This window comes from Rana temporaria, chromosome 12, assembly GCF_905171775.1.
Source record: "Rana temporaria chromosome 12, aRanTem1.1, whole genome shotgun sequence".
NCBI classification, from domain to species: domain Eukaryota; kingdom Metazoa; phylum Chordata; class Amphibia; order Anura; family Ranidae; genus Rana; species Rana temporaria.
This window is the reverse complement of record NC_053500.1, coordinates 2,666,532-2,784,310: the sequence shown is the minus strand read 5'-3', so window position 1 is coordinate 2,784,310 and position 117,779 is coordinate 2,666,532. Positions and strand designations below refer to the sequence as shown.

General features: G+C 51.5%; 2 protein-coding genes and 1 non-coding gene across 8 annotated transcripts; 2 read left to right on the top strand and 1 right to left on the bottom strand.

Annotated features, from left to right (window-relative positions):
* Nucleotides 1-7,076: 7,076 nt before the first annotated feature.
* Nucleotides 7,077-7,149, top strand: TRNAR-CCG. Its single transcript has one exon. It is a non-coding gene; the product is annotated as a tRNA-Arg (tRNA).
* A 16,652-nt stretch (nucleotides 7,150-23,801) lies between these two features.
* C12H17orf58 (chromosome 12 C17orf58 homolog) lies at nucleotides 23,802-37,511 on the top strand. Its single transcript, XM_040331014.1, has 5 exons — nucleotides 23,802-23,984; nucleotides 31,112-31,666; nucleotides 33,650-33,733; nucleotides 35,197-35,388; nucleotides 36,970-37,511. The coding sequence occupies exons 1-5, from the start codon at nucleotides 23,927-23,929 to the stop codon at nucleotides 37,155-37,157; spliced, it is 1,077 nt and encodes a 358-aa protein (XP_040186948.1). The 5' UTR covers nucleotides 23,802-23,926; the 3' UTR covers nucleotides 37,158-37,511.
* A 2,962-nt stretch (nucleotides 37,512-40,473) lies between these two features.
* BPTF (bromodomain PHD finger transcription factor) lies at nucleotides 40,474-114,512 on the bottom strand. Of its 6 annotated transcripts, none has more exons than XM_040331871.1 (32): nucleotides 113,970-114,512; nucleotides 98,883-99,705; nucleotides 94,435-94,652; nucleotides 94,114-94,317; nucleotides 92,189-92,356; nucleotides 90,883-91,011; nucleotides 89,213-89,397; nucleotides 84,404-84,759; nucleotides 84,188-84,319; nucleotides 82,664-82,793; nucleotides 82,448-82,580; nucleotides 82,162-82,362; nucleotides 78,291-80,385; nucleotides 75,650-75,774; nucleotides 75,430-75,558; nucleotides 75,190-75,340; nucleotides 74,293-74,413; nucleotides 70,171-70,420; nucleotides 67,945-68,109; nucleotides 67,709-67,860; nucleotides 66,128-66,257; nucleotides 64,177-64,406; nucleotides 62,761-62,980; nucleotides 59,803-60,758; nucleotides 57,799-57,881; nucleotides 57,468-57,693; nucleotides 56,742-57,382; nucleotides 49,628-49,801; nucleotides 48,925-49,117; nucleotides 46,901-46,985; nucleotides 44,063-44,249; nucleotides 40,474-41,460 (listed from the first exon to the last, which is right to left on the bottom strand). In XM_040331871.1, exons 1-32 carry the CDS (start codon nucleotides 114,373-114,375, stop codon nucleotides 41,427-41,429), a joined length of 9,432 nt encoding a protein of 3,143 aa, XP_040187805.1. In that variant the 5' UTR covers nucleotides 114,376-114,512; the 3' UTR covers nucleotides 40,474-41,426. The 6 variants fall into 6 exon arrangements, with proteins under 6 accessions (XP_040187805.1, XP_040187806.1, XP_040187807.1 ...); XM_040331872.1 differs by having other exon boundaries at nucleotides 40,474-42,014; nucleotides 113,970-114,511; XM_040331873.1 differs by having other exon boundaries at nucleotides 89,288-89,397; nucleotides 113,970-114,511.
* Nucleotides 114,513-117,779: the final 3,267 nt, after the last annotated feature.

The window sequence follows — 117,779 nt, the reverse complement described above, 5'->3', positions numbered from 1 at the left end:
ATGCGCCGTCCCTAAATTTTCCGCCGTGCATTGCGCTAAATGACGTCGAAAGGACGTCATTGTTTTGACGTGGAGGTAAATTACTTCCGTCCCGATTCACGGACGACTTACGCAAACGAAAAAAAAAATTAAAATTAAACGCGGGAACGACGGCCATACTTAACATAGCAGCTTTAACTATACGCCGGAAAAAGCCAACTAGAGACGACGTAAAAGAATGCGACGGCCGCTCGTACGTTCGTGGATCGTCGGAAATAGCTAATTTGTATACTCGACGCGGAAAATGACGTGAACACCACCCAGCGGACGCCGAAGAATTGCATCTTAAATCCGAAGGCGTATGCCTGTCGGATCTAACCCAGATAGCTTTGTATCTTGGTTTGAGGATTCAAAACAAAGATACGACGCGGGAAATTTGAAAGTACGCCGGCGTATCAGTAGATACGCCGGCGTACTCGCTTTGTGGATCTGCCCCTAAATTGTATAATATGGACTTTTTTTTTTTTTCTTATTCATTAAAGTGTATTTTTTTTTTTAAAATGCGTTTGAAAAACCGCCAACAACCACCATTTTATTCTCTAGGGTCTCTACTAAAATATATCTACTATATATATATATATATATATATATATTAAAAAATTATAAAAAAAACAATAAAAAAAAGGGGGGGTTGCCATCCGGGGCCCTGGGGACCTCCTTTCTTTACAAAAAAAAAAATAAGAAAAAAATCCTGCAGAAACATAGAATGTCGCTCTATGTAAACAAGGAAGATCGCCGTTCTGAAAGGTGAGAAGGCATGGATCCTGTGTTCCTGGAAAGTCTTCCCCCTTAGTAAAAGCCCCCCCCCCCCCCACAGTACAAAAACACAAGCTAGGCACACCGTTAACCCCTTGATCACCTCTCGATGTTTAACCCAGTGTCATTAGTACAGTGACAGTGCATTTTTTTTTTAGCACCGATCATTGCATTGGTGTCACTGGTCCCCAAAAAGTGTCAGTTAATGTCCGAACGTCAGCCGCAATAAGTCGCCGATCGCCGCCATTACTAGGAAATAAATATGAAACAAATAAATCTCTCCCGTAGTTCGTAGACGATATAACTTTGGTGCAAACCAATCAATAAACACTTATTGGGATTTTGATTACAAAAAATATGTAGAATACGGATTGGGCCGAAATTGATGAAGAAATTCGATCCTTTGCATGTTTTTATCGGATGTTTTATTGCAAAAAGCAAAAAACAAAAAAAAATTTGGGCAAAAATTGTCGCTCTATTTTTGTTTCTAAAAAAAATAAAAAACAGCCGAGGTGATCAAATACCACCAAAAGAAATCTCTATTTGTGGGGAAAAAAGACGCCAATTTTATAAGTGTACATCATCGCACGACCGCGCAATTGTCAGATAAAGAGATGCACTGCCGCAAAAAAAAAAAACTGTCATGCAGGAGGGTAAATCTTCAGGAGCTGAAGTGGTTTAGGGGGCGTGGCAAGGGGTGTGTCCTATGCCTACATATGTTTGCTAAGAGGCTTCCCTCATTCCCATCTCAGAAAGGGAGGTGTGAGATAAGGCGCCCTGCCACACTGCACAAAAACGGTTCCAGAGTGGTTTGAGGTACACAGCAACCAAGTTAAGGTGTTGACTTGGCCTCCAAATCCTGCAGATCTCAATCCAATGGAGCATCTGTGGGATGTGCTGGAAAAAGGTCCATGGAGGCCCCGCCTCCCAACTTACAGATCTGCTAGTGACGGCCTGACGCCGGACACCACAACCTACCTTCAGAGGTCCATATATGAGGTGGGTGGTCATAAAGTTATGGCTGATCGATGTACAGAGCATCCGGAAAGGATTCACAGAGCTTCACTTTTTCCACATTTTATTATGTAACAGCCTCATTCCAAAATGGATTCAATTCATTATTGTCCTGAAAATTCTACAAACATTCCCCAATAATGACAACGTGAGAGAAGTTTGAAATCCTAAAAAATGTATTAAAAAACAAAAACATGGAGTATCACAGGCTCCTCCCATGTACACAAGTATCACAGGCTCCTCCCATGTACACAAGTATCACAGGCTCCTCCCATGTACACAAGTATCACAGGCTCCTCCCATGTACACGAGTATCACAGGCTCCTCCCATGTACACGAGTATCACAGACTCCTCCCACGTACATGAGTATCACAGGCTCCTCCCATGTACATAAGTATCACAGGCTCCTCCCATGTACACGAGTATCACAGGCTCCTCCCATGTACATAAGTATCACAGGCTCCTCCCATGTACACGAGTATCACAGGCTCCTCCCATGTACACGAGTATCACAGGCTCCTCCCATGTACACGAGTATCACAGGCTCCTCCCACGTACATAAGTATCACAGGCTCCTCCCTAGGGGATGGGATGGTTGCTATGCGGTGTGTAGGGGGGGGGGGGTGGTTGCTATGCGGTGTGTAGGGGGGTGGGGTGGTTGCTATGCGGTGTGTAGGGGATGGGGTGGTTGCTATGCGGTGTGTAGGGGGGTGGGATGGTTGCTATGCGGTGTGTAGGGGATGGGATGGTTGCTATGCGGTGTGTAGGGGGATGGGGCGGTTGCTATGCGGTGTGTAGGGGGTGGGATGGTTGCTATGCGGTGTGTAGGGGGTGGGATGATTGCTATGCGGTGTGTAGGGGGGATGGGATGGTTGCTATGCGGTGTGTAGGGGGGTGGGGTGGTTGCTATGCAGTGTGTAGGGGGGTGGGGCGGTTGCTATGCGGTGTGTAGGGGGATGGGATGGTTGCTATGCGGTGTGTAGGGGATGGGATGGTTGCTATGCGGTGTGTAGGGGGATGGGATGGTTGCTATGCGGTGTGTAGGGGATGCGATGGTTGCTATGCGGTGTGTAGGGGGGGTGGGATGGTTGCTATGCGGTGTGTAGGGGGTGGGGTGGTTGCTATGCGGTGTGTAGGGGGGTGGGATGGTTGCTATGCGGTGTGTAGGGGGGTGGGATGGGATGGTTGCTATGCGGTGTGTAGGGGGTGGGATGGTTGCTATGCAGTGTGTAGGGGATGGGATGGTTGCTATGCAGTGTGTAGGGGATGGGATGGTTGCTATGCAGTGTGTAGGGGGGGTGGGATGGTTGCTATGCGGTGTGTAGGGGGTGGGGTGGTTGCTATGCGGTGTGTAGGGGGGTGGGATGGTTGCTATGCGGTGTGTAGGGGGGTGGGATGGTTGCTATGCAGTGTGTAGGGGATGGGATGGTTGCTATGCAGTGTGTAGGGGGGGTGGGATGGTTGCTATGCAGTGTGTAGGGGGTGGGGTGGTTGCTATGCGGTGTGTAGGGGGGTGGGGTGGTTGCTATGCGGTGTGTAGGGGATGGGGTGGTTGCTATGCGGTGTGTAGGGGGGTGGGGTGGTTGCTATGCGGTGTGTAGGGGGATGGGGTGGTTGCTATGCAGTGTGTAGGGGGATGGGGTGGTTGCTATGCGGTGTGTAGGGGGATGGGATGGTTGCTATGCGGTGTGTAGGGGGGTGGGATGGTTGCTATGCGGTGTGTAGGGGGTGGGGTGGTTGCTATGCGGTGTGTAGGGTGGTGGGGTGGTTGCTATGCGGATGGGGTGGTTGCTATGCGGTGTGTAGGGGGGTGGGATGGTTGCTATGCAGTGTGTAGGGGATGGGATGGTTGCTATGCAGTGTGTAGGAGGATGGGATGGTTGCTATGCAGTGTGTAAGGGGGATGGGGTGGTTCCTATGCGGTGTGTAGGGGGGGGGGGGTGGTTGCTATGCAGTGTGTAGGGGGTGGGATGGTTGCTATGCGGTGTGTAGGGGGTGGGGCGGTTGCTATGTGGTGTGTAGGGGGTGGGATGGTTGCTATGCGGTGTGTAGGGGGATGGGATGGTTGCTATGCAGTGTGTAGGGGGGTGGGATGGTTGCTATGCGGTGTGTAGGGGGGGTGGGTGGTTGCTATGTGGTGTGTAGGGGGTGGGACGGTTGCTATGCGGTGTGTAGGGGGGGTGGGACGGTTGCTATGCGGTGTGTAGGGGGTGGGGCGGTTGCTATGCGGTGTGTAGGGGGTGGGGTGGTTGCTATGCGGTGTGTAGGGGGGGTGGGATGGTTGCTATGCGGTGTGTAGGGGGTGGGGTGGTTGCTATGCGGTGTGCAGGGGGGGGATGGTTGCTATGCGGTGTGTAGGGGGTGGGGTGGTTGCTATGCGGTGTGTAGGGGGGTGGGTGGTTGCTATGCGGTGTGTAGGGGATGGGATGGTTGCTATGCGGTGTGTAGGGGGTGGGATGGTTGCTATGCGGTGTGTAGGGGGGGTGGGATGGTTGCTATGCGGTGTGTAGGGGGTGGGATGGTTGCTATGCGGTGTGTAGGGGGGTGGGGTGGTTGCTATGTGGTGTGTAGGGGGGATGGGATGGTTGCTATGCGGTGTGTAGGGGGGTGGGATGGTTGCTATGCGGTGTGTAGGGGGTGGGGTGGTTGCTATGCGGTGTGTAGGGGTGGGGTGGTTGCTATGCGGTGTGTAGGGGGGATGGGATGGTTGCTATGCGGTGTGTAGGGGATGGGATGGTTGCTATGCGGTGTGTAGGGGGGTGGGATGGTTGCTATGCGGTGTGTAGGGGGGGTGGGATGGTTGCTATGCGGTGTGTAGGGGGTGGGATGGTTGCTATGCGGTGTGTAGGGGGATGGGGCGGTTGCTATGCGGTGTGTAGGGGGTGGAGTGGTTGCTATGCGGTGTGTAGGGGGGTGGGGTGGTTGCTATGCGGTGTGTAGGGGGATGGGATGGTTGCTATGCGGTGTGTAGGGGGGATGGAGTGGTTGCTATGCGGTGTGTAGGGGGGTGGGATGGTTGCTATGCGGTGTGTAGGGGGATGGGATGGTTGCTATGCGGTGTGTAGGGGGATGGAGTGGTTGCTATGCGGTGTGTAGGGGGGTGGGATGGTTGCTATGCGGTGTGTAGGGGGTGGGATGGTTGCTATGCGGTGTGTAGGGGGGTGGGTGGTTGCTATGCGGTGTGTAGGGGGTGGGGTGGTTGCTATGCAGTGTGTAGGGGGATGGGATGGTTGCTATGCGGTGTGTAGGGGGATGGGGCGGTTGCTATGCGGTGTGTAGGGGGGATGGAGTGGTTGCTATGCGGTGTGTAGGGGGGTGGGATGGTTGCTATGCGGTGTGTAGGGGGTGGGATGGTTGCTATGCGGTGTGTAGGGGGGTGGGTGGTTGCTATGCGGTGTGTAGGGGGTGGGGTGGTTGCTATGCGGTGTGTAGGGGGGTGGGGTGGTTGCTATGCGGTGTGTAGGGGGGTGGGATGGTTGCTATGCGGTGTGTAGGGGATGGGATGGTTGCTATGCGGTGTGTAGGGGGGGTGGGTGGTTGCTATGCGGTGTGTAGGGGGTGGGATGGTTGCTATGCGGTGTGTAGGAGGTGGGATGGTTGCTATGCGGTGTGTAGGGGGTGGGATGGTTGCTATGCGGTGTGTAGGGGGGGTGGGATGGTTGCTATGCGGTGTGTAGGGGGTGGGGCTGGTTGCTATGCGGTGTGTAGGGGGTGGGGTGGTTGCTATGCGGTGTGTAGGGGGATGGGGTGGTTGCTATGCGGTGTGTAGGGGGGGGTGGTTGCTATGCGGTGTGTAGGGGGGGTGGGATGGTTGCTATGTGGTGTGTAGGGGGATGGGGTGGTTGCTATGCAGTGTTTAGGGGGATGGGATGGTTGCTATGCGGTGTGTAGGGGGTGGGGTGGTTGCTATGCGGTGTGTAGGGGGGTGGGATGGTTGCTATGCGGTGTGTAGGGGGGTGGGTGGTTGCTATGCGGTGTGTAGGGGGTGGGGTGGTTGCTATGCGGTGTGTAGGGGGGTGGGGTGGTTGCTATGCGGTGTGTAGGGGGGTGGGATGGTTGCTATGCGGTGTGTAGGGGATGGGATGGTTGCTATGCGGTGTGTAGGGGGTGGGATGGTTGCTATGCGGTGTGTAGGGGGGGTGGGTGGTTGCTATGCGGTGTGTAGGGGGTGGGGTGGTTGCTATGCGGTGTGTAGGGGGGTGGGGTGGTTGCTATGCGGTGTGTAGGGGGTGGGATGGTTGCTATGCGGTGTGTAGGGGATGGGATGGTTGCTATGCGGTGTGTAGGGGGTGGGATGGTTGCTATGCGGTGTGTAGGGGGTGGGATGGTTGCTATGTGGTGTGTAGGGGGATGGGGTGGTTGCTATGCAGTGTTTAGGGGGATGGGATGGTTGCTATGCGGTGTGTAGGGGGTGGGACGGTTGCTATGCGGTGTGTAGGGGGGTGGGATGGTTGCTATGCGGTGTGTAGGGGGGTGGGGTGGTTGCTATGCGGTGTGTAGGGGGTGGGATGGTTGCTATGCGGTGTGTAGGGGGGTGGGGTGGTTGCTATGCGGTGTGTAGGGGGATGGGATGGTTGCTATGCAGTGTGTAGGGGGGTGGGATGGTTGCTATGCGGTGTGTAAGGGGGTGGGATGGTTGCTATGCGGTGTGTAGGGGGTGGGATGGTTGCTATGCGGTGTGTAGGGGGGTGGGATGGTTGCTATGCGGTGTGTAGGGGGGTGGGATGGTTGCTATGCGGTGTGTAGGGGGGGGTGGGGCGGTTGCTATGCAGTGTTTAGGGGGATGGGATGGTTGCTATGCGGTGTGTAGGGGGTGGGACGGTTGCTATGCGGTGTGTAGGGGGTGGGGTGGTTGCTATGCGGATGGGGTGGTTGCTATGCAGGGTGTAGGGGGGGGTGGGGTGGTTGCTATGCGGATGGGGTGGTTGCTATGCGGTGTGTAGGGGGTGGGGCGGTTGCTATGCGGTGTGTAGGGGGTGGGGCGGTTGCTATGAAGTGTATAGGGGTGGGACGGTTGCTAAGCGGATGGGGTGGTTGCTATGCACGGTGTCCGGTTCTCAGTGCGCTCCCCTCCCCCCTCAGCCATGTTGTCGGTGTGAGGGAAGAAGATGGCCGCCGGTCACGTGTCTCGGCTCCTCCTATCCAGGGGCGGGACTCCGGTCTCCCGGGAGACGATTGGCTGTGACGCGGCGGTGGGCGGGTCCGGAGGAGCGCACGCTGATTCGCTCGCTGTAAGAGACGTGTGCGGGGCTGGCAGACATGCAGTGACCCAGTGGCCTAATGGATAAGGCATCAGCCTCCGGAGCTGGGGATTGTGGGTTCGAGTCCCATCTGGGTCGCTCTGAAAATCCATTTTATAAATCGTGTCCGAGGAGGGGGAGGGGATCCGTCCGCGGAGCGGGACCGACACCGAGAACACCACCGACACTGGGGATCCATCACCGGGGGGAGCCCCGAACCTCTCCGTTATTATACATGGATGACATTACACCCCGATCTCCCCCACAATCATTTCCCATACAGTGTAACTTCACACTAATGACGTCACTGAAGAGAAATATATATATATATACCCTGCGATACCATCACCGACCACCAGATGTCCTCATCATTACCACCGGATGTCCCCATCATTACACAGGCTGCAATCCCATCACCGACCACCGGATGTCCCCATCATTACACAGGCTGCGATCCCATCACCGACCACCAGATGTCCCCATTATTACACAGCCTGTGTAGTGTCACATTCGGCTCCCTATCACAGATTGTTCCGGAAGTGACGTTTCAGCGCCGCCATCTTGCTACACCCCACACCATTGCACAGTAATGATAGAGTGTGAAGGGGGCAGGCGGACATCTTCTTACACCCACCGGAGTATTAGATTTCACAGTTATTTTTTAACACAAAACGGAACTTATATGTTTAAATACAGTATTTGTAAATCCGACTGACTGATTACATGATAAATGTGAAAATCAGAGGTGTTCTGTGACATTAGCAAGCATGGAAGGTCAGCAGGTTTGCTACGGCTTGTAACATGTAAACAGTCCTTTGGATTTCCAAATCCTGTAATTAACCACTTAAGGACCGCCTCATGCACATATACGTCGGCAGAATGGCACGGCTGGGCACATGTACGTACAGGTACGTCCTCTTAAAGTGCCCAGCCGTGGGTCGCTGGGCGCGCGGCCAGGTCCGAAGCTCCATGACCGCAGGACCCGATCGCCGCTGGAGTCCAGCGATCGGTCCCCGGAGCTGAAGAACGGGGAGAGCTGTGTGTAAACACAGCTTCCTCGTTCTTTACTGTGGCGCCGTCATCGATCGTGTCATCCCTGATATAGGGAAGCACGATCAATGACGTCACATGTCCTGCCCCGCCCCCCTACAGTTAGAAACACAGATGAGGTCATACCTAACCCCTTCAGCGCCCCCTTGTGGTTAACTCCTTCACTGCCATTGTCATTTTCACAGTAAACAATGCATTTTGAATGAATTTTTTGCTGTGAAAATGACAATGGTCCCAAAAATGTGTCAAAATTGTCCGAAGTGTCCGCCATAAAGTTGCAGTCACGGAAAAAATCGCCGCCATTAGTAGTAAAAAAAAAAAAATTAATAAAAATGCAATAAAACAATCCCCTATTTTGTAAACGCTATAAATTTTGCGCAAACCAATCGATAAACGCTTATTGCGATTTTTCTTTTACCAAAAATAGGTAGAAGAATACGTATCGGCCTAAACTGAGGAAAAAATATGTTTTTTTATATATATTTTGGGGATATTTATTACAGCAAAAAGTAAAAAATATTTTTTCTAAATTGTCGCTCTATTTTTGTTTATAGCGCAAAAAAGAAAAACCGCAGAGGGGATCAAATTCCACCAAAAGAAAGCTCTATTTGTGGGAAAAAAAGACACCAATTTTGTTTGGGAGCCACGTCGCACGACCGCGCAATTGTCAGTTAAAATGACGCAGTGCCGAATCGCAATAACTGTCCGGGTCCTTTAGCTGCCTAAAGGTCCGGGTCTTAAGTGATTAAGTGTATAAACTCCGTTTTGTGTTGAAAATAACTGTGAAATCTAAAACTTCGGTGGATGTAAGAAGATGTCCGCTTGCCCCTTCACACTCTATCATTACTGTGCAATGGTGTGGGGTGTAGAAAGATGGCGGTGACAAAACGTCACTTCCGGAGCAATCTGTGATGGGGAGCCGAATGTGACAACACACCTGCAATCCCATCACCGACCACCGGATGTCCCTATTATTACACAGCCTGCGATCCCATCACCGACCACCGGATGTCCCCATCATTACACAGCCTGCAATCCCATCACCGACCACCGGATGTCCTCATCATTACACAGCCTGCGATCCCATCACCGACCACCGGATGTCCCCATCATTACACAGCCTGCGATCCCATCACCGACCACCTGATGTCCTCATCATTACACAGCCTGCGATCCCATCACCGACCACCGGATGTCCTCATTATTACACAGCCTGCGATCCCATCACCGACCACCGGATGTCCTCATCATTACACAGCCTGCGATCCCATCACCGACCACCGGATGTCCCCATCATTACACAGCCTGCAATCCCATCACCGACCACCGGATGTCCTCATCATTACACAGCCTGCGATCCCATCACCGACCACCGGATGTCCCCATCATTACACAGCCTGCGATCCCATCACCGACCACCTGATGTCCCCATCATTACACAGCCTGCGATCCCATCACCGACCACCGGATGTCCTCATCATTACACAGCCTGCGATCCCATCACCGACCACCAGATGTCCTCATCATTACACAGCCTGCGATCCCATCACCGACCACCGGATGTCCCCATCATTACACAGCCTGCAATCCCATCACCGACCACCAGATGTCCCCATCATTACACAGCCTGCGATCCCATCACCGACCACCGGATGTCCTCATCATTACACAGCCTGCGATCCCATCACCGACCACCGGATGTCCTCATTATTACACAGCCTGCGATCCCATCACCGACCACCGGATGTCCTCATCATTACACAGCCTGCGATCCCATCACCGGCCACCGGATGTCCCCATCATTACACAGCCTGCAATCCCCTCACCGACCACCAGATGTCCTCATTATTACACAGCCTGCGATCCCATCACCGACCACCGGATGTCCTCATTATTACACAGCCTGCGATCCCATCACCGACCACCAGATGTCCCCATCATTACACAGCCTGCGATCCCATCACCGACCACCGGATGTCCTCATCATTACACAGCCTGCGATCCCATCACCGACCACCGGATGTCCTCATTATTACACAGCCTGCGATCCCATCACCGACCACCAGATGTCCTCATTATTACACAGCCTGCGATCCCATCACCGACCACCGGATGTCCTCATTATTACACAGCCTGCGATCCCATCACCGACCACCAGATGTCCCCATCATTACACAGCCTGCGATCCCCTCACCGGCCACCAGATGTCCCCATCATTACACAGCCTGCGATCCCATCACCGACCACCGGATGTCCCCATTATTACACAGCCTGCAATCCCATCACCGACCACCGGATGTCCTCATCATTACACAGCCTGCGATCCCATCACCGACCACCGGATGTCCTCATTATTACACAGTCTGCAATCCCATCACCGACCACCGGATGTCCTCATCATTACACAGCCTGCGATCCCATCACCGACCACCGGATGTCCTCATTATTACACAGTCTGCGATCCCATCACCGACCACCGGATGTCCTCATTATTACACAGCCTGCGATCCCATCACCGACCACCGGATGTCCCCATCATTACACAGCCTGCAATCCCATCACCGACCACCGGATGTCCTCATCATTACACAGCCTGCGATCCCATCACCGACCACCGGATGTCCCCATCATTACACAGCCTGCGATCCCATCACCGACCACCTGATGTCCCCATCATTACACAGCCTGCGATCCCATCACCGACCACCGGATGTCCTCATCATTACACAGCCTGCGATCCCATCACCGACCACCAGATGTCCTCATCATTACACAGCCTGCGATCCCATCACCGACCACCGGATGTCCCCATCATTACACAGCCTGCAATCCCATCACCGACCACCAGATGTCCCCATCATTACACAGCCTGCGATCCCATCACCGACCACCGGATGTCCTCATTATTACACAGCCTGCGATCCCATCACCGACCACCGGATGTCCTCATCATTACACAGCCTGCGATCCCATCACCGGCCACCGGATGTCCCCATCATTACACAGCCTGCAATCCCATCACCGACCACCGGATGTCCCCATCATTACACAGCCTGCGATCCCATCACCGACCACCGGATGTCCTCATCATTACACAGCCTGCAATCCCATCACCGACCACCAGATGTCCCCATCATTACACAGCCTGCGATCCCATCACCGACCACCGGATGTCCCCATCATTACACAGCCTGCGATCCCATCACCGACCACCGGATGTCCTCATCATTACACAGCCTGCGATCCCATCACCGACCACCGGATGTCCCCATTATTACACAGCCTGCAATCCCATCACCGACCACCGGATGTCCCCATCATTACACAGCCTGCGATCCCATCACCGACCACCGGATGTCCCCATCATTACACAGCCTGCGATCCCATCACCGACCACCGGATGTCCCCATCATTACACAGCCTGCGATCCCATCACCGACCACCGGATGTCCTCATCATTACACAGCCTGCAATCCCATCACCGACCACCAGATGTCCTCATCATTACACAGCCTGCGATCCCATCACCGACCACCGGATGTCCCCATTATTACACAGCCTGCAATCCCATCACCGACCACCGGATGTCCCCATCATTACACAGCCTGCGATCCCATCACCGACCACCGGATGTCCCCATCATTACACAGCCTGCGATCCCATCACCGACCACCGGATGTCCCCATCATTACACAGCCTGCGATCCCATCACCGACCACCTGATGTCCCCATCATTACACAGCCTGCGATCCCATCACCGACCACCGGATGTCCTCATCATTACACAGCCTGCGATCCCCTCACCGACCACCGGATGTCCTCATCATTACACAGGCTGCGATCCCATCACCGACCACCGGATGTCCTCATCATTACACAGCCTGCGATCCCATCACCGACCACCGGATGTCCCCATTATTACACAGCCTGCAATCCCATCACCGACCACCGGATGTCCCCATTATTACACAGCCTGCAATCCCATCACCGACCACCGGATGTCCTCATTATTACACAGTCTGCGATCCCATCACCGACCACCGGATGTCCTCATTATTACACAGCCTGCGATCCCATCACCGACCACCAGATGTCCCCATCATTACACAGCCTGCGATCCCCTCACCGGCCACCGGATGTCCCCATCATTACACAGCCTGCGATCCCATCACCGACCACCAGATGTCCCCATCATTACACAGCCTGCAATCCCATCACCGACCACCAGATGTCCTCATCATTACACAGCCTGCAATCCCATCACCGACCACCAGATGTCCTCATCATTACACAGCCTGCAATCCCATCACCGACCACCGGATGTCCTCATTATTACACAGCCTGCGATCCCATCACCGACCACCAGATCTCCTCATTATTACACAGCCTGCGATCCCATCACCGACCACCAGATGTCCCCATCATTACACAGCCTGCGATCCCATCACCGACCACCGGATGTCCCCATCATTACACAGCCTGCGATCCCATCACCGACCACCGGATGTCCCCATCATTACACAGCCTGCAATCCCATCACCGACCACCAGATGTCCTCATCATTACACTGCCTGCGATCCCATCACCGACCACCGGATGTCCTCATCATTACACAGCCTGCAATCCCATCACTGACCACCGGATGTCCTCATTATTACACAGTCTGCGATCCCATCACCGACCACCGGATGTCCTCATCATTACACAGCCTGCGATCCCATCACCGACCACCGGATGTCCTCATCATTACACAGCCTGCGATCCCATCACCGACCACCGGATGTCCCCATCATTACACAGCCTGCGATCCCATCACCGACCACCGGATGTCCTCATCATTACACAGCCTGCGATCCCATCACCGGCCACCGGATGTCCTCATCATTACACAGCCTGCGATCCCATCACCGACCACCAGATGTCCTCATCATTACACAGCCTGCGATCCCATCACCGACCACCGGATGTCCTCATCATTACACAGCCTGCGATCCCATCACCGACCACCGGATGTCCTCATCATTACACAACCTGCAATCCCATCACCGACCACCGGATGTCCCCATCATTACACAGCCTGCGATCCCATCACCGACCACCGGATGTCCCCATCATTACACAGCCTGCGATCCCATCACCGACCACCGGATGTCCCCATCATTACACAGCCTGCGATCCCATCACCGGCCACCGGATGTCCTCATCATTACACAGCCTGCGATCCCATCACCGACCACCAGATGTCCTCATCATTACACAGCCTGCAATCCCATCACCGACCACCAGATGTCCCCATCATTACACAGCCTGCGATCCCATCACCGACCACCGGATGTCCCCATCATTACACAGCCTGCGATCCCATCACCGACCACCGGATGTCCTCATCATTACACAGCCTGCGATCCCAACACCGACCACCGGATGTCCCCATCATTACACAGCCTGCGATCCCATCACCGACCACCGGATGTCCTCATCATTACACAACCTGCAATCCCATCACCGACCACCGGATGTCCTCATCATTACACAGCCTGCGATCCCATCACCGACCACCGGATGTCCCCATCATTACACAGCCTGCGATCCCATCACCGACCACCTGATGTCCTCATCATTACACAGCCTGCGATCCCACCACCGGCCACCAGATGTCCTCATTATTACACAGCCTGCGATCCCATCACCGACCACCGGATGTCCCCATCATTACACAGCCTGCGATCCCATCACCGACCACCAGATGTCCTCATTATTACACAGCCTGCAATCCCATCACCGACCACCGGATGTCCTCATTATTACACAGCCTGCGATCCTATCACCGACCACCGGATGTCCCCATCATTACACAGCCTGCGATCCCATCACCGACCACCGGATGTCCCCATCATTACACAGCCTGCAATCCCATCACCGACCACCAGATGTCCTCATCATTACACTGCCTGCGATCCCATCACCGACCACCGGATGTCCTCATCATTACACAGCCTGCAATCCCATCACCGACCACCGGATGTCCTCATTATTACACAGTCTGCGATCCCATCACCGACCACCGGATGTCCTCATCATTACACAGCCTGCAATCCCATCACCGACCACCGGATGTCCCCATCATTACACAGCCTGCGATCCCATCACCGACCACCGGATGTCCTCATCATTACACAGCCTGCGATCCCATCACCGGCCACCGGATGTCCTCATCATTACACAGCCTGCGATCCCATCACCGACCACCAGATGTCCTCATCATTACACAGCCTGCAATCCCATCACCGACCACCGGATGTCCCCATCATTACACAGCCTGCGATCCCATCACCGACCACCGGATGTCCCCATCATTACACAGCCTGCGATCCCATCACCGACCACCGGATGTCCTCATCATTACACAACCTGCAATCCCATCACCGACCACCGGATGTCCTCATCATTACACAGCCTGCGATCCCATCACCGACCACCGGATGTCCCCATCATTACACAGCCTGCGATCCCATCACCGACCACCGGATGTCCTCATCATTACACAGCCTGCGATCCCATCACCGACCACCGGATGTCCTCATCATTACACAGCCTGCGATCCCATCACCGACCACCAGATGTCCCCATCATTACACAGCCTGCGATCCCATCACCGACCACCGGATGTCCTCATCATTACACAGCCTGCGATCCCATCACCGACCACCAGATGTCCTCATCATTACACAGCCTGCGATCCCATCACCGACCACCGGATGTCCTCATCATTACACAGCCTGCGATCCCATCACCGACCACCGGATGTCCTCATCATTACACAGCCTGCGATCCCATCACCGACCACCAGATGTCCCCATCATTACACAGCCTGCGATCCCATCACCGACCACCGGATGTCCTCATCATTACACAGCCTGCGATCCCATCACCGACCACCAGATGTCCTCATCATTACACAGCCTGCGATCCCATCACCGACCACCGGATGTCCTCATCATTACACAGCCTGCGATCCCATCACCGACCACCGGATGTCCCCATCATTACACAGCCTGCGATCCCATCACCGACCACCGGATGTCCTCATCATTACACAGCCTGCAATCCCATCACCGACCACCGGATGTCCTCATCATTACACAGCCTGCAATCCCATCACCGACCACCGGATGTCCCCATCATTACACAGCCTGCGATCCCATCACCGACCACCGGATGTCCTCATCATTACACAGCCTGCGATCCCATCACCGACCACCAGATGTCCTCATCATTACACAGCCTGCGATCCCATCACCGACCACCGGATGTCCCCATCATTACACAGCCTGCGATCCCATCACCGACCACCGGATGTCCCCATCATTACACAGCCTGCGATCCCATCACCGACCACCGGATGTCCTCATCATTACACAACCTGCAATCCCATCACCGACCACCGGATGTCCTCATCATTACACAGCCTGCGATCCCATCACCGACCACCGGATGTCCCCATCATTACACAGCCTGCGATCCCATCACCGACCACCGGATGTCCTCATCATTACACAGCCTGCGATCCCATCACCGACCACCGGATGTCCTCATCATTACACAGCCTGCGATCCCATCACCGACCACCGGATGTCCTCATCATTACACAGCCTGCGATCCCATCACCGACCACCAGATGTCCTCATCATTACACAGCCTGCGATCCCATCACCGACCACCGGATGTCCTCATCATTACACAGCCTGCGATCCCATCACCGACCACCGGATGTCCTCATTATTACACAGCCTGCGATCCCATCACCGGCCACCGGATGTCCTCATTATTACACAGCCTGCGATCCCATCACCGACCACCGGATGTCCTCATTATTACACAGCCTGCGATCCCATCACCGACCACCGGATGTCCTCATTATTACACAGCCTGCGATCCCATCACCGACCACCAGATGTCCCCATCATTACACAGCCTGCGATCCCATCACCGACCACCGGATGTCCTCATCATTACACAGCCTGCGATCCCATCACCGACCACCAGATGTCCTCATCATTACACAGCCTGCGATCCCATCACCGACCACCGGATGTCCTCATCATTACACAGCCTGCGATCCCATCACCGACCACCGGATGTCCCCATCATTACACAGCCTGCGATCCCATCACCGACCACCGGATGTCCTCATCATTACACAGCCTGCAATCCCATCACCGACCACCGGATGTCCTCATCATTACACAGCCTGCAATCCCATCACCGACCACCGGATGTCCCCATCATTACACAGCCTGCGATCCCATCACCGACCACCGGATGTCCTCATCATTACACAGCCTGCGATCCCATCACCGACCACCGGATGTCCTCATTATTACACAGCCTGCGATCCCATCACCGACCACCAGATGTCCTCATTATTACACAGCCTGCGATCCCATCACCGACCACCAGATCTCCTCATTATTACACAGCCTGCGATCCCATCACCGACCACCAGATGTCCCCATCATTACACAGCCTGCGATCCCATCACCGACCACCGGATGTCCCCCATCATTACACAGCCTGCAATCCCATCACCGACCACCGGATGTCCTCATCATTACACAGCCTGCGATCCCATCACCGACCACCGGATGTCCTCATCATTACACAGCCTGCGATCCCATCACCGACCACCAGATGTCCCCATCATTACACAGCCTGCGATCCCATCACCGACCACCGGATGTCCTCATCATTACACAGCCTGCGATCCCATCACCGGCCACCGGATGTCCCCATTATTACACAGCCTGCAATCCCATCACCGACCACCGGATGTCCTCATCATTACACAGCCTGCAATCCCATCACCGACCACCGGATGTCCTCATCATTACACAGCCTGCGATCCCATCACCGGCCACCGGATGTCCTCATCATTACACAGCCTGCGATCCCATCACCGACCACCGGATGTCCTCATCATTACACAGCCTGCGATCCCATCACCGACCACCAGATGTCCTCATTATTACACAGCCTGCGATCCCATCACCGACCACCGGATGTCCTCATTATTACACAGCCTGCGATCCCATCACCGACCACCGGATGTCCCCATCATTACACAGCCTGCGATCCCATCACCGACCACCAGATGTCCTCATCATTACACAGCCTGCGATCCCATCACCGACCACCGGATGTCCCCCATCATTACACAGCCTGCAATCCCATCACCGACCACCGGATGTCCTCATTATTACACAGCCTGCGATCCCATCACCGACCACCGGATGTCCTCATTATTACACAGTCTGCGATCCCATCACCGACCACCGGATGTCCCCCATCATTACACAGCCTGCGATCCCATCACCGACCACCAGATGTCCTCATCATTACACAGCCTGCGATCCCATCACCGACCACCGGATGTCCCCATCATTACACAGCCTGCAATCCCATCACCGACCACCGGATGTCCTCATCATTACACAGCCTGCGATCCCCTCACCGACCACCGGATGTCCTCATCATTACACAGCCTGCGATCCCATCACCGACCACCGGATGTCCCCCATCATTACACAGCCTGCAATCCCATCACCGACCACCGGATGTCCCCATCATTACACAGCCTGCGATCCCATCACCGACCACCGGATGTCCCCCATCATTACACAGCCTGCAATCCCATCACCGACCACCGGATGTCCCCATCATTACACAGCCTGCGATCCCATCACCGACCACCGGATGTCCTCATCATTACACAGCCTGCGATCCCATCACCGACCACCAGATGTCCTCATCATTACACAGCCTGCGATCCCATCACCGACCACCAGATGTCCTCATCATTACACAGCCTGCGATCCCATCACCGGCCACCGGATGTCCCCATCATTACACAGCCTGCAATCCCATCACCGATCACCGGATGTCCTCATTATTACACAGCCTGCGATCCCATCACCGACCACCGGATGTCCCCATCATTACACAGTCTGCGATCCCATCACCGACCACCGGATGTCCCCCATCATTACACAGCCTGCGATCCCATCACCGACCACCGGATGTCCTCATCATTACACAGCCTGCAATCCCATCACCGACCACCGGATGTCCCCATCTTTACACAGCCTGCGATCCCATCACCGACCACCGGATGTCCCCCATCATTACACAACCTGCAATCCCATTACCGCCATGATTAAGCACTGATCGCAGTGCAAAACGCGTAGGGTGTATCCCACCCTTTGCTGTTATTTGTAGTGCATTTTCCATCCACTGTTTTTTAATAGACAACCCAAGGTTTTTTTCTTGGAAGTGCGGCTGTCCATCCTTTTAGCTTCTACCATTTGCCTAGTGCATTGCCGGTGATCTGACGATATGGTTCCGGCTAACAAGCTGGTTCCTGTAAGGACTGCACAGGCGCAATCCTTGCCAACGGAAATCTCCGAACCTCGGCCGGCATCCAGGGCGACGTGGATTTTCAAGGAAAGTGGCCAGTCAGCCTCTCGCTCCGCTCGCTTGGCCTCCTGGCTCTTTTTTTAACATCCTCCAATCCACGGGGATTTCCGTCGACAAGTTTGCGCCTGCGCAGTCCTTGAAGGAACTTTCCTGTTAGGGGAACCTTAAGGACAAGTCACCGGCACCCTTGGTTTCCTGAGAGGTTCTTGATTGCTTAGCAGACCCACCTGGAGCGGTGACTCCCTTTCACCGACCACCGGATGTCACCATTATTACACAGCCTGCAATCCCATCACCGACCACCAGATGTCCTCATCATTACACAGCCTGCGATCCCCTCACCGACCACCAGATGTCCTCATCATTACACAGCCTGCGATCCCATCACCGACCACCGGATGTCCCCACAACCACACAGGCTGATAAAGGAGACAAACTGAGCCATACACCAAGAGAATTTCTTTTGGGGGGAAAAAATAATCAATTTCTAAACATCATTTTCTACTGGTTGGCGCGGTGACATCAACGATCGGTTGTAACTAAGGATGAGCCGAACACCCCCCTGTTCGGTTCGCATCAGAACTTGCGAACACACCAAATGTTTGTGTGAACATTAGAACCCCGTTAAAGTCTATGGGACTCGAACATTTGAAATCTAAAGTGTTAATTTTAAAGGCTAATATGCAATTTATTGTCCTAAAAAGTGTTTGGGGACCCGGGTCCTGCCCCAGGGGAGTGTTTGGGGACCCGGGCCCTGTCCCAGGAGACATGTATCAATGCAAAAAAAAGTTTTAAAAACTGCAGTTTTTTCGGGAGCCGTGAATTTAATAATGCTAAAAGTGAAACAATAAAAGTGTAATATTCCTTTAAATTTTGTACCTAGGGGGGGTGTAAAGTCAGCATGTGAAATAGCGCATGTTTCCCGTACATAGAACTGTCCCTGCACAAAGTGTCATTTCTGAAAGAAAAAAGGCATTTAAAACCGGCTTTGCGGCTCTAATGAATTGTCGGCTCTGGCAATTACAGAGATGATTCATTCATATAAAAATAAAAAAGCTGGGGGTCCCCCCAAATTCCATTAACAGGCCCTTCAGGTCTCATATGGATATTAAGGGGAACTCCACCCCAAATTTAAAAAAAAAATGGCGTGGAGTTCCCCCAAAAATCAAAAGGATTTTTTTCTACGGTGTCTGTGGGTTTTTATTTTTTAACTATTTACACTTTCTTTGTGAAATGGTAGAGGTACAGTGTACCCCATTGCCAATTCACAATAGGGGGGGCAGGATCTGGGGGTTCCCTTTGTTAAAGGGGTCTTCCAGATTCTGATAAGCCCCCCGCCCGCAGACCCCCACAACCACCGGGCAAGGGTTGTGGGGATGAGGCCCTTGTCGCCATCAACATGGGGACATCCTCCCCATGTTGAGGGCATGTGGCCTGGTGCGGTTCAGGAGAGGGGGGCGCACTCTGTCCCCCCCTCTTTTCTGCGGCCGGCCAGGTTAACGTGCTCGCATAAGGGTCTGGTGTGGATTTTTAGGGGGACTCCACGCCATTTTCTTTTTTAATTTGGGGTGGAGTTCCCCTTAAAATCCACACCAGACCTGAAGGGCCTGGTATGGATATTTGCGGGGAACCCTACGTAATTTTTTTTTTTTTTTACGGCGGGGTTCCCCTTAATATCCATTCCAGACCTGAAGGGCCTGGTAATTTAATTTGGGGGACCCCCACACATTTTTTTTTCTTTATGAATGAATCATCTCTGTAATTGAAAGAGCCGACAATTCATTAGAGCCGCAAAGCCGGTTTTAAATGCCTTTTTTTCTTTCAGAAATGTCACTTTGTGCAGGGACAGTTCTATGTACGGGAAACATGCGCTTTTTCACATGCTAACTTTACATCCCCCCTAGGTACGAAATTTAAAGTAATATTACACTTTTATTGTTTGACTTTTAGCATTATTAAATTCACTGCTCCTGAAAAAACGGCCGTTTTTAAAACTTTTTTTTTGCATTGATACATGTCCCCTGGGGCAGGACCCGGGTCCCCAAACACTCCCCTGGGGCAGGACCCGGGTCCCCAAACACTCCCCTGGGACAGGACCCGGGTCCCCAAACACTCCCCTGGGGAAGGACCCGGGTCCCCAAACACTCCCCTGGGACAGGACCCGGGTCCCCAAACACTCCCCTGGGGCAGGACCCGGGTCCCCAAACACTCCCCTGGGGCAGGACCCGGGTCCCCAAACACTCCCCTGGGACAGGACCCGGGTCCCCAAACACTCCCCTGGGGAAGGACCCGGGTCCCCAAACACTCCCCTGGGACAGGACCCGGGTCCCCAAACACTCCCCTGGGGCAGGACCCGGGTCCCCAAACACTCCCCTGGGACAGGACCCGGGTCCCCAAACACTCCCCTGGGACAGGACCCGGGTCCCCAAACACTCCCCTGGGACAGGACCCGGGCCCCCAAACACTCCCCTGGGACAGGACCCGGGTCCCCAAACACTCCCCTGGGACAGGACCCGGGTCCCCAAACACTCCCCTGGGACAGGACCCGGGTCCCCAAACACTCCCCCTGGGGCAGGACCCGAGTACCCAAACACTCCCCTGGGACAGGACCCGGGTCCCCAAACACTCCCCTGGGGCAGGACCCGGGTCCCCAAACACTCCCCTGGGGCAGGACCCTGGTCCCCAAACACTCCCCTGGGACAGGACCCGGGTCCCCAAACACTCCCCTGGGGAAGGACCCGGGTCCCCAAACACTCCCCTGGGACAGGACCCGGGTCCCCAAACACTCCCCTGGGACAGGACCCGGGTCCCCAAACACTCCCCTGGGGCAGGACCCGGGTCCCCAAACACTCCCCTGGGACAGGACCCGGGTCCCCAAACACTCCCCTGGGACAGGACCCGGGTCCCCAAACACTCCCCTGGGACAGGACCCGGGTCCCCAAACACTCCCCTGGGACAGGACCCGGGTCCCCAAACACTCCCCTGGGACAGGACCCGGGTCCCCAAACACTCCCCCTGGGGCAGGACCCGAGTCCCCAAACACTCCCCTGGGACAGGACCCGAGTCCCCAAACACTCCCCTGGGACAGGACCCGGGTCCCCAAACACTCCCCTGGGACAGGACCCGGGTCCCCAAACACTCCCCTGGGGCAGGACCCGGGTCCCCAAACACTCCCCTGGGGCAGGACCCGGGTCCCCAAACACTCCCCTGGGAGAGGACCCGGGTCCCAAACACTCCCCTGGGGCAGGACCCGGGTCCCCAAACACTTTTTAGGACAATAAATTGCATATTAGCCTTTTAAATTAACACTTTAGATTTCTCCCATAGACTTTAACAGGGTGTTCCGCGGCTTTTCAAATTTTCCGCGAACACCCCTAATTGTTCGTTGTTCGCCGAACAGGCAATGTTCGACTCAAACTCGAAGCTCATCCCTAGTTGTGACAAAGAAAGTGGAAGGAGGGAAACATTTTCTTGACATAATTAAATTGTAAAGCTGACCACACCGAGCCGACTTCTCCCGGGATTCACATTATTGGCGGAAACGTGTCTGCCTCCAATCAGATACAAGAATGCAAAATGTCATCACCGGGATTTGTCCCAAAAAAATCTAAGGCTTGGCTCACATGTGCGGCTAGGGGGGGGGGGGGGCAGTAAAACCAAGTGGGCCACCTACCCCCGACCAATCACACGGCGCCGCAAAACAATCATATCGCTTTGGTGGGCGGTGCTTCAGCCGAATACAACTAATCCAGTTCTTTATAGAGGAGTGACATCACCGCCCTCCAGATATAAGATATAGTATACAGAGTGACATCATCGCTCTCCAGATATAAGATATATTATACAGGAGTGACATCATCGCTCTCCAGATATAAGATATATTATACAGGAGTGACATCATCGCTCTCCAGATATAAGATATATTATACAGAGTGACATCACCACTCTCCAGATATGAGATATAATATACAGGAGTGACCAGAGGCGTTGCTAGGGGGGTGCGGGGGGTGCGGTTCGCACCGGGTGACACCCACTGGAGGGGTGACACCATCCCGTTTTTTTTGTTTTTTTTTAGCTGACATGCCCAGCCTGCCATGTGCAATCCCAGCCTGCCCTGTACCAACCCAGCCTGCTCTGTGCCACCCCAGCCTGCCATGTGCAATCCCAGCCTGCCCTGTACCACCCCAGCCTGCTCTGTGCCACCCCAGCCTGCCCTGTATCACCCAGCCTACCCTGTACCACCCCAGCCTGCCCTGTACCACCACAGCCTGCCCTGTACCACCCCAAACTTTCCCATGCCACCCTAACTTGCCCTGTACCACCCCAATCTGCCCTATGCCACCATAACTTGCCCTATACCACCCCAACCTGCCCAATGTCACCCTAACTTGCCCTGTACCACCCCAACCTTTCCCATGCCATCCCAACTTGCCATATGCCACCCTAACTTGCACTATACCACCCGACCTGCCCTGTACCACCCTAACTTGCCCTATATCACCCCAACCTGCCCTATGCAACCCTAACTTGCCCTATAGCACCATAAACTACCCTATACCACCCCAACATGCCCTATACCACCTTAACCTGTCCTACACTACCCCACTACACCAACCTGCCACTATACCACTCTATACTACCCTAACCTGCCACTATACTGCCCTACACTATCATTTACAGGGGCTGGTTTGGGGTGCACCCCGTGCCCGTGCGTTGCCTGCTTGGTGCTGGGCAGCCTAGACAGAGGGGGGGGGGGGTGACACCATGTTTTACCGCACCGGGTGACACCAACCGTAGTGACGCCACTGGGAGTGACATCACCGCCCTCCAGATATATATCTCTCTAATTGGACACAGTGGGGGGGGGGGGGATATAATAAAGGTAAATAGACTCAGCACTCTGCAAAGTGCAGTTTTTGTCCAGAGCTCAGTAAAGGGGGAAGCTCTGCTGACTCCCATCATCCAATCATGGATGTTTTTTTAACATTTTCCTTGCGTGTGATTGGATATTCTTGGCACAGCGAAGCTTCCCCTCATTTACTAAGCTCCGGAGGAACGGCACCTTGCAGAGCGCTCCGTCCGTCTTTCCTCCCCTGTGATTGGTCGGTGTGAGAAGCGGAGGAGACGTCCGGGAATCACGGGAGAGCGATCTCATTATCATAGAAATCTAAACTCTTATTCCCAGGAGGGGGGGGGGGTGGGTCATTAAAGGAGGTTAACAAGAATCGGAGGGTGTCGGAGTCTCCTCACCGCCTCCCCTCTCCTCCTTCCTGATCCCCCCGCGGACGCCCCTCATTAGCATGAGGCTGAGAGACAGACAGAGAGAGACAGAGAGAGAGAGACGCACTCAGCCATGGATCTCCTCTCCGGAGCTCTGCACCTCCTCCTCCTCCTCTCCACCACCTCCGCAGGTAAGTGCCCCCCCCCCCTATAATAATAATATTTGTATAGCGCCCCCCGGGGGACACTCATCGGGTGGGTGTTGGGATCTCTGGTCAGGTGTCTAGAGCTCTCCCTTAACTTAGAGAAGATCCGCGTCGTTCTCGCCGCTCCAATCTACAATCTCCGCGCCGGAACCAGCGAAACATAGACTTTAAAAAAAAAAAAAAAAAAGCTTTTCACCCAATCGCTGGCAACAAAATAAACGCTCCAAAAATGTATCGCTTTAAAAACTGCGCGGCGATGTCGAGGGGACGTTTCATGTCTGTGAATTGGACCCGAATCGTCCGTAGGAAGCGACGGGGGACGCGTCGTAGGAAGCGCCGGGGGACGCATCGTAGGACGTGCCGGGGGACGCATCGTAGGAAGTGCAGGGGGACGCATCGTAGGAAGTGCAGGGGGACGCATCGTAGGAAGTGCAGGGGGACGCATCGTAGGAAGTGCAGGGGGACGCATCGTAGGAAGTGCCGGGGGACGCATCGTAGGAAGTGCAGGGGGACGCATCGTAGGAAGCACCGGGGAGGCATCGTAGGAAGCGTCGGGGAGGCATCGTAGGAAGTGCCGGGGGACACATCGTGGGAAGCGCCGGGGAGGCATCGTAGGAAGTGCAGGGGACGCATCGTGGGAAGCGCCGGGGAGGCATCGTAGGAAGTGCCGGGGACGCATCGTAGGACGCGCAGGGGACGCATCGTGGGAGGTGCCGGGGGACGCATCGTGGGAAGTGCCGGGGGACGCATCGTAGGAAGTGCCGGGGGACGCATCGTAGGAAGCGCCGGGGACGCATCGTGGGAAGCGCCGGGGAGGCATCGTAGGAAGTGCAGGGGACGCATCGTGGGAAGCGCCGGGGAGGCATCGTAGGAAGTGCCGGGGACACATCGTAGGACGCGCAGGGGACGCATCGTAGGAAGCGCCGGGGAGGCATCGTAGGAAGTGCCGGGGGACGCATCGTGGGAAGCGCCGGGGAGGCATCGTAGGACGCGCAGGGGACGCATCGTGGGAAGCGCCGGGGAGGCATCGTAGGAAGTGCAGGGGACGCATCGTGGGAAGCGCCGGGGAGGCATCGTAGGACGCGCAGGGGACGCATCGTGGGAAGCGCCGGGGAGGCATCGTAGGAAGTGCAGGGGACGCATCGTGGGAAGCGCCGGGGAGGCATCGTAGGAAGTGCCGGGGACGCATCATAGGAAGCGCCGGGGACGCATCGTAGGACGCATCGTAGGAAGTGCAGGGGACGCATCGTGGGAAGCGCCGGGGAGGCATCGTAGGAAGTGCAGGGGACGCATCGTGGGAAGCGCCGGGGAGGCATCGTAGGAAGTGCCGGGGACACATCGTAGGACGCGCAGGGGACGCATCGTAGGAAGTGCCGGGGGACGCATCGTGGGAAGCGCCGGGGAGGCATCGTAGGACGCGCAGGGGACGCATCGTGGGAAGCGCCGGGGAGGCATCGTAGGAAGTGCAGGGGACGCATCGTGGGAAGTGCCGGGGAGGCATCGTAGGAAGTGCAGGGGACGCATCGTGGGAAGCGCCGGGGAGGCATCGTAGGAAGTGCCGGGGACACATCGTAGGACGCGCAGGGGACGCATCGTAGGAAGCGCCGGGGGGGCATCGTAGGAAGTGCAGGGGACGCATCGTGGGAAGCGCCGGGGAGGCATCGTAGGAAGTGCAGGGGACGCATCGTGGGAAGCGCCGGGGAGGCATCGTAGGAAGTGCAGGGGACGCATCGTGGGAAGTGCCGGGGGACGCATCGTGGGAAGTGCCGGGGGACGCATCTTAGGAAGTGCCGGGGGACGCATCTTAGGAAGTGCCGGGGGACGCATCTTAGGAAGTGCCGGGGGACGCATCGTAGGACGCATCGTAGGAAGTGCAGTCGACGCATCGTAGGAAGTGCAGGGGACGCATCATAGGAAGCGCCGGGGACGCATCGTAGGACGCATCGTAGGAAGTGCAGGGGACGCATCGTAGGAAGTGCAGGGGAGGCATCGTAGGACGTGCAGGGGACGCATCATAGGAAGCGCCGGGGACGCATCATAGGAAGCGCCGGGGACGCATCATAGGAAGCGCCGGGGACGCATCATAGGAAGCGCCGGGGACGCATCATGGGAAGTGCCGGGGACGCATCATAGGAAGCGCCGGGGACGCATCGTGGGAAGTGCAGGGGACGCATCGTAGGAAGTGCAGGGGACGCATCGTAGGAAGTGCAGGGGAGGCATCGTAGGACGTGCAGGGGACGCATCATAGGAAGCGCCGGGGACGCATCATAGGAAGTGCCGGGGACGCATCATAGGAAGCGCCGGGGACGCATCGTAGGAAGTGCAGGGGACGCATCGTAGGACGTGCAGGGGACGCATCGTAGGAAGCGCAGGGGACGCATCGTAGGACGCACGCGCCGGGGACGCATCGTAGGACGCGCCGGGGACGCATCGCAGGACGTGCCGGGGATACATGGTATCATCGCTGACACATTCTATGTTGCCATGAGTGGAAGAAACGTATGAAAACGTTACAAAGATGGACCAATCAGAAGTCATCGTTGGGTTGGGGGACTCAGAGAGAGAAGGTGATGGCTCTTTATTGGAGGCTTCGCTGTCATTCCCATCTGGGAGATCAGAGCCGGTTCTTCTGGCAGTCTAGATGTTGAGGAACCACAAGTCCCAGGAGGTCTCATTCCATACAAGGTGCAAATACAGAAGGACTACAAGTCCCAGAATGTCCAACCTTCACCCTGCAGAATATATCAATATGGATCTGTCAGGAGGGGGGAGGGGAGGGAGCAATGTTCTGCAGATCTGTAGAGGGGTCAGTGATGGAATAATCTGCAGAATAAATCAATATGGATCTGTCAGGAGGGGATGGTGCGATGTTCTGCAGAATATATTAATATGGATCTGTCGGGAGGGGGTGGGGCGATGTTCTGCAGAATATATCAATATGGATCTATCAGGAAGGGGAGGGAGCGATGTTCTGCAGAATATATCGATTTGGATCTGTCAGGAGGGGGGAGGGGACAGAGTAATGTTCTGCAGCATATATCAATATGGATCTGTCAGGAGGGGGAGGGGACTGAGCGATGTTCTGCAGATCTGCATAGAGGTCAGTGATGGGATAATCTGCAGAATATATCAGTATGGATCTGTCAGGAGGGGGGAGGAGGGAGCGATGTTCTGCAGAATATATCAGTATGGATGTCAGGAGGGGGAGGGGACGGAGCAATGTTCTGCAGAATATATCACTATGGATCTGTCAGGAGGGGGGGGGGGAAGGGAGCGATGTTCTGCAGAATATATCAGTATGGTTCTGTCAGGAGGGGGAGGGGATGGTGCGATGTTCTGCAGAATATATCAGTATGGATCTGTCAGGAGGGGGAGGGAGCGATGTTCTGCGGAATATATCAGTATGGATCTGTCAGGAGGGGGAGGGGATGGTGCGATGTTCTGCAGAATATATCAGTATGGATCTGTCAGGAGGGGGGGAGGGAGTGATGTTCTGCTGAATATATCAGTATGGATCTGTCAGGAGGGGGAGGGGATGGTGCGATGTTCTGCAGAATATATCGATATGGATCTGTCAGGAGGGGGAGGGGATGGAGCGATGTTCTGCGGAATATATCAGTATGGATCTGTCAGGAGGGGACGGAGCGATGCTCTGCAGAGGCCGATATGTGACTTGTCAGGCTTGGGGGGGAACATTTTGTTCGGCACCTCTCAGCTCGGGGTAGACGGGACCCGGTGACCTCATTGAAGGTATTTCGCTGCTCGGTGTCAGCAAATCAGAAGTGTACACACGGCGGGGGTGGGGGGGGGGGGTCATTTATGGTGTGTACTTTCCATGGCGCTTCTATTCAGGCGGCTCAATGTGCGCTCTGTGTGTCTCTCTCTCTCTCCGGGGGCCATTCAGAGAGCCATGAAATCTCCTAAACACAGCAGACAAAAGCCGGACCCTCCAACCCGAAGATTCTTCCACCATGGCAAATAATTACCAATTTGCTTGGTAACCGAGAGGAGGGGGTGGGGGGGGTTTGTTAACACTGGCGGGTCAGAGCAGAGGTGAAGCCAAGAACCCCCCCCCCCCCCAACCAATCACAGAGTGAGGGAACCGGAGAGAACGTTGGTGGACCGCTCAACAAAAACACCCAAATCAGCCGTTTCCACCATGGAGACCACACATTGGAGCGATAGAGAACCAGAGCTGAGGAAGAGTAGAATTGTCCACCATGTAGGAGATTTCTCCTCATTTCCTGTCTCTAAGACACAACAGGAAGTTAGAGGAAGTCTCCTTGCCTCTTGGTTGTCACTGGAACAGGTGTCCCCGTTAGAAGATTCCTCTTCTGGTGACAACAATATTTTAGGTTCCCCATCTCTGTAGTCTCCAGTACAATTTAAGAGCATGGATCTCCTTATTGGGGACCCAAAACTTCAAAGAGGGTCCAAGTCCTCCACACTCCATCCACCATAAAGAAAAATATGCCTTTACATATACTAATAATTCTCTACCATAGACCGCAAAGGGGTTCCACCTCAAGACAAAAAAGGGGTCCCAATTTAAACCAAAGAGCACCCAATTCAAATTAATAATAAGGAAGGTCACAGTTTCCCAATAAAATCAATTCACAAGCAACACACCAATCCCGAGGGTGTCCAAATGAAGTCAAATGGGACCCAATTCAAATCAAGAGGATCCCGATCTCACCAAATGGGACCCAATTCAAATCAAGAGGATCCCGATCCCGCCAAATGGGACCCAATTCAAATCGAAGGTGATCCAAATCAAACCAAGGGTGAACCCATTCAAATCAAAGTTGATCCATTTTTAAATGGGACCCAATTCGTAACCAAAGGAGACCCAATTCAGATCAACGTAGGAGTGTGCAATTCAAGTTTAAAGGGGACCAAATTCCAACCAGAGAGGGGGCCAAGTTAAAATCAAAGAGGACATGATTCAAGCCAAAGGGGACCCAATTCAAATCCAAGGAAACCCCTAAAAATTCAAAGGTGACCCAATTCAAATCAAAGGCGATTACAAATCAAATCAAATAGGAACCAATTCAAATCAAAGTGGGAGGGTGCAATTCAAGTTAAAGTGGACCAAATTCAAACCAAAGGGGACCCAATTCAAATCCAATGAAACCCTAAAAAAAAAAATCAAATGTGACCCACTTCACATCAAAGGTGGCCCAATTAAAATCCAATTCAGATCAAAGTGGGAGGGTGCAATTCAAGTTAAAGGGGGCCAAATTGAAACCAAAGGGGCCCAGTTTAAATCAAAGAGGACATGATTCAAGCCAAAGGGGACCCAATTCAAATCAAAGGCGATTCCAAATCAAATCAAATGGGACCCAATTCAAACCAAAGGGAATCCAATTCAAACCAAAGGGAATCCAATTCAAACCAAAGTGGACCAAATTCAAACCAAAGGGAATCCAATTCAAATCAAAGGAAACCCTAAAAAAAATCAAATGGGACCCAATTCAAATCAAAGGTGGCCCAATTAAAATCCATGGGGATCCAAAACAAATCAATGGGGACCCAATTCAGATCAAAGTGGGAGGATGCGATTCAAGTTAAAGTGGACCGAATTCAAACCAAAGGGGGCCCAATTCAAATCCAAGGAAACCCTAAAAAAAAAAAATCAAATGTGACCCAATTCAAATCAAAGGTGGCCCAATTAAAATCCATGGGGATCCAAAACAAACCCAATTCAGATCAAAGTGGGAGGGTGCAATTCAAGTTAAAGGGGGCCAAATTCAAACCAAAGGGGGCCCAGTTCAAATCAAAGAGGACATGTTCAAGCCAAAGGGGACCCAATTCAAATCAAAGGTGACCCAAATCAAATCAAAGGGGACCCAATTCAAACCAGAGGGAATCCAATATAAAAACCAAAGGGAATCCAATATAAAAACCAAAGGTGGCCCAATTCAAATCCATGGGGATCCAAAACTAATCAATGGGGACGCAATTCGAACCAAAGGAGACCCAATTCAAATTAAAGAGGGGGTCAATTCAACTTAAAGTGGACCTAATTGAAATCAAAGGGGGTCCCAATTTAAATCCAAGGGAACCCTAATAAAATCTAAGGGAGCCCAATTCAAATCAAAGGGGACCATACTCAAATCTGTTTCTATTTTGTAAAGAGGGTTACAGTTGCAAAAATCTGTACAAGTCACACACCAGTCCGAAGCACCCGAATCCACTATTAACTCTACTAATGGTGGATAATAAATTGCCCCTTCTTGTCTTGATTCAGCCCAGCAAAAAACATGAGAAAGGGTCTTACTGCTCCATACTCGATCCAAGATAAACAACCTTCATTTCATTTACTTTCCCCAGCACAGGGGATCCAATTCAAATCAACGGGGATGCCATTAAATGAAAGGGGAGCAATTTTACATCAAAGGGGACCCAATTTAGGAACTCAATTCAAATCAAAGAGGAACCATCGGAAATCACAGGGCATACAATTATTCAAAAGGGGACTCAATTCTTAACAAATGAGATGCCATTCAAATCAAAGGAGACCCAATTTAAATCAAATAGGACCCAATTCAGATCAAATTGGACCAAAATTAAAATCAGAGGGCACCAAATTTTATTGAAAAGGGACCCAATTTAGGTCCAAGGGGACCAAATTCACATCAAATAGGAACCAAATTAAATCAGAGAGGACACCGTTCAAATCAAAAGGGGACCCAATTAAAATCAAATAGGAACCAATGCAGATCAAATAAGACCCAATTCAAATCACATAGGAACCAATTCAAATCAAAGGGGAACCAATTCAAATCAAAGGGGATCCAATTCAAATCAAAGGGGAACCAATTCAAATCAAAGGGGAACCAATTCAAATCAAAGGGTATCCAATACAAATCAAAGGGGGACCAATTGAAATCAGTTTCTATTTTATAAAGAAGGTTACATACATTAAAAACTCAATACACCAGCCACACACCAATCCAAAGCACCCAACTCTAATACATGGTTGTGAATTAGTGGCCCCTTCCTCCCTTGATCCAGCCATGCTCCCACAGAGTATACTAGCGGCACATGTTACATCCGCCCCCCATATATACTCAAAAAAATGTTTTTTAAAGTCTTTTTATCCATTGCAGGTGAGTGGAAGAACTCAACGTGGAACCTGGAAAGGAACCCGTCTAGAAGTCAATCAGAAGAGCAGATGGACATTCCATGGACAATCTCTCTACAGAGGTTCCCTGACCAGGGACTTCTCTCTGCAATCCGCCCCTTAACGCCCGGGGACAAGAAGAAGGCCACGATCCCGCCAGACAAAAAGGCGAAGGCCAGACTGGCTGTGGACAACAACACGGGGCTGAGAAAAAGCAGCGTTGACCACGGGAACAGACTTCCAACCAATGCCTTACCTGCTCGTTCTTCGGTGAACGAATTCACCGATACACACAAACCCCAAGACAGAAACCTTCCTGATTCGGCCTTTGCCTCCACCAATCTTCATACCACGAAATCCATCTCAACACAAGAGCACAGCAGTGGAAAGGCAAGCGAGTTACTGGACCATGAAAATAACCGGCCGGGCAAAATTAATCTTCAGAAACTCATGGAACTTTCATATAACTCCAGCAAGCCGGCCTGGATGACCAACCGCCAACCGTCCAGCCTACTCTACCAATTTCATGGCTTCCGGAAAGGTACCTTCATCTCACTACTTTATGTACGAGCTTTGGGTACAAATGACCCTGCTACTCCATAAAGAACTGACTCAACTGGCATTTAGTCAAACACCATATGGCCAAAATTATGTGGACCCCCCCCCTTTATACCAAGTTCAGGTGTCTCTACTGAAGTGTACTGTTAATACTGCATCATACAAAGACATTGTAGGCAATTGTGCCCATGTGGTAACAGTTTGGTGAAGACCCATTTTTGTTCCACCATGACCGTGCCCCCTGTGTACAAAGCCAGCTCCATAAAGTCAATGGGGTGACCAGTTCGGTGTCGAGGAACTCAAGTGTCCTTCACAGAACCCTGACCAGGGCTGGACTGGGACAAAAATGTGGCCCTGGACTTCATCCAGACCGGCCCACTTTGACAGGTCTCTCCCATGGCGGCCGGACAAACCAGCTCCCCCCCAGCCGGCCAACCCCGATGGCCACCCAAGCCCCACCCTCCCCCTTCAATAGCCATTAGCCGTTCAACTTTATTAGAGTAGAGCGGCTGGTAATGGTACTCTGATAGGCAGTACCAGTGGGGAAGCTAGACATTATTTCACCCGGGGGAAAGAATCAGTTTGATGCCCACCCCCTAATGGGACACTATTAGGCAGAAGTGAGAAACTCCCAGGTCATAGCTTTTGAGTCAGCTGTCTGTCCCCTCCCCTGTGCTCCTTCTGGTCCCCCCCATGCTTCTCTGTTCCTTTCCTGCTCCTCTGTTTCCCCCATGCTCCTTTGTACCCTCATGCTCCTCTGGTCCTCCCCTGTGCTCCACTGGTACCCCCCCTGCTTTTTTGGTCCCCCACATGCTTCTGCATTTCTCTCCAGATCATCTGTTTCCCCCATGCTCATCTGGTCCCCCCTGCTCATCTGTACCCTCGGGCTCCTCTGGTTCCCCCAGTGCTCCTCTGGTCTCCCGCATGCTGCGCTGGTCCCCCGCATGCTCCTATGGTCCTCCATGTGCTCTGCTGGTCCCCCCATGCTCCTTTATTTCAACCTTTGCTGCTCTGGACTGGTCCCCCATGCTCTATTTCCCCCTCCCCATGCTCCTTTACCCCCCCATAATGCTCTGGTCCCCTGCAGCGCTCACCTCCTCTCCCTGCCTAGTTAACTAAAGCGTGACTGAATACAGATCCGGAAGTTGCACTGAGAAGCTCATCATACGATCCGGAAGGACGGCGGCCGCACACAGCTGTGACATAAGCTTCCTCGGCACTCGTTCTCCTGATCTTTCCCTGCCCCGCTCTGCAGATTCTCCTTGGCAGCAGGGAGAATGGAGAGCGGGGGAAAGAAATTTCAGGAGAACGAGTGCCGAAGGAAGCTTATGTCACAGCCATGTGTGGCCGCCGTCCTTCCGGATAGTATGATGAGCTTCTCAGTGCGACTTCCGAGGAGCATGTCTGTATTCAGTCGGGCTGAATTTACCTAGCCAGGGAGAGGAGGTGAGCGCTGCGGGGAGGGAGAGACAGAGGAGCGGAGGGAGGAGGCGGTCCGCTGTCACTGAAGCCTGCCCACTGAGCCATTGGCCCACCGGGAAACTCCCAGTAGTCCCAGTGGCCAGTACATGCCTGACCCAGACCTCAACCCTACTGAACACCTTTGACATGAATTAGAACACCAATTGCTAGCCAGGTCTTCTCCTCCAGCATAAGGACCTAACCTCCTAAGTGGGTATAAAGTCCACAATATTGTAGAAAATCTTTCCAGAAGAGTTGAGGGTTTCATAGCCACAAGGTGGAGGGACGGTAACTCCATATTATTAACCATACGGGGAGTGGCAACTGAAATTTGATGTTCAACACAATCATATAGGTGTGGGGGTCAGGGGTCCACAAACTTCAGGCCATATGGGGTACCTGATTTAAAAAAACGAGGGGTTACTTATTTTCTTCTCTGTAATATAAACTTCATTATCTTCACCATTATAGCTTCTTATTACATTTTTTGGGTTTATTTTTGTAGAATTTGAGAGCAAAGAAAGAAGCTGTCAGTTGGACTGCCACAAAAACAGGGATGAACGAGAGGCCTACTGTAACAGTGACTTTGGTAAGTAGACTAATATGTTGCCGTCCTCAGTAGACATGTGCAATCCGTTTCATTACAAATCAAAATTCGGATGAAATTTCCATTATTCGGAGATTCGAATGTACAGCGGAACCTTGGATTACGAGTATAATCCGTTCCAGGAGAACGCTCGTAATCCAAAGCGCTCGCATACCAAAGCGAGTTTCCCCATTGAAGTCAATGGAAACGAAAATAATTTGTTCCGCATTGACTTCAATGGCCTGCAACACCGCATGTGGCTCGGCTGAACTCGGAAAAGCTTGTGAACTGAGTATTTGAGATTTTCCAAGCATTTCCAAATGGCGCCAAACAGCACCGTTCGGTCCTGCTCGGCTCCGGCGCCTCCCCACCTCAGGCCAAACATGGTACTGCACACCGCTTTGGCTTAAATCCTGCTTAAATCCTGCTTATTTTGCGAGACAACCCTCGCAAACCAAGTCAGGATTTTTTTTAAATACAGCGCTCATATTGGGAAACGCTCATAACTGCGTTACTCGCAATCCGAAGTTCCACTGTATCTGAATTTCCCAATCACATTAGTAAGGAATTTCAATAAATCCGAAACGGTTAACGGAACGAAATAACAAATTAAAAAAATTCTTTATTGTAGTCGAAAAATTTGAAAATGAATTAAAATTTAACCACTTAAGACCCGGACCTTTAGGCAGGTAAAGGACCTGGCCAGTTTTTGCGATTCGGCACTGCGTCCCTTTAACTGACAATTGCGCGGTCGTGCGACGCGGCTCCCAAACAAAATTGGCGTCCTTTTTTCCCCCACAAATAGAGCTTTCTTTTGGTGGTATTTTATCACCTCTGCGGTTTTTATTTTTTGCGCTATAAACAAAAATAGAGCGACAGTTTTGAAAAAAAAACAATATTTTTTACCATTTGCTATAATAAATATCCCCCAAAAATATAATTTTTTTTTTTAATTTTCCTCAGTTTAGGCCGATACGTATTCTTCTACCTATTTTTGGTAAAAAAAAAAAAAGTTCAATGACAGTCCAGACACAAGGCAGGCAAGGTTCAGAATAGTCAGGGTCAAATCCATAGTCAAAAGGCAGCAGAGTTCAGAGAGTAGTCGATATCCGATCCAAGGTCATCAACAAGGGAATCTAGACTAGCAGCAGCCAGGGAGGACTAACTGACAGCTTGGAGCATGCGTTACCAAGGCTATATTACAAGCATTAGACTGCAGGCTTGGCTGGTTTAAATCAGGTTTGGTCTCCACCCAGAGACTGACCACATCAATCACCTTGCGGGTGGACAGACAGGGAGAATGTATCACAGCCAAAACCAGGATGCTGGAATGAGACCAGCAGCTATCAAGGATCAGGAGCGCTACACACTCCTGACATCTAGTTCTCAAAATCCATGAACAGATGAAGGTTCGTGGTCACAGTTCATACTGGATGATGATATGTGTATGCCCTCTCTTCTCACAGCGGTGAACGGGATTGTACATGACGTGGACACGCTCGGTAAAGGGATCCAACTCCTGACCATACTGGTGAACAGCGGTGGGCTCTACAAGATCAATCGTCTCTATATAACCCCCGATGGCTTTTTCTTCAGGGTCAAAGTCTTGGCTGTGGACCATTTCAACTGCCCCAAGTCATGCTTGGATGTCAAACTCGGTGAGAATACCCCACTGACCCCTCATTGCCCTGCCCAATCTTTTCCTACATCTTTATACATCTTACATACGTTTGTACTAGGTAAAGAATGTTTTACTTTCAAGATTTCCATATGTACCTAAAACAATTTCATGTGAACTAAAGAGCAGGGGTCTCCAAACTACAGGCTGTGTCCCTCCACAAGATAGGGTGAGTGGTGTATCCCAGGCCTGGACAAGGTGTGGGCAGGAGGAACAGCCAATATAAGGGGGTCTCTGATGGGGACTGTGATGTAGGTATCACACAATTATTTGTAAAATATGCAATGTGGCCCTTGTACTGAAAAATTGGGAAACCCCTGATGTAGACCAACCACATGTTCATGGAGCAGGGCACTGGTGAGGCTGAGCTGATGGGCACTGGCGAGGCTGCATTGTTGGGCAATGGTGATGCTGGATTGATGGGCAATGATCAGCCAGCTCAAGTGAGCTCTCAGCCCAGACTCCGTGTGCGGCCCGCCGGACAGCACTGGAACAGGCCGCAGCCCAGCCCAGCCAGCAACCAAGCCTAAATTTACAGGGGTTCTAATCCCTCTCCACTCTATCCAAAACCTTAAAAGTTTTGCCTTTAGTTATACTTTATTGATTGCTTATGGAAATAATTTGTTTCTGTCAAGATTGCAAAGCAATAGAAGCCGCAAGGCAGTGGGGTGGACCGGATGTAGTCAGATGCACAGGGGGGTGGACATTTGGGCAGACGGAGGGGCAATGATGTAGATAGGGGGCCAGTGGAGTGAATTGTGGGCAGTGAGGTGGACTGGAGGGAAGTGGGGGGGACTGGGGGGGGCAGCGGGGTGGACTGGGGGGCAGTGGGATTGACTGGGGTTAGTGGGAAAACTGGGTGGGGCAGTGGAGTGGACTGGGGGGCAGTGGGAAAACTGGGGGGGGGGCAGTGAGGTGGACTGGAGGAAGTGGGGTGGACTGGAGGGAAGCGGGGTGGACTGGGGGGCAGTGGGAAAACTGGGTGGGGCAGTGAGGTGGACTGGAGGGTAGTGGGATAAACATGGTGTCCTCAAGTACACAGGGGGGTGGACATTGGGGCAGAGGGAGGGGAAATGTGGTAGATAGGGGGGGCAGTGGAGTGGATTGTAGGCAGCGAGGGGGATTGGGGAACAGCGGGATGACCTGGGGGGGCAGTGGGGTGGAGGGCAGCGGGATGAACTTGGGGGGCAGCGAGGTCGATTGGAGGGCAGTGGGATGGACTGAGGGGCGGACAGGAGGCCTCGGAGATGGACTGGAGGGAGCAGAGGGGTGAACTGAAGGGCAGTGGAATGGACTGGAGTTAGTGGGATAAACCGGGTGGGGCAGAAGAGTGGACTGGGGGCAGTGAGGTGGACTAGAGGACAGTGGGGTGAACTGGGGGGGGACAGATTGCAAATCAGTAGAAGTTGCAAGACTATAGGGAGATGGAATAGAAAACCCCAACCCCCGTCAGATGATTTTCTGCCCAGTTAGCACAGTATTACGATGGACCATTAGGAAGGACTTTGCACACTTGTATCACTTTTCCAATGTTTAATTACGATATTTCTCTTGTGCTCAGGGGGGCGCTACATTCTAATGGGGCGGATTTTCCACAAACGAATGGAGTTACCGCCTTCGGTACAAAGGACGGTCAGCGGACGGTTAAGAGCCGGAGACGGACTCTTGACAAGCAGCAGTTTTGTACGGAGATATAACCGCAAAAAGGATCGCAGGGTGCTGGCAGCCGCCCATTCCAAGTGCAAATGATGCGAAGACACAACGCAACGTACCAATGAACAGCAGAATCTGTTATTACCCCGGAACAACAACATGCCTCTGAAATCTACACAACGGCATCACACAGGTCTCTGGCCAAGAACATTCTCCCACAAAAGTCATGGACTGGAAACCAGTTGGACAAATCAATGGTGTACCAATATTCTACCCACAGGGGGCGCTAGTAATGGAAAATATAAAAGCAGTATCTGTGCATCCACGCTTCTATATCAGGATGTCTTCCTTCTCATTACAGCCCTATAGGTAGAATGTGTATTCATCCAGAACTGGAAGATTGTAATTCTAAATTAAATCTATCATATTTAAGATTTACAAAAGCGAGAATGAAAGATCATTAGTGAGGTATATACAAATTCATTCCTTGTCCATATCCTATATATTACACACACACAGTATCTCAGAATAGTACACCCCTAAGTGAAAATGTCCAAATTGGGGCCCAAAGTGTCAATATTTTGTGTGGCCGCCATTATTTTCCAGCACTGCCTCAACCCTCTTGGGCATGGAGGTCACCAGAGCTTCCCAGGTAGTCACCGGAGTCCTCTTCCCCTCCCCCATGATGACATCACAGAGCTTGGTGGGTGTTGGAGATCTTGCGCTCCTCCCCCGTTTAGGTCTGGAGATGCCCAATTGGTTTAGAAAAAGTTAGCCTCACCCACTTGTGACATTAGTTATTCAACATTCGCCATCGTCTTCCTGCTTCCCCTTTCCGGACAAACAGAAAGAGGGTCTTAAGACCAGATTGGTCAGGAGGAAAAGCCGCCAATGACCCGGATGGAGTAAGTGCGGACCTGGCAGGGGTGGGGTTTGTTTGCTGCCGCCCCCCCCCCCCAAAAAAGGGAGCACCAACCGCCATTGTCTGTGATCCTCAATGATTATAAGCCGACAGTGAGGGCCTGGGGGCTGCACCTTCCCTCCTTCCAGAGTAGTGTGCAACACCCCCTGCTGCCCCCCTTGAGCTGATGGGGCCCAGTACAACAGGACTGGTCGCACTGCCTTTTCAGGGACCCTTTCATTTTTTTAGTCCTGCTTACAGAAGGAGGTTTAGAGCATTTACATATCAAATCCCTGGGCTTTTAAATCGGAGTCTGTCATATTTCTCGGCGGCGGGCAGTATGTTCATCTAAAACTCCTCCTGCAGCGTCCCCGTCCCCCCAACACCCTCAGACAGCTCATCTGTTCTCTGCATTCAGTGCTGAGATTGGCTGTTAGTGACTGAAAGGCAGGGAGGTAACTTCCCCGGTCATGTGACAGCACTCGGTCCTTTGTAGGTAGCCGTAGACCGAGCGCCGTCACAAGGTGCCGCTCATTCTTGCAGATTGTAGTTGGCAAGGAGCGCAGGTAAGGTGAGCACCGCAGGGTCAGGGACTAGGTGACGGCTTGGGTCAGGGGTTGGCACAGGCTCCTTCATCAGGCCCCCCACACACCCCAGGAATTGGCCCACATCAGGATTCTGTTTTTTTTTTTTTTTTAACAGAAAGGAATTCGGGTTTTACTTTTCCATCATCAAATATAATTACCTCCAGCATAAAGGCCCAAAGCCTCTGAAAAGTAATGCAAAGCTGTCTCCTGCAGTTCCACGCTGATGTCATCATATAAAATGGTTCACTGTTTACAGATGCCGCCCCCCCCAAAAAAAAGGGGCTATCCACAATGCCAAAAAAATAAATACTTGAAGCATCAGAACAAGCCACCTTCTTCCATTGTCCAGTTCTGCTGATAACGTGCCCACAGTAAGGGCTTTTGGCTGTAAAGACGGGTCAGCTCCTGTAGCTCATCTATTGGATCAAACTACACAGGCCAACCTCCACCAACAAGCCTTCCCTACCTCCACCCACGAGCCTTCCCTACCTTCACCTCCACCCATGAGCCTTCCCTACCTCCACCCACGTGCCTTCCCTACCTCCACCCACGTGCCTTCCCTACCTCCACCCACGAGCCTTCCCTACCTCCACCCACGAGCCCTCCCTACCTTCACCTCCACCCACGAGCCCTCCCTACCTTCACCTCCACCCACGAGCCTTCCCTACCTTCACCTCCACCCGCGAGCCCTCCCTACCTTCACCTACACCCGCGAGCCTTCCCTACCTTCACCAACGAGCCTTCCCTACCTTCACCTCCACCCACGAGCCTTCCCTACCTTCACCAACGAGCCTTCCCTACCTTCACCTCCACCCACGAGCCTTCCCTACCTTCACCTCCACCCACGAGCCTTCCCTACCTCCACCCACGAGCCCTCCCTACCTCCACCCACGAGCCCTCCCTACCTTTACCTCCACCCACGAGCCTTCACCTCCACCCACGAGCCCTCCCTACCTTCACCTCCACCCACGAGCCTTCCCTACCTTCACCTCCACCCACGAGCCTTCTCTACCTTCACCTCCACCCACGAGCCTTCTCTACCTTCACCTCCACCTACGAGCCTTCCCAACCTCCACCCACGAGCCTTCCCTACCTTCACCTCCTTTAGGGACAACATGTTTACTTGCTGCCTAATATATCCCACACCCATTTTCAGGTGCCATTGTAACCAAATAATCAATGTTATTCACCGTACCTGTCAGTGGTCACAACGTTATGGCTAAAGGGTGTATTTAATGGAAAATTGTATCAAAAACTTACCGTAATTTCCCTTTGCTAGAATCATTCCAGGGCAGCATACATGTGGTAACACGCTGCCATGTTGGCGCCAGGATTTTTTTTTTTTTTTTACAAATACTTACTGTAACCTTTCCTGGCGCCAATCTATGGTAGAACACAAACCCTTTCTATTTTGATCTTGTTCTCTTTACGTAGAATGGGGGCAGTTGCTCAAGGTTTCTAATTATAAATTTAAAAACAAGTCCTGTGGGTGGATATAGGGGCAGAGCTATAGCGTATGTATGCTGCCAAGTTGGCATCAGGAAATATCTATTGCTCCCTATTCATCTCCTCTCTTTCCCTTTACATCTACACCAGCGCACACATACAGAGCATCCGGAAAGTATTCACATCGCTTCACTTTTTTCTACATTGTTCTATTACAGCCTTATTCCAAAATGGATTAAATTCCCCCATAATGACATTGTGAAAGAAGTTGGTTAGGAATCTTCAAATTTATTAAAACCAAAAGAAAAGGAAAAAAATCCCATTTACACAGGCTCCTCCCATGACACTTAGAATTGAGCTCAGGTGCCTCCTGTTTCCACTGAAGAAAAGTCTCCTCCCTCCTAATTTGCATATGAATAAACATTGACAAAAACAGTAAACAAACGTCATGTGCTCTTCAAAATTAGCGACACGCAACTTACAGATCTCTAGGGAGAAGATAATCTCCATTTATTGTGTCATATACATCCATATTTTCAGTTTTACATACAAAAGAAAAAAAAAATTTGAATTCTGACAAATGTGTACAAACAAGATACCTTGAGACAGGACGCCGAGAGCCGGTTTGGAGCGCACAACAGTTTGGTTTCCCTAATTCCTTGTCATTTCCTTGCGTTGTCGCTCCTCTCTTCTGTACCATGAACAAGAAACTCCGCTGAATCTCCACTTATTTAGGGGGTGGGTGGGGGGGAGGGGAAGGTAGAAGCTCCTTTCATAGAAAGAAAAGACTTGTTCTTTATTATCTGTTTTTTTTTTTTTTTATTACAGGAATTGTGTTAAAATACAGGACAAATTTTAAATCGGATCAGCCTCCTCCCTTCTCTCGTCTTTTTTTTTTTGTTTATTTTTTTTTTTTTCGTTTTAGAAACAAATTTTCTTTTTTTTTTTTATATTTTAATAAGAAAAAATAATTAGTCGACAAATGAGAGTAGCGATAAAAAAGTGTCTCTGAACAATAAATAAATACAAAGAAATCTGTGAGGATTTTTTTTTGTTTGTTTGTTTAAACCAGCTTCTTCATTGAAGAACATGCGTCGTCATGATCCATGGAGCTCCCGTCCAACTCCATCGCTGAATCCAAAAAGCCCGCCTTCCCCCCCAAAAAAAAATATGTTTTCCTGCCCCGCCTCTTCCTGCTTGTGCCGCAAAAGACTTCAGTCGGTGCTGGAAGAAAAAAAAAAAAAAAAACGTCAAACCCACCCCCCCGGGGGCCCGTCTCTCTTCCGCTTCTTGTCCTTTGGACAAATTAATTCTTCGATCCGAATAGCTTGAGGAGGAATAGAGTTCAAAGTCTCGAGTCCTGTTCTCGTTTTCTCTCTCTCACCCAAGCAGAGGGTGCGCAGCGCCGCCGCCGCCGCCCGTCACCGACAGTTAATGGACCGACTGGAGTTTGTTGCTGTGAGACCTGTAAACAACGTCAGGATTGTACTTGGTTACGTCTGTCGGGTCGATTGAAACATAAACTGCATGGAGGAGGAGGATGCCGCGACGGGGGAAGATGAATTTAATGATTTTCTCAAAATGAATTTATGAATTCGGAAACTGTAAACATTTGATGTACTTGGTGATCAGATCATAAAAAAAGAAGAAGAAGAAGAAAAAAAAATAGACATATGCGATGAAAATGTTCTACACATCAACTTCTGCCGAAAATGGATATTCACAAACAGCGTCAAATGTTCAACATCTATGTACAAAAATATATACTATATAGTACAAGGACTGCCGACAGTGGAACCGGACATGACAGGCGACAGTGTCAGGCACTTGGGCCCAGCTTCCAAGGTACAGTACGGAGCCAAGTGGCCGTGCAATGGGTGACCATGCGTGGTGGAGAGATGGCGGGAAGGGGGCGGGCCAGGGGAGGAGGCGGGTTTGTTGGTGTCGGGAACAAAAAAAAATAACAAAAAAACTGATGGAGACAACGTCCGGCATCCGGGGGGCTACAAGAATCACAACCTGCAAGAGAAGAAAGAAGCGTTCGGTGACCGAGTGCAGCATGCAACGGGCAGCCGCCGGAAATGGAACATAAAATGGAAACCAGATAAACGATGCTGACAAATATGGTAAAATTGTGAAATGATCACTTTCAGGTCATGAATTTTTAAATTCTATATTAAAGTGATTGTAAAGGTTTGATTTTTTTTTTTTTTTTAGATAACAAAGTCATACTTACCTCCACTCTGCAGCTCGTTTTGCACAGAGTGGCCCCCAAGCTGCGTTTTCTGGGGGTCCCACGGCGGCTCTCTCGGCTCCTCCCCGCCTCAGATAACCCCCTATGGGCTCTCCTGAGAGGGTTACCTTGCGGGCGCGCTCTTGAGTCCTGTATTCTGCGTCCATAGCCGCCGAGTACAGGACTCTGCCCTGCATCATTGGATTTGATGGACAGCAGTGCGAGCCAATGGCTGCGCTGCTATCAATCTATCCAATGGAGAGTCGGGGGGCTCGGTAATCGTAAGATGCTTTTTCACCTTAATGTATAAGGCAGTGGTTCTCAACCTTTCTAGTGCCGTTGACTTGTCGTTAAGGTTCCCCTATCGAGAGGATTCCTGTAAGGACTGCGCAGGCGCAATCCTGGCCGACGGAAATCTCCGAACCTCGGCTGGCATCCAGGCTCATTCCTTAACATCCCCGTGGATTGGAGGATGTTAAAAAAAGAGCCAGGAGGCCGAGCGAGCCGTCCGAGCGAAGCAAGGACGTGAGGCCAACTGGCCAGTTTCCTCAAATTCCACGTCGCCCTGGATACCGGCCGAGGTTTGGAGATTTCCGTCAGCAAGGATTGCGCCTGCGCAGTCCTTACAGGAACCATCTCGATAGCCGGAACCATATCGTCAGATCACTGTGACCCCTTGATAAATTTTCCCAAGTTGTGGGGACCCCTAACAGCAAACAAAAATTCTTAGTGTGGGTCGTCAGCACCCGGGGCAAGACAAGTAATTTGCACCCCTAACCCACGGACATTTGAAACCCAAACCCTCCACAATATAAAAACCCCCTTATGGTACATTTTAGGATGTACCACTCTCTTTCTCCTTTGTTTTTTCTCTCTCTAACCCAATTTCTTGCTTTTTTCCCCCCAATCTCCATCTCTTTTTTACAGTAATACAAAATTCATTAAAACCTACATTTACTTTGTCTCCTGTGTGTTTAAAAAAGAACCTTAAAATGTCCTTATTCCTGTCCTTTTTCTTAAAAAAAATTCTACAATCACACTCATACTACTATCTTCCCAAACCCATTCACCCTTTCATATGAAAAATAAATTAAAAAAACACTCTTATTCTTTCGCTCTCCTTTTCTTAACCCCCCCCCCTTTTTCCTCTCCCTTCCATGTATTCTCTATTTTTATTCTCTTACTCCTTGATGGGGTTGGGGGGAGTTGGGACCAGCGGCAGCGCCGGGCGGGGGAGTTGGGACCAGCGGCAGCGCCGGGCGGGGGAGTTGGGACCAGCGGCAGCGCCGGGCGGGGGAGTTGGGACCAGCGGCAGCGTTGGGACCAGCATTTGGTGACCCCTGGCAAATCATCATTTGACCCCCAGGTTGAGAACCACTGCATTAAGGTAAAAATACATGAACCTTTAATCATTTTTTTTACCTCTCGCACCAAATTTATCACATATATGGGGCAGCAAAGAGGGTGGGGCTTTAATGGCAGCACATTTACGTCCATTGACGACCAAGGTTTATATAATTAAAGCCCGCACACTGTGAGCTCTCAGCGCAGTGACCGACCTGTAATCAATGATTTCGGTTCCCAGTCATGTGACTGCTGCGACAGCCAATCAGAAACATTGGCTGCCTGGTGACGTATATGTGCGGCGTTTTGCCGTTAAAGCCCCGCCCTTTTGCTGCCTCTCATGTGTCTAAGAAATGTTTAGTTATCGCTTGCTATGATAACAGAAGGTGTTTCTGGGCCCCAGTAGCTGACCAATGGAAGACTTCCTTGATCAATAAATAACCTACATGACAAATGAGCTGCTCAGGGAAGGGGGATCCCCATCGCTCACCTGCTGGCTTTGAAGGCTTTCAGCTTCTGTACAAAGAACTTCTCCAGGGCGTCTGCGCTCTTGCAAAATAGCGATTCGCTGGAGTTGTAGTATCGGCAATTGTCAAATATTTTGGTCATGTCAGCCACAAACTCGGTCAGTTTCTTGTAGTATCGGGTGCGGATTCTCTCCTCCATGGTGGACAGGTCTGTGACATGCAAAGGAAACAAAAGATAAATAATCCAATTACAGGATTGCATAAATTGGCTCTTAAAAGCAAAAATCCAGACAAAAAAAACAAAACACATGCATAGCTGAAATACACCCCTCTATACAACCCTGCCAACCGCCGCTACAAAACCTCAGAGACCCATTACCAAATTTCACCACATGTTTGGCAAACTTTCTAGCACACGTGCCCTTAGCCTTGGCTGATGTTGGCCGCTCTAGCCCTAACTAGCTGGCGCCATCTTGTATGCGTCCCAATGTTTACTTACCTTGTTCTGTGAAGAAGGCCCCCCTCCTATTCTTCACCCAACATAGTGGGCATTGCCACTAAGGACCTGCTGCAGGAACTGGATTCCCCCAGCTCGGTATCACACAGCACACAACAGAACACAGATCAATATCTTACGAACGGAAAGGCTTTGTAGCAGTGGTGGAACTAGCAGGGCCGCAAAGATCGCACTTGCAACCAAGCCTCGGTAGGGCCTGTGTTGCACGGATTGTGGGAAATGATTCTCATGCACACTATGCGGAACCAATATTCACCACCACTTGTTTCCAGGAAGGGAAAAGGGAGACACTGAACCTCAATGTTGGGGTGCTGACAGCGGGAAGACTTTACTGGCCAAGGCACCGGCACCACCACGAGAGGGGCATCATCACCCTGGACCTGGGCTTCTCTTTCTTCACCATACCCATCCCCAAACACCTGAGAAACAAGATAATGCGGTCTACAGTTCACCCTGGTGGCCTGCTTGGGACCTGCCACCCTCATCAGGACCATCATAAGAGGTGAGCGCAGCCTGCTGGTGGTGGAGGGGGGAGGATGACACAGGCCAGCTGCCCTGACACGCTGCTTCGCCCTCTGCCCTGATGACGCGCCGCTCGGCCCACACCGCTCGACGACTGCCCCGGCTGCCCACACCGCTCGACGACTGCCCCGGCTGCCCACACCGCTCGGCGACTGCCCACACCGCTCGGCGACTGCCCACACCGCTCGACGACTGCCCCGGCTGGCTGCCCACACCGCTCGACGACTGCCTACACTGCTCGACGGCTGCCCACACCGCTCAAAGACTGCCCCCCGGCTGCCCACACCGCTCAAAGACTGCCCCCCGGCTGCCCACACCGCTCAAAGACTGCCCCAGCTGCCCACACCGCTCGACGACTGCCCCGGCTGCCCACACCGCTCGGCGACTGCCCCGGCTGCCCAAACCGCTCGGCGACTGCCCCGGCTGCCCAAACCGCTCGGCGACTGCCCCGGCTGCCCAAACCGCTCGGCGACTGCCCCGGCTGCCCACACCGCTCGGCGACTGCCCCGGCTGCCCACACCGCTCGGCGCCATTCCCCCGGCTGCCCACACCGCTCGGCGACTGCCCCGGCTGCCCACACCGCTCGGCGACTGCCCCGGCTGCCCACACCGCTCGGCGGCTGCCCCGGCTGCCCACACCGCTCGACAACTGCCTCGCTCTGAAATACTGCTCACTGCATACTTTTGTTTACTTTTACATTTCTTTTGTCCCATAACTACAGCGCTCTTATATTTGCTCAATTAAAGTGTGGCAATAGATCAGGGATCCTCTCCCAGCTGTTATAGAACTACACATCCCATGAGGCATTGCAAAACCCTGACATTCACAGACATGACCGGGCATGATGGGAATTGTAGATTACTGAACAACTGGAGGGCCGTAGTTTGAAGATCCCTGCACTAGATTAACAATATTCCTCTTGTAAAACCACACCCATTTTAAAATGTATGCCCCTCCCCTAAATAAAGTAATCCTCTGCCTACAACGGCTTGCTGAACACAAAGCAAAAATGGGTGTCCCTGGAATTTTCGGGAAGTTGTAATGTTGAATTAAATATTTCTGCTCATTAATAAAGCACCAAAACAGCATCGTTAAACACAAAAACGCGATTTTACAGCGGAGTTCCTGCGAACCTCCATTAATAAATCGAGGCCAATGTCGGGACTGTAAAAGGATGGATTTCAGAGATTTGTTGCTGTGAGAGGCCGGGGCCCGGCCGTCACGTCTGGGTGACAAGGTTAATAAAACTCGCAGAACAAACTGAGCAAACACTAATTGACGGTGCAGTTCGGAACATTCCAGGACTGTGTTTGTGTTTCCTGTTATCCCGGGGAGAGCAATAAAAATGTCAGCCTTCAGAACGAGGCTTTGTGATGTGAGCCACTGGACTGTGATAAACGGCTGGCCGGGGCAGACAACAAACAAACAGCCAATGGCTTTACTGCGCTGTAAAACTTGCAAGACCTCCGTCTGCTCACCCCACCCCCCCCCGCCAGTAACCTGGATTTCACCAAGACAAGGCTTGCGTCACGACGATGGCCAAAGACAGAGCGCCGCTGGCGCCCGACCCCATTCCGAACATATTCAGCGTGCAGAGCCTATAATAATTCTATTGTATGCGGCCAGCAATCCGTGTCCTGATCACAAATACACCCAGACCTCAGATTACACCATGGAAGGAGGCTGGCATACAACGGACAGACACTCAAACTCGTCTAACACCTCCCCCCCCCCCCCCCCCCCGAGAGAGATGCAGGACTACTTCACACCGTCTGTGTTGCCTGTAGCAGCAACCAATCATTTTACAGTCCCCGGTACTTACCCATTGGCTCCTTGATCACGGCATAGTAATCCGGGGCGTCTTCAGGATCAACAGCCTCCAGAAAGGGCCAGGCTTCTTTATGAGTCTAGAGGGAAGAATGACAGCGATTACTGGTTAGGAAGCTGGCCATGTGACCTGCTGAACGTAACGGCGGCCATTTTGTTGCAGGATCGAAGCATGTGTTTAAGAATAAGCAAAATTGACAAGTAAACTAGGAAGTGACCTGTGAAATTTAAAGGATAAGTTCACCTTTGGGAACATGTTACACATCCTACATGTATTTGGGATTGAACACGCTACGCATTACAGCTCCTGTCCCCTTATCCCCCTCTTCAGTGTGACAGCGGGTTGGGGATCCTCACCCAGCAACTGCTGTCACAATTCAAAAACAGTGTTGCCGTGCAGGGCTCCGCCCACACTGTGCTGTCATTTATTCAGTTTAAAGGGGTCGTAAAACCTCGTGGTTTGCATTCTATGCATTAAAGGGGTTGTAAAAGCTTTGGGTTTTTTCACCTTAATGCATCCTACACATTAAGGTGAAAAACACCTTGCACTCTCCCCCCCCCCCCCCCCCCATTTAACTTAGAGAAGAAAGAGGATCACCGCTCCAGGTGGGTCACTATATAGAATTAGACTGACTCAGGATACCGTGGGTGCTGGCAATGGACTGACCATGCATAGGATACGAAGAAAGGAAATGGATAGCCGCACTCCAATGACCAAAAAGGTTGTCTTTTATTCGAACGAACAGCAAGTACATCACTTCACAGGGTCACAGCAAAGGAACAGGGGAACAGCCGACGCGTTTCGCACTGGACTAGTGCTTAGTCATGATTAAGCACTAGTCCAGTGCAAAACGCGTCGGCTGTTCCCCTGTTCCTTTGCTGTGACCCTGTGAAGTGATGTACTTGCTGTTCGTTCGAATAAAAGACAACCTTTTTGGTCATTGGAGTGCGGCTATCCATTTCCTTTCTTCGTATCCCCGTTTTACTTACCTGAGCCCCGAATCTCCATGGGCGAGATCCCGCGTTGCTCCCCCCCCCCCAGCTCTTGTGGGCTCTTCATTGGATGATTGATAGCAGCGGAGCCATTGGCTCCCGCTGCAGTCAATCAAATCAGCGGCGCGCCGGGGGGCGGGGCCGTGTGATACACTCGGCAGCTATGGCTGCCGACTGTATCACACGAGAGCGCGGCCGCAAGCTAACCCCCTTGGGAGAGCGCATCCCAGAGGGGGGCTAGCTATTGTGGGGAAAAGCTGAGACAGCCACGAGGGACCCCAGAAGAGGAGGATCAGGGCCACGCTGTGCAAAACGAACTGCACGGTGGAGGCAAGTACAACATTTTTTTTTTTTTATTATTTATAAATAACAGAACATGTAAACCTTTACAAGCCCTTTAAGGTGAAAACCCTTGTGTAGTACAGCAACCCCCCCAGAGCCACACCCCCCCCCCCTTTGAGTTACCTGAACCTGATCTTTCCAGCGACGGGGACGAACACACCAGCCGGCGTCTCGGGTCCCGATTGGCCGAGCCGAACATTGACAATCACAGCCAATCGGTGACGTTCGGAAATGCAGGGAAAGGCCCGAGGACAGCACAGCTGACCTCTGCAAATCTCGGGAACAAAGTCTTTCCGAGGTTTGCCAAGGTCAGCTGAAGTGTCCTCTGGCCTTTTCGAGGCTCTCCAGCACCCCCTCTGGCCGCATGCGGTATTGCATGCCATTGAAGTCAATGCGGAACAAATTATTTTTGTTTCCATTGACTTCAATGGGGAAACTCGCTTTGATATGCGAGTGCTTTGGATTACGAGCGTTCTCCTGGAATGGATTATACTCGTAATCCGAGGTTCCACTGTATTCAACAATACAGTGGAGGGGTCCGGGGTCTTTAAGACCCCCAAATCCCATCATAAAAAGTACCTGTCCCTATTAATGTCACAAGGGATGTATACATGTTCTGGGGGAGGGTGGGGCTTTTTTTTGTATAGGTGACATTGTGGCTCCACCCAATGAAAATCAACCTACCTGCAGCGACCTCAGGAAGCGCTTCAGTCCTTCATAATCCTTATCGGTAAGCGGGCTTAGAACAGTCATGGCGTCCTCTGTGGACTGGCATTCCGGGCACACGTATTCATCGATCAAATCCGCCTCGCTCTGCAATATCCCGACGCAGCGCCCGTGGAACCAGTTCTGGCAGCGATCACAGCCAATATAAAATCTGCGCACACCAAACATAAATCAATAAAAACACAAAGCAAGCATAAAAAAAGCTACACATATTGCAGTACAGGCAGTGTGATAGGATATCTAAAGGAGCGTCTAAGGTGCAGGTAAACGGTGCCCCCTACACAAAAGCTGGATACATCTAGAGCTGCAGTACACGTAGCCAAACAGCAGAGGCCACCAAAGTCCCCAGAAGATGGAAGCCCCCCTTCCATAGCTCGTTTTCCCCAGACAGGAAGCAGATAATTAGATATGATGCTCAGAAGTTATCAGTCCAGAAAACATGCATCATATATATATAAAAAGGAAGATCCTTTACTACCAGGGGGACCTGGGGATTGGCAGGGGCCTGCGCCCCCCCCGCGACCGCTGGCAGGAAAAGGGGGGTGTAAGAGCATGCTCTGGCCAGGTTAATAAAAGGGAAGGCACGAGACAAAGCAACTACCGCACAGGAACCAGCGAGCGCTGTCTAGTTAGTGCATAAGAAGTTATCACGGGAACTCACTGTGAATCGTCATAGGGCGTCCTGCAGATACAATACAACTCCTCACTGCTGCCCTCTTGTGACCGTTTACACTCATTACAGATGTACACATCCACTTTCTTGGCTTCCGCCTCTGTGATGCCAACACAATCTCCGTGATACCAGTTAGCACAAAGCTCACAGCCAATATAGAACCTAGAACACATTCACAACACAACGACACGACACAGGTCATTGCAGAGAAGTCATCCTGGCTTGTCACAGCTACATAAAAAAATAAAAATTAAATGAGACGGGCCACAGCTAGCATGGATGGCAAATCGCTGGGGGGGGGGGGGGGGGGGGGGGGGGGGGGGTGGGGAGGCAATCATTCCTCTGAGAACACAGGGAGATGCGGGCATACATCTTTACAATGGATGGAGATGAATGACTCCTGTTCACAAGTGACACAGATCCACAATGATGCCAGAAAACACTCTGCGCTAATCTCCAAAGCTACAGAATCGCCCGGCGCCAAGTTCTCTCACAGCGCTACATAATATTAGATTATAGTATTTATCATTGAAAAACCCGGGGGGGGGGGGGGGGGTGTTTGACCTTCTGAGTAAATAGACTTAGAAACAGGGGCAAGTATTTTAGGACACTGTTGTCACACTGGCCATGCCGACAATTCTGTATGGCGTTTTAAAGTGTAATTCCAGGAATTGAGCTACTCTGTAAAAACTGCAAGCATACCATGAGGTGCCAGAGTGCCACCCAGCCCCTTCCCGCCTCCTGACTAATCACAGAAGCCTTTGTATTATGTGAACTCATTCACAAAATGCAAAGGCTTCTGTGAATGGGAGGTGGAGCATAGCTGTTCTGTGCGCTTTTCTCCTCTCACAGCCAGCCCCTTCCCTCCTCCTGCCCAATCACAGAAGCCTTTGTATAATGTGAAATCATTCAGAAAATAATAGGATTTTTGTACTCACCGTAAAATCCATTTCTCTGAGTTCATAGACGGACACAGCATCCTTGACAGTAGGGTTATGCACCTTCCTTCCAGGAGAGACTTAGGGAGAAATTTACAGCACTTAAAGCGTTAAAGCCTTTCCTAAGTGTCACTCCTCCCAGGGGGCGTGGCTCCCCAGGTATAACCCACACCCTGCTCTAGCAGCCCCAGTTTTTTTCTGCCTAACGACAGGAGAGGCAGGCACTCTCTGGAGTCCTGTACTCTGGAGTTTTTTTCTTGCGATTTTTCTTGCTTTTATTTTGTTCCTGCATTTTTGAAACCTGTGATTCTTCTAAAAACTGGGGCTGCTGAGCAGGGTGTGGGTTATACCTGGGGAGCCACGCCCCCTGGGAGGAGCGGCACTTAGGAAAGGCTTTAAGTGCTGTAAATTTCTGCCTAAGTGGTGCATAACCCTACTGTCAAAAATGCTGTGTCCGTCTATGAACGGAAGAGAAACTAAGGCTTCTGTAACATAGCTGTTCTGTGCACTTTTCTCCTCTCACAAAGGGTATCCTGCCTCACCCCTCCTCCTGCCCAATCACAGAAGCCTCTTTAGTATGTGAACTCATTCACGAAATGCAAAGGCTTCTGTGAATAGTTCTCCTCTCACAGGCAGAGTGTACCCGCCCCTCCTCCTGACCAACCACAGAAGCCTTAGTATTTTTTTGAATGAGTTCAGATAATACAAAGGCTTCTGTAAATGGAGGAAGGGAGCATAGCTGCTCTGTGTGCTTTTCTCCTCTCACAGCCAGAGTGTATCCTGCCCCTCCCCTCCTCCGACCCATTCACAGAAGCCTTTGTAGAATGTGAACTTATTCACAAAAAAACTAATGATTTTATGAACAGAAGGCGGAGACATAGCTGCTCTGCGTCCTCTCACAGCCAGAGTATACCCTGCCCCTCCTCTCCTCCTGCTGCCCAATCACAGAAGCCTTTGTAGTAGGTGAACGCATTCACAAAAAGCAAAAGCGTCAGGCGAAAGGGGGGGATATAGCTGCTCTGTGCGATTTACTGCTCTTACAGCCCAAATGTATCCTGCTCCTCCCCCCTTTCTCCTGCCCAATCACAAACATGTGTCTTCACGGTTTGCATAGTTGCTGAATTCCTGGAGTTCAGTTTTAACGGCTCATTTACATCGCAGTGAGATGTCAACATGGCTGGTTTTTTTTCTATTAAATGCACTGCATCACCACATAAGTTATAACATGTGTTGTGACGCGAACAAATTTTAATATTAATCGAAACACGGACTGGGCAGAGACGTTGTACACAATCTCACTGGTGGGCTTTTTCAGGACAGAACACTATTGTTGTCAGACTGGAAAGCCATTTAACAATAGGGAGAGCAACCTTACCTATTCACTATCTGAGATATCTGCATGTGGATATCATTATATACTGAAATTAGGGGACTGGAGCACGTAAGCTGCTATAGACCTATATGTGTAGTTTAGTGACCACAACCAGGAATCCCACCATAGACATCACTGTAGAGGAATCCCCAGCATGGCATGAGGACAGGAATGGAGACAAGCACAGCCACATGCAGGAAACACAGATACATGTGGGCTTCATTCAGATCAATGAGCTCGCTGATGTGTGTTTCCAGTACAAAAATAACATTCCTGAACCTTTACAAGACCACAACCCCTTTTGTCTGTCATTTGCCTCCTTGACCAGGTTAAGGTGTGACGCCAAAATATCTCACGAGGCACCAATCACCACCGGGGGGGGGGGGCACAAATCATACTTTGATCTGGAGACTCCATGCAGGACACAAAAAAACACAAAATGAGCCCAAACCACAACAAGAATGGGAGTGACACGCATGTCGGGGGGACACATGGAAGATTGTGTCATGGCAGACAGGATGGTGGCTCTGTCAACAAGGTGAGATCTCACTTACCTTCTCCTGTCCTAAGACATCCGTCCCTGATACAATAAGTATTAGCGGTTACACCATCAGATCAATGTGTAAATACTTATTTTACTAAGGGAGCCTGTCACCTCTTACCTGTCTGAGTCAAAGCCCCAGATCCATCACCTAAGGCTTACATCCTCCACTCCCATTGGTTGTGACCTGGCTCCACAGGCGAGTGCTGCCTTGGAACAGGAAGGACAGCCTTCAGTGATAGTTCTGGAGCTTCAGTTTAGCCAGGCGTGTAAAGATCTGACAGGTTCCCTTTATTACAAACTTCACTGGGGTGGTCAGAGGATGTGTGGTCTCTTACGTGTGCCCTGACGAGGCTTTTATGAGCTGTATGACCAATGACAACCACTCTCCCTATTAGATGAACAGGTCTCCTTAAGACAGAAATGAGGGAGGGTTCTCCCCTATGGGGTCTCTAACATAGCTAACAGAAAATAATCAACAAAAGAAGCATTTAGTTAAGCGTGAACTCCTGCGCTGTCTGAAAAGTGAGGGAGGGGGGCGGGTGGGGGAGGGGAAGAAACGAACTAAAAACTAAAATACTGCTGCAAATATAAAGGTCTACCTCGATAGACTAAAGTGAAATAAATGTGTCAAATGAAATACTTGCGCTGTAAAATATGAGGGACAGATAATGAAAATGGGGTGGTATACTACAAAGTAACTAGTGAAGATAATATTATCTAGCATATAAAGTAACAATAAATCACAAAACAACGGTCCTCAATAAAGTCCGGCACTCTGAAAAAAGTCCAGATCTGGCACAATTCTGCCGTGTATGGGTGTGTTTCATCAAAAATCAATCCAATCTCCAACGGTGCAAGTGTTGTATAAATAATAATACACAAAATACACACACTTTTAAGGAAAAACGCACGGAAGGTAGTTCTAGAGAAAGTACATATAAGACCCTTGAATCCGGAGTGTGAGTGGGATAGAGTAGTTGAGCCAACACCAAGATTACAGGTCTTGGAAGTCGTGGGCTAGGTCTTGGAAGTCGTGGGCTAACTGTTTGGTCTCCCCGAGGGTTCAGCGTGTGTGGAGATGTCTCAGCTGGTACCCTCGGGGAGACCAAACAGTTAGCCCACGACTTCCAAGACCTAGCGGGGAAAAAATAGAGGAAATATAGAGGGACCTACGAGTTCGGTGCTCGTGGAGACGAGCCTGAGATCTCTCACCTACATGTGAGTGCACTCCCACCCGTCAAGACCCCAATTAACAGCCCCCTTTGTGACGTTATTTCACCATCAGCTTTTTGTTGTCTTTTTACTTTGTTTTCTCATATGACACATTGGACGGAGATCTCTCCATTTGTGGACCATAAACATCCAGACCAGGTTGATCTGGACATATTGCGATCAACTTGAGGTGAGCAGCTGGGCCCACCAGAGGTGTATACATGTAATCTTGGTGTTGGCTCAACTACTCTATCCCACTCACACTCCGGATTCAAGGGTCTTATATGTACTTTCTCTAGAACTACCTTCCGTGCGTTTTTCCTTAAAAGTGTGTGTATTCTGTGTATTATTATTTATACAACACTTGCACCGTTGGAGATTGGATTGATTTTTGATGAAACACACCCATACACGGCAGAATTGTGCCAGATCTGGACTTTTTTCAGAGTGCCGGACTTTATTGAGGACCGTCGTTTTGTGATTTATTGTTACTTTATATGCTAGATAATATTATCTTCACTAGTTACTTTGTAGTATACCACCCCATTTTCATTATCTGTCCCTCATATTTTACAGCGCAAGTATTTCATTTGACACAAAAGAAGCATTTAGGCGTAAAAATAAAAACTAGAATACTACTAATGCACAATTAAAGTTAAATACAAGGAATTCCGCTTCCCTGTAAAAAGTGAAGGCACACTTCGAGTTAAGTCCAAGGAGGGGGGTGACTGTGTTGCAGTTGAAAGAAAATCAAGGGCGGAATGTGTTGCATTTGAAATAAATGTAATTATATATATATATATATATATATATATATATATATATATATATATATACACACATACATACATACATACCAAACGCAACATCTCCTGGGCTTACCTCTTATTTACATCTAACAGTTTTATTGATTTCCTGTGTTTCCAGGAGCCCGACGCTGATGCTTCATGTCTAAGCATCTTCAAAATTTGCGTTGGCGAAGCAGCTATGTCTACCCCTCCTCCTGCCCAATTACAGAAGCCATTGTATTATCTGTATAGGAATGATTTCTGATTATCCACTCTGATTTATTACGTTATAAATGGCAGGTGCTCATCCCCCCCCCCCCCCCCATCCCTGCCTAGGGCCTAAACACGTGGCTTCTTGCAAGCCCTGCGAAAGGGGGGCCCCTCCTGGAGAGGATATTGATTTGGGCATGTGACTGTCCGGGATCCCTTGAATGCAATCGCTTTTAAATCTCTGGTTGTGAAAGATCCATTATTTGAAGGGTAAAATATACCATCTTGAATAGAAAAATAATGCAAGATTTTTATAAATTAATGCATAAGAGGTATTTTTTTGCCTCTATTGTATGTCGTGAATAATGTTAAATGAAAATAGTAATTAACTTTTTTGATGTATTTTCTAGAACAGAAAAATAAACCCCCTGAAGACCACGAATGTAGGGGTTGAAATACATTGGGGTATTTCTGTGCATCCCATGATGCAATGTAATTTTTAATAACTGTTACCATACATTTTGTTTACCTTGATTTTATGTCATCAACTAGAGCTCATATTTTAAACTCTTTGTAACATTTGAATTTCTCTACGAAATAAAGCAACCAAATTTTGTTACAAAAATATAATTTGTGTATTTTGCTGCTTAAAAACCCTTGTGCGGAACTTTTCAATGTTTTCTGCCCAATTACAGAAGCCTTTGTAATTATGTGAACTCATTCACAAAACACAAAGGCTTCTCTAAAGGGGCAAGCAGAGGGGAGGGACAGGCATGGCAGCTGTGTCTCTCTCACATTTCCCCCTGTGTCAGTGTATGCTCTTGGCAGACCAATAAACCTGTCGGACATAAATAACGATTTGTTCAAGTGTGCCTGTACTTTTTAGTGGCTAAATCTATGGAATTCAGCTTTAAAGCCAAATGCCGGAAAACTAGCAAGTCCCTGATGTACGATGTAGTCTCCCTGAGGGTGCCTGGAAATGTATGACCTGGCCACCTTCCAAGGGTGCTTGGACATGTACGATGTAGTCTCCCTGAGGGTGCCTAGAAATGTATGACCTGGCCACCTTCCAAGGGTGCTTGGACATGTACGATGTAGTCTCCCTCAGAAAGCGCTTGGTCATGTAAGACCTGTACACCATCTGAGGGCCTCTGGATGTGTATGATGTAGTCTCCCTCAGACAGGGGCGTAGATAAGGGGGGGGGGTCAGGGGTGTTCAAATCCCACCCGAAGCATTCTGGCAAAATGCCCAGTGTCCCTGATGTTTAGCATCAGCACAGTAGGAGCAATCAGAGTTTGAGTACATCAGTCAGCCCCCCTTCTATTATGCCCAATCCCCTCAGCTCAATAAGGGATCCCCCCCTGAAAAGCATGAAATTACTGCAAGATCTCTTTGCAAAGCCTTATGGCCCCACTCTGGTGTGACATGATTTTACCGTACACCCCCCCCCCCCCCAACATAAAAATGTAAATGATGACCGAGTGACCGCCCCCCCCCCCCCCCCCCCCAGGAATTTGTGTTTATCTATGGCCCTGCCCTCAGAGAGTGCTTGGACATGTATGAACTGGCCACCTTGCGATGGCGCATGGACCTCTAAGATGTAGTCTCCCTCAAAGGGTACTTGGAAGCGTATGACCTGACCACCTTCTGAGGGTGCTTGGGCATGTATGATGTACTTTGACATGTTGGCACTGCCACTGTCTGTTCTTCAAACGAACCAGTTTAGTATGCAAAAAAACTTCCAAAGTGCAGCAAACATGAGCAGTGTAACAAGGTCATCATGTCATGCACTTACCCATTGCAGAGCCAAAACAAGATATGAAAGAGGTGCTGTTTTTACACTATGGGAGATCTGATGGATGCCCTGGAAAATGTCTGGTGCCATTCTATGACAAAATCACCCAATCAGGTTGAATATCAACCAGGTCAGGCGACTCATCTACAGGAAACTACATTGCAGACTTCTATGCAGCAGCATCATTATCATTTTTTCAATCCCGTTAAACATGAGCAAGATCCGAAGGTACAAATACTCACTTGGATTCGTCGTAGGGCGTCTTGCAGATGCAGTAGATCTTGTTGTCTTTCTTGGAATCTTTTGAGGTAGTGGAAATCATTTTCTTTTTCTTAGACTTGGAAGGAGGGGACTCTTTCTCCTCTTCTCTCCTCCTCTTATGGGCAGGTAGGCTGGTGGAGCTGGATGTTGGGGAGGTGGGGGTCGCCTTGTGGGTTGTTTGTGGAGGAGGTGAAGGTATAGGAGGAGGAGAGGGAATTTTAAGAGGAGGTGAGGGCATTTTCGGAGGAGGAGAGGGCATTTTCGGAGGAGGAGAGGGCATTTTCGGAGGCGGTGAGGACATTTTAGGAGGCGGAGAGGGCATTTTAGGAGGAGGAGAGGGCATTTTAGGAGGAGGAGAGGGCATTTTCGGAGGAGGAGAGGGCATTTTCGGAGGAGGAGAGGGCATTTTAGGTGGAGGAGAGGGCATTTTAGGAGGAAGAGATGGCATTTTAGGAGGAGGAGATGGCATTTTAGGAGGCGGTTTAGGAGGCGGTGAGGGTATTTTAGGAGGCGGTGGTGGAGGTAGCGGGGCAGCAGCTGCAGCAGCCGCAGCTGTAAGAGCCGCCGCCTGGGCTCTCTCTTTTTCCTTCTTAATCTTATTCAGGTCTTTCTTAAGTTCATCCTGAAAAACGAAATCAGAGAATTGAGAAAAAGACTAAGCGCTCCCACATCTTGAACCACCCTCTACAAGCAGAACGTCTTCTCACCTGGACCTCGATCTGCAGCTCTTTATCCATCAGCGCTCTCTTCTTCAGGATCTCGGCCTTCAGCTGCTCCTTGTGTTTGAAGAGAAGGGCGGAGAGCCGGCTGGCGTTCTGCTTGCTCTTCTTTTGCTCTACGTTCTCCTCCCGCTTCCTCTTCTTAGCCGCCTGCTTCTCCTCTTTGTCGATTTTGTCCAGTATGTATTTCATCACCTGGTTACACACGATCATCCTGGAAAGCAGACAGAAGCCGTAGAGTTACAGACTTGTAAAACAAAATAAAAAATAAAAAAAATCGACAGACATAAAAAGACAACAAGACAAGACAAATTCAAACCTCTGATTCTCCTCTCTCTCCACCGGCGTCATGATTTTCTTCTGTTTCAAGTGCTCAATGACCGCATTCTGCTTCATCACCACCTAACCGAGGAAAACAGAGAAGTCACAAGTGGCAGATTCCTACCTCGCCTGGCAGCCAGCGGGTTCATCCATGGCTTACCTGGTTTCTCGAAATGTTTTAAAATTAAATGCCCATCCCTTGCAGGTCACCATCAGCCATGCATTTTGGGGTGCTAGCGCGCCATTTGCAGTCATGTTCACAAGATAACTCAACAATAATCGCAACCCAACAAAAATCAGCTCCTCTACCACTTTAATTGTTTTTCTTAATTTTATTATTTTTAACATTTTACATTTAACAGCTTCCGGACCAGCCGCTGCAGTTATACTGTGGTAGGATGGGCCCCCCCTTCGCGGGCCGTCAAAGTTGTACGTCGGCTCTTTAAGGCGCCTCCAGCGGCGTGCCTGAAGCCGGTGCCATTGCCCGGCGGTCACTATGACCGATGGGCACCCGCGATTGCTCGTTACAGAGCGAGAACGGGGATGCGTGTAAACACACAAATCCCAGTACTCTCAGGGGCGAGGAGACTGATTTTGTGGCTATACTATGTATGAACGCCAATCAATCTATACCCCTAGTAAGTCCCATCCACCCTTCAGTTAGAACACATTAAGGAACACATTTAACCCCTTGATCGCCCCCTAGTGTTAACACCTTCCCTGCCAGTGACATTTTTACAGTAATCAGGGCATTTTTATAGCATTTTTTGTCCGCCATAATGTCGCAGTTTCAATAAAAAAAAAATAAAAAAAAATAATTCACAGATTGCCACCATTAGGCCTCATTCACACGACGGATCGTTCGGGTCCGCCTGTCAGTTTTGACGGCGGACCTGAACGGCCGCTCCATGCATCCCTATGGAGCGTCGGATGTCAGCGGAGACATGTCCGCTGACATCCGACCCTACCCGATCCGCTAAAAACAGACGTATGGGGGGCACGTCCCCATCCGTCCATGCGGATCGGATCGGGTAAGATCTGATGAAAAACGGACATGCTGTCCGTTTTCATCAGATCGCTCCATAGGAGGCAGCGGTGCCCGACAAGCCCCTCCCCGCTCAGTGAGCAGAGAGGAGCTTGTCATCCCTCAGCTCGGCAGAGATCTGCGGACTGATCTCCCGCTATGCTGGCGGACTCCGGAGGAATAGAGTCCGCCTCGTGTCAATGGGGCCTAACTAGTAAAAAAACAAATAATAAAAATGCCATAAATCTATCCCCTAGTTTGTAGACGCTATAACTTTTACGCAAACCAATCAATAAACCCTTATTGCGATTTTTTTTTACCAAAAATATGTAGAAGAATACATATCGGCCTAAATGTGTTTGTTTTTTAATTGGGATATTATAGCTAAAGTAACAGATAGTGTTTTTTTCCCCCAAATTGTCGCTCTTATTTTGTTTATTGCGCAACAAATTTAAAACGCAGAGGTGATCAAATACCACCAAAAGAAAGCTCTATTTGTGGGGAAAAAGGGAAGTCAATTTTATATGGGTACAGCGTCTCACGATCGCGCAATCACCAGTTAAAGTGACGCAGTGCCGTATCGCAGAAAATGGCCCGGCATTGGGCGGCCAAATCTTCCGGGGGCTAGTGATTAATCACAATCTGATGAGCGCAGGCATTTTTGGGATCACATAATAAGCAAGAGGGTGAATAGGGTGCGTCGAATCTCCCGAAACATGTTAACCCAGGTCTCTAGTAAAACTGAACAAACAATGATTGGACTATGTAACCATTGGTGTGGCACCCTTACTGCTTCTAACATATTTGGACTTCTCTCAAGATTTTGTGGACTTGTTTGTCCCTGTTGCAGATTTTTCAGCAGTAAAAAAAAAAAAAACCCAAAAGAGGTTCTTATACTTCCTAGGAGTATATAAAACTAGAAAACCAAGTTTTTGGTTGACACAGGCTTGAAGCATCCTCCAAATCAAGTGCACCCACCTGCTTCTGGATGATGTCGCTCTGGTTGGTGCCCTGCAGACTCTGCTCACGTTTCACCTCCAGTTTCTTCTTCAGCTGTTGCTGCTCCTGGATCTGTTTTATCCTCTGCAGATGCTCCTGAACGCTGGAAGCCTGCACGGTCACCACATTCTGAATCTGGTGGGACTGCGTGGTCCCGGCCTGCTGGATCTGGAGGGGCAGCTGTAGTTTGATCTGCTGGGCGAGGCCTCCTTGTTGGAGCTGGGCGAGGCCTCCTTGTTGGAGCTGGGCCACCACTTGTGACGGAAGGTGGGAGAGGACCTGGACCTGTTGGTGGAGCTGCGGCATTGTGATAACCTGGGTCTGGGTGGGCTGGATCTGCAGTTGGGCCCGTGACGGCGATTGCACCGTCACCTGACCGGCTTGCTGCATGATAGACTGAGGTCTCGACTGGGCTTGGATGGGCTGTTGCTGAGGAAGCTGGGACTGGATGTGGAAAGAAGCGGGCAGGGCCATCTGGATCGAGGCCTGGCTGACTGCGGGGGACAAAGTCTGAACCGAAGGTCGACTCATAAGCTGAGTCTGGCCTTGTAAGGAAGTTTGAGGCTGCATTTGGACAGCGACTTGCGGCAAGCAAACCTGAGAAGGGACTTGAGCAGGTAAAGTCTTTGCTTCTGCTGACACCAAGGTCTGGACAGAAGCGGCTGGCTGCTGTGCCTCCGATACTGGCTGTGCAGTGCCGGCTGGCACCTGGAGATGATCCTTTGGCTGGCTGTCCACAGAAGTGACAGAAGACTGTAGATGAGATGTTTGCAGTTGCTGAGGTGTGACCTGAGGAAAGGGCTGTGACTGGGGAGGAATCGCGGCCTGATCTGAAGATGGAGCCGATGATTGGGATGGAGCAAGTGGAGGCGGAGCTGGCTGGGTACCCTGAGCCACACCCTGACCTGTAGATGTCTGCAATGGGGCTGCCGACACTGTAAGGGTTAAAGAATGTAAAGAAAGACTATATCACACCATAAAGGAGGAGAAACTTCAATGATATACATGAATAAAACATCTTATACATTAACACATCATTACCTTCAAGTGTTTCTAAAGCCTTAAAGTGGTTGTAAACCCACTATTTGGACTTTTACCTACAGGTAAGCCTACAACAAGGCTTACCTGTAGGTAAGGAGAATATCTCCTAAACCTGCACGGTTTAGGAGATATTACCCCCGCAATGCGGGCGGCGCATGCGCAGGGGGGACTCCACGGCTGAAGGACCGGCATCGCCGGACCCTGCCGATTTTAAATCTCCCGCGCGCACGCGCGGGAGTGACGTCATCGCCGCTCCAGCCAATCACAGCGCTGGAGCGGCGATACCCGGAAGACACGCCGGAGCAAGATGACATCCTGCTCGGCGTGGACCAGGTAAGTGGTACACACCTCGTTCCGAGGTAAGTATTTCATAATAGGCTAGTATGCGGTGCATACTAGCCTATTATGCCTTTTGCATTGCAGGTTTGGGGGAAAAAAAAAAAGTTTATGCGGTTTACAACCGCTTTAAGGTTTTTCACCTTAACCACTTGATATACGTTGGCAGAATGGCACGGCTGCGCAAAGCAACGTACCTGTACGTTGCTCTGAATCTGCCTTCATGTCACTTGTAGCCCACCCCCCCCCACAGTTAGAATCACTCCCTAGGACATACTTTACTCCCTTCCTCGCCCCCTAGTGTTTAAACCCTTGCCTGCCAGTGTCATTTAATGGACATTGTATATCAAAGCAAATTTTCCCATAAGAAATAATGGAAACTCAAATGATTCGTTCCGCAACCATTTATTCATAAGTCCTTCAGGCCCAGATTCTCAAAGGACTTACGACGTTTGCGTTAGGCTTTTCCCGGCGTAAAGTTGCCCCTGCTATATGAGGCGCAGCCAATGTTAAGTATGGCCGTCGTTCCCGCGTTGAAATTTTAAAAAGTTCAGTCGTTTGCGTAAGTCGTCTGTGAATGGGGCTGGACGTCCCTTACGTTCACGTCTAAACCAATGACGTCCTTGCGACGTCATTTGGAGCAATGCACACTGGGATATTTTACGGACGGCGCATGCCAGTTGTAAGTTGCATGTAAGTTGCGGAGGCGTAACGCAAAGCAGATACGTTACGCCCGCACAATTTTGCGCGGCTGTATGTGAATCTGCCCCCCAGTTTATAGTCCATATAAAAAGATTATAGCAATGTGAAGCCATGGAAGCAAAATCCAACAGGAGCTACAGAGTATAAGGGCCCTTTCACACGGGGCGGATCAGTAATGATCTGCCTCCGTGTGTCTGTAAGCTCAGCGGGGATCACTCCGTATATGCCCGCTGAGCCGGCGGCTGACAGGGCGGTCCCTGCACACTGTGCAGGTGCACAGTGTGCAGGGACCGCTTTTCTCCGCTCTCCCCTATGGGGGGATCGGATGAACACATACCGTGTGTCCGTGTTCATCCGATGACGGAAGAAAAAATAGGACATTCTTCCGTCTGCAAAATCTTCAAGATCTTTGCGGAGGCGGGTGATTATGGGTGTCAGCGGATATTCATCCGCTGACACCCGCAATCACATAGGGACCAATGTATGTCCCTTTTTCATCCGCACGTCTGAGAGGGCCCTAAAAGAGGGGAGAGGCGCCTCTAAGTGTAGCAATATGTTGCTAAAATGTTGTACCTTCATTAAATGTAACCATATTGCTACACTTAGAGGCTTCTCTCTTCTCTTTTATACTCGGTTGTGAAGCTACTCCTATATCAAGACATCGCTTGTATATCAAGTCAAAATTGATTAAAAAATTTGCCCGTCTTGCAAAACGCTCTCAGAAAAAGTTACTCTGAAACCAAGGTTTTACATACCAAAAGACAAGCAATAAGCCAATCTTCTCTTTTACTGCCCCCTAGTGGTATCAAAGCACAGAGGCCGTAGCCGAAATACAAGACCATTTCCCCATGCACGTACCTGCGGTGGAAGGGGTTGATGTCACTGTGGTTGTAACAGTCGTGGTGCCCGGTGGAAGCGGCGTGAACAGGAACCTCTGTATGGTGCCATTTGGCATTGCGGCCTGCATTAACTGCTGCCCTGGAGAGGGAATAACCGTCACTCCCTGTGGAATGAGCTGCAGCTGCCCGGTGGTCTGGCCCTGACCCTGAACCACAACAGTCAAGCTCTGGTTTCCACCCTAAAAAAAAAAAAACATAGAACAGCGTGAGACTAAAAGAGAAGGCCATACCGCATATCACAAATGAAGAGCTAGTGCAACACCCTGAAAACAGGGACAAAAGTGGCATTAAAGCAGAGGTCCACCCAAAAATGTAACTTCCGCTTTTTGGAATCTCCCCCCAACCCCCCGGTGTCACATTTGGCACCTTTCAGGGGGGAGGAGGGAGCAGATACCTGTGAAATCCAGGAATTTGCTCCCACTTCTGGGAATAGGTCACCACTGTGACCTATGCCACGTCCAGTGCCCATTCGCCGCCGCCCCCCCCCCCCCCTTCTGGAGAAACACAGGTCCCAGGAGACAGCAGGGACCAGTGGGATCGTGCAGCGCTACTTGTGCATGCGCAGTAGGGAACCAGGAAGTGAAGCCGCAAGGATTCCCATACCGAAGATGGTGGCGCCTCCACCCGAGAGCCAGATCGGCTTTGGGTGCCGTCATCGCAGGCGCTCTGCACAGGTAAGTGTCCTAATATTAAAAAAGTCAGCAGCTGCAATATTTGTTCCTTTATTTTTTCCGGCGGAACTCCGCTTTAAGTGAATACAGGAGGGGGGGGGATTTACTAAAGCTAGAGCACACAGACTCTGGTGCAGCTGCGCACATTAACCAATCAGCTTCTTTTTTATTATTTTGCAGAATCATACTTGGCTCTTGATCACTGAGCTGTGGAAGCGGCCGGCTCAGCCTCTCAGCAGCTTGCTGAGAGGCTGAGCCAGGTGCCGGTCCAGGCATGTGGGCGGATCCTGACTCCGCGGTCGCGATCTTGGACCGGGGCTCGGTGACGTCAGCAGACAGTTGACTTCAAGTTTACAAAAGTGCAGGCGGATCCCAACTATACGGTCACGTTCTTGCCGGAGCCTGGACCGGGTTCTGTGACGTCAGCCAATAGCAGGCTGAAGCCCGCTGTCAGCTGAAAACTGGTTACAGGATTGCAGAATGAACTGCACACCTTTGATCCGGAGGAGTACAGCCAAACCAGCTTTCCGCATACTACTTGGTTACTATGCACAGTTGCACCAGTTTTAGTATAGCTTTCCCCCCCCCACTCTGGTGTCTGCTCTTAAGTCACATTAGGTTTCTTTTACCCTCATGCCAAGCTCTCTTCACCCCTTCGAAGAACCATTAGGATGTTATAAATGCTGCAGCCCCCCCCCCTTTACCTGTTGCTGGGTAAGCTGGGTCAGCTGTGCCATGGTCAGTTTGACCTGCCCGTGTTGCAGCGGTCGGACAGCCTGCGGGGTCGTTGCCTGCGGGGTCGTTGCCTGTGGCTGAGCCTGCTGCACCGGCGTGCCAACCTTCTGCCCTATACTGGAAACTGCGGTCCCAATGGGCATAGTGGTGGTGACGGGTTGCCCTCGGATGATCTGGGTCACCACTTGCTGGGGTTGACCTGAAAAAAAAGAAAAGAGGGAAAATGAAGGTTACGACTGCATATCTAGTCAAGTGTTAAGAGGAACCAAAATGAGGGAGGAGTTTTAAAGTTCTACCACTTTTTTTTTTTAAATACTTTTAAATCTACATTTTAAAAAGCACGGCCAATTAAAGAGGTTGCTTGTGCGCGCGAGCCGCCGGTTACGACACGGGGCTCTGAAGAATTGGCACGGGTGGCTGCATGTACAGTAAATATCTCCTAAACAGCGCACATCTAGGAGCCATTTATATTTCCTTATAGGGTAAGCCTGATTATAGGTTATGCTTGAAAGTTAACTTCCACTTCAAGCGATTTGGTAACCGGTCACAACGAAAATAAATGGTTCCGAATTTTTTTTTTTTTTTAATAGTCTAATAAACATTTTCCTCTTGCAACCGCTGAATGTCGACGGGGGGGGGAAAGGAGGAGAAGTCAGATTTTAGAGGTTGCAGGAGGAAAATGAAGAGGATCAGTGCCTTTATGTGCCGCACCTCCTGTTCAAGTGTAAAAAAAAAAAAAGTCAGGCATGGAGCAAAGAGCGAGGTTACCATTGTGACCCCCGACGCTACACCAGTGGCTATATGTGGTAATAACACGTCTCAACCATGGAGTTTTACAAAATGTAAACAAGATCTTAGCATTCTGAGCCCCCTATAAGGCTGCTTTCACACTGATGCGCTGAGGTTTACCTGCGCCGTGGGTGCAACAAAGTGCGCCTGCAGATTTTCTGTCAGGTTAGCTACGCTTTGCCATAGATTATTATATCTTGCGGGTGTGGTGCACTTTCTGAAAGCGCACCAAAACTCCTGCATTCAGTGTTTCAGTGCACTTTCACAAAGGACGAAACACGCAGGGTATAATAGAAGTGCGTTTGAGGTCGGGGGCCACATCAGAGGGCTCTGAGGTCCACATGTGGCCCACAGGTTGAGCACCCCTGATCTACATGTAATCCTGATCATGTTATCAATATATGTTCATGTTTAAAAGGGGTTGTAGTAAAGGTACATGTTTTTTCATCTTAATGCATTCTATGCATGAAGGTGAAAAACATCTGAGCATTAGTGGCCACCCCGAACCCCCCCCCCCCCCCCCGTTTACTTACCTGACCTCTTTGAAAGTCCCGCACCGTGAACGTGCTGGCTTCTCGGTCGGCTTTTCGGCTCATTTATTGGTTGATTGAAAGCAGCGCAGCCATTGGCTTGCACTGCTGTCAATCATATCCAGTGACACGGCGCGCTGGGGGGGGTGGGGTCGAGTGATACAGTGAGCAGGTATAGCCGCCGGCTGTATCACAGGATCGCACCTGCAAAAACTAACCCCCATGCGAGAGAGAGCTTGCATGAAGGTGGAAAGTTCTTGCTGGGAGGAGCCGAGACAGCCACAGAGGGACCCCAGAAGACCAGGTTTAGGGGCACTCTGTGCAAAACAAGCTGCACAGTGGAAGTATAACATGTTTGCCATTTAAAAAAAATAAAAAATTCTCTTTAGTGTTCCCTTAAAGCATTAAAATACCTTTGTATATAATATAAAAGAGCAAGCTAAACACAGATTTGCTCATTACAAGCAAGGCTCCTTCCTCAGTAATGCAGCACTGTGGTTATTTACTGTTCCTCCTCAGCGCACAGATATGCTTCGCTCTCCTTCTGCTGCTGACCTAACCAAAAAAACAAAAACTTCACAAACCACGTGAGAGCATTTACCAGACTGGATGATTCCTTGCTGTACCACCAGTGGAGTCCTCATGATCGGTTTCCCAACAGTGGACTGCTGTAAAGTAGGCGTCCTGATCACGGTCATCCCGGCTCTGATCTGGGTCCCTGTGGTGATCACCTGCAAAATAACAAGACTTAGCATAGGTCCGACATGTGCATGTCTCTTCTCAACAAACAGAGGTAAGGGGTACCAAGGAGTATCGGTGTGGCCGAATGGTTGCCGGTCAGGCATGGAAGACCCTTGTTAGTAAGGAACAAAATATAAAAGAAATACAGAGCAGGAATACAGGGGTACAGGCCTATCGATGGAACAACTTCCACAATCCAACAGGTAGAGAATATAGAGGAAAAGAGAAATTTTCCGGCACACCACCACAGAGGTAGTTTCTTTAATGTCTCTTCACAATCAGGAGAGCAAGACAGGATCAAACTTGTTGGTGTTTCACATTCAAATCACATTTATTCATGAAGAAGCATGGGATTTGAGTGTGAAACGCGTCAGTTTGTCCAGTCTTGCTCTCCCGATTGTGAAGACATTCGCCACTTGCTTACCGGGCACTTGCACCCCCTTCCTGCCTAGACCAAATTTTCAATTTTCCGTGCTGTCGCACTTTGAATGACAATTGCACAATCATTTAGCACTGTACCCAAATGACATTTTTCAAATTTTTTTCACACTTTATTTGGGTGGAATTTAATCACCAGGGGGGGGGGGTTTAACCACTTAAGGACCGCCTCCTGCACATTTACATCGGCAGAATGGCGCGGCTGGGCACATGCATGTACGTCCTGTGCTAGTACCCAGCCGCGACCCGGTCCGAAGCAATGGGACCCGCGGACCAGATCGCCGCTGGAGTCCCGCGATCGCTCCCCGGAACTGAAGAACGGGGAGAGCCGTATGTAAACACGGCTTCCCCGTTCTTCACTGTGGCGGCTGCATCGATCGTGTGATCCCTTTTATAGGGATTCACAATCAATGACATCTACAGCCACATCCCCCTACAGTTGTAAACACACATGAGGTCACACATAACCCCTTCAGGGCCCCCTTGTGGTTAACTCCCAAACTGCAAATGTAATTTTCACAGTAATCAGTGCATTTTTATAGCATTTTTTGCTTTGAAAATGACAATGGTCCCAAAAATGTGTCAAAATTGTCCGTAGTGTCCGCCATAATGTTGCAGTCACAAAAAAAAAAAAAAAAAAAAATCGCTGATCACCGCCATTCGTAGTAAAATAAAAAAATTATTAATAAAAATGCAATAAAACTATCACCTATTTTGTAAACGCTATAAATTTTGCGCAAACCAACCGATAAACGCTTATGGAGATTATTTTTACCAAAAATAGGTAGAAGAACACGTATCGGCCTAAACTGAGGAAAAAATGTTCTTTTATATATTTTTTGGGGATATTTATTATAGCAAAAAGTTAAAAATATTGCATTTTTTTCAAAAATGTAGCTCTATTTTTGTTTTTCTTACACTGAGTCTGGGGTACCTCTCTCACTTTCAGTGGCTGGAGATGGGGGGACCTTTTGTTACTTTGCCGTATGAATTAATGAAGTACCTGCTGTGTGGTGGCCGTGGTCACTGCGGTCGCCAGGCTGTTGGGGCGGATGGAAACGGTTGCCGTCCGTGGCTGGAAAGTGGTAAAGGTCTGCTGTCCGGCTGTGCTGGTTGGAATGATCCCCAGTACCTTCTGCTGTACCTGAACCATCCCTGAGAGACATGAAAGGAGATCTGTTAGCATGATTAATACACAATGGAGGGAAGACAATTTATTCAGCCACATCGGACCCTTACCTCCCTGCGTGGAGGGCACATTTAGGGTGACGAGCTTACTGTTGGTAGGCAGAGGCAGCTTGGTGAGCACTTTCCCGGCCACAGTCACGGGGCTCCCAGTGATCTGGAACGTTTGGCCAGAGGTGGTGGTGATAGAGGAGGTGGATGACACATCAGTGCTTGAGGCTAGAAGACAGCGGGGGGTGCGGATAAGGACATCTGTCCGGGTGGGTTCCAGATATCAACTAAAACCAAAATCTCAAAGCCTCTTTCACACTGGACACCCGGGAAGGCGACACCTATATTTAAAACGCAGCAGCTCCCGGTGTCACTCCTGGATACTCACTCAACTGTGAATAACCATCAACACAACTGAGGCTCTTCCTGCGCTCTCCCCTCTAAATCCCATTGCATGAAGCGTGTTAAAGTGGATGGAACTTACGCTTTTCAGATCCCCCACCCCTCTCCGGTATCACATTTGGCACCTTTCAAAGGGGGGGGGGGGGATACCTGTCCAATCCAGGCATTTGCTCCCAGGAGACACACTGGTTCCAGAAGACAGCAGGGACCAGTGAGGACGAACAGTGCGACTTGTGCATGCGCAGGAGGGAACCCAGGCTGTGAAGCCACAACACTTCACTTCCTGATTCCCTTACCGAAAATGGCAGCGCCTCCACCGGAGAGCCGAGGGACACTGTGTCTGAGGAGTGAGCATGCACTGTGCGGGGAACATGGTAGAGGAGAAGCCAGAAGTGCTGGTGGGGGACCCAAGAAGAAGAGGATTGGGCTTGCTCTGTGCAAAACCCAGAGAAGTATAACATGCATTTGTTATGTTAATATAGAAAAAAAAACAAAGCTTTAATATTGCTTTAAAAAAAAAAAAAAGAGTGCAGACCCTACGAGAGTCTGTTTGGGCGTCCATGCAGCGGATGTACGGAGGATACTGGTAACAGACGGTACTTAAAGGAGACACAGAGATGCCAAGCCCTAGTGACTTACACTGCCTTGAAAAAGTATTCATACCCCTGAAGTTTCCCACATCTTCTCATGTTACAACCAAAAACATAAAAGTATTTTATTGAAATTTTATGTGATAGACCAGGGGTCTCCGAAACTTCTCAAACAAAGGGCCAGTTTATTGTCCTTTAGACTTTAGGAGGGCCGAAGTGTGGCCAGCGGGGGGAAAAAAATGTCCCGGGCCCAGCATTGGTGATAATAAATATGGCCTCAGAGTTTGCAGCGAGTAGGATAAGGAGTAGTGCCCCTATTAGTAGGAGTAATTGTATCCCATCATTGGTATTAGTTAAAGAATTTGTGCCCCCTTGTTGGCGTCAGTGAGAAGAATAGTGCCTCATTATCAGTGGGAGAAATTAAGCCCCAAGGGCCGGATAAAGGCTAGCAAAGGGCCATATCTGGCCCTCGGGCCGCAGTTTGGAGACCCCTGTGATAGACCAACACAAAGTGTCACATAATTGTGAGGTGGAAAGAAAATGATAAATTATACAAATAAATGTGTGAAAAGTGTGGGGGGGGGGGGGCATTTGTATGGCGCCCCCCGGAGTCAATACTTTGTAGAACCCTCTTTCTCTACAATTACAGCTGCAAGTCTTTTTGGGGACGTCTCTACCAGGGCCTTGGCCTTCATGATGCGGTTTGTTCACTAAGGTTCTCTAACAAACCTCTGAGGGCTTCCCAGAACAGCTGTATTTATACTGAGATTAAATTACACACAGGTGGACTCCATTTACTGATTAGGTGACTTCTGAAGGCAATTGGTTCCTCTAGATCAGGGATAAGCAATTAGCGGACCTCTAGATGTTGCCAAACTACAAGTCCCATGAGGCATAGCGAGACTGACAGCATCAAGCATGACACCCAGAGGCAGAGGCATGATGGGACTTGTAGTTTGGCAACAGCTGGAGGTCCGCAAATTGCTTATCCCTGCTCTAGATTTTAGTTTGGGGTATCAGAGTAAAGGGGGCTGAATACAAATGCCCCCCCCCCCCCTCACACTTTTCACATATTTATTTGTATCATTTATAATTGTCCTTCCACTTCACAATCATGTGACACTTTGTGTTGGTCTATCACATAAAATCCCAATAAAATACATGTTTTTGGCTGTAATGTGACAAAATATGGAAAATTTCAAGGGGTATGAATACTTTTTCAAGGCACTGTATGTGCTGCTCCTTGAGACTTGCAGCACTCCTTACCAAAAAAAAAAAAAAACATTGCCACACTCACCCGTCGTCTGTCCTTGCTTGACCCATGTTGCAAACGTCTGGTGGAAATTCTTGCCCTGCTGGAAAGACACGGCAGGAGACCCGACCTTCGTGGTGAGCACCATCTTCGTCCCGGGAGTCACCGGGTTGGCGATGGAACTCATGACAACTTTGTGGGCCGTGGACAGCGGGGAGACGGCGCTGCTTATCGTGGCGGTTGTGGCGATGGTGGCGCCGCTCGACGGCTGCTGTTTCTGCTGCTCCAGACGTTTCTGAAGGAGAAAAATTGTTCCGAGTCAGAAGGAAGTCTTACATTTACACGGTCCACTCAATACCCATTACAGAGGATTTTTATTATTTTTTTTAAATCTGATTTTTTTAAATTAAATTTTTCATCACAAAAACAAGATTCTTCCAACTTGCAGTGTTAATTTAGTCAACTAAAATGACTACAATTTTTAAACGACTAAATGAATACTATTTTAGTCGACTAAAACAATTGCGATGACTAAAATACAACTCAAATGGCATTTTAGTCTTAAGACTCAAAACTAAATCGAAATTCACTGCCAAAATGAACACTGCTTCCGAGTCACAAAACTATTGGACAACCGACTAGGACTAACCCCACTAAGGGGAGTCGCCAAGCGACACCCCTTAGTTCTTTCTACCATTCACAACCCCCAGTCCTGGCACACAATACATTGCGTGCCCTATTAAATGCCGGTATTTCCAAATTAAATATTTTTTTTTTTTTTTTAACCACTTGACCACTGGGCACGAAAACCCCCTTAATCACCAGACCAATTTTCAGCTTTCGGTGCTCTCACAATTTGAATGACAATTACTCAGTCATACAACATTGTACCCATCTGAAATTTTTGTCCTTTTTTTCCCACAAATAGAGCTTTCTTTTGGTGGTATTTGATCACCTCTGCGGTTTTTATTTTTTGCGCTATAAAAGAAAAAAGACTGAAAATTCTGTAAAAAAAAAAAAAAAAATCTAGTTTCTGTCATATTAGCAGGTTATTTCTCACACACAGCATATGCATACTACAAATTACACCCCAAAACACATTCTGCTATTCCTCCCGAGTATAGCGATACCACACGTGTGCGACTTTTACACAGCGTGGCCACATAGAGAGGCCCAACATGCAGGGAGCACCATCCGGCGTTCTGGAGCACCCAGGCCAATTTTAACATTTCTCTCCTACATGTAAAAATCATCATTTATTTGCTAAAAAATTACATAGAAACCCAAAACATTATATATGCTTTTTTTTCAAAGACCCTAGAGAATACAATGGCGGTTGTTGCAACTTTTTATCTTGCACGGTATTTTCGCAGCAATTTTTTGAACGCATGTTTTTAAAAAAAAAACAGTTTTGTGCTTAAAAAAAAACAAAACAGTAAAGTTAGCCCAATGTTTTTGCATAATATGAAAGATGAAGTTACGCCGAGTAAATAGATACCCAACATGTCACCCTTCAAAATTGCACACGCTCGTGAAATTGCGCCAAACGTTGCTACTTAAAAATCCCCATAGGCGACGTATTGCAAGGTATTGGAGTATTGAGGGTATTGCGGAGTATTGGGGGGGTATTGCAGAGTATGGGGGGGTATTGCAGAGTATGGGGGGGTATTGCAGAGTATGGGGGGGTATTGCAGAGTATGGGGGGTATTGCAGAGTATGGGGGGTATTGCAGAGTATGGGGGGGGGTATTGCAGAGTATGGGGGGGTATTGCAGAGTATGGGGGGGTATTGCAGAGTATGGGGGGGGTATTGCAGAGTATGGGGGGGGTATTGCAGAGTATGGGGGGGGGGGGTATTGCAGAGTATGGGGGGGGGGGTATTGCAGAGTATGGGGGGGGTATTGCAGAGTATGGGTGGGTATTGCAGAGTATGGGGGGGTGGGTATTGCAGAGTATGGGGGGGTGGGTATTGCAGAGTATGGGGGGTGGGTATTGCAGAGTATGGGGTGGGGTATTGCAGAGTATTGCACTCATCATTGCACTCATCATTATTTTTATTTTGCAGAGTATTGCGCAGGGATGGCTGGATCTGTGACTGCAATTGTCACAGATCCAGCCCACAGTGCGGCAGCTGCTGCTGCCGCCCGATCCCCCCCCCTCCCTCTCCTCTCACACTGTACCGAACGGTACAGAGAGGAGAGGGAGGAACCGGCGTCATTACATGACGCTGGTTTGTTTACAAGTGATCGCGCCGTCCAATTGGACGGTGCGATCACGTGGTAAGGAGCCGCTTCCATTGGCTCCTTACCGCGATCCGTGTTGCTGCGGGTCCCGTGGACCCGCCGAGCGCCGGTGATCGCGTGTGCGCGCCCGCTCGGGCGCGCAATTGGGACTCTCTGGGAGGACGTATATTGACGCCCTCCTAGAGTTAGGGAACCGCCTTGTAGCCGTATTTCGGCTATAGGGCGGTTACCAAGTAGTTAACCACTTGTCGACCAGCCCCCGGCACGGTGCCGCAAATCAGCGTAGGTGTACGTCGGCTCCTTTACCACTTGCCGACCAGCAGCCAACGTTTTACAGCGGCAGGTCGTCAAGATCCTGCGAAACGTCGTAGCTGTACATAGGTCCCTTTAACCACTTAAGCCCCGGACCATATTGCTGCCTAAAGACCCAAGGTGTTTTTACAGTTTGGGACTGCGTCGCTTTAACAGACAATTGCGCGGTCGTGCAACGTGGCTCCCAAACAAAATTGGCGTCCTTTTTTCCCCACAAATAGAGCTTTCTTTTGGTGGTATTTGATCACCTCGGCGGTTTTTATTTTTTGCGCTATAAACAAAAATAGAGCGACAATTTTGAAAAAAATGCAATATTTTTTACTTTTTGCTATAATAAATATCCCCCAAAAACATATATAAAAATTTTTTTTCCTCAGTTTAGGCCGATACGTATTCTTCTACCTATTTTTGGTAAAAAAAAAAATCGCAATAAGCGTTTATCGATTGGTTTGCGCAAAATTTATAGCGTTTACAAATTAGGGGATAGTTTTATTGCATTTTTATTCATTTTTTTTTTTTTTTACTACTACTAATGGCGGCGATCAGCGATTTTTTTCGTGACTGCGACATTATGGCGGACACTTCGGACAATTTTGACACATTTTTGGGATTTTTTGTCATTTTCACAGCAAAAAATGCATTTAAATTGCATTCTTTATTGTGAAAATGACAGTTGCAGTTTGGGAGTTAACCACAGGTGGCGCTGTAGGATTTGGTGTACACTGTGTGTGTGTTTACAACAGTAAGGGGGTGTGGCTGTAGGAATGACGTCATCGATCGTGTCTTCCCTATAAAGGGAATGACGCGATCGATGCGCCGACACAGTGAAGCACGGGGAAGCCGTGTTTACATACGACTCTCCCCGTTCTTCAGCTTCGGGGAGCGATCGCGACGGAGCGGCTATAAACAAATAGCCGCGCCGTCGTCCCGGATCGCTCCCCGAGGGGACCCGACCGCTGCAAGTCGCGGGGGGGGGGTCCCGATCGGACCCCCCACCCACGTCTAGGCAGGGACGTACAGGTACGCCAATGTGCCTGTACGTGCCATTCTGCCGACGTATATGTACATGCGGTGGTCGGGAAGTGGTTAAGCAGGGGTGCTGATTGCTCGTGACCGGCGGTTGCAATGACCACCCGCATCGAGCGATCGCGGGCACAAGAGGCAGAACAGGGACGTGTGTGTGTGTATGTATATATAAAACACACACATCCCAGTTCTGTGAGGAGATGCAGATCGCGAGTTCCTACAAGCTGGGAACCACGATCTGTCATCTCCTCTAGTGAGTCCCCCCCCCCCCCAGTTAGAACACACATTAGGGAACACAGTTAACCCATTGATCGCCCCCCCCTAGTGTTAACCCCTTCCCTGCCAGTGACATTTACACATTAATGACTGCATTTTTATAGCACTGATCGCTGTATAAATGACCATGGTACCAAAAATGTGTCAAAAGTGTCCACCATGTCGCAGTCCCGATAAAAAACGCAGATTAATGTTTACACAGAGTTGATTTTTTAGAAGCGCAATTTGTCTTTTAAATTTTGTGAACAGATCACCATTAGGCCTGTGTTAGAAATCAGAGTTCATGCTTTCCATATATCCCTGTATAGCACCTGCTGGGCTGAGAGCCGCTGCTGCTTCAACTGAGATTCCATATGAGTCTTGCCATCTTCACCCTTCTTCAGGTCCGAACCCTTCCCCTGGTCACCAGACTGGCCCTTCTCCTTCTCCACCCTGGAACGGTGAACACAAAAAAGGGACAATTTTATGGTGGGCATCTATCAGGCAGCTATGGTCAGGTAGTTATGGTGGACAGCGGATAGTTATGGTGGACAGCGGATAGTTATGGTGGACAGCGGATAGTTATGGTGGACAGCGGATAGTTATGGTGGGCATCTATCAGGCAATTATGGTCGGGTAGTTATGGTGGGCATCTATCAGGCAGCTATGGTCAGGTAGTTATGGTGGGCATCAGGTAGTTATGGTGGGCATCAGGCAGCTATGGTCAGGTAGTTATGGTGGGCATCTATCAGGCAGTTATGGTCAGGTAATAATGGTGGGCATTAGGTAATTATGGTGGACAGCGGATAGTTGTGGTGGGCATCGGGTAGCTGTGGTGGGCATCTATCAGGCAGCTATAGTCAGGTAGTTATGGTGGGCATCTATCAGGCAGCTATAGTCAGGTAGTTATGGTGGGCATCAGGTAGTTATGGTGGGCATCTATCAGGCAGCTACGGTCAGGTAGTTATGGTGGGCATCAGGTAGTTATGGTGGGCATCAGGTAGTTATGGTGGGCATCAGGTAGTTATGGTGGGCATCAGGCAGCTACGGTCAGGTAGTTATGGTGGGCATCAGGTAGTTATGGCAAGCATCTATCAGGCAGCTATGGTCAGGTAATTATGGTGGCATCAGGTAATTATGGTTGGCATCTATCAAGGTACAGAACTGGAGATAAAGAAGTAAAAAAAAATAAAAAAAGAAGAGACTTTGGTATAAAAGCAGAAAATAACCTTTCAGAAAAGCACTTTATCTCCCACAGGTCGAGCTCCTCCTCGGGTACCCAGGTCTCCAGGATGATGGGGCCGGTATGTTTGGGAGTTTCAGGCCTTTTGGGTCGCAGAGCACTCGATCGAAGGCCCTTCCTCTGCGGGGTCGGCGTTTCTGCAAGATAATGGGATTCTTTGATCTTTTCTGTTTCTAGATCACAAGTTCAACTAAAAGCTGATGGATTGGAGGACAAGATTCCCCACCTTTTGGTGCCTCTGGAACACCGATTGGGCAGATGATTTTCCTAACGCAATACTCTGATCGGATGTCGTACGGGCCGACGTCTCTTCTCTTGATTATTTCAGTGGTGGTGATCGCTGTTTCAGTAGATTCTTTGAATTTGAAGGAAACGCATTACAAGTTAATGATAACGTGCGGACAGAGAAACGTTACAGAATACATACGTCTATATAGAGGGTGTACCTGTACGTGTGGTGCCACTACCAGGAGGGGGCTTGGCTGCCATGTCGTCCCACCGTAAACTTGCCCACAGGAGACGCAGCATGAGACTCACTCCCGCCAGAGATTTCACCGTCTGAAGCCGATACCTGAGAACACACCATCAGGAAGAACCAGAGATGTCAATGTAATCCGACGGAATCCATTAGACTCGGGTCACACTACTGCGACCTGAAGGTTCTACGCTCTCATAGTGCAACTTTAGGGAATGCCTGGGTGATCTTCATGTAATGTCGCATGAAAGTCGCCTTGCAGTACAGGAACCTTTACGAAGCAACTTCAGCAGAGCCAATTAAAGTGGAGTTCCACCCATTTAAAAGTCAGAAGCTACAAAAAAAAAAAAAGAGAAGTGTAGCTGCTGACTTTTAACCACTTAAGACCCGGACCTTTATGCAGGTAAAGGACCCGGCCAGTTTTTGCGATTCGGCACTGCGTCGCTTTAACCGACAATGGCGCGGTCATGCGACGTGGCTCCCAAACAAAATTGGCGTCTTTTTTTCCCCACAAATAGAGCTTTCTTTTGGTGGTATTTGATCACCTCTGCGGTTTTTATTTTTTGCGCTATAAACAAAAATAGAGCGACAATTTTGAAAAAAAAATCAATATTTTTTTACTTTTTGCTATAATAAATATCCCCCAAAAAGATATAAAAAAAAAACTTTTCCTCAGTTTAGGCCGATACGTATTCTTCTACCTATTTTTGGTACAAAAAAAAAAAATAAAAAAAAAAAAAATCGCAATAAGCGTTTATCGATTGGTTTGCGCAAAAATTATAGCGTTTACAAAATAGGAGATAGTTTTATTGCATTTTTAGAATTTTTTTTTTTACTACCAATGCCGGCAATCAGCAATTTTTTTTGTGACTGCGACATTATGGCGAACACATCGGACACTTTTGACACATTTTTGGGACCATTGTCATTTTCACAGAAAAAAATGCTATAAAAATGCACCGATTACTGTGAAAATGACAATTGCAAACGAGTTAACCACTAGGGGGCGCTGTAGGGGTTATGTGTGACCTCATATGTTTTCTAACTGTAGGGGGGCGGGGCTGGACGTGTGACGTCATTGATCGTGTTTCCCTATATTCGGGAACACACGATCAATGAAGCTGCCACTGTGAAGATTGGGGAAGCTGTGTTTACACACACCTCTCCCCATTCTTCAGCTCCGCGGCCGATCGCAGGACTCCGGCGGCGATCGGATCCGTGGGTCCCGCGGCCGCGGAGCTTCGGACCGGGTCGCGGGCCCGCGACCCACGGCTGGGCACTTAAAGAGGACGTACAGGTACGTGCTTGTGCCCAGCCGTGCCATTCTGCCGACGTATATCTACAGGAGGCGGTCCCTTAAGTGGTTAAAGCTCGTTTTGCACAGAGTGGCCCTGATCCTCCTCTTCTGGGGTCCCTCTGTGGCTCCTGCCTGCATTAGATAACCCTCTGGGGCTCAGGTAAGAAAAACGAGAGGGGGGGGGGGGGGACGGAGACTGCAAGGTGTTTCAGTAATCAAATGCAGAGGCAATTATTTACGATAAAGCGTACAGTAAAACCTTGGTTTGAGAGTAACTTGGCTTGAGAGCGCTTTGCAAGACAAGCACATTTTTTGAATAAACTTTGACTTGATATACAAGCAATGTGTTGATATACACAAGTAGCGTCATGCCACATCCGAGTATAAAAGTAGTTCCATTTTTATAGTCCTACAGATACAATGGGACCTCTGAGGGCAACCATACTGCCGATGCGGCCAGCGATAAATGGAGTACGACACCCCTGACCTAAAGGGAGCGCCCAATAAAGAAACATTCAATTACTTTTCCATAGGGATATCCCAGAATAGCTTTTACAGCCAAGCCTGGTCACTTTTGAGCTACAGACAGGGTGGGTGGGCAACAAGTCCATGCCGAGGTCCTGAATAGTGACAAGGTTCTGTCGGGTGATCAATCACAAGTGAACTTAGAACTATCACCTACCCCACTTAGGACATTGCCTCCTGATCACTCACCTTGCCCCAGCAAGATATTCTAGCCATGCCCTACCCCGTTGCATTGGAGCCAATGCTCTAATGGAGTGGGGCCCCAAAGTAAAATGATAGGGCTGGGGAAAAAAATCAATTTAAAATCTGAATGGAATTTCAAGGGCAAATCGATTTAGACTTTGACCCAATCGATTTTTTTTTCCCCCCCATAAGACCGGCGCTCCGCGGACTAGGTCGAAGCCGCGACCTCGCCTAAAAAACCCTGCCCGCACCTCACCGCGATCCTGGGAAAAGGCGTTTTCCCAGGATCGCGGCGAGCAGGATTTTCCCAGGTCGTGGCTTCGGCCTAGTCCGCGGCCTTTTCCCAGGATCGCGGCGGACTAGGCCGAAGCCGCGACCTCTCCTAAAAACTCCTGCCGGCACGGTGTCAGTCAGGAAAAATAAATAAAAAACTTGATTTGAATCGTGAATCATCACCGAAAAGCATCAGACACTGAAGCCAACCAGGAAGGACTCCCACATTGAAGAGCAGTGGCTACACCTACTATGAGAAGAGTCTATCAGGAGCTACTATCACTTTGCCCTGAATGGGTGACAGGGTCTCTTTAAAAACAGGAAATGTACCTACCTCCACGTGATCCCAAACGTTGGCCGCGGAGAAGGGTATGGCCAGATATCATTTGCTGGTTTAGCATTGTAACTGAATACAGGAACCTCTCGGATTCCTCCCCTACGAGAGATGATCTTGAGATCATCGAGCGGCAGGACGAATATGCTCTTTTTGTTACTCTTGGTCACAAACTTCCGGTACGACGGGAGAGCCGTTCCGGACCTCGACTTCTTGGCCTTTGTGAACTTCATGAGTCGCACGCGGTCCTTGGTTGTGTATTCTTTGCTTACAGTCATTGAAGAAGCGCGCGTCCCGTCGGAGGTGGTCAAAGAGTCGGCCACAGTTGTCGTAACCACAGTTTTACTACACTCTTTTACAGCGACAAAGCCATCGGAGAGACTCGGTGACACAACCTTGGTTACAGTAGTGGTTGTGGTTGTACAGGACAGGCAGACGTTCGCTGTAGAAGACACAACCGTTGACGATTGCTTAGAAGACCCTCCACCGCCCACCGCAACAGTCTTTGACGTCGACACGGTTGAAGTTGTAGTGGTCACTTCCGTGACAACGGTTTTTATTTTGGCCTCCCCGTTGACTATGTCCGCCGGTAAATCGTTCTGCTCGGCAGAATCGTTACTCAAACTGGACTCTTCTCCTGAGATGACAGGAGACAATATTCTTTGAGGCTCCCGTGTCTCCATCTCCCCTACGCCAGAAACAGAACCGAGTGATGGTCGGGCCCCTGAATCACTAGACCCATCCAGGGTCTTAACCTTCGTGTGACCAGACCCACCAGAATGTTTCTCAGAGTTGGACGACGTCTTTTCCTTCTCCGTGTTCCCTGAGTCTTTACTGGGAGACAGTGGTGCAGAGACTCCATTTTTGTCCTCTACGTCCTCCTTGTTCACATCTCCATTCATTAAAGGTCTTGCCACTGAATCTTTTACTCTTGCATCATGATCGGAACAATTCAGCGAGGGGTCTTTCGATTTCGGCTCCTGCACAGGCCGGTCGTCGCACGCGTCTTTTCCCAAAAACACGCCCTTACCGTTGACTTGGGGTGTGACTTCCGCCTTTCCTTCTTGAGAATTAATGTTATTGCATTTTATGTCGTGGCCATCAGAGCCCCCGTGTGCAACATTAGTCCTTTCATCTTGGCCTGGCTCTCCATTAGCAGACTGGCTCGCACCACCCATTTGGGAGTCGCACGACGTTTCCGGGTCTGATGTTCCCGCCATTGAACGATTTTCTGATGCCAGCTCAGAACGTTCACGATTTGCAGAGTCTTGTCTGCTGCGGTTACCCTCCTCCCCGACCACAGCGGAGTTTTTGACTTCTCCAGGCACCACCGGCTTATTGTTTACAGAATTGGAACAGTCTTTTTCCCGAATGGGCTCGCAAGAAACAGAGGGAGAGTTTTCTAGGACTTTTTCTTGGCCTAAACCCGACGCAGTTGAGGGCACAACTGTTGAAGCACCGGAAGAACAGTTCTCAGGGAGTTTATCTGCACGGCTCTGACTCTCCTCTTTGGTTTCCGTCGTCTTGGGCAGAACAACAACACTCTGAGAAGAGCTTGGATCTCTATCCTGCTTTTCATCGAGTGCCTTGCTAGTTTCACTTGTTACAGACCCCAAATCCCCCGTACTGGGCTTGACACTCAGTTCCTGAGCAGAAGAGGTGCTCTTTGAGGGGTCTGGAACCTGTGAGCCTGGAGTTTTATCTATACAAGGAATAGCAGCTTTTGCCCCAGGACCATCGACCAGATCCATGTTAAGTCTCCTGACTACGGCCTTGCAGGACTCGTCCGCTTTCTCAGATTTGATTTTGGCGCCTTCATGTAAGCTCTGCTGCCGATTGGAGGCCCCTGTCTGTTTAGCCGCGCCGCCCAACTTAAGTCTCTCCATCCGCTGTTTTTCTTCAAGTGTGAACTGTTTGACACGCCGGTCCAGAAGCCCATCCAGCCGAGAGGTCTTTACTTTCTTTTTATACCACGTCCTCATCTGAAAGCCCAGGCTGACGTTTATCAAATCCGCGTCGGGAAAAGTCTCCTCTTTCCCAGGTGAAGAGTCCATCTCCATTGGCTCTTCCTTGATCGGCTCAGAATCTTCTTGATCTGCAAAGATAAGGCAATTTTTTTTTTTTTTAAACTTGAAAACCAAAAAGATGAAATGTGTTAAAGTTACGGAAAAACGGCGACAAAATCCACAATTTAAGAAAAAAAAAAAAACAAGACCATTTCTGGTACTTTGTTTATATGCAAAAATATTTTTTGCTAGAAAACTAGAAACTCCCAAACAAATTAAATTAGAGAGATATCGAGAGAGAGAGATATCGAGAGAGAGAGATATCGAGAGAGAGAGAGAAGTTATCGAGAGAGAGAGAAGTTATCGAGAGAGAGAGAAGTTATCGAGAGAGAGAGAGAGAGAGGAGAGAGAGAGAGAGAGAGAGAGAGAGAGGAGATATCGAGAGAGAGGAGATATCGAGAGAGAGAGATATCGAGAGAGAGAGATATCGAGAGAGAGAGAGAGAGAGAGAGAGAGAGAGAGAGAGAGAGAGAGAGGAGATATCGAGAGAGAGAGGAGATATCGAGAGAGAGAGGAGATATCGAGAGAGAGAGGAGATATCGAGAGAGAGAGAGAGAGAGAGAGAGAGAGAGAGAGAGAGAGAGAGAGAGAGAGGGGGAGGAGATATCGAGAGAGAGAGAGAGAGAGAGAGAGAGAGAGAGAGGGAGGAGATATCGAGAGAGAGAGAGAGAGAGAGAGAGAGGGAGGAGATATTGAGAGAGAGAGAGAGAGAGAGAGAGAGAGAGAGAGAGAGAGAGAGAGAGAGAGAGAGAGAGGAGATATCGAGAGAGAGAGAGAGAGAGAGAGAGGAGATATCGAGAGAGAGAGAGGAGATATCGAGAGAGAGGAGATATCGAGAGAGAGAGATATCGAGAGAGAGAGATATCGAGAGAGAGGAGATATCGAGAGAGAGAGAGAGAGAGAGAGAGAGAGAGAGAGAGAAGATATCGAGAGAGAGAGAGAGAGAGAGGGAGGAGATCGAGAGAGAGAGAGGGAGGAGATATCGAGAGAGAGAGAGAGAGAGAGAGAGAGAGAGAGAGAGAGAGAGAGGAGATATCGAGAGAGAGAGAGGAGATATCGAGAGAGAGAGAGAGAGAGAGGGAGGAGATATTGAGAGAGAGAGAGAGAGAGAGAGAGAGAGAGAGAGAGAGAGAGAGAGAGAGAGGAGATATCGAGAGAGAGAGATATCGAGAGAGAGAGAGATATCGAGAGAGAGAGAGATATCGAGAGAGAGAGAGAGATATCGAGAGAGAGAGAGATATCGAGAGAGAGAGAGATATCGAGAGAGAGAGAGATATCGAGAGGAGATAGAGATATCGAGAGGAGATAGAGAGAGAGAGAGAGAGAGAGAGAGAGATATCGAGAGAGAGAGAGATATCGAGAGAGAGAGAGATATCGAGAGGAGATAGAGATATCGAGAGGAGATAGAGAGAGAGAGAGAGAGAGAGAGGAAGAGAGGGAGGAGATATCGAGAGGAGAGATAGATAGAGAGAGAGAGGAGATATCGAGAGCGAGAGGAGATATCGAGAGCGAGAGGAGATATCGAGCGAGAGAGAGAGAGAGAGAGAGAGAGATGTATACCATCGGCAAGCGGTTAATGAACAAAAAACACAATAGTTACCCCAATAATTTCTGAAAAATATGAAAGATGATGCAACGCTGAGAAAATAGATATCCAATACACAGACAACCTACGTCAAGAAAAAATCTTTTCTATCCATATAATCAAACAACTTAAAGTAGAACCCCGCCAGAATACACCTCATGCTGAAATGAGACAAGCTGAAGGACCTCGGCTCTCTGGGTGGTCTGTAGATGGACTGTACCTTTCTCTGTAGTCTCATTGTCCTGGTCCATCAAATGTTCCCTCTCACTGGCCTCAATCTGCTTTTTAATTTGGTCCCTCTTGTCCTCTTCCTCCTCCTCTTCTCTTTTCACGGCCTTTACTGGTGGTGGATCCGGTTTGCTCTCCTCTGTCTTGGGACAATCCACCTCCATCTTGCCTTCAGCATTTTCACTGCCCTTTTCTGGAAAGAGGACAAGTGTACATTAGACACCCCTAAAGAAATAGGAATGATCTAGAACACACAGACAGAAGGCTTCCCAGCTCACCCAACATCTTCCTATAGTTGGCGTTGGTGTTTCCGGGAAGGCGCGTTACAAATCGGTGCACGTGAGTTTTACTGATCCAGCACCACCCTCCATAGCCGGTGATCCTGTACTCCTCTCCCTTCTGTTTCCATACCTTAGAAGGAGAAAAGAAAAGGCTCTGGTATATAAATTCACAACTCTTCCCTACAGCTCATCAAACCCTGGAGGACCCAATACCTGATGTTTTATGGGGAACGTGTACTTGACCCAAGTAGCCTGCTGCATGGTTTCCTCCTCTTCCAGCTTCCGCTCCTTCTTCTTCACCTTGTCCTTCTCTTCTCTTTCCATGGATGTCATCCTCCGTAACCTGGACAAACAGGAGGATGCCAGTCAAATAAAAAAATTGCCAGATCCCTTTTCAAGAAAATGTCTGTCAGGAGCAGCCTGCATTCTTTACACATTATCCAGGGTCACCATTTAATTCCTGTAAGGAGATGGTGGCTGAGGGCGACACAAATTCGTAAAACCTGATGTATGTGTGCAGTTTTGGTTTATATACTGGCATACCCTGCTTTACGTACACTCACCAGTATGGACAGCCCAGATTTGCCCGCCAGAGCCCAAAGCTTTCCCCCCGCCAGACAGCCCAGAGCTGCCCGCCAGACAGCCCAGAGCTGCCCGCCAGACAGCCCAGAGCTGCCCGCCAGACAGCCCAGAGTTGCCCGCCATGCCCGCTAGATAGCCCAGAGTTGCCCGCTAGACAGCCCAGAGTTGCCCGCCAGCCATGCCCGCTAGAAAGCCCAGAGTTTCCCGCTAGACAGCCCAGAGTTGCCCCGCCAGCCATGCCCATCAGAGAGCCCAGAGTCGACCCATCAGAGAGCCCAGAGTCGACCCATCAGAGAGCCCAGAGTCGACCCATCAGAGAGCCCAGAGTCGACCCATCAGAGAGCCCAGAGTCGACCCATCAGAGAGCCCAGAGTCGACCCATCAGAGAGCCCAGAGTCGACCCATCAGAGAGCCCAGAGTCGACCCACCAGAGAGCCCAGAGTCGACCCACCAGAGAGCCCAGAGTCAACCCATCAGAGAGCCCAGAGTCGACCCACCAGAGAGCCCAGAGTCGACCCACCAGAGAGCCCAGAGTCGACCCACCAGAGAGCCCAGAGTCGACCCACCAGAGAGCCCAGAGTCGACCCACCAGAGAGCCCAGAGTCGACCCACCAGAGAGCCCAGAGTCGACCCACCAGAGAGCCCAGAGTCGACCCACCAGAGTCGACTCATCAGAGAGCCCAGAGTCGACCCATCAGAGAGCACATAGTCCCCCGCCAGCCTGCCCAGAGCTGCCCGCCCAGAGTTGCCACCTAAACATAAGTGAATTACTGTACAGTACTATAAACTCCACTACATGACCGCCCCCCCACTACAGCCCATGGCCCTCCACTATATGACCCGATACCCCCACTACAGTCGCTGACCCCCCAGAAGTGAAGAAAGCGATTGCTTCACTTTAAAAACATTTTCGTTTAACATACATGCTCTGGCCCCATTGTTTACTTAAAAGTGGGGTATGCCTGTGAATGTTTGACACAGATCAGCCCGCTGGAAGGTGGGGGGGGGGGGGGCACCCTTCCAATCACCTGTAAAAGCATTCCACAAATGTAAACGTAGGTTAGGCGGTCTTCACCTGGCTATAGGGTATAACAACTCAACATTAAGTGAGGACAGGCGCCTCATGACATGCAACGTTTTTAGCACAATTATTACCTGGTGTGACCCAAACAATCTTTCCATATTGGTAACATGACAACGGGTTTAATGGCACACTCCAGTATTGCAAGCGCCAGTGCGAATTCCCGGGGTTTGCTGCACATCTGGACAGCCTTAATCCAGTTGGACCTGCAGAGACAACAGCCAGTCATGTTACACATTCCACGCTTCACAGCCGCAGTTGGTCTGGATTTAAAGCACTGCATACGTTACCTGTGAGAGGCCCAATTGGGATGCAGGAAAGGTGCCGGGATATTGTTCTCCAGCTGGACGATGGTCAGCCTCAGCGTGGATATGGTCAGCACCTTGGACCCGTGCACAGAGCCGTTCCACTTAAACTCTCCGTTGGGCGACATGCAGAACTTGTGCGCCAGATGCCTGCGCTTGTCGTGGTCCTCCCGGTGCTGGTGCTTGTTCAGTGCGTACGAGTTTGTGGTGTACTGATTGTGATAAACCCGGTACTTGCCCTCTTGCCCCAGTTTGAAATAGGTGCTGAGAATGCCCCTCATCACCACCTCCTTTCGGGTGCTCATCCGGGAGATCTCCCCTTGGGAATTCACCACCAGGACCTGTAAGAGTAAAATCATGGAAAGTTAATAAAGTAACTAAAACGGTGACTTGGATTCCGCCCACTCTGCAGCAGTGGCCATGGAATAAGGGTGCTGGATGGCATACAATGGCATTGCCCTGAAGACTACCTGCTAACATCTATGGTAAGATCAGACGTCACTTAGATGTAAAATACTGCTGGGAAGAAAAAAAACTCATTCACAATCTATTTCCAGAATTCTCCATTCATTCCTGTGTGGGCTACCGGTCTCCAAACTCTCAGACCGATACCGTACCAATGGCGGCGAGTTTCACAGCTAAAGACCATTTGACAATACTGGAGAGAAGACGTACAATCACCCAGAAACGAGTCCAAGACTGCAGGAAGAAATGCAAATTGTGTGCAATGTTACACCTCTATATAGTGACGCTGCGTCCATGCAGGGTGCATTTTAATTCCCCTCCATGGTACTTTTCCTCCCCCGCCGTTCTGTTCAGCCACTAAGAGCAAAAGGTGAGCCCCTCCATGTAAAGGTGAGCCCCCTGTGTAAAGGTGAGCCCCCTGTGTAAAGGTGAGCCCCCTGTGTAAAGGTGAGCCCCCTGTGTAAAGGTGAGCCCCCTGTGTAAAGGTGAGCCCCCTGTGTAAAGGTGAGCCCCCTGTGCAAATTAGGTTGATTTACCAAAACCAGAGTGCAAAATATGGTGCAGCCAATCAGCTTCTAAATTTCACTTGTTCAATTCAAGTGGTTGTAAACCCTTACAGGTCACTTTCACGTACAGGTAAAGCCTAGATTAAGGCTTACCTGTAGGTGCTGGAAATAGCTCCTAAACCTCCACGGTTTAGAAGATATTTACAATTTTCTCGTACGGCGATTTCTCCCGCGCGTGCGCTGTGTATTCGGCGCATGCACACTCTAGAAAGGGCACGCTGTGCCGTTTCAAGCTGGTGTCATGCCGTGACTGGCAGGAGTGACATCACGAGAGTCGGACTGTCACAGAGACGGAGTTCGCGGCCCCGGAAGGAAGAGGGGTGAAGAAATCGCAGGCTTCGGTTTCAGGCAAGTGACACATAATGGGCTACTATGCGATGCATACAAACCCATTATGCTTTACCTTTGCAGGGAAACAAAGAGGAAGTAAAACCCATCAGGTTTTACTTCCGCTTTAAGCTTTGACATTAAAACCTGGAAGGCGATTGGGTTTCTACGCACAGTTGCACCAGATTTTGCACTCTCCATTTTTATTAAATCCACCCCAATATGTCTCAGGATTTGAAGTTCATATTAATTATATGGTAGTATAACCGAGCGAGTCACATGCGCCCCCCCTCCCCCAGGAAGTATTGGGATTGGGCTTGTGTACACAGGGCAGTGGTCTCCAAACTGCAGCCATGGGGCCGAATGTGACCCTTTGCTTGCCTTTAACTAGGCCTTGGGGCACTTTTCTTCCCACTGACACCAAAAATGGGGCAAAATTCCTGCTATTGACATCAATAAGATATCATTCCTGACACTGACACCAATGGGGCGCTATTCCTCCCACCAGTACCAGTGACGGGACCCTATTCCTTCCACCAGTACCAGTGACGGGGCCCTATTCCTTCCACCAGTACCAGTGACGGGCCCTATTGCTTCCACCAGTACCAGTGATGGGGCCCTATTCCTTCCACCAGTACCAGTGACGGGACCCCATTCCTCCCAGCAGTACCAGTGACGGGGCCCTATTCCTCCCAGCAGTACCAGTGACGGGGCCCTATTCCTCCCACCAGTACCAGTGATGGGGCCCTATTCCTCCCACCAGTACCAGTGACGGGGCCCTATTCCTTCCACCAGTACCAGTGACGGAGCCCTATTCCTTCCACCAGTACCAGTAACAGGGCGCTATTCCTTCCACCAGTACCAGTGACGGGGCCCTATTCCTCCCACCAGTACCAGTGACGGGACCCTATTCCTACCACCAGTACCAGTGACGGGGCCCTATTCCTCCCACCAGTACCAGTGACTGGGCCCTATTCCTCCCACCAGTACCAGTGACGGGGCCCTATTCCTCCCACCAGTACCAGTGACAGGGCCCTATTCCTCCCATCAGTACCAGTGACGGGGCCCTATTCCTCCCACCAGTACCAGTGACGGGGCCCTATTCCTCCCACCAGTACCAGTGACGGGACCCTATTCCTCCCACCAGTACCAGTGACGGGGCGCTATTCCACCCGTACCAGTGACGGGGCCCTATTCCTTCCACCAGTAACAGGGCGCTATTCCCTCCACCAGTACCAGTGACGGGGTGCTATTCCTTCCACCAGTACCAGCGACGGGTGCTATTCCTTCCACCAGTACCAGTAACAGGGCGCTATTCCTTCCACCAGTACCAGTGACGGGGTGCTATTCCTTCCACCAGTACCAGCGACGGGGTGCTATTCCTTCCACCAGTACCAGTGACGGGGCGCTATTCCTTCCACTAGTACCAGTGACGGGGCGCTATTCCTTCCACCAGTACCAGTGAAGGGGCCCTATTCCTTTTACTAGTACCAGTGACGGGGCCCTATTCCTTCCAACATTACCAATGATGGGGAACTATACCTCCCACTGACACCAATGATGGGGAACTATCCCTCCCACTGACACCAATGATGCATTTTTTACTCCCGCTGATGCAAGGACTTTCTCTATTCCCAATGGCCACAGTCTGGGCCTCCTTAAGTCTGAAGGACAGTAAACTGACCCATTGTTTAGAAAGTTTGGAGACCCCCGGACACAAGTCATACACTGCCTTACACCCGTGATCACCTGCACAACATCCCCGTGCAGGAAATCTCATTGATGCCTATTGGGAAATAGCAACTATACAGACACAACCTCTGGGTCCCAATATGACATCCATTTGGATGGGGGTCCCGGAACTCACACTGTCTGTTCTCAGAGTCGCACCCACACAGCTCTCCTATACTGGGACATATTCAATAGACATGAATATGACTGCCTGTATAGGGATGCATGGAACACCTGTGCATTCCTGGGCAGGTAAACACGGCCCTGCACAGGCGTTCAGTATTGCACACCCTGTGTGAACGAAGCCTATTCCCTATGTGTGGTGCTGAACAGGGGAGCAAAGACAATATGGCCCGGATTCACAAAGCACTTACGCCGACGTATAACAAATTACGACGTAAGTGCAAATGTGCGCCGTCGTATCTGTGCGCCAGACCCACAAACAGATGCGCCTGAAACCGGGCTACACCCCGCCAACGTATCTTGCTTACGCCGGCGTAGAGTGGGCATACATTTAGGCTGGGAGCATGATGCCGCTCCCATTGATTAGTCATTCAAACATGCAAATGAGGGAACTACGGCGATTCACGAACCTGCGTGCGCCCGACGCAGGCTACGAGAGGGGCGCGTAAGTTGTACGTCCGGCGTAAAGTTAAGCCCCATAAAAGAGGTGCAACCCAGCAGCAGACATGCAAAGGTCTGCACCAGGGAACACAAGCCGGCCAAGCCGGCGTATTTTACGTTGGACCTGTGTCTGGCTGGGCGTAGGTTACGTTCATGGCGTACGCAGTGATCCGGCGTATCTTAGGCAGTTGTTCCGACGGCGCAGTTCGTTAAACGTACTTATCTGGCGCTCGGACCATCATTAGCATGGGGTCACGCCTCATTTGCATGGGTCAAGCCCACTTCCACCTACGCCGACCTGCGCCTTCGAAACCTACGCCACGCCTACGCAGCGTTGGGAGCACTGGCTTCCTGAATTCTATGCTTGCCCCTCTGCGCTGCGTCGGCGTGGCATACATTGGTTTGCGCTACGGCGGCGTAATGTGCGCCCGCTCTCTGTGAATCCGGGCCTATGAGTATTTGCCTTGCTGGGCTATAGAGGGATTAAAGCAAAGGAAGGGGTGTTGATTCAAATGACTTAACCAGAGTACAAAGTATAAAAATAATCCTATTAGGACCCTCCATAAAACACACAAACTTCATTACTTGGAGAAACACGAAGACAAGGCCGCCAACCCTCTTCACAGTTTATCCCTTAATACAAAACCCGAGGTTCAGGTAAACCTCACAGAACTCAGAAAACCGGGGCGCCTTCCAATCCCCTAAAACTCAAAGTTACTATCATTTATTCTACAATAATCATCATTATCCTCGCAAGAGAAATGATTCAAATCACAGAAACATGTAAGATACATGATTTAGCCGAAGACGGCTCCCCTGATTGGCTGAGCAGAAGATGGAAAGGCAGAAGAAGTGAAAGTCACAGAAGAGTCCTCAAACCTCAATTGCGGAAGGAATCCTCCACCGCCCCCGGAAATGACCTTCAGACACCAGAAAACAGGGGATCAAAACTTGAAAAAGATAGATTGAGTAGGCCGGGTCACTCAGCTGACACCAGAAAAGAACCGAAGGGGAGAGAGGGGGAGGGGAAGTCAGTCCACTAAGTGCAGCTGCATCAACATGGCCGACACAAAACACAAACCTCTCTGCCATCCTTATAAATCTTATTAGCTTCATGGGCTGCAGCAATGCACTGGTGATTCTTCAACAGACTTAACTTGCTGTCTGGGTTCCGTAGTCTGGTCACCATCCTAGAGGGCGTCTTCCCGATTCCAGGGGTCTCCGCGGCCTCTGAAGGACCCTTCTCTGCCTTCACCTCCACAGGAGCTGGAAACGGAAAAAACAAACAAAATAAAAACACATGATATCAAAAGGGGTGCAGAACACACACAAAAAAACCCTCTAGCAACTACACCCCAATCACTTTACATGTCAATCCCACCCCCCAACGTTTTCCAATGATAACCATTCATACAGAGCATCAGAAAAGTATTCACAGAGCTTCACTTTTTCCACTTTATGTTACAGCCTTTTTCCAAAATGGATTAAATTCATTATTTTCCTCAAAATTCTACAAACCCCCATAATGACAACGTGAGAGACGTTTGTTTTAAATCTTTGCAAACTTATTAAAAATAAAGAAAGGAAAAAATCCCACATGCACAAGGATCGCAGGCTCCTCCCACGTACGCGGGATCGCAGGCTCCTCCCACATACACAAGGATCACAGCCTTTGCCATGACACCCAACACTGAGCTCAGGTGCACCCTGTCTGTGCACGGGAGGAGCCCGCGATCCTTCAGTGCACGGGAGGAGCCCGCGATCCTTCAGTGCACGGGAGGAGCCCGCGATCCTTCAGTGCACGGGAGGAGCCCGCGATCCTTCAGTGCACGGGAGGAGCCCGCGATCCTTCAGTGCACGGGAGGAGCCCGCGATCCTTCAGTGCACGGGAGGAGCCCGCGATCCTTCAGTGCACGGGAGGAGCCCGCGATCCTTCAGTGCACGGGAGGAGCCCGCGATCCTTCAGTGCACGGGAGGAGCCCGCGATCCTTCAGTGCACGGGAGGAGCCCGCGATCCTTCAGTGCACGGGAGGAGCCCGCGATCCTTCAGTGCACGGGAGGAGCCCGCGATCCTTCAGTGCACGGGAGGAGCCCGCGATCCTTCAGTGCACGGGAGGAGCCCGCGATCCTTCAGTGCACGGGAGGAGCCCGCGATCCTTCAGTGCACGGGAGGAGCCCGCGATCCTTCAGTGCACGGGAGGAGCCCGCGATCCTTCAGTGCACGGGAGGAGCCCGCGATCCTTCAGTGCACGGGAGGAGCCCGCGATCCTTCAGTGCACGGGAGGAGCCCGCGATCCTTCAGTGCACGGGAGGAGCCCGCGATCCTTCAGTGCACGGGAGGAGCCCGCGATCCTTCAGTGCACGGGAGGAGCCCGCGATCCTTCAGTGCACGGGAGGAGCCCGCGATCCTTCAGTGCACGGGAGGAGCCCGCGATCCTTCAGTGCACGGGAGGAGCCCCTGATCCTTCTGTGCATGGGATTTTGTTTCATTTTTTATTTTTAATAAATTTGCAAAGATTTTAAAAACTTCTCAAGTTGTCACTATGGAGAAATGTTTGTAGAATTTTGAGGATAATAATGAATTGAATCGATTTTGGAAAAAGGCTGTAACATAACAAAATGTGGAAAAAGTGATCTCTTCTGGATGCACTGTATATAAACGACTTCAATGTAGTTCCTGCACAACTTTGGTCTGACTTTCATGCAACTTGAGGCCCATATCCCAGGCTAGCCTTGCACAGTACCGCTCACCTGCATCCTCCGGCTTTGAGACCGGCGGCTGAGTCTCCTTCTGTTGGTCAGACGTCGTCGTGGTCTTGTCATCGCTGCTAGGCTGAGACGCAGGAGGTACACCAGTGCCGGAGGAGGCTTCTGCACCTTCTGGTTAATAGAGAAAACGTTCAGCTTGTGGATGAACAATTAAAAAAAAAAAGTTATCTACAACCGGACCAACAGTAGGCTGCTCCCTGTACACAGGGCCGATCCACCCTATAGGCTCACTATGCAAGCCGCTTAGGGCCCCGCAAAGCTGTAGGGCGCCCCCCCAAATAACTAGAGGCCCTGCCTGGTGAGAAGTCATTTTTGGCCCCTCACCCGGCTTCTCAACTCGCTGGCTGCATGGGAGAAGAGGTAAGAAGTCAGCACCCCGCCTTCTCACTTTAATGTAAGATGTCAGTTCCGATAGCAGAACACCCCCTCCTTCTCAACAGTGCCACCCCCCCCCGCACTTCTCAACTTTAATGTGACATGTCATTTTGCTTAGGGCCCCGGGGAGGTCAGGATTGGTACTGCCTGTACATTTCGACATGCAGAATGCATTCCCAAAGGCACACAACCAGAAATGCCCAGCAGGTGGCAGAATTGTACAGCCACACAACCGGTCTGTCCTTCTTTCTAGCTTTCTAGGAACGGTTAGGATAAGGTGAACCCAGAGCGATCCGAGGGCACAGAAGGCGGAAGGCAGACATGCAGCAGAAATACAACAATGCCCCAAAAGTCATACAGATGTAGTTTAAAATATTAATGGGTCACCCAACCAAAAACAAAGAAGATAAAACCTACAAAGCCAAAAGGTGATTGGATCCACCAGATTCCACCTGTTAACTACTACATTTGGAAGGAGCAAGCCGTTAAAAGATCTTCGGACGTTGCTGAGCTGGAGTGTGTAAGGACTGGATCAATGGGTCAGGACAGGGATGGAGTGGATCTGTGGGATGAGGACAGGGACGGAGTGGATCTGTGGGATGAGGACAGGGACGGAGTGGATCGGTGGAAGAGGACAGGGACGGAGTGGATCGGTGGAAGAGGACAGGGATGGAGTGGATCTGTGGGATGAGGACAGGGACGGAGTGGATCTGTGGGATGAGGACAGGGACGGAGTGGATCTGTGGATGAGGACAGGGATGGAGTGGATCGGTGGAGGAGGACAGGGATGGAGTGGATCGGTGGAGGAGGACAGGGATGGAGTGGATCGGTGGATGAGGACAGGGACGGAGTGGAGTGGATCGGTGGATGAGGACAGGGACAGAGTGGATGGATGGATCGGGAGGGATGTTACCGGAAGTAGTAGTGGAGGATGAAGAGGCCGGTTCGGGGTCAGCGCTGCTTTCTGACGCTTTGCTGCTCGGCACAGTCTTGTCTTCAGAGTCCTTGTTGGGGGTCTCGGAGGGTTGGCTGCCATTGGTGGATGAAGGGGGCTCCATGCTGCTTTTTTCACTGACTGTCTCTGTAATTAACAAAAACAAAAGTAAGCATTATAGGAAAGTTCAAGACGACTCTTTATCTTCCGCCAGCAACTCAGACAAGCCGACTTACCTACAAAGGTTCACCAACCGGACTTCTACTTCAGGACGGAATACAGCGTTGTGCAAGAACCAATGGCACCCACTGCTGTCTCAGCCAATGAGGAGAAAGAGACCTGGGAGAACCGGAGCTCTTGTGCACATCTCTGGTTTGAGATGGGGCTCAGGTAAATATTAAGAAGGGGGCAAAACACTCCCCCCCCCCCCGACTTGTTCACTCCCCAACTTAGTTGGGGTAGGTGGTACACTTTGGTGGGGGTGGGTCAGCCACGCCTCATCACCTTTGACCTCTGGGAACCCGCCTTCTGACCTCTGGGGGAGGGGGGGAGGACCCTGTTCCAATTCCTGAGTCCTAGCCTTATTCTTCAAGGGGAACCCTAACCCCCAAGCCTAACCCCCTAACACATGAACCCCAACCCCAATTGACTTTTGACCTATGAGCTTTAAACCTAACCCCAAGTGCATCTCCCCACCCTAAGAAAGGGGGGGGGGGGGTATTGCACTCACCTTCATGCAGAGAACGAGAGACTTTACAATCACTGTAACTGAAGAAGCTAAAGTTTTAGGAACCCACCCTCCCCCCCACCCCAATCCCCCAGACCTCTGCACACAGGTCTTTGTCCACTTTCCTCCTAACTGGACAAGGCTAGACACAGCCTGAAATATTGCGATCGCGGCAGGCCTGCGATGGCCGGTAATTGAGGCTGCGGCTTGGCGGCCTTGTGAAGTGCCAAGCTTCCTTCTGTGACCTGCGCCATCTGGTGGTGGCCGTTGGCATTACAAGTAAAACAGCAGTTGTAATGTGTCATTTTTCACTGCCATCTCCTTCCCTCTAATTAGAACCCCCAAACATTATATATATTTTTTATTCTAACACCCTAGAGAATAAAATGGCGATCGTTGCAATACTTTCTGTCACGCCGTATTTGCGCAGCGGCCTTACAAGCGCACTTTTTTGGAAAAAAATTTTAGACAACAGTAAAGTTATCCTAATTTTTTTTTTATGTTGTGAAAGATAATGTTACGCCGAGTAAATTGATACCCAACATGTCACGCTTCAATATTGCGTCCACTCGTGGAATGGCGACAAACTTTTACCCTTTAAAATCTCCATAGTTTAAAAAAATTCTACAGGTTGCATGTTTTGAGTCACAGAGGAGGTCTAGAGCTAGAATTATTGCTCTCGCTCTACCAATCGCGGCCATACCTCACTTGTGCGGTTTTTAAACACCGTTTACATATGTGTTTGCTTCTGCGCACAAGCTCGTCGGGACGGGGCGCGTTTTCTAGGTTCCTAACTTTTTTAGCTGGCTCCTAGATTCCAAGAAAATTTGTCAAACCCTGTATTAGATGATCAGCAATACCAACCTCTTCAGTGGATGGGAGACCCCGTATTGGCGTATACAGGCGTATTTCCGATGAGTGGGGGGGACCCAGGAGGGGGAGCACAACTCGTCACAATTTGATGGACTTTTTATTGATTGCATTTATCTTGCACAATATCAGCACTAAGCACTTTATGTTATATGTGTTGCTATAGACATTTGTATACATTTATATACGTCAGAAGTTTTATTGTAATATAGGAGCAGCGCTGAGTTTAAATTATTCACAAAGTATTATCAACAAAATAGATAAACGGACAAAATGGTTTTTAAGTATAAATGGGCCCCATTCTCACCTCCTTTCTGCTCTTTGTCCAGCCCCTCCCCCTCTGGATTGGAGGCGGGATTAGGCTCTTTGTTACTCTCCCCCTCCGTTGCAGCGATCTCCGCTGACTTCTCCCCCTCCGCTGCAGCGATCTCCGCCGACTTCTCCCCCTCCGCCAGGACCTTGTTCTTCTCTTCTTCCTCCAGCTTGGCTTTCTGACGTTCCGTTATCTCGTCTATAAAGGACAGAAAAGGGAAACGACTGAGGGTTCTATTTATGGGGCCCCTTGAAGTCTTCAGAACCAAACCCAAGCATGGGTCCCGAGGCCTCAAAGGCCTGGGTGGGTACCTACCATTGACCACAGACAGATAGGAGCGGTTGTTGCCCTTGGCCTTGTTGGTCAGCTCCTCGGTGATATCCATGTGCCGGTGGATTTCCTCTCGGAGGTCCGTCAGGGTCTTGCACAGGTCGGCCTCATAATACGTCCGGTCCAGGCAGTCTAACAGCTCGTCAAGCTGCAGCTTTGTACTGTAGTACCAGATCTTCTTCTCCTCCTCGGAATACTCCTCTCTACACAGGAAGAGAAGAGAGTCACCTACTGGCAGCCAAGGCCCGAGCCGGACACCCTTCAGATTTTATAAATCTGATACTTTTTACATGTCAGATGCTATGGAAATAGCCACCTGAGGGGGCGCTGTGGAGCGGTGGTCTCCAAACTGCATCCTGCGGGCCACATGTGACCCTTGCCTGTCTGTTTGAACTACAGGGCACTATTCCTCCCGCTGACACCCACAATGGGGCACTATTCCTCCCACTGACACCCACAATGGGGCACTATTCCTCCCGCTGACACCCACAATGGGGCACTATTCCTCCCGCTGACACCCACAATGGGGCACTATTCCTCCCACTGACACCCACAATGGGGTACTATTCCTTCCACTGACACCCACAATGGGGTACTATTCCTCCCACTGACACCCACAATGGGGAACTATTCCTCCCACTGACTCCCACAATGGGGTACTATTCCTCCCACTGACACCCACAATGGGGTACTATTCCTCCCACTGACACCCACAATGGGGTACTATTCCTCCCACTGACTCCCACAATGGGGTACTATTCCTCCCACAATGGGGTACTATTCCTCCCACAATGGGGTACTATTCCTCCCACAATGGGGTACTATTCCTCCCACAATGGGGTACTATTCCTCCCACAATGGGGTACTATTCCTCCCACAATGGGGTACTATTCCTTCCACTGACACCCACAATGGGGTACTATTCCTCCCACTGACACCCACAATGGGGAACTATTCCTCCCACTGACACCCACAATGGGGTACTATTCCTCCCACTGACACCCACAATGGGGTACTATTCCTCCCACAATGGGGTACTATTCCTCCCACAATGGGGTACTATTCCTCCCACAATGGGGTACTATTCCTCCCACTGACACCAACAATGGGGCACTATTCCTGCCACTGACACCAACAATGGGGTACCATTCCTACCACTGACAACAATGGGGAACTATTCTTCCACTGACACCAACTATGTATGGGGCACTATTCCTCCCACTGACACCAACGAGGCACCATTCCTCACGCTGACACCAACAATGATGGGACACTATTCCTCCCACTGACACCAACTATGAGGCACCATTCCTTCCACTGACACCAATGATGGGACACTATTCCTCCCACTGACACCAACAATGGGGAACTATTCTCCCCTTTGATAACAATGGGCCCGCTGAAGCTGGAAGCTCCAAAACTATCGGGGAGAAAATAAAATCTATGGCTCCCTATGGTGGTTCACATCCCCCCTCCGATTGGCCTGCAGCAAAACGCCTGAACCTCAAAAGTTTTGGAGCTACTCTGTGCTCCGGCTCAAATGCAAAAACGTAATCAAAATAAATAATGACATTTAATACTAATCATAAAATAAACAAAATAAATATGAAATACTGTATTCATCGGCGTATAACACGTACCTTTCCCCCCTGTGCGTGTTACACGCTGATATTTTACCTGGGCTGCCTCGGAGGGGGAGGGGGGGGGGAGAGACGAGCGCCGCCGGATTACACAGAGCGGGATCTCCTGAATACTCGGCGGCCAATGTAATGCGAAGACCCGCCTCCTGGACCAGCTACTATGATAGACGTCTCATGTCCCGACATTGGACCAGTGTTCTGTCACTGGAGCCAGTCCAGGAGGCGGGACTTTGTATTCCAGTGCCGCTCTGTAATCCGGCATCTCTTCATTGATGGGCAATGGGTGAGGCAGCAGATGGGCACCGATCCGGCTGCACTGATGGACAATGGTGAGGCAACAGTGGTGAGGCTGCAGATGGGTGCTCAAAGTGCAATGGTGAGGCTGCAGATGGGCACTAATCAGGCTGCATTGATGGTCACTGATCGGGGGCGGCGGCACCGATGGGCAATAGTGGGGCTACAGATGGGCACTGACCCTAATTTTGCTTCAAAGCTATTTAAAAAGTACGTTTTTTTGTTTCCTGAAAATTTCTCCTTAAAATTAAGGTGTGTGTTATAAGCCGATAAATACGGTAATAATAATAAATTAACCCCCCCCCCCCCCATAAAAAACAAAAATAAATAAATCCCTAACAATAAATAAATAAAAATAATAAATAAAATAAATACATAGATCAATGAATTCATCCCTTAACCCTAGGAGCCAAGGATCCATTCACACTTGTAAAAGATAAAACTTTAAAGAACCCAAGCTACCACCATTGGTGGTTGCGGCAAACTGGTACAGTGGGACCGAGGGGGGTGGGGTACAATGGATGGCTGGAGCCACTGGGGGGAGAGCCGCCGGAGGGGGGAGAGAAAGAGAAAGTCGCTGGAGGCTGGGGAGAGGAAGAGGAGTCGCTGGAGGCTGGGGAAGGGGAGAGGAAGAGAGTCGCTGGAGGCTGGGGAAGGGGAGAGGAAGAGAGTCGCTGGAGGCTGGGGAAGGGGAGAGGAAGAGAGTCGCTGGAGGCTGGGGAAGGGGAGAGGAAGAGAGTCGCTGGAGGCTGGGGAAGGGGAGAGGAAGAGAGTCGCTGGAGGCTGGGGAAGGGGAGAGTCGCTGGAGGCTGGGGAAGGGGAGAGTGGCTGGAGGCTGGGGAAGAGTCGAAGGGAGAGTCGCTGGGGAAGGGGAGAGGAAGAGAAGTCGCTGGGGAAGGGGAGAGGAAGAGGAGTCGCTGGGGAAGGGGAGAGGAAGAGAGTCGCTGGAGGCTAGGGAAGGGGAGAGGAAGAGAGTCGCTGGGGAAGGGGAGAGGAAGAGAGTCGCTGGAGGCTGGGGAAGGGGAGAGGAAGAGAGTTGCTGGAGGCTGGGGAGAGGAAGAGAGTCGCTGGAGGCTGGGGAAGGGCAGAGTGTCTGGAGGCTGGGGAAGGGCAGAGTGTCTGGAGGCTGGGGAAGGGGAGAGTGGCTGGAGGCTGGGGAAGAGGAGAGGGGAGAGTCGCTGGGGAAGAGAAGAGGGGAGAGTGGCTGGAGGCTGGGGAAGAGGAGAGGGGAGAGCGGCTGGGGAAGAGGAGAGGGGAGAGCGGCTGGGGAAGAGGAGACGGGAGAGCGGCTGGGGAAGAGGAGACGGGAGAGCGGCTGGGGAAGAGGAGACGGGAGAGCGGCTGGGGAAGAGGAGACGGGAGAGCGGCTGGGGAAGAGGAGACGGGAGAGCGGCTGGGGAAGAGGAGACGGGAGAGCGGCTGGGGAAGAGGAGACGGGAGAGCGGCTGGGGAAGAGGAGACGGGAGAGCGGCTGGGGAAGAGGAGACGGGAGAGCGGCTGGGGAAGAGGAGAGAGCGGCTGGGGAAGAGGAGACGGGAGAGCGGCTGGGGAAGAGGAGACGGGAGAGCGGCTGGGGAAGAGGAGACGGGAGAGCGGCTGGGGAAGAGGAGAGGGGAGAGCGGCTGGGGAAGAGGAGAGGGGAGAGCGGCTGGGGAAGAGGAGAGGGGAGAGCGGCTGGGGAAGAGGAGAGGGGAGAGCGGCTGGGGAAGAGGAGAGGGGAGAGCGGCTGGGGAAGAGGAGAGGGGAGAGCGGCTGGGGAAGAGGAGACGGGAGAGCGGCTGGGGAAGAGGAGACGGGAGAGCGGCTGGGGAAGAGGAGACGGGAGAGCGGCTGGGGAAGAGGAGACGGGAGAGCGGCTGGGGAAGAGGAGAGGGGAGAGCGGCTGGAGGCTGGGGAAGAGGAGAGAGGGGAGAGCGGCTGGAGGCTGAGGAGAGAGGGGAGAGCGGCTGGAGGCTGAGGAGAGAGGGGAGAGCGGCTGGAGGCTGGGGAAGAGGAGAGGAGAGAGCGGCTGGGGAAGAGGAGAGAGCGGCTGGAGGCTGGGGAAGAGGAGAGGGGAGAGCGGCTGGAGGCTGGGGAAGAGGAGAGGGGAGAGCGGCTGGATGCTGGGGAAGAGGAGAGAGCGGCTGGAGGCTGGGGAAGAGGAGAGGGGAGAGCGGCTGGAGGCTGGGGAAGAGGAGAGAGCGGCTGGAGGCTGGGGAAGAGGAGAGGGGAGAGCGGCTGGAGGCTGGGGAAGAGGAGAGGGGAGAGCGGCTGGAGGCTGGGGAAGAGGAGAGAGCGGCTGGAGGCTGGGGAAGAGGAGAGGGGAGAGCGGCTGGAGGCTGGGGAAGAGAGGGGAGAGCGGCGGGGCACAGTATCAGTACTCTGTATCAGCGATTACTTGACAGAAAGTATCGGTACTCGCTGATAAAAAAAGGACATCCCCAGTAAACAAGACCTTGGATTGGTTGTCCTGATTGCAGCACTTTGCATTACCGAGAACTAGAAAAGCGCTTCACTTACATGATGATGCGTCTGGTTAGAAACCAGTATTTCCGTCTGTGGCGGTCGTAGCCGATTGGCTCGTGCCTTATGTAAGGTTTGTTTTTTTGGATCTCAGCCACACAGTCAATGACGCCTGAGACTTTGTGGGCGACGCAAATCTCGCACTGCCACTCGTCCTCCGGCACCTCCTCCAGAGGAGGCTTCACACACTCCAGGTGGTAGACGGCCGAGCAGGTCTCGCAGCACAGCAAGTCCCCTAGTTTGTGGCACACGCGGCAGTGGTCGTCGTACTGGATGACGCCCTCGGACATCAGCTCCTCGCGGGCTATGTTGGTGGTCAGGAACTGGTCCACCAGGAAGAGCAGCACCTGCACCTTGCTCTCTATGGGGCCGTACGGATAATCGTCCACTTCCTGGAAGGGAAGAACGTGGTGGAACTCCCTGTCGCTTTCGCAGTAAACGCGCAGCACCTCCGGCCAGGTCATGCCGTCGATGAAGTAAAGGGTGGAGTTGACGCTGTCCTTCAAGTCGGCCGGTCCGAAGGTAGTATTGGAGGTGTCCTCCTCTCGAAGGACGGCCTTCAAAAGGGCGACGTGCGTCTCGGCCAGCAGGGTGCACTGTTCCTGGCTGACCAGAGCGGCACAGAAGTCCTCAAAGCGGAAAGGGGAGAGCCGCAGGACCGTGCCAAAGTTCCTCAGCACCTCGTAGACGGCGATCACGCTCATCAGGTGCTCAGAGGGCAGCAGCAAATCTTCCGAAGACTTGGGGAACTCCAGAGGCGGGACGTCCTTCTCCTCGTATATCGGGGACCGCGGCCGGTGGATCCGCGGTTTTCGCCTTCCTGTTAACAGAGAAGAAAATTTGTTAGAAGGATCAAGATAAATAGCTGAACTCCAGGGATGGATTTTAGTGCCGTTTGATTGGTCCAGCCAAGACGAACGATTAATATGGGTTATACCCGTGGGGCCGCTAAGGGTCACTCAATCCACATAGGCACCATTGATGGAACGCTTTGCATTTTGGTCAAATTAGCGCAAACCATTCAGTGACTGGACAAAGTGGAGATTATATCATCCCACCAAGGAACGTCTTACCCAACGTGTCAAACACAATGCCCGTGGGCCGAATCTGGCCCTCCATGCCATTTCATGTGGCCCTTGCACCTTTCCAGCCCCTGCACTTTCTGCTTTCCAGCAGTGCCCCCAGCAGCAGCACACAGTAGGGGGGGGGGGGGGAAGGGGGGGGGGTTTGACCCAAGGATGGGTGGGGGTTGGATGTCCTGAACATCTAGTCTAACAGATAAAAACTGACCTTTTGGGGGCAATCGTTCTGATTTGGCCCTCTGGACAAAATTGAGTTTGACACCCCGGCCTTACATTCACCAAGAAAAATGCAAGGTGTTCCAAGAATGGTGCCAATGCCAACGCCAACGGAGTGACCCCCCCCCCTCCCCCCCCACTACGCAGCCACTCGGCATGGGCCCCAGAAGATATTGGAGGTACAAGTTGATGAGCCAATGTTCTGTCAGATAACGGCTACCCATCAGAACATGCAACCAAAGTGACGTTCCGTCGCGGCCATCTTGGTACACCGCCGCACTAAGCCTAGAGTCAGAAGCCGGCAAGCAGACATCTTGTTACACCCACCGAAGTCTCGCATTTTACATTTATTTTTAACAGCAACTGAACTTATATAGTGAAACCTCAGATTGCGCGAAACGCTGTATTTTTTTTATTCTGACTCGGGTTGCGAATGTTGTCTCGCAAAACGAGCAGGGTCAAGCCACAGCGGTGTGCAGTACCGCATTTGGCCTGCGGTAAAGGGGGGGGGGGGGCGCCGGAGCAAATCAGAACAGTTCGGAATAACTCGGAAATACTCTGAGGTTTTCTGAGTTCCGCTGAGCTGTCCTCGGCCCTTTTCCGAGGCTCTCCAGCGCCCCCCCCCACCTCTGGCCACATGAGGTATTGCATGCCATAGAAGTCAATGCGGAACCAATTATTTTCGTTTCCATTGACTTCTATGGGGAAACTCGCTTTGATATGTGAGTGCTTTGGATTACAAGCATTCTACTGGAACGGATTATACTCGGAATCCAAGGTTCCAGTCTATTTTGAACTCCGTAGAACTGTTTTGATGTTGATTCAGAGGGTGTTCTGTCAGATTAGCAAACCTGTGGGATTAGGGGGCTTGCCACTGCTTTTCAAAATTCAACATGACTTCCAAATCCTGCATCTCATGATATAAGTTCAGTCTAGTGGTAAAAATAAGTGAAATGCGAGACTCCGGCGGGTGTAAAAAGATGTCCGCTTGCATACGGGCGAGTGCGGGGTGTACCAAGATGGCCGCGACGGAATGTCCCTTCTGTTGCACATTCTGATGAGTAGTGGCTTTATGATAGAACACCTGTAACTCGTCCTTGTGAAAAAGTCACATTATTACATCGAGAGCAATGTACAAAGTACAGTGGCTTACGCGTTTCGTCAATAAGACTTAATCATAAGAATTAATAAAGTGCTAATAAAGCTTTATTTTATTTTTTTATATAAAAACAACAAAACATGGCTATAATTACCTGCTCTGTGTAATGGTTTTGCACAGAGCACTCCTGACCCTCTTTCTCTGGGGTCCCCCAACCGGTGCTCCTGCCCCCTCCCCCTTCATCGGGTTCCCCCAGGTAAAGCCGCTTTTTGGACATTTTCACTTAGGGGGTGTACTGACTTTTGTTGCCAGTGGTTTAGACATTAATGGCTGTGTGTTGAGTTATTTGTTATACAAGCTGTACACTCACTACACAACATTGTAGATACCCCCCTGTGTACACCCCCCCCCTCCCATGTACACTCACTACACAACATTGTAGATACCCCCCCCCTGTGTACACCCCCCCCCCCTCCCGTGTACACTCACTACACAACATTGTAGATACCCCCCCCTGTGTACACCCCCCCCCCTCCCGTGTACACTCACTACACAACATTGTAGATACCCCCCCCCTGTGTACACCCCCCCCCCCTGTGTACACCCCCCCCCCCTCCCGTGTACACTCACTACACAACATTGTAGATACCCCCCCTGTGTACACCCCCCCCCCCCTCCCGTGTACACTCACTACACAACATTGTAGATACCCCCCCCCCCTGTGTACACCCCCCCCCCCTCCCGTGTACACTCACTACACAACATTGTAGATACAAAGTGTCATTTCTTCAGTGTTATCACATGAAAAGATTTACACAAATGTGAGGGGTGTACTTACTTTTGTCAGATACTGTATATTTAGCAGACACCCTAGGGAGTAAGATTGTTGTAATTTTATATGGCGCACAGTATTTGTGCAGCAGTTATTTTTGGGGGGAAATTAGAGGGTTGTAAACCATCAAGGTTTTTAACACTTATTCCTATTACAAGGGATGTTCAACTCAACCAAAAGTGACGTCATGACTTCGCTCGGGTCCTCCAAGGTCATAGAGGTGATCAGAGACGATGTGGCCTCTGGTAGCCTCTATGGCCAGCAGAGAGAACCGTCGGGTCATTTCCCGGATGCGCCAGTAAGAACGGTGAGCCCGATTGTGGCCCTAACCCCGGGAAACGTGTATATTAACACACAGTCTTATTTTCATCTGGTGATCTGGCCAGTAGGTCTGTTTTACAACGGAACAAGCTGTCCTGCATATGTAGCAGTTACAGAGATGAGACAAACCATTAATAACTGACAGGGGTACTTACAATAATCAGTCTTTATTGATGTAAAACCTTTATACCAAAAATAAAAATAAAATGTTTGCTGTAACTGATGATAAAGTGTGAGATGGAGTTTGGCTTCAATTTGTTAAAGGGTCACTAAAGGAATTTTTTTTTTTAGCTAAATAGCTTCCTTTACCTTGCTGCAGTCCTGGTTTCATGTCCTCATTGTTCGTTTTTGCTTTCATGTTGCTGTAAATCCTCTCTGTTTTGGACACTTCCTGGTTGCCTGTTTCCTGATAACCACAGTGCTGGGAGATTTCTCACGGTGGTCACTAATGTGATTATTGTGTGTAAAACGAAACTGGATTGGTGCTGAGGAGTTTTAGACAAAGTATCACTGCTCTCTATTGGCTGACTGCCCTCTAGTGGCTCTCTGTACATCAGAGAACCAGCAAACAACAGCAAAAACGAAACTACACTGCAGGCACATTATATGATTGTTTTTTTATCAATTTTTAATAATTTTTAAAAGGAATCAGTTAACTATTATGTCTCTATGCCCTGTAAACAGTCATTTCAGCAAAAAAATTTTTTTCCTTTAGTGACCCTTTAAATGTGTATTTCTAATAAAGTTATTATTGTTCTTTCAATGATGGGCACAGATGAGGCTGCGCCAATGGGGCTGTGATTATACACACAGGGGCTCTGGGGGCCCCATCACATAGCGGGGGGGGGGCGACTCCGAACTCCCAACAGTCCTTCCACTGGAGATGGCAGCCAAATATCTCTACATATCTCTCAATCTCTACATTCTGCCCCATTTCTAGTCCCCACCATGTGACCCCACCGCTCCTGTCTCCCCATTTCTCTGGTCCGCCCCCTGTGGCCTCACCGCTCCCGTCTCTGGCCCGCCCCCTGTGGCCTCACCGCTACCCCGTCTCTGGTCCGCCCCCTGTGGCCTCACCGCACCCTTCTCTGGTCCGCCCCCTGTGGCCTCTCCGCTCCCGTCTCTGGTCCGCCCCCTGTGGACCCACCGCTCCCGTCTCTGGCCCGCCCCCTGTGGCCTCACCGCACCCTTCTCTGGTCCGACCCCTGTGGCCTCTCCGCTCCCGTCTCTGGTCCGCCCCCTGTGGACCCACCGCTACCCCGGCTCTGGTCCGCCCCCTGTGGCCTCACCGCTACCCCCGTCTCTGGCCCGCCCCCTGTGGCCTCACCGCTACCCCGTCTCTGGCCCGCCCCCTGTGGCCTCACCGCTCCCGTCTCTGGCCCGCCCCCTGTGGCCTCACCGCTACCCCGTCTCTGGCCCGCCCCCTGTGGCCTCACCGCTACCCCGTCTCTGGCCCGCCCCCTGTGGCCTCACCGCTACCCCCGTCTCTGGCCCGCCCCCTGTGGCCTCACCGCTACCCCGTCTCTGGCCCGCCCCCTGTGGCCTCACCGCTCCCGTCTCTGGTCCGCCCCCTGTGGACCCACCGCTCCCGTCTCTGGCCCGCCCCCTGTGGCCTCACCGCACCCTTCTCTGGTCCGCCCCCTGTGGCCTCTCCGCTCCCGTCTCTGGTCCGCCCCCTGTGGACCCACCGCTACCCCGTCTCTGGTCCGCCCCCTGTGGCCTCACCGCTACCCCGTCTCTGGCCCGCCCCCTGTGGCCTCACCGCTCCCGTCTCTGGCCCGCCCCCTGTGGTCTCACCGCTACCCCGTCTCTGGCCCGCCCCCTGTGGCCTCACCGCTCCCGTCTCCGCCCCCTGTGGCCTCACCGCTCCCGTCTCCGCCCCCTGTGGCCTCACCGCTCCCGTCTCTGGCCCGCCCCCTGTGGCCTCACCGCTCCCGTCTCTGGCCCGCCCCCTGTGGCCTCACCGCTCCCGTCTCTGGTCTGCCCCCTGTGGCCTCACCGCTCCCGTCTCTGGCCTGCCCTCTGTGGCCTCACCGCTCCCGTCTCTGGCCCGCCCCCTGTGGCCCCACCGCTCCCGTCTCTGGTCCGCCCCCTGTGGCCTCACCGCTCCCGTCTCCGCCCCCTGTGGCCTCACCGCTCCCGTCTCTGGCCCGCCCCCTGTGGCCTCACCGCTCCCGTCTCTGGTCCGCCCCCTGTGGCCTCACCGCTCCCGTCTCTGGTCCGCCCCCTGTGGCCTCACCGCTCCCGTCTCTGGCCTGCCCTCTGTGGCCTCACCGCTCCCGTCTCTGGCCCGCCCCCTGTGGCCCCACCGATCCCGTCTCTGGTCCGCCCCCTGTGGCCTCACCGATCCCGTCTCCGCCCCCTGTGGCCTCACCGCTCCCGTCTCTGGCCCGCCCCCTGTGGCCTCACCACTCCCGTCTCTGGCCCGCCCCCTGTGGACCCACCGCTCCCGTCTCCCCATCTCTCCGGTCCGCCCCACCGCTTCAGTCTCCCCATCTCTCCGGTCCGCCCCACCGCTTCAGTCTCCCCATCTCTCCGGTGCGCCCCACCGCTTCGGTCTCCCCATCGCTCTGGCCTGCCCCCGTGGCCCCAATGCTCCGGTCCGCCCACTGTGGCCTCACCGCTCTGGTCTCGCCATGGCTCCGGTCTGCCCACTGTGGCCCCACCGCTCCGGTCCCCTCATAGCTCCAATCTGCCACTGTGGCCCCCACGGCTCCGGTCTCCCCAAGGCTCCTGTCCACCCCTTGTAGCCCCACCGCTCCGGTCTGCCACTGTGGCTCCCGTCACAACCGCCCCCCGCAGGCCGATTGCGCCCAGCGCGACGCCCCCTCCCAGCAGGCCGCCAGCCCGCGACGCACCCACCCCCCCAGCTTGCCAACGGCGCCAAGCAGAAGTGGCGCCAAGCAGAGTGGCCTCTCTGCAGAAGCCCGACACTCCCTCCCCCGGAACCAGACCTATAGCTGTGCAACCAGCAAATCTCACGCTCCCCGATTGTAGAACTCGGACTCCGGCACTGCAGAGAGGCCACTGCTTCTACAAAGAGAGGTCCTTCTCTGCAACATGCTGGCAGTGGACAGGCTTTTCTACTCATGCTGAGGCTGCTTTAAAGAGAAAAACAGTAAAAGTTTACATATCTTATATTTGTGATTCACTTGGATTGTGTTTGGCGGATTTTATCTGCAACGACATATTGGGCTTTAGGCGCCCGCTACCCACCGCCTGACCCTGACCCCCACTTTGCCATGCAATCTTCATATTCATTCTTCTGCTGGATGTCAGTAATGTAGGAGACAGGCCCCAGAGACGGGCCCCCAGAGACGGGCCCCCAGAGACGGGCCCCCAGAGACGGGCCCCCAGAGACGGGCCCCCAGAGACAGGCCCCCAGAGACAGGCCCCCAGAGACAGGCCCCCAGAGACAGGCCCCCAGAGACAGGCCCCCAGAGACAGGCCCCAGAGAGATCAATGTGACCCAGAAACTACCGGGGACTGGTTAGAGAGGGGTACGGGGGTTGGGTAGGAAAGATGGGGTACAGTATGGGTGGATATGAAGAGTATCGGATTGGTATAGAGAAAAATATTTGGGTAAAGGATGGGGCAAGTATATCGGGGGTACAGGGTGAAGTCGGAGGGGTCTATATCTGGGGTACAGAATGAAGTCGGGGGAGGTCTATATCGGGGGTACAGAGTGAAGTGGGAGGGGTCTATATCGGGGGGTACTGGGTGAAGTCGGGGTCTATATCGGGGGGGTACAGGGTGAAGTCGGGGTCTATATCGGGGGGGGTACAGGGTGAAGTCGGGGGGGTCTATATCGGGGGTACAGGGTGAAGTCGGAGGGGGGTCTATATCGGGGGTACAGGGTGAAGTCGGAGGGGGGGTTTATATCGGGGGTACAGGGTGAAGTCGGAGGGGGGTCAATATCGGGGGTACAGGGTGAAGTCGGAGGGGTCTATATCGGGGTACAGGGTGAAGTCGGAGGGGTCTATATCGGGGGTACAGGGTGAAGTCGGAGGGGGGTCTATATCGGGGTACAGGGTGAAGTCGGTGTGAAGGATGTCAGTGTAAATCTCCCTGCTTGGTTCATGTGTCACAAGCTATTGACATGTTAATGACCCTTCCTCAGCCAGCTCCCTAGTTCAAATGGTAATTGATTTATTGTGTGTGGGAAGGAGACCGGCCTTACTGTTTACAATGATTAGATAAGGGGCTCATGTTAATTATTCTGATTGCTTCATTGTGGTCAGGCTGTTACACCTAGTAATTAACTCCGCTGATGTCTTTATCTAAAGAAACATGTCTGCATGGTCGGCTCCGACTTGTCTCCTATAATCTGTATGGGAAACCCCACTGTGTGAGGGGGGCGTTCCTAACAGGCTGTAACCACATATAAGCTGAGTTTTTGTGTCAATAAAGTGTCTTGTTCCAGCAGTAAGCTTGTCTCATGTGTGGCTTTCTGGGCGATTCCAGGGATATCCCTCCTCGTGGAATATTGGGGTGATTGTCGTTATGGGAAGAAGGGAACGTTGACGGGGATATCATACCGATACCGTCACAATTGGTTGGTAGCAGCGGGATTTTTCCCTTCTATTCCCCTTCACACCCGGATTCCAAGCAGACACTGGAAGAACTACTGGAAGTTCGTGGAAGGATCGCTAGCAACAAAACCAAGCGGGTCATCATAGCAGAATTAATGGAGCTAGACCAGGAGGACGGGATTGCAGCAACGCCAGCAGTACAAGAGATGGAGACACCAGTGATTCAGGAGGAGGAATCGCCAGCCAACAAGCTAATGAGAGAGAAGCTAGCGTGGTTCGGCCCGAACCCAACGCCGGATGTGGTTCTGAAAGTGATGGACCTGTTAGCGGAGGAGGCTAAACAAATAAGGGACGCAGAACTACAGAAGGATAAACAAATAAGGGACGCAGAACTACAGGAGGCTAAACAAATAAGGGACGCAGAGCTACAGAAGGCTAAAGAAATAAGGGACGCAGAACTACAGAAGGATAAACAAATAAGGGACGCAGAGCTACAGTTAAAACTGGCAGCAGTCCAACAAGCAGCCGCACCTTCTACGAACAGTGAGTACAGCACAGCAGACGCAAGGAAGATTCCGTTTAGCGCTTTTAAAGCTTTTGATGAAAAGGACTGTGAAATTGATAACTACCTGGCAGACTTTGAGCGACAATGTAACCTGCACCGAATTGCTAGAAGAGAGTGGGTTGCAATATTGTCAGGCAAACTGTCAGGCAAAGCTTCTGATGCTTTCCGGACCGTGCCAGATCAGGATATCCATAGCTACGCCCGGGTTAAAGAAGCGCTCCTGGCTCGTTATGCAGTAACCCCAGAGTCCCACCGACAGAAGTTCAGGGACTCACGCAAAACCACGAAAGACTCTTACGCAGAATGGGCATGCCAGCTGTCCCTGTCGGCCTCTAACTGGGTTAACAGCAGCCAGGCCACCACCGCAGAGGACATTTTGCAACTAATGCTCCTGGAGCAATTTTACAATCACATCCAGACGGATGTCAAAGATTGGGTGAGAGATCGCAGGCCCATGACTCTACCAGAGGCCGCGAAGTTGGCGGATGAATATGCGGATACTCGCAAGTAGGGGTGTAACGGATCAAAAAACTCACGGATCGGATCGATCCTCGGATCAGGAGTCACGGATCGGATCATTTTCGGATCAGTGCAAAAAAAAAAAAAATGTGTGTGTAATATATACATATATGTATGTATGTATGTATGTATATATATATATATATATATATATATATATATATATATATATACACACACACACACACATTTCACGGGTGGATTAAAGAGGAAGCAGGTGAGGCTGTTTGGGACTTGTTAAAAGTACAATCTTGATGTTTTTACAGCTCTATATATATATATATAGAGCTGTAAAAACATCAAGATTGTACTTTTAACAAGTCCCAAACAGCCTCACCTGCTTCCTCTTTAATCCACCCGTGAAATGTGCTCCCCCCCCTCCTCCTCCTCTCACACTTGTGCTTCTCTGCTACTATTCCCTCTCCATGTCGGCTTGCCAGAGCCCAGTGCACAGCGTGACACGCCTCCCCAGGGAGGCGGGGAGGCGTGTCACGCTGGGCTCTGGCAAGCAGACTGGGTGGAGCAAGATCGCTCCGGAGCTAGGCCGAAGCCGGGGACTTTCCTAGGCCTAGGCTCCGGAGCGCTCCGCGGATCGCGGGGTGTGCCGATCCGAACGGGGTGGCCCGTTCGGATCACGGATCGGTGACGATCCGTTACACCCCTACTCGCAAGACAAACCAGGTCACACCACGGGTACAACCTCCACAACCAACGGCGCCCTCACACCCACCAGCCGCTAGATACCAACCGCCTAACAGACCGATGACATCTAGCCCTCGCTACCCACGCCAGGAGGACAACGAACAACGCTGCTTCCGGTGCAAACAGTTGGGTCACTTCAAGCAGAATTGCCCCATGAACGACAACACCAGGTCAAATTGGTCTCAACCTGGGTACCGCCCACCAGCAGCAGCCCATTGTGTAGACTCGGCTTGGGATCTCCAGGAGCTGGGTCCGGAAGAACCATTGGGCACCCCTTACGAAGCCCTCATGGTACAATCTGTTATTACGGACAACAGGGAACACCATTGTCAGCTGGTCATGGGCGACCGCCATGAGCCGGAGGGGCCTTGGAGGGAGCTGGGCAGAAAGAGGCACCGCCAGCTACCCTCCAAGAAGAAGAGGTCCTGGAAGTCATATAACCAGCGGACCTGGGAGAAGAAGCGACTGGAGGAGATGGAATCGCAGCGGGCGCCCCAGATGCGGGCTGAGATGTTCGCCAAGGGCCCACCGGTGGCCCCTTACACCACCACCCAGTTCCTGATGATGAAGGACCACGTGGAGAGCCTGCAGGACATGAGCAAGCAGGATCTGATCCGTGAGTACATAGAGCTGGAGGAGTGCATAAGCCGCATGGAGGAGGAGAACAACCACCTGAGGTCACAGCGGGCTGACCCCCCCAGGCTCCATGAACTGGAGATGGAGCTGGAGAAGCTCAAAGAGGAGAACCGGCGGCTGCGGAGGGAGCAGGGGGTGGCTGACCTTATGGGGCTCTGAGTCCCCTCTCCCCCCCCCCCCCCGGACTCTGAGCACCAGTGCTACAGCATTTCAACAAATATAACTTTTTCTTTTTATGAATCTCCTGTGATTGTCACTTCAGAGCCATAACCTGCCCCCTCCCATAGCGGGACACCTAGACGGCGGCGCACAGACCCATTCGCTGTCTTCACACTGACTTCTGGTGACTTTGCAGATCGCACAAAGACTTGGGGACTGACCGGCGTGTGATCTGACGACCCGGTAGCATACCTGAGTCGGAAGCAGTTACCAATGGAGGTCAGTCACGCCAAACGGAGTTAACCTCGGACTAAAAGCTCTGAACCCGTCAACCCTACTGGACCAGGGAAGGTCCAACCGGGTTTGCCGGAGCAGGGAGAAAAAGGGGGGCCATTGTGAAGGATGTCAGTGTAAATCTCCCTGCTTGGTTCATGTGTCACAAGCTATTGACATGTTAATGACCCTTCCTCAGCCAGCTCCCTAGTTCAAATGGTAATTGATTTATTGTGTGTGGGAAGGAGACCGGCCTTACTGTTTACAATGATTAGATAAGGGGCTCATGTTAATTATTCTGATTGCTTCATTGTGGTCAGGCTGTTACACCTAGTAATTAACTCCGCTGATGTCTTTATCTAAAGAAACATGTCTGCATGGTCGGCTCCGACTTGTCTCCTATAATCTGTATGGGAAACCCCACTGTGTGAGGGGGGCGTTCCTAACAGGCTGTAACCACATATAAGCTGAGTTTTTGTGTCAATAAAGTGTCTTGTTCCAGCAGTAAGCTTGTCTCATGTGTGGCTTTCTGGGCGATTCCAGGGATATCCCTCCTCGTGGAATATTGGGGTGATTGTCGTTATGGGAAGAAGGGAACGTTGACGGGGATATCATACCGATACCGTCACAGTCGGAGGGGGGTCTATATCGGGGGTACAGGGTAATGTCGGAGGGGTCTATATCGGGGTACAGGGTGAAGTCGGAGGGGTCTATATCGGGGTACAGGGTGAAGTCGGAGGGGGGTCTATCGGGGGGTGCAGGGTGAAGTCGGAGGGGGGGTCTATATCGGGGGGTGCAGGGTGAAGTCGGAGGGCGGGTCTATATCGGGGGTACAGGGTGAAGTCGGAGGGGGGTTTATATCGGGGGTACAGGGTGAAGTCGGAGGGGTCTATATCGGGGGTACAGGGTGAAGTCGGAGGGGTCTATATCGGGGGTACAGAGTGAAGTGGGAGGGGTCTATATCGGGGGGTACAGGGTGAAGTCGGAGGGGTCTATATCGGGGGTACAGGGTGAAGTCGGAGGGGTCTATATCGGGGGTACAGGGTAATGTCGGAGAGGTCTATATCGGGGGGTACAGGGTGAAGTCGGAGGGGTCTATATCGGGGGTACAGAATGAAGTCGGGGGAGGTCTATATCGGGGGTACAGGGTAATGTCGGAGAGGTCTATATCGGGGGGTACAGGGTGAAGTCGGAGGGGTCTATATCGGGGGTACAGAATGAAGTCGGGGGAGGTCTATATCGGGGGTACAGGGTGAAGTCGGAGAGGTCTATATCGGGGGTACAGGTTGAAGTCGGAGGGGTCTATATCGGGGGTACAGGGTGAAGTCGGAGGGGTCTATATCGGGGGTACAGGGTGAAGTCGGAGGGGTCTATATCGGGGGTACAGGGTGAAGTCGGAGGGGGGTCTATATCGGGGTACAGGGTGAAGTCGGAGGGGTCTATATCGGGGGTACAGGGTGAAGTCGGAGGGGTCTATATCGGGGGTACAGGGTGAAGTCGGAGGGGGGTCTATATCGGGGTACAGGGTGAAGTCGGAGGGGGGTCTATATCGGGGGTACAGGGTGAAGTCGGAGGGGGGTCTATATCGGGGGTACAGGGTGAAATCGGAGGGGTCTATATCGGGGGGGTACAGGGTGAAGTCGGAGGGGGTCTATATCGGGGGTACAGGGTGAAGTCGGAGGGGTCTATATCGGGGGTACAGGGTGAAGTCGGAGGGGTCTATATCGGGGGTACAGGGTGAAGTCGGAGGGGTCTATATCGGGGGTACAGGGTGAAGTCGGAGGGGTCTATATCGGGGGTACAGGGTGAAGTCGGAGGGGTCTATATCGGGGGTACAGGGTGAAGTCGGAGGGGTCTATATCGGGGGTACAGGGTGAAGTCGGAGGGGGTCTATATCGGGGTACAGGGTGAAGTCGGAGGGGTCTATATCGGGGGTACAGGGTGAAGTCGGAGGGGTCTATATCGGGGGTACAGGGTGAAGTCGGAGGGGTCTATATCGGGGGTACAGGGTGAAGTCGGAGGGGGGTCTATATCGGGGGTACAGGGTGAAGTCGGAGGGGTCTATATCGGGGGTACAGGGTGAAGTGGGAGGGGTCTATATCGGGGGTACAGGGTGAAGTCGGAGGGGTCTATATCGGGGGTACAGGGTGAAGTCGGAGGGGGTCTATATTGGGGGGTACAGGGTGAAGTCGGAGGGGTCTATATCGGGGGTACAGGGTGAAGTGGGAGGGGTCTATATCGGGGGTACAGGGTGAAGTGGGAGGGGTCTATATCGGGGGTACAGGGTGAAATCGGAGGGGTCTATATGGGGGGTACAGGGTGAAGTCGGAGGGGGGTCTATATCGGGGTACAGGGTGAAGTCGGAGGGGGAATCTATATCGGGGGTACAGGGTGAAGTCGGGGGGGTCTATATCGGGGTACAGGGTGAAGTCGGAGGGGGTCTATATCGGGGGTACAGGGTGAAGTCGGAGGGGTCTATATCGGGGGTACAGGGTGAAGTCGGAGGGGGAATCTATATCGGGGGTACAGGGTGAAGTCGGAGGGGGAATCTATATCGGGGTACAGGGTGAAGTCGGAGGGGGAATCTATATCGGGGGTACAGGGTGAAGTCGGGGGGGTCTATATCGGGGTACAGGGTGAAGTCGGAGGGGTCTATATCGGGGTACAGGGTGAAGTCGGAGGGGTCTATATCGGGGTACAGGGTGAAGTCGGAGGGGTCTATATCGGGGTACAGGGTGAAGTCGGAGGGGTCTATATCGGGGGTACAGGTCGGTGTAGTTCCCGGTCTCCCCCGTAGATGTCGCTGTGTAGGGGAGGGATGAAGTGGAGGTATGACAATGATGGGGGGGGTTGGTGTAGTACCCCTCCCCTTGGTAGGTGTTGGGGGGATGAAGTGGAGGATGATGGGTGAAATACCCGGTCTCCTGTGGGGGGGGGGATGATGGGGGGTGTAGTGGTGGTGGGGGGGAGGGGTAGTAGGGATGAAGCGGTAGGTGTCGCTGTGTGTGTGTGGGGGGGGGGGGGGTGATGTAGTAGGGATGAAGATGATATTTGGGGGGCGGTCAGTTCCCTCCACCCCACCATGTGTCGCTGTGTGGGGGGAGGGGGATATAGTAGCGATGATGGGGATGAATGGGGAGGCGGTCTAGTACCCCCTATTCCTCCCTGGTAGGTGTCGCTGTGTGAGGATGATGGGGGGTGTGGGGATGAAGTGGAGGATGGAGATGAAGGGGGGGGAGATGAAGTGGAGGATGGGGATGATGGGGGGGGGGGGGGGTCGGTCGGTGTAGTTCCCCTCCCCCCCCCAGTAGGTGTCGCTGCTGTGTCTCCTCACCCGGTGTCCCGCTGTAGTCGGTGTGTGGGGGGAATGAAGTGGAGGATGGAGATGATGGGGGGGGGGGGGTCGGTGGGTGTAGTTCCCCCCTGTCCCCGTGTTGGGGGGGGGGTGAAGTGGAGGATGGAGATGATGGGGGGGGGGGGTCGGTGGGTGTAGTTCCCCCTGTCCCCGTGTTGGGGGGGGGGGGTGAAGTGGAGGATGGAGATGATGGGGGGGGGGGGTCGGTGGGTGTAGTTCCCCCCTGTCCCCGTGTTGGGGGGGGGGGTGAAGTGGAGGATGGAGATGATGGGGGGGGGGGGTCGGTGGGTGTAGTTCCCCCCTGTCCCCGGTAGGTGTCGCTGTCTCCTCACCCGGTGTTCCGCTGTAGTCGGTGTGTTGGGGGGAATGAAGTGGATGATGGGGGGGGGGGGGGGTCGGTGTAGTTCCCCCATGTCCCCGTGTTGGGGGGGTGAAGTGGAGGATGGGGGGGGGGGGGGGGGTCGGTGTAATACCCGGTCTCCCTGGTAGGTGTCCCCGTGTTGGGGGGGGTGAAGTGGAGGATGGAGATGATAGGATTGGGGGGGGGTCGGTGTAGTTCCCCCTGTCCCCGTGTTGGGGGGGTCGGTCGGTGTAGTACCCGGTCTCCCGGTAGGTGTCGCTGCCTCTCCTCACCCGGTGTCCCGCTGTAGTCGGTGTGGGGGGGAATGAAGTGGAGGATATGGGGGGGGGGGGTCGGTCGGTGTACTCCCCCCTGTCCCTGTGTTGGGGGGGGGATGATGGGGGGGTCGGTGTAGTTCCCCCCTGTCCCCGGTAGATGTCGCTGTCTCCTCACCCGGTGTCCCGCTGTATCCGCTGTAGTCGGTGCCGTCGTCGCTCTCCTGCTCCTCCCGGTAATCCTCGTCTAGGAGGAGGAGGGGGTCTTCCTCCGGGGGGGGCTCCTCCTCGTCCTCCTCATCCTCGGTCTCCCGGACTCGCTCCTCCTCGCTGGAATCGTCGTACACGATCCGGTTGATGTTGGTGGCGACGGCGGCCCTTCCCCGTCCTCCTCCCCTCCCCCTCCTCTGCCGGCGGCCGACAGTACACGGGACCGGTCCGGGGGGTGGCGGGGGGGACGGCGCCTTCCTCCTCCACCGGCCGCGGCTGCTTCCCCTCAGCCGGGTGCGGAGACCGGGGGGCGCGGAGGGCGGCTCTACCGGGACGGCCGGTCTCTTCGGAGGTCTCCCCCGCCGGCCCCGCATCCTCCCCCGCAGCGTCTGTCCGTTCACCGCCCTCCGACTTCACACCCGAAACACCGAACCTCCGTCCGGAGAGCCCGCGGCCGCCATCTTACCCAACGCTGCCGGAGCCCAGGCCTACAGTCACGTGACCCGCCGCGACACCGACCTCTGCTGGCCGAAACCGAGTACTACAATCATCCGACACCGACCTCTGCCGGCCGAAACACAGTACTACAATCTCTCTACACCGACCTCTGCTGGCCGAGACCGAGTACTACAATCATCCAACACCGACCTCTGCCGGCCGAAACTCAGTACTACAATCTCTCTACACCGACCTCTGCCGGCCGAGAACGAGTACTACAATCTCTCTACACCGACCTCTGCCGGCCGAAACACAGTACTACAACCACCCAACACCGACCTCTGCCGGCCGAAACTCAGTACTACAATCATCCGACACTGACCTCTGCCGGCCGAAACACAGTACTACAATCACTCTACACCGACCTCTGCTGGCCGAGACACAGTACTACAACCACCCAACACCGACCTCTGCTGGCCGAAACCGAGTACTACAATCACCCGACACCGACCTCTGCTGGCCGAGACCGAGTACTACAATCATCCAACACCGACCTCTGCCGGCCGAAACACAGTACTGCAACCACCCAACACCGACCTCTGCCGGCCGAGACCGAGTACTACAATCTCTCTACACCGACCTCTGCCGGCCGAAACACAGTACTACAATCATCCAACACCGACCTCTGCCGGCCGAGACACAGTACTACAATCACTCTACACCGACCTCTGCCGGCCGACACCGAGTACTACAATCACCCAACACCGACCTCTGCTGGCCGAAACACAGTACTACAATCATCCGACACCGACCTCTGCTGGCCGAAACACAGTACTACAATCTCTCTACACCGACCTCTGCTGGCCGAAACACAGTACTACAATCATCCAACACCGACCTCTGCCGGCCGAGAACGAGTACTACAATCATCCAACACCGACCTCTGCTGGCCGAGAACGAGTACTACAATCATCCAACACCGACCTCTGCCGGCCGAGAACGAGTACTACAATCATCCAACACCGACCTCTGCCGGCCGAGAACGAGTACTACAATCATCCAACACCGACCTCTGCCGGCCGAGAACGAGTACTACAATCATCCAACACCGACCTCTGCCGGCCAACACCGAGAACTGCAACAACCACAGCGCCGCTCCACACCGACCTCTAAGGGCCAAAACACAAAACTGCACCGAGAGACTGGAGAGGGAACCGTGTGTGTGCTACTCTACCCGTCCACCTACCTTACTACTACTACCTACCTACCTACCTTACTACTACTACCTACCTTACTACTACCACCTACCTACCTTACTACTACCACCCACCTTACTACCTACCTTACTCCTACCACTGTGTCACCTACCTTACTACCACCACTGTGTGTGTGCTACTAATACCTACTTACCTACCTTACTACTACCACCGTGTCACCCACCTTACTACCACCTACCTACCCACCTTACTACTACCACCGTGTCACCCACCTTACTACCACCTACCTACCTACCTTACTACCACCTACCTACCCACCTTACTACTACCACCTACCTACCCACCTTACTACCACCTACCTACCTACCCACCCACCTTACTACTTCCACCTACCTACCCACCTTGCTACCACCTGCCTACCCACCTTACTACTACCACCTACCTACCCACCTTACTACTACCACCTACCTACCTTACTACTACCACCTACCTACCCACCTTACTACTACCACTGTGTCACCTACCTTACTACTACCACTAGGGTTGCCACCCCATCCCTTTAAACCCGAACACATATGAATTACACAGGTTCTGAGGCAGATGAGGCACCAAGTGAGTTTAATTATCACCTTAATCAGCCACAGAACCTGTGTAATCAATATGTGTTCGGGTTTGAAGGGATGAGGTGGCAACCCTATCTACCACCCTACTACTACCACTGTGTAACCCACCTTACTACTACCACCCACCCTACTACTACCACTGTGTCACCTACCTTACTACTATTGACACCCACCCGATCACTACAGTGTGCTGCCCACATACTACCACTTTGCCACCCACCCTACTACTCAAACTATTACCCGGCTACTACTACTACCACTGTGTGCTGCTCATCTATCTACACTGTGCAACCTACCCTACTACTACTGTGTCCCGGCAACTACTACCCACCCTACTACTGTGAACAGCCCACCCTAATACTACTGCTGCTATTGTGTGCACCGATGACGGCAGAGAAGTAGGGTGCACCTATGACGGCAGAGAAGTAGGGTGCATCGATGACGGCAGAGAAGTAGGGTGCATCGATGACGGCAGAGAAGTAGGGTGCATCGATGACGGCAGAGAAGTAGGGTGCACCGATGACGGCAGAGAAGTAGGGTGCATCGATGACGGCAGAGAAGTAGGGTGCATCGATGACGGCAGAGAAGTAGGGTGCATCGATGACGGCAGAGAAGTAGGGTGCATCGATGACGGCAGAGAAGTAGGGTGCACCGATGACGGCAGAGAAGTAGGGTGCATCGATGACGGCAGAGAAGTAGGGTGCATCGATGACGGCAGAGAAGTAGGGTGCATCGATGACGGCAGAGAAGTAGGGTGCATCGATGACGGCAGAGAAGTAGGGTGCACCGATGACGGCAGAGAAGTAGGGTGCACCGATGACGGCAGAGAAGTAGGGTGCATCGATGACGGCAGAGAAGTAGGGTGCATCGATGACGGCAGAGAAGTAGGGTGCATCGATGACGGCAGAGAAGTAGGGTGCATCGATGACGGCAGAGAAGTAGGGTGCATCGATGACGGCAGAGAAGTAGGGTGCACCGATGACGGCAGAGAAGTAGGGTGCATCGATGACGGCAGAGAAGTAGGGTGCACCGATGACGGCAGAGAAGTAGGGTGCACCTATGACGGCAGAGAAGTAGGGTGCACCGATGACGGCAGAGAAGTAGGGTGCACCTATGACGGCAGAGAAGTAGGGTGCACCGATGACGGCAGAGAAGTAGGGTGCACCTATGACGGCAGAGAAGTAGGGTGCACCGGTGACGGCAGAGAAGTAGGGTGCACGGATGATGGCAGAGAAGTAGGGTGCACCGATGACGGCAGAGAAGTAGGGTGCATCGGTGAAGACAGAGAAGTAGGGTGCACCGATGACGGCAGAGAAGTAGGGTGTATCGATGACGGCAGAGAAGTAGGGTGCATCGATGATGGCAGAGAAGTAGGGTGCACCGATGACGGCAGAGAAGTAGGGTGCACCGATGACGGCAGAGAAGTAGGGTGCACCGATGACGGCAGAGAAGTAGGGTGCACCGATGACGGCAGAGAAGTAGGGTGCACCGATGACGGCA

Bases quoted from the DNA above. Each gene is read 5' to 3' on its own strand.
- C12H17orf58 (XM_040331014.1), top strand. From the start codon at position 23,927: ATGGATCTCCTCTCCGGAGCTCTGCACCTCCTCCTCCTCCTCTCCACC. The intron at 31,667-33,649 runs GTACCTTCATCT...TTATTTTTGTAG, and splicing joins ATTTCATGGCTTCCGGAAAG to AATTTGAGAGCAAAGAAAGA. The intron at 33,734-35,196 runs GTAAGTAGACTA...CTCTTCTCACAG, and splicing joins CTACTGTAACAGTGACTTTG to CGGTGAACGGGATTGTACAT.
- BPTF (XM_040331871.1), bottom strand. From the start codon at position 114,375: ATGCGGGGCCGGCGGGGGAGACCTCCGAAGAGACCGGCCGTCCCGGTA. The intron at 89,398-90,882 runs GTGAGCGGTACT...TTCCGTTTCCAG, and splicing joins CTCAAAGCCGGAGGATGCAG to CTCCTGTGGAGGTGAAGGCA. The intron at 46,986-48,924 runs GTAGGTTGATTT...TCTTCCCTCTAG, and splicing joins GCTTCCTGAGGTCGCTGCAG to ACTCATAAAGAAGCCTGGCC.